Source organism: Myotis yumanensis, unplaced genomic scaffold (genome assembly GCF_028538775.1).
Source record: "Myotis yumanensis isolate MYYU_CA2020_CCGP unplaced genomic scaffold, mMyoYum1.0.hap1 SCAF_4, whole genome shotgun sequence".
Taxonomy (NCBI): domain Eukaryota; kingdom Metazoa; phylum Chordata; class Mammalia; order Chiroptera; family Vespertilionidae; genus Myotis; species Myotis yumanensis.
The window spans coordinates 64,414,693-64,536,588 of record NW_027223755.1 but is presented as its reverse complement, the minus strand read 5'-3'; the positions used below and the strand labels follow the sequence as shown (position 1 = coordinate 64,536,588).

The 121,896-nt window shown below is 39.2% G+C and overlaps 2 protein-coding genes and 2 pseudogenes across 2 annotated transcripts; all 4 read right to left on the bottom strand.

Moving 5' to 3' along the window:
- Positions 1–549: 549 nt before the first annotated feature.
- Positions 550–47,022, bottom strand: WDR36 (WD repeat domain 36). Its single transcript, XM_070412437.1, has 23 exons — positions 46,779–47,022; positions 43,944–43,971; positions 41,451–41,551; positions 39,629–39,746; positions 37,489–37,621; positions 35,422–35,476; positions 33,011–33,143; positions 32,576–32,751; positions 32,129–32,249; positions 31,692–31,757; positions 30,421–30,507; positions 28,930–29,075; positions 19,958–20,072; positions 19,305–19,470; positions 18,959–19,067; positions 16,656–16,735; positions 10,270–10,377; positions 8,797–8,894; positions 8,272–8,417; positions 5,800–5,919; positions 5,523–5,604; positions 4,291–4,478; positions 550–3,151 (listed from the first exon to the last, which is right to left on the bottom strand). The coding sequence occupies exons 1-23, from the start codon at positions 46,971–46,973 to the stop codon at positions 2,999–3,001; spliced, it is 2,724 nt and encodes a 907-aa protein (XP_070268538.1). The 5' UTR covers positions 46,974–47,022; the 3' UTR covers positions 550–2,998.
- Positions 47,023–52,692: 5,670 nt separating this feature from the next.
- LOC139008385 (nuclear distribution protein nudE-like 1) lies at positions 52,693–53,519 on the bottom strand (annotated as a pseudogene).
- Positions 53,520–72,940: 19,421 nt separating this feature from the next.
- Positions 72,941–77,705, bottom strand: TSLP (thymic stromal lymphopoietin). The gene is made up of 5 exons (XM_070411685.1): positions 77,658–77,705; positions 77,399–77,548; positions 76,450–76,488; positions 75,696–75,827; positions 72,941–73,711 (listed from the first exon to the last, which is right to left on the bottom strand). Exons 1-5 carry the CDS (start codon positions 77,703–77,705, stop codon positions 73,598–73,600), a joined length of 483 nt encoding a protein of 160 aa, XP_070267786.1. The 3' UTR covers positions 72,941–73,597.
- A 10,964-nt stretch (positions 77,706–88,669) lies between these two features.
- On the bottom strand, positions 88,670–89,415 carry LOC139008133 (small ribosomal subunit protein eS4-like; annotated as a pseudogene).
- Between the last annotated feature and the right edge of the window lie 32,481 nt (positions 89,416–121,896).

Below are 121,896 nucleotides of genomic sequence, written 5' to 3'. Positions count from 1 at the left end.
TGTTCTCTGTATGAGTCTGTTTCTATTTTAGTTTGTTCTGTAGATTCCACATATAAGTAAAATCATATGGTTTTTGTCTTCCTCTGACTTATTTCGCTTAGGATAATACTCTAGGTTAGGGGTGGGCAAACTTTTTGACTCGAGGGCCACAAGGGGTTCTTAAACTGGACCGGAGGGCCGGAACAAAAGCATGGATGGAGTGTTTGTGTGAACTAATATAAATTCAAAGTAAACAACATTACATAAAAGGGTACGGCTTCTCTAGGTTGATCCATGCTGTCATAAAAGGTAAGATTCCTTTTTTGTTATGGCCGAGTAGTATTTCATTGTGTATATGTACCCAGACAAATCTTATATGCAGAGAGAATAATACAGGATGACATTCTTTCAGCACTGTTAGTTATTAGAAAAAAAGGAAAAGAAATCTAACCTAAGTTTCCATTATAGGCTATATAGATTGTGGACTACTATACAAAAGAGGTATGATTGTAATGAAATAAAAGATACCAAGTAGAAAAGTTGCTGAATGATACACATATATTTATGTAAAAAACAAGAATTACACACATTTTGTTTCATGTGGCTACATATAACATCTATATACATTCATAGAAAAAGGTATAGATGGAAAGTCAACAAGTGTTACTTCTAGGAAGGGTATTGAGATTGGAAGGTCAATGTAAAATATAGAACTGTCTCTGATGTTTTTACAAGTAAAATGCCATATAATACAGTTGTAATTTAAATTTTGAAAAGCAGTATGCAAAGACATGCATTTTCAGAAAAAAATATACACACAAATTATACTTTGTATTTCCTTCTTTCTCCCTTCCCAGATGGCAAACACACAGGAAAGGTTCTAGAGTACCTAAAAATGAGGATGTAATGCTGTCTAAATAAAACAATATCTCAAATGAAAACACTCAACTTCTGTATTCTCATTTGAAGAGAAAAAAAAATTCAGTTCAAGATTTATAAGAGCAATACAACTTCAGTTTAGAGCTCTTGTTTCAGTCATTTATAATTTTCACATGGTACATGCTTATATTTTGGAATTTTGCCACAACTTTAGAATATAGTATTGGACCAGAGGGAAATACAGTTTCTAAAGTTAGGACTTAAGTCATTATTAATATTTTGATCAGTGGCTTTAAGTTTATACACACTTCTAAAAGAATAACAAGAACATAAAACTAGATTGGCTTATTTCTTTACCAGTTTAATAATTCTACCTTATACAATTAAACTACATGCTTGATGTAAGTTATCACTGACAACTCCTTGTGAGGACTGTTCCTTCTGGAGATTATTCTGTAAAACCTTCTTACCCTAATGAGAATGATGATAATTGGCATTCAAATACAACCAGGTGAATTTTGTGAATTACACTACTTTTAAGTATATAAACTAAAAATTGTTTTTACTTTATTTTTTAAAATATATTTTTATTTATTTTAGAGAGGAAGGGAGAGTGATAGAAACATCGATGAGAACCATTGATTGGCTGCTTCCTGCACGAACCCCACTAGGCATGTGCCCTTGCAGAATCAAACCCGGGACCCTTCAGTCCCCAGGCCAATACTCTATCCACTGAGCCAAACCAGCTAGGGCTAAAAATTGTTTTTAGAGCACTGTGCTTTTAAGAACTGCTTATTTTTAATTCACGTATTGCTAGAGTTTTGAACCATGAAAGGAAAATAATGGTGAGAAAGGAGGAATTGCCAGAGCTATCTGGTTTCACAATGGTGATGAGAGAAAAGCTGAGTCAGCAGTTTCTTGCTAAATAAAGAGGTCATCAGTAAGGAAGAAAAACCTTTGAAGGATATCTTCAATGGAATTTGGAATTTCCCTCATCTATCTTAGGTATCTGTTCAACTGTCTCCTACAGCAATTTGCCAAGTCAAAGTGCCTCTCACATTCCTAAAAGAACATTTAGAAAGGCTACAGTGGAGAGAGCACTAGGGCAGTGCGAGAAAACCTGGCTCTGACGCTGAGGTCCCACGCTGACATTAGCAGATTCCTCCTCTGATTACAAGAGGGCTGCACTAATGTCTGACAGCCTCCCAGCTCTAAGAATCAATGATCCCCATGTTCAGAAAGGCCACCAAGAAAGGAAACACACCTTTTTACTTCATATCATAAAGGTGCTTTCATAACTGTACCAGAGGCCCAGTGCATGAAATTTGTGACCTTGGGAGGGGTGGGGGAGGGGATCCCTCAGCCTGGTCTGCACCCTCTTGCAGGCAGTCCGGGAGCCCTCAGGGGATGTCCGACTGATGACTTAGGCCCGCTCCCCTGCTAAACCATCAGTCAGACATCCCTCTGGCAGTCCGGGGCCCCTCACTCCTTACAGCCCCCCCTTCCCCTCTCTCCCTGCTCCGCTCCTTACTGCTCAGCTTGCTGCTTCTTAGCACTATGGCGGAGGTGGGAGAAGCTCTTGCCACTACCGCTGTGCTCTCCGTGAGGCCGGCTTCTGGCCAACTGGCGCTCTCCCTGTGGGAGTGCACTGACCACCAGGGGGCATCTCCTGCATTGAGCGCCTGTCCCCTGGTGGTCAGTGTGCATCATAGCGACCGGTTGTTCTGCTGTTTGGGTCGATTTGCTTATTAGTCTTTTATTATATAGGATTATAGATCAGTTTTATCTTCAACATGATTAAGCAACATTTTACATGAAATATCCAGAATCTCTTACATACTACAAATATTCAAAAAAACAGGAGCTTGTGATGACAATTTTTAAAAAAGTCATACCTAAGTAACTAATGTGAAGAGGCTCAGAAAATAAATTATTTGAGTGGATTCTTTAAGTTTTTAAAAAGAAAGGCTGGTATAATTTTATTACAAGAAAGTATTTATCTTTTAAGTAGAAAATGACTGACTAGTCAGTAATGCTACTTTTATTTTCTCTTACAATGAAACTTGAAAAACAAAATATGAGTTAAACTGAACCCATTTAATATAAAAGTCTTTGGTTTATAAAAGTCACAAATTTATTTTTATTGTAACAAAGCACTTTTTATATAATTTAAAATGCACATGCTTTGATTGAAGAGTGATTGCAAATGAATCCAGTTTTCTTCCACCTGGGATGACAACTGTGTCATTTCTTCTAGAAGTTTTGGCTCTGAAGGAAGCATTTTAAGGTGTAACTGAAGGAAAAAAAATAGTTGAGCATTTAAGAAAATTAAATTTTGTTTATTCTGGACTCAACTTTTTTACTAAGGAATGTCAGAAGACACCATCCATTCTGAATATTTTTTTCTTAACTGCTGATTTGTTACCATCTCCCATTTCCCTGTCCTCTATCAAACTTTCCTTAGCTTGAGTTCCTTTAACTGTCTTACATGTCACACCCTTAGCAGAAGTGAAGTGGTCCTCATTCCCCTCCACTAAGAATAGTCCTCAAATAGGCCCGGAAACAGGACATAGTTCTTACACTCAATCCTTTTTCTGTGCTTCTTTAAGTTTCTCCTTCAATTGTAACCCACTGGTAATACATGCAGATGGGCTCTTTGTTTTCTAAAGATTTAAGTAACTTTTTATTTTTTTGGGAAAGGATATAGAAACTATTAGTGGAATTTCAATTTTTTTCATCCCACATGCTATCAACTAAGTATCTACTTTTTAAATAATTTTAAATAATCAGATCAAGTGAAAAGATTTTATATATTGATGAAGAATCATATCTGCTATCATTGAAAAATGAGCATTATCTACCTCCTTCAATCCATTATACCACTGAAATTAACATGAGTCCTCCATTATATTAGTCATAATAGCAACTCTGTTATTGCCAAATCACTTGAAACTCCTTCAACCAAGAGAAAAGTATTTTTACCTCAGCATAGAAAAAAAAAGCAAAAAATGAATATAAACCTGACTTTCTCTTCATGATCACAGAAAAACAGCCAAAATGTAACTACTTTAAAAAGTTAATAGATGTCATAGAAAATTCAGAGTTGAGTCAAAATTCTGAGTAAAAAATTTAAATAAATAAATAATTAAATTAAATTAAAAACTACAAAGCTGTGTAGTCCAGGTGCCCAGTATGGTAGTCACGAGGTACAGGTGACTGTTTACATTTAATTAAATTCCCATAAAATAAAAAGTTCTGTTTCTCAGTCACATCAGCCACATTTAAGTGCTCAGTAGCCACATGTGACAGACAAATGGCTGCCATGCTGGGCAGCACAGGCATAGAACATTTCCATCTTTGCAGAAAGTACAATGAGACAACATTGCTTCAGAGGAAGGCAAGCTGGGAAGTACTATCTTACATTAGACTTACCTTTAGAAACAATGCAAGGTATGCCTGGGCTAACTCAAAATCACGCTTTCGGTCCAACATCATTTCGATCATTTTTAAGAAACTCTGCATAACTTCTACAGACCCACCACATTCAGGAGACAAGCTCCGCAGCTCTGTTTCAATTGCCGATGGACCTAATTCCTTCAGAAGGTTAAGAGCAGCATCATCTGTATTAAGTTTTAGAAAGAATCCAGTTATTACCTATATCAGTTTACTTAGGAAACTAGTTTTTCCATTTAAAACCCCAAGCAACATATACATAAATTGCACAGGAAATTCTCTCTGTGGATTAATTTTTTCCTGTTAAGTAGTAGAATAAACCAAATTAAATAAAACCAGTACAAATAATGAGAGCAATACAATAAAAAGTACTAAAAACACTAAACTACACTAGTGCTTCCCTTCTTTGTCTCCCACCCCCAAAGTAAAACTCCTTTTATGAGCTTGCTGTTCTTCAGTCATCAGTACCATTCTTTGACTTTGCAAATGTGGACTCGAGTAATTTTGGTACAAAAACAAAAGCATTTGGAACAGACAACAGGAGGATAAATCAAATAAGAGAGTGATTGTGATTTTGTAACTGCTTACAGCTCTTATTGTTTATCATTACTAGCTACAGACTATAGCTTTCAAAAAGATAAATCTACTATTAACAAACTCAATAAATTTTAAAATTATCTTTTGATGAGATAATTTGGGAATATCTAAAATCATTGAAGACAAAAGTCTCTGTTATATTCCCAAACTGTATGGCAAACTTTTTGTAAATAAAAACAAAAGCATTAGAAAAAAATCTAATTTTCCATGTAAAAAGTGTGAATATTTTCAAGACTATTCTAATATCAATATCATCTTAGTTTAGTGTCACTCAACTATAATAATAAAAGGGTATTATGCTACCTTCCGGATGAAACCAGGACTGGAGGGAAGCTAGCCTGGGCCCCGGGTGTGAGGGAAACCAGTGCCGGCAGCTGGGGGAAGGAAGGCCTATTCTTGCATGAATTTCATGCATTGGGCCTCTAGTTTAATATAACAGTAGAAAAGCTAAAGTTACTTCAGAGTAAAACCCAAGTTTCAACCCTTTTATTTCTTACTATCTTCTTTTAGCTACTGAGAAACCTGCTAATAGTTCACTCAATTTCTTTTCATAGAAAGTAAAATAAGCTAAAAATACTTGGTAAATATTTTTTAATTTTTTATAATTAACTTACATTTATTATTCATGAGTCCTTCTTCAAGTTTCAAGAAGAAATCTGATTTTTGAGCCAAAATTCCAAGATTTACCACTTTAGACTTAAAAATAAATACACATTATTCAAAGAACACAATTGTAAGAAAAAAATATGTATAGTCTATAATTAAAAGCTACCATTAATTTACTCTATATGCATAAAACTGGGTGTTGGTAAAAAAAAAAAAAACACTCTACAACTGTATAATACAGAACACACCCCCCATATACTTAGAATGCTCCAATTTGATTTTTACCTGCTGTGGATCATTATTTTGTTCAGGCGCAGCATATCTGGGTACAAGGCCAGGAACTGTTGGTATAAAAAATGGTGCTGACTTGGGTACTTTGGGAGGTTCCTTTGGTTTATTCTTTTTCTGATTAAGAGGAAAAAATAAAAAGATGAGCAAGTAATCATCTGGCTAGCAGTTACTAATATTTAATTCTCAATAAATTTTTTTAAAAAGTCCAAAAAGTAACAAAAAGGAATGAAAATTTTTCAGATTAGAATGTTAAAATAAAATCCCATCAATCAATATCACAGATATCTTTAAAATGGGTTTCCCAATGCAAACCTCCAGAACCCCTGCGAATAAGGCCGAAGGGAAATGACGGGGTTCAGGAGAAGCCCCAGGACAAACAAACCTCATTTTCCTGAAACATGAATATTTAGGTGAGAAATAATAATCAAACACTTTTGAAATTCTTTAATATTAAAATACAAACTTTTTATCAAAATGGGCTAGAAAGCAAAATTTACAAATGCTCAATATTTTCCCCGAGCCCAGAGCCTTTAGAAGTAATTAGGTGTAATATTTTTTGTGAAACTTATCCCTAATTCTTCTACTTTGTTAAAATTTTTATTTTTCCTTAGTAGTCTGTGTTTTTAAGAAGCAAGAGAATACTATTGCCTGTTTATAAAATGTTTCAAGTGTTAGTAAAATTCAATCAGGAAAACCACTATCAGATTTCCCACCGACAGAATTTAGTTTTGATGACTACACGCTACACATCACTATCTCAAGAACATTTGATGAAGAGCCTTTGTATGGTAAACTGCCTGATAAAGGGGTCTCACAATTTTACCTCCCACTATTTCTCTTCCATTCCAGGAGCTCTGCAACCTTAGGGAGATTTGCTTTTTGAAAGAAAGCTAGGGGTATTGGTGGCTTTAAGGAGGAATGGAATAAAAAAAAGCTACTACTTGAAAACACGATAAAGTGCTGCTAAATTACAGGGTAAGCACAGCCCTTCTTTGAGATGGTAGAGGAGTAAGAGTCACAGTTTCACTTCTAACTCTCTGTTACAAAGTGACAAGGGAGACAGTCCCTGAAATGTAAATACAAATAAAAGGCTTTTGGGGGAGTTCCACAGCGCTCTGGAGATTATCTATCTCCTATGGAAAACCAAAAGTAGAAAAACTGCCACAAAACAAATATAAAATTCTAACTTTTTTCATTCAGTAGGATATAAAAATATTGGAAGTGAGCACTTCTCTCATAAAATCATTCACTCAGGTTTGTATTTAAGTTTTTACACAGAACAAACTACGTCTTAGCAAGGAACAGAGTAGTCCAAAAACTTAGCTCATTAATTGGGCATTACTCTGATTGCTCCCTTCACACTCATCTACTACTTATACTTTTTCATGCGTCGTTTTTAAAGCTAGTCCTTGGAGCACTACCTTTAGCTGACAGACTGGGCAAGAGCTTTGAGGAAATTAACATGTGAAAACTTTCCTTACCCAAGACACTCATATTCGTTTGGGTACTAAGTTATTGGTTACAAAAAAACTTACTACTTTGTCATAGTTATCGATGTCCTTACACTTTTTTTAAGGCCAGCCCACAATAAAACTTAGCATACATATGACCTCTAGTGAATGTATGTGTTTATCTAATCAAACCAAGCTTCAATAATCAATGCTTAGCATTATCACAGGATGGCCTCTAAAATTTTCTACTCTAGTCTATTCCTCTCAATTGTTTTCACTACTCACAAATGAGGATCATGAAACATGCTTTGAAAAACACTAATATATTATCTATTTTTCATGTAAAATTATAATTTCCTCAAAAACAAAGGGACCAGATTTTTTTCATTGGCACTGTCACGGGACATTACCTAGTACCTAGTTCTTTTTAACTTACATGCCTGGATCCAACACAGCAAGCTCTAAACATCTTCTTATAGTTGGCAGAGTAGCATATAGAATAATAAATGGTAGTTGAAGCTTAATTTTAAAAAGACTAGTGAAAGTCTTTTCGTTTCCAAATGACTAGAGATAGATATCACACGTGGTAGCAATATTTTTTTCTTGTTTTAGAAATTAGGGAGTGTTGGGGGGGGGGGCATAATGTGGGGATAAGGACACATATGTAATAACTTAATTAAGAAATTAAAAAAAAAATAAGTCAAAAAAGTAGTTTAGAGGCTGGATTAAAAACATCAAATTTATAATAGCTCTGCAGTTGTAGGCTGTACTTCCGCTGTATCCAAAGGTCTGCTGAATGCTCTCAAAATTAATACATATAAAGAGAATTCTGTCAGAATTTTCTAACACTGCTCAAATAATCACACCAGATTAAACAGGATTCAACTAAATGGCATGCTCTTAGGTATTAACTGTTCCTCCTAAAGCTCTCAAAGTAGGGGAAGCTATTTCTACTAAAGAAAATGCTTCTGGAATGTGTCTTTAGGGGTGAATATTCAGTGTACTATAGTAGTACCTTAATAACATCAAGATTAAGAAGGTTTTTCCACCGTGATTCAGGAAGGAGGGATAGAGTCACCAACTGCTCATTCAACTGTTCTGGGGAATCATACTCTATCATTTCATCACTTGGTTCTATGGTTTCTTCTGATAATTCTACATCTGAAAACAAAAATTTGGGGGTAAAAAAAAATTAACACACAATATTTTTATCATGTAAAAGAAATTTAATTCAGACCAAATCCATTAGTATTTCATAACACGTTTACTCAATGTAGATTTGTAAACTCTTAATTTCCTCATCTTCTCATATTAACTATAACTCCCATCACAAGACCTAAAACACTTCTCCCTAATACCAACAGATTACCAATTGATAGTCTTATCAATCACATTTTTGTAAAAAATGTATGAAGTCATTCAAAATATTTCATATCAGTTAAACACTTTGATTGAATCCATTAAACTCTGCCTTCAGTAGCAATACGCCCATCTTAGGTTTATGATATTACACTTCAAAAAATTACTATTTTGTGATTACCTTCGGTTTGACAAGTTCCAGGAAGCATCACTACTGAAGGAACATAATCTGTGGGAAGTGGCCGTAATGAAACAACTGAATACAGGGAAATATTGGACCTGAGAAATAAAAACATAAGCCATATTTTAAAACTTAAAAATACAGGTTTTTTGGGAAAAACTTCAATTACTGGTCTAAAAAAACCAACTGAAAAACTTCAATCACTCTACAATCTTGAATTTGGATACAGATTCCAATCACGTACAACTTAAAAACAACCTCAAAGATAAATAAAATAGTATTAATTTGAAAATGCCTTGATTCATGTCATAGATGTTACCACAAGAAAGCTGTGCATAAACATTACTAATGTAGTACACAAAAGTATTTGAGAGGTCAGTACTAGGGAGTACTTTTATAAAGTAACATAATCTCCTTGTCTTTATATTGTTTTGACAATTGTCAACCTTCAGTTAAGAACATAATACCTAACTGAAGGAAGGACAGACTCAGAGAGTTAAGTCAGACACAGAATAAGATAATCAGATCCTTGAGACTGTAAACAGTCATGGATTTCTCCTTCCCTAGAATGGCCCTCTAAGTGGCCATGTTTCTGCTACCTTGACCCTACACATGACCTTGGATGACTAATCAAGATGTAGCTTCCTATCCCAAAGTGAGTTAATCAGATTGTTTTCCACACATTATGAATTTAGAATGAAAAATAAAAGTTGGGGAAATCAGGTTCTGAGCTATATGAATAGTGGTACTACATAGCTGCTAAGGTCCCACAGCTACTATTCTTCTCTTATCTTGATTATTCAAGCCTCACAGATTCCAGGAGATACTCCATTTTGCTTATTAAGGTGGCCAGAGTGTATTTCAATTGCATACTGAATTTTTTTGTGTGTCATAAAAATTTAATTAGAAAATTTTATAATTAGAAAAAAAAGGTAAGTTTTTTTCTCTTCCTCAATAGGAAATACCCAGCACTTTTTCTCAGCCCAGATGATGGACCATCTACCTTGACCTCTTACATGTTCGTCACAATGGAGTTGGGTGTGAAGAGTTATATAACTAGAATGATCTTAGCAAGCATCTTTCCCAAACAATGCCTTATAGATAAAGTAGTCTGAAGTTGACAGGTGACTCACTAAGGTTATAAAGCAGTATTGGGGTAGTAGCAGGAGAGCCAGAACCTGGCTAGGGACTCCCATTTTTCTAACATTTTAAAATTCACATATCCTTTTTGCAAAATAAAAGCTAAATAAGAGAACATAAAAATCAATTGTGTGGTTGAACAAAGGTATCTAAATTATCAAGCAGATGTTGAATCAGCCATAAACTTATGGTAAATTAAACCCCTGTCAACAATGTGACATTTCCATTTTATAAATTAGAAAAAAAAAAGGTTATGTTAGCAACTATGATTGTCTGACAATATCATCTTCCTTCTCCTCCTTACCCCAAACAGAACTATATGAATGAACTCACCATAGATAAATTCCAAGGTGGTCCACGTGGGAAGTGGCCAGAAAGTCTCCGGTAGGGGACATAGTTACATTGAGAGGAGCTGAGTCCAACAAAAAGCTGTCTATAAGGCTATAAAAAGGATCAAGATGTTAAACTCTACCAAAACATTTAATGCACAAATATATTTGTTAAAAATAATACGAAATAATATAGAAAAGTTTCATTTTTATTTTTTAATAATCACCAATACCAGAAAGGCATCAATAACAAAGAGCTTTGTCAATTATGTTACTATTTGAAAATAACCTCTCTTAATGAGAATGACTCGGAACTTCAAATTACCAATTAGCCAGAGAAAGAGTTTCAACAGGGAGAACACAGGAGGAAATACTCTTTTTCTGGAATGCCATTTTGGTAAACTGACTTGGGAACATTTCTCTTGTATTTTTGTTATCCCAGTGAAAATAATAAAAGGCTTAGGCAACAGAAGAAATTAAAATAAAATGACTGTAAATAAGAATAAGAAAACAGTAATGGAAAAAACTCGAGCAAGTCTGTTTTTCAAATAGGTAACCACACTATACATGAAACATATGAAAGAATTCAGTCTACAGAGCATAACCATAAAGCAGTGTATAAAAACTAGTCTCACAGCTTGAAAAGTTGGAAGGGTTGAAAAGTTGGGTAAGAAGGGGGAGTGATCACCCCCAGGTAGGAGGCTTGGAGTAGGCTTCTCAGAAAACACAGTGTTGGAGATGAGCCTTCCAAATGGATGTTGATGGTAGAGAAAGCGTATCCTGGCTGAGAGAAGTGTGGAGGGCAAGGCAAAGGAAAACACAACTGGGTTTAGTGAGGAGTGCAGTTTGGTACATAAGCATAAGGCTACAAACAGGCTCCTGAATACAAAACACCTAAATTTGCTTTTACTTTAATCAATGAAAAGTCACTGAAGGCTTTGAGCAGATAGTAATGTAATCTTCACTTTCATAAAAAATCTGCCATCAGAATGTAGAGTATATTTGAACAGGAAGAAGAGTGAAACTGTGCTAGCAGTCATCTAACAGCATTAAAGATCTGATCTAGGATGGTGACAGCAGGAAGTGACCTGAGTGAATTTAATGAGCAAAGAGAAAGATCTGCAAAGGAAGCTTCTTAGGTTGGCTGAGGGTGTGAATACTTTGTGTACTTTAAGAGAAACATACTGTTTTAATCACAGCTATTTTAAAAACTATTTTATTCACTGAAGGCAGTACATTATCCATGGGAAGGCACAACAAAATGACTGAAGTTCAGAATCTACATTATATAAAACATCATTTTAAGAAAAACAATAACAATAGTTAACAGTTTTTAGTATTCCATGCTAGGAAGTATCCTGAGCCTCTGAGTCTACTAATTGAATCCTTACTACCCTATAAGGCAGATCTGTATTATATAAATCAGAAAATGAGGCCCAGTAAGATTTAAAAACTTGCTCAAGGTAGAAAATTGAGCCAAGAATGTCACACAAGCAGCCTGTACTCTTAATCACTATAAACTCAGTAAAACCACTGCTGAAACTAAAGTATAACAAGCCGCTCAACAGCACATTTACATGCTGGGAATGTCTACACTGGTGATTCACGAGCAGCGCAAATGTGAATGAAGTCTCTCCAGTGGAGACGTTAAGTGACTTGTCCAAAATAAAATCTCTCGCCCTCGCCGGTTTTGCTAAGTGGATAGAGCATCCGCCCATGAACTGAATGGTCCAGGTTCAATTCCAATCAAGGGCACATACCTAGGTTGCAGGCTTGATCCCCGGCCATGGTCAAAAATCAATGGGAAAATATCCTCAGGTGAGGATTAATTTTTTAAAAAATCTCTCAATTTGTTCAGAGTGTAATTAATACGGTAAAACTTAAATAATGAATGATAGGAAAATAAGCCTTAAAATTAGGAACACTGGAAACACACACCAAAGTGTGCTCAGGACAATGACTGTTATTTGATTCTTAGTTATGGGGAAAAAGGTGAAGAATAACCTGTCTGATTTCTGCTCAAACTTATTCTGGAAGCTCACAAGAATGCCTTCTCTTAAGAATCAAGAGAATTGGGGAAAATAAAACTTTGGTAAACACTTATTATATACCAGACTATTAAATTATTTATGTTATTTAACCCAAACAACCCAGAGCAGAAACATTACTCCAATGTATACAGACGAGAATTAAGCCTCAACACAGAAGTTTCAGCTCTTACCATTTCTTGTCTTGATCAATATTTGTGCATTAACTTAACTATGTGAGGGGTGAAACATCCTAACATGTCTGCTAAAAAGAGAATCTACAATCTACTGCTTAAGCAAATTTATTCTATATAATACTATAATTATTTTGTCAAATTCATTGTGCAACTTGATTCCACAGCTGTTGCGTGTGGGTAGAGAGACCTTCCGTTATGTAAAAGCATCAAATTGAGGAAGATGATTTCCATATACAAAGCATATTTTACATGGCCATATTAATTCATAAAGCATAATTGTGCAGGCTTAATCCCAGACTGCCGGAGCCTGCTGGCACTACAGTCGAACAGTACCTGAAAGGGGGGTGAGGATTAAGAAAAGAGACAGACGCAAAGATGGGATCGGGAGGACTGACAGCTCAAGACTGCAGCCCCGAGTTTCTTTCACACAGTCTTTTTATACATTCACTGGTTACATATGCTTTTAGCAGAACTTAAGCAACTTTCGATTTAATCAACGCAAGCATCTCCTCTAACAGTCTCGGCCAACTTCCTTTTTTCCAATCCTTCATCTTAGTCGGCAGCTGAGACCGACTTTCATGATCTAAGCTCAGCTAGACTACTTCCTTATTCTCACAAGCTATACTGCTGCAGCACAATTTTCCTGCTTATTTGGCATTTAGCAAGCTAAATCAGTAACTTGAACTTTAGTGGGATAGAGCGTGTGACAGCCCACCTTGTGAAAGACTGTCTCCTCGGGACCTTGTCAAACCGAGACCGCTCCCCACACCAGACTTAACTACCATATAGTCCCTGCCAAGGTCACAGAATGAAAAGTCCCAGATAAGGTACACAGTTTTTGAGAGAAGATCAATAAAATCCTCACTGTAAGAAATCAGATTTTCAAGCACAGAGCCTTGCATACCAAGTCCTTTCTGGTTATATCAGGGGTGGGGAACCTATTTTCTGCCAAGGGCCATTTGGATATTTATAACATCATTTGTGGGTCAAACAATATTGTCAACTTAAAAATTAGCCTGCTATATTTGGTCAAACATTTAATTAACTCACTCCTAATGCCTTGCCAGGGCCAGACCAAATGATTTCCAGGGCCTTATATAGGTGACGGGCCAGATGTTCCCCACTCCTGGGTTATATCCTGAACAAATGCAGACAGTAGATGATCAATCTCCAAAGTGAGGGAATCAACTTACACAAAAATCTTTAATGAGTAGAAGAAAGGGATGGTTTTGCCTCAGTGAGAAATGCAAAATAATATTCTATTCCAATTATTCTCATGTAATGCTCCTCAGAAAACAGCAATGAGACAGAACAAAATGTAAAATTCTATTAAAGCTGCACAGCTGGTGTGGTTCAGTGGTTGAGCACTGACCCATGAACCAGGAGGTCACAGTTCAATTCCTGGTCAAAGCACATGTCCGGGTTGCAGGCTTGATCCCCAGTAGGAGACATTGCTATTTTATACTTTTCTCATCCCCGAAAGAGTTCAACATGAACTTCCAGTAGATTGAAAACAAAGAAATAAAGATGGTAGTGGTAGGGAATGACAAAAAATTTCAACTGGCTCTAACCTGATTGGCTCAATGGATAGAGCGTTGGCCTGTGGACTGAAGGGTCCCAGGTTCGATTCTGATCAAGGACATGTATCTTGGTTGAGGGCACATCCCCAGTAGGGGGTGTGCAGGAGGCAGCTGATTGATGTTTCTCTCACATCGATGTTTCTAACTCTCTATCTCTCTCCCTTCCTGTCTGTAAAAAATCAATAAAATATATTAAAAAAAAACAAAAACCTTCAACTGTGCTTCTCTGAGAATCCTACAAAATAAGAAAACTTTCTCTATTTTAAAACAATTTTACAGGAAACAGTTCAGTGCCTATGCAACTGTTTTAGATAGGCACAACTCCAGGCAGATTACACCTGTATGTTACCACACCCAAAGGTTTACTCATAAATAGTTTCACTTTTCAGACTATGTAATGAGCATATTCATTCTTTAAATATTTAATATGTGATGTAAATGACGAAGCTGCATACTGAAGAAAGAACTAGGAATCTCCAAAGATTGTCATACAAATTATGATTTAAAAACAGGGGAATCAAAAAACCCAATAATTACATATGGGTGTACGATGAAACACTAATCCTCACTTCCTCATTATCTTCTACATCAAGAAAATCAGTTCATTCTTAATAACATATGACACAGCCCAAGCAAGGTGGAAAGCACAACTGTTGGGAAATGTTTTTTCCTCCAATGCTTATTGCAGCAAAATGTAATTCATGAAATATGCCACCATGGGCAAATCACGTCGCTTCTCTTTGAGCCTCCATTTCCTCATTTGTAAAATGGAACTAAAAATAGTAATAGTACCTACACCCATTCGAATATGAGGGAAGGTGAAAAATAAAAGTATATAAAGTGCTTAGTAGCTAATGGTAAATGCTAATTTAGTTGCAATTAGACAGCAGCAGTTGTGTGACATGGTTTTTCAAGCTTCCTCATTTACTCCACTTCCAATCTTAGCCAAAGTAGTCCTTATTTTTGTCTTTATTAAAATTAGACTTTGGTTCAATCAGTGTAGATGTAATTACATTTTCTTTTAATAATCCCTGTGTGACTCATTTCTTGTTTGTGTGTCTCTGCCATCTTCATGCCTTTGTATTCATTTAAAATCGCCGGTGTTCACCAAAAGATATCAGAATCAAAAACTTATCAAATTTAAATCTGCTCAACTTTTTACTGAAATAAAAGATTTAGCAAAAAGACTAATGCTGAGTCAAAGACTGATAGATTTAAATGCTTCTAGATCCTATTTTTTCCATTCCAAAGATAAATTTGCTGCTTTGTAAAAATATTGTGTTAATTTAGTACTACTGAACATTAACTTTTCTCTCCCATCTAATGTAAACTAAAACTACTAAAAAGGAAAATGACAAGGGCATATGTCAACTCTATTACTTGTACAACTTTCCTAATGTAATTAAAGCAATTCAAATTACAATGTTCAGTTTTAGAAAAACAGCAAAAGTCCTAGACTACCAATATTTCTAATGGTGCCTTTTTTTAAAAAAAAGTAAGGAAATACCAACTTTAGGTGAACTTTTTGAAGTCAGAGGATATAGCCCAGGAACATGTATGGACATGTTAGTTTTTAGAGCTGGACTAATTAGCAACACACTTTTGTTGCACATATTCCAAATCGGGTGCCTATGCTGGATAAATAGCTGTGTCTCATTCCTATATCACACTTGAAAGGAAATTATTACATCAGGGTTTTTCCTTTCTAAAGGTCAAACTGCTTTCAAGTATGAGCTTATCCAACTCCTCAGGAAAAAAAAAGTAGAATTGGACAGAGCTTAGTAATTTACAAATATTTCAAAGATTAAAAAGTACCATCTTCTTTCTCATCTTTCTTACCAATGTCTTTCCTTATGGTATATTCCTGTTAAATGAGATATTTTGCTATTCCCATCACTCCTTCCTAAGCAATTCTATGTTAATATGATTTTAAATTGCATCTATTCCTATATAATTTTTAAGAGTATTTTTTAATTGATTTTTTAGAGAGAGGAAGGAAGTGAGAAAGAGAAACATTGATCTGTTGCCTCCTGTATGTACCCCAACCAGGAACTGAACCCAAAACCTGGGTATGTGCCCTGACCTGGAATCAAACCTGCGACCCTTCGGTGCATGGGATAATGCTCAACCAACCGAGCCACAAAGGCCAGGGCTACTCCTATATAATTTTTAACAACAACAAAGCACACACACACATTCTCTCTCTCAGTCTCCAATGTTCAAATTAATGAACGGAATTGGATAATATTTTCTCTTTGAGAAATGTTTTAGTAGCAAGTTAAGTCTTTGAGATAGATTTCTGAACACTACTGAGTTTTACCCAAATCTTAAGATGCACATGTTTTATTCTTGAAGGTATCTAAAAGGTCTTCCTTCAAGAATTATGTTAGAGACAGAGAATATATAACATACATCAAGGAAAGTTAAGGTTTTTGACCTTTTAACTAAATTCAGTATGAACAAAAAAAACATACAAAATAAAAGTTTGAGTCATATTTTTAAAAGCACATAATCCATTAATTACAGGTAAAAGATAATGATTGAGAAATTTTCTGATAGAGGTTAAGGATTTAAAAATAAACTCACCACCCAGAAGGAAGGTCCCAAGTTCTAATAGAGCAATCCATTGAAGCACTTATTAACCAACGACCATCAGGACTGAAAGCCTTTAAGTTAAAAAAAATAAATAAGAGTACATACATAATCTGTGTGTGTGTGTGTGTGTGTGTGTATACATGTATATGTATGTTTGTAATGTTTGTGCCTGCATTTTTAACAGCTTAAAGAATGCAATAAATTAAAAGATACAGACTACATGAAAAACTAAGTTTGAGTAAAATTTAGACTACCTTATTTTATATAAAAGAAACCATTTCTTATATACCACTGATTTGGATATAGATAAGGATTAGGCTTTTATAGGAAATATAAAAAGTTTTGAAATTAACACTAAAAATTAAATCTTTATTCCAAAATCTCCTATATTTATAGACAATTAACAAACTGTGTTTAACTACAAATTATTTTTAATATAAAGCTGCTGTTCTGAGAGCAATCAATTACTAGTAGAAATATTTTGTTACCTAATTTGATTACAACATATCTGTGAAAGCAACAAAAACTACATTTTCTTAAACAGTCTATATATTAGACTAGCTTTCTAAGAATAAACCTAATTTTGAATGCATATTATCTTAAAATATTAAAGTTACTAAAAAAGTCATTATACTTTTACTTGTAGTTACAGTTAAAAATCTTCTTCACTAATCATGTTTGATTTCCAAAATATAATTTAAATCTGCAATAAGAGTTTCAAAATAAATTTAAACTATAAACTACTTATAAAGAAGGTATAGATTTTCTATCATTAAAAATGAATAATAATAGCTTTCTCCTTGCCTGTAGCAAGTGTTTTGAGGCTTAAATCACATAGAATGTGGAAGAAGGCCCAAAAGGAAAAACTTTAGGGTTCATAATGGCAGTAGATTGTATTTATCCAGAAGTCTAAGCACATCAAAGGGATCATGACTATCCATATTGGCACATGATATTTGGATAAGTGAACTCTATTTTGTTCACAGGGCTGCAGTAATATTGTGGAAACTCAAAACTTAAGGTACAGAGAGATCAATTTACAGAATAGAACAAGCTATTAAAGGACGGGAAAATGATCTGATAAATAAATCTCAGACATTTAAAGAGGAGTAATTTAATACTGAGTAGTAGAAACTCCAGACTCACAAGTTGAAAAATGTGAAAAGGAAAAAAACACACACAAAAAACAGGAAGATTGTTGGCATTGACAGATGTTTTAAAAAATGCTATTTCACCGAAACCAGTTTGGCTCAGTGGATAGAGCGTCGGCCTGCGGACTGAAAGGTCCCAGGTTCGGTTCCGGTCAAGGGCATGTACCTGGGTTGCGGGCACATCCCCGGTGGGGGATGTGCAAGAGACAGCTGATCGATGTTTCTCTCTCATCGATGTTTCTGACTCTCTCTCTCTCTCCTTTCCTCTCTGTAAAAAATCAATAAAATATATTTTAAAAAAAAAATGCTATTTCATCATAAATTACCCCACTCCCACCCTCATTTCTATAGATCCTGTGACAACAAATTCTGTTGATGGGTAGTTCTACCAATCTCCAATCTACAGATCAACACCATTTCTCCTTATTTTTAAGTAAATGGGTAAGCATTGCAAATTCTGATTTTTGGTATGAGAATGAATAAGTAAAAGTAGTTGTTGGAACTGGCATTCAGTAGCTAGGATTTTATTTTTTTCTCTTTTCAAATAAATCAAGGAATCTGCAATTGATGAAAAATGACAATATAAACTTAACATGGTCCTCTACAAACAACTTTTAAACCAGAGTGCTTATCATCGTATCATACATCCCACCGTAAGAATATAATAATAGTAAGCTAAATCACATTACCAGTTAAACTCTTTTGGAATTAAGCTATACAAACTCTAGAAATAAAACAAAACTAGCACACACCAGGTACGAGATATTCCAAGTCTCCTAATATTAATTTTTTTATGCATATAGAAAATGAGAAATAAGTTCCTTCAGCCTAGTTTAATATTAAGTCAGAAATGACATACTTATGTTTCCATAGATCATTCAACGTCCAAAGTATATTTTGGTCCTGTTTACAGTCTAAGAGAAAAAGATAAACTCTGCGATATATACATATTTTAATCTGATGGCATTAACTCCCTGAGAAATATTAAACTTTCTTTTAATTCTGCATTTTCCTTAAAAAATCTACTAGTATGATGAGTAGCTTAATGCTATTCAAGGAAAAGTTTCAATTATTTGAACATTTTTTAACCTAAATAAAAGCAGAAATGAGTCAACTTTTGTTTAAACATCTAGTTTGTTTTACCATGTCATTTATTTGGCCTTGGTGTCCAGAAAACTCTCTGACAGTCTTTCTAGTTTCTATGTCCAGAACACTAATGGAGAAGTCATCCAAGGCGAGTCCCAGAATGCCACTAGCAAGATAAATGCATCAGTTTTAATAAACAAACAAAAACTTGAACTAAAATCTCACAGGCATTTTAATTTTTTAAATCAAGTGTACCTTTGGAGTATAAGCAAAATGATGTTCTTTTAATATTAAAAATCGAATTTTTTCCCCACTTGGTAAATTATGTACTTTATTTAAATTAAGAACTTTTTACCAAAAACATCAAGAGGAAAATTCATTATCATTAAAAGAGAAATTTTACCTGTCTCTGTGTAGCAGCATCATATTTGGAGATGAATCAAGGCTCATAGAATGGATTAAAATTTTGTTTTTAAAGTTCCAAAACTTGAGTAATCCTTCACTACCAGTCGTAATTGTCAACTGGTTTAATCCATCCACTGCAACACCTCTAACAGACCCTTTATGAGCTTTAAAGCATATGTTAAAAGAAAAAAGAATAAGAATTGATATTGCCTCTCTGAATACTGCACAAAGAGTGATTCCTTTATTTAAATAACTAAGTTCCACTATTTACCTTCCCTAAAATTTTAATATTACTCTGAATTTTAGGGAGTAGGGAGATTATTATATTGCTTGAGTAAAAATAAAGTCAATCAGATTAATATACAAAGGTTTCAAAAAAAGTTAAGATTTTCTGCTCAAAGCAAGAAGAAAACAAAAATTTTAATTTGTATATTATCTACTTTCCTTTAACATCTGTGACTTAATTCTCTGAGTATTTCAACATGGTGGCTATAAGATGTAATGGCAGTATCTGTCATATAGAGTTGACAATAGCCCATCCATAACTGTAGCAAAATGGCTGGCAGTTAAGAATTTAATACATGCCAATGAGTTATTAGCTCATACCTATCTATTATTTTTTTTAATAAGAAAAAGAAAAACATGCAATACCTTGATCCTCACCAAACCTTCCTCGATGTATACCAGACTGCATGTTATATACATCTACAGTTCCTGATGAGAGACCAATTACAGCAAAGTTTCCACAAGAAGTTATATCCACTGCCTTAGGAAAAAAAAAATTAAACACAAGTGACACAGCAATTAACTAACATTTTTATTGTACTTTAGCTTCCATAGTGTTTCTTTTATCCACTAATTACCTTATTCTTTTTTAAAATAAAGCATAGCATGATAAATTAATTAGTTCATTAATTTTCTTAAACATTCCTATATTTGGATATCTAAGACATATCTGTTTGATTCTATCTTCTTTCTCTAAGAAGTATGAAGAAATTATTATCCAAGACCATAAGACATAACCGAGGAAACTTAGTTGAAATTTACAAAGTCAGAATAATTATGTTATCAGCTGGCCTTCAATTTTTAATTTTTTTACCACAGTGCTAAAGTCAAAGCATTCCATTCCTTAATTTGTCTTTATCTTACCTTACTTTTTAATTGCTTCTACAGCTATACGAAACTAAAGACCTACCATTAGAATGTCCAATAAAAAAGCTCAAAATATTTTAATTATGACATATTAGGAAGAGAATACAAGAGAATACACAAGGCATTACATAGAAAACATTAGTTGTTTTAGAGAAACCAAGATGGCGGCATAGGTTAAAGCCGGAGTTTGCTGCCTCGAACAACCACTTCAAAAATACAACTAAAAGACGGAATGGACATCACCCAGAACCACAGGAAGGCTGGCTGAGTGGAAGTTCTACAACTAGGAGGAAAGAGAATAGCACACCGAGACTCAGAGGAGGCACGGTGCTGAAGTCAAATACTAAGGTGCGGAGTGCATGCGGAGTGGGCTGGTGGCTGAGGGCGCGGTTGTCTGTTTCAATTCGGAGAGAGTCTCAGACTCTGAGCTCCATATCTGGGCAAGTCTCTAGGGACCCAGACTCAAACGGGAGAAGCGGGACTGTCTGGCTTCGGTCGGAACTTGAAGGCGGCTTTCTCTCCCAGGTTTGCAGCAGTCGCTGGGACTCTGAGAGGCAGAGCCCCTGGGGACGGGACTGAGAGCAGCCAAGACTGCTCGCTCCGCCCGCCTTGTTGATCCCGTGGGACCCGCCCCGCCCAAGCCCTGCACAGAGGCATTTGCGGGATAGCCTCAGGCAAAGGCTAGATTAGCACCGCCCTAGAGATCCAGCACAGAAGTTCTCCCACTGCATACACAACTGATTCTCATAGCCAGTTGGACTGGAGGTCAAATCACCCCCAGTATTACCAACAACAATCAAGGCTTAACTACAACAAGACTTCGCGCAAAGACCACAAGGGGGTGCACCAAGAAAGCATAAAAAATGCGGAGACAAAGAAACATGACAGAAATGGAGGATATAGAGCTCAAAACCGCACTTTTAAGGTCTTTCAATAATTTTCTAGAAACTGCTGATAAACTTAATGAGATCTACAAGAAATCCAATGACCCTCGATATTGTGATAAAGAACCAACTAGAAATTAAGCATACACTGACTGAAATAAAGAATATTATACAGACACCCAACAGCAGACCAGAGGAGCGCAAGAATCAAGTCAAAGATTTGAAATGCGAAGAAGCAAAAAACACCCAACCGGAAAAGCAAAATGAAAAAAGAATCCGAAAATACGAAGATAGTGTAAGGAGTCTCTGGGACAGTTTCAAATGCACCAACATCAATCAGAATTATAGGCTTACCAGAAGATGAGAGAGAGCAAGATATTGAAAACCTATTTGAAGAAATAATGACAGAAAACTTCCCCCACCTGGTGAAAGAAATAGACTTACAGGTCCAGGAAGCGCAGAGAACCCCAAACAAAAGGAATCCAAAGAGGACCACACCAAGACACATCATAATTAAGATGCCAAGAGCAAAAGACAAAGAGAGAATCTTAAAAGCAGCAAGAGAAAGAAACTCAGTTACCTACAAGGGAATACCCATACGACTGTCAGCTGATTTCTCAACAGAAACTTTGCAGGCCAGAAGGGAGTGTCAAGAAATATTCAAAGTGATGAATACCAAGAACCTACAACCAAGATTACTTTATCCAGCAAAGCTATCATTCAGAATTGAAGGTCAGATAAAGAGCTTCACAGATAAGGAAAAGCTAAAGGAGTTCATCACCACCAAAGCAGTATTATATGAAATGCTGAAAGGCATCCTTTAAGAAGAGGAAGAAGAAGAAAAAGGTAAAGATACAAATTATGAACAACAAACATGCATCTATCAACAAGTGAGTCTAAGAATCAAGTGAATAAATAATCTGATGTACAGAATGAACTGGTGATTATAATAGAATCAGGGACATAGAAAGGGAATGGACTGACTATTCTTGGGGGGGAAAGGGGTGTGGGAGATCCGGGAAGAGACTGGACAAAAATCGTGCACCTATGGATGAGGACAGTGGGTGGGGAGTGAGGGCGGAGGGTGGGGCGGGAACTGGGAGGAGGGGAGTTATGGGGGGAAAAAAGAGGAACAAATGTAATAATCTGAACAATAAAGATTTAATAAAAATAAAAAAAGATATTTTTAAACTAAATTAGGCCAATTTAATGTACTTGAAATTACATGAGAAGCTTTGTCAAATAAAAATTAATAACTATGTTCTAAAAAAAAAGAAAGAAAACATTAGTTTATAAGCAGTTTCTCTAAAATAAACTCATATCTTAATACTTTTTAAAAAGTGTCAGTCAATATTGTATTGATGAGGTGTCTTTTTTTCTATGTTAAAAACATGAGACTGGTTCTATATTGGGTTGTGACCAGAGAAATCCCTGATTGCCACTGTGTGTCAGTCAGGTATTGCCCACCCAAGGAAGAATTGAAAATACTGCTAAATTTATGCCTAAAGAAATAAACTTCTAAAACCTAAAATAAAAAATTTATTAGAGGCTATGACTCAGATACACTATGACCCAAGTCAAGACATACTTACATAGCATTTACATAGGTATGTCCCACTTACATTATTTTTCTAGATAATTAAGGCTTATTCCATAAAAATATATATTATGAACTAATCTTAAAAAAAAGCATTCTTTCTAAACAGAACACAAACATAATCTTACCGACTTTGAAAAACTCATAAATGTTTACACTATGTTGTAGTTATAATATCAGGAACTAACGGAGATACTAGACTATAATCTACAAGTAGCAAAGGACCCCAATGTGCTTGCTATACTTTTTATAATTTGTATTTATTTATTTTAATTACTTTTTAATTGATTCTGAGAGAGGAAAGGAGAGGGAGAAAAACAGAGAAACATCCATGGGAGGGCAAAATATAGATCAGCTGCCTCCTGCACATTCCCTACTGAGGAACTGAGCCCACAACATAGGCATGTGCCCTGACCAGGAATGGAACTGGCATCTTTTGGTGCATAGGATGATGTCCAACCAACTGAGCCACACCAGCCTGGGTGAACTTGTATTCATTTTAATAAAATTTACTGTTGTTAGTGGGCCTGCTTCTGTAATCTCCTTTTCTTATTTATTCACGCTAATCTCTTATCAAAGACAGCATAAACAAAGCACAATGAGTAAACTGAGAGGGTTACCTTTGAGTAACAAATTGTACTTTAGTGCATGAGCTGTCTAATAAATACTTCTGTTTATTACTTACTGGTTACTGATTTTGTTCCAGGTAGCTGAGTTTGCCAAACATATGATTAAGTATATACATACACTTAATATTCATATACTCAGTGATCTATGAGTCATCATTATAGGCTGTGAGTTAAGAACACAGGTTCTAAATTGAATAGTTCTAGGTTCAAATCCCAGCTCTTCCATTTACTAGCTTTACTGACCTTAGGCATGTTACTCATTATATTAAGCCTCGGTTTTATTGTCAATAAAAAGAGACTAACAATAGATCATATCATAGGATTGTTGTGAGAATAATATACAATAATATGTGCTAGGCAGAGACACTAGAACAAAGCAAGCACAGAAAAACTTATTAACTGTAATTATCATTATCACTACTATCACAACCATTACTCAAAACTGAGCAAGTAAACTTAAGACACTTAAGACAGAATCTCTATTGTTTAGAAAATAGTATAAAATCTGAAGATTGGATTTTTGTGCTATGGTTAATAGAGCATACATACTTACAAATAAACTTGCACAAAATAGGATCAAATGTGGAGTTAAATTTTTAATAAGTATTTTCAAAATCCTAGCTGCTTCCTTTGCAGATACTGACAAGCTCATCCTAAAACTCATATGGAAATGCAAGGGACCAGAATAGCCAAAACAATCTTGGGGGGTGGAGGAGAGCAGGAGAATAAACTTGGAAGATTCAATCTTCCTGGATTCAAAACTTACTACAAAGGTAAAAGGTACCATAATCAAGACAGTTTGGTACTTGCATAAAGATGGACATATCCTATATAATAAAAGGGTAATATGCAAATTGACCCTAACAGCAGAATGACTGGTCACTATGACACACACTGACCGCCAGGGGGCAGACGCTCAATGCAGGAGCTTCCCACAGGGGGAGCTCTGCTCAGCCACAAGCCAGGCTGACGGCTGCCAGTACAGCGGTGGTGGTGGGAGCCTCTCCCGCCTCCTCAGCAGTGCTAAGGATGCCCGACTGCATAGGCCTGCTCCCCACTGGCAAATGGACATCCCCCAAGGGGTCCCAGACTGCGAGAGGGCACAGGCCAGGCTGAGGGACCCCCAAGTGCACAAATTTTTGTGCACCGGGCCTCTAGTAGAACAATAAAAGAGAACTGAGAGTCCAGAAGTAAACCCTCACATAATGTCAAATGGTTTGGGGCAAGGGTGCCAAGATCATTCAATGGTAACAGAATAATCTCTGAACAAATGATGCTGAACAACTAGACATCAGTATTAACTCAGAAATGATTATAGATCAAAAGTAACAGCTAAAACTATGAAACTCTTAGAAGAAATCACAGGGGTAAATCTCCATGGCCTTGGGTTAAGCAATGATATTTCTAAAACCACAAGAAGTATATAAAAAAAAAATAGGTTAGACTTCACTAAAATTAAAAAATCTTAGGCAGAAAAATGATACCAGCAAGAAAACAAAATGATGGCCCATAGGATGGGAGAAAATATCTGCAAATCATGTATCTGATAAGGTACTTGTACCCAGATTATCTAAAGAGCTATTAAAACTCAATAATAAAAAGATAAATAATTCCATTAAACAATGGGCAAAGGATTTAATAAATATTTCTCCAAAGAAAATACACAAACAGCCAATAAGCACATGAAAGATGTTCACCATAATTAAGTCATTGGGGAAATGCAAATTAAAACCACAATGAGATACTTACTAGGATGGCAATAATCAAACGAACAGACAGTAATAAGCCAGGATGTATAGAAATTGGAACCTCTATACATTGCTGGTTAGAAATGCAGCTTTTTTGAAAAACCGGTTGACAGTTCCTCAAAAATGTTAAAGAGAGTTATCTTATGACTTAATCATTCTTTTCTTAGATATAAACGCAGAGAAATAAAATACATGTCCACATAAAAATCTGTACACCAATGTTCATAAGCAGTACTTATAGCCAAAAAGTAGGAACAACACAAATGTCCACCAATTAATTGACCAATGGCTAACCAAAATGAGGTTTATACACAAAATGGAGTATTATCCAGCAATAAAAGGTATACAGTTTTGATACAAGCTACAACATGGATGCACCTTGAAAACATTATGCTAAGTAAAAGAAGCCAATCACAAAGATCATATATTATATGATTACCTTTATATGAAACTAGAGGCCTGGTGCACAAAAATTTGTGCACTGGGCGGGGGTGGGGGGGTCCCTCAGCCCAGCCTATGCCCTCTTGCAGTCTGGGACCCCTCAGAGGATACCCACCTGCTGGCTTAGACCCGCTCCCTGGGGGATCAGGCCCAAGTTGGCAGTCAGACATCCCTCTGGCAGCCCGGCAGCCCTTGGGGGATGTCCACTTGCCAGCAGGGAGCAGACCTAAGCTGCAGTTGGACATCCTTAGTGCTGCTGAGGAGGTGGGAGAGGCTCCCACCACCACTGCTGTGCTGGCAGCCATCAGCCTGGCTTGTGGCTGAGCAGAGCTCCCCCTGTGGGAGCGCACTGACCATCAGGGGACAGCTCCTGCATTGAGCATCTGCCCCCTGGTGGTCAGTGTGTGTCATAGTAACCAGTGATTCCCAGTCATTCTGCTGTTAGGGTCAATTTGCATATTACCCTTTTATTATATAGGATAGAGGCTTGGTGCATGGGTGGGAGCTGGCTGGTTTGCTCTGAAGGGTATGCCAGATCAGGGTGGGGGTCCCGCTGGAGTGCCTGGCCAGCCTGGGTGAGGGGCTGATGGGTGTTTGCAGGATGGTCACACCCCCTTCAGGGTGGGGGTCCCGCTGGGGTGCTTGGCCAGCCTGGGTGAGGGGATGATGGCTGTTTGCAGGCTGGTCAAGCCCTCCCCATTAGGGACCCTCACCCCATGGAGGTTTGGCCAGCCTGGGTGAGGGACTGATGGCTGTTTTCAGGCTGGCCACACCCCCTTTAAGGTGAGGGGTCCCCACTGGGGTGCCTGGCCAGTCTGGGTGAGGGGCTGAGGGCTGTTTTCAGGCTGGCCAAACCAACCCCACCTCCCCCCGACGACGATGGAAGCTCCCAGTCTCTCCTTTTTTTCTTTCTTTTTTTATTCTGGGATTTATTACCTTCTATAATTGAAACTTTGTTGCCTTTAGCAGAGGCCACAGCTGGCTCAGGGCTGGCGGGAAGCTTGGCTTCCTCCATCGCCAGGGGAAACCAAAGCCTCCTGCACACTCCAGCTCCGTGGCCACGGCTGGCTGAAAGCAGGTATCTGGGGTTTATTTATCTTCTATAATTGAAACTTTGTTGCCTTGAGTGGACCTCAGAGCCGGTCGTGGCAGGTGGGAAGCTTGGCTTCCTCCATCACTGGGGCATTCAAGCCTCCTGCTTGCTCCAGCTCCATGGCTGCCTGCCACCACCTTGGTTGGGTTAATTTGCATATAGTCACTCTGATTGCCTGGTGGGCGTGGCTTAAGGTGTAGCGAAGGTACAATCAATTTGCATGTTTGTCTTTTATTAGTGTAAATGGCCAGAATACGCAAATCTATATATACTACCGACCGGGTGCATGAAAATTCATGCGTTGGTGGGGGGTTCCTCAGCCAGGCCATCTGAGGCTTGCCTGGGCCTCGGGCCGGCCCTGGGCAGCTGGGGAGCTGAGGGCGGGTCCAGCTGCACCATGTGCCTGCTGCCCCACCCCCCTGACGGGGCTGAAAGGACTGGGGGACTCCTGCAGGGCTAAGGGGACTGGGTGCCGCCATCTTTGTGATGTTGTGATGGTCAATTTGCATATTCCCTCTTTATCAGATAGGATGAAAACCTAAGCTATTTGTAGGCTGGTAGCTATGACGCGCACTGACCACCAGGGGGCAGATGCTCAATGTGGCAGCTGCGGTTCTTGGGTGACGCACCCAGAACCAGAGAGGAGGAAGCTTGATTCTGGGGTGTGTCACCCATGAACCGTCCTTTTGCAATCCTTGAGCCCTCAGGTGAGGCCGAGGGACCCTGTGCTCCGGGCTTCTAGTATATCTATAATAATAAAGGCATAATATGCTAATTAGACCAGATGACCTTCTGGATGAAGCTGGGGCTGCGAGGGAAGCCTGGGTCCTGGGTGCCAGAGGGAAGCCTGGGTCCTGGGTGCCAGAGGGAAGCCGCTGCCAGCAGCCTGGAGAAGGAAGGCCTACTCTTGCACGAATTTCGTGCATCAGGCCTCTAGTATAGGGATAAAAAGTAACTTGTGATTGTCTAGGTTAGGGAGATGGGAGAGGGAAAAAGTGAGAGAATACGGATGGTTGCTTATAAGTACAGGATTTCATTTTGAGGTGATGGGAATGTTCTAAAATTAGATTGATAAAATTTTTGTGATGACTGCTCCAATTCTATTAATATACTTAAAACCACTGAATTAATTATACACTTTAAATGAGTGAATTATATCTCAATAAAACTGTTTAAGAAAAAGCAGAGGCAATATTTCTGCAAACCAAATTTGACATCTTTCTCTATATCTTAAATCTCAACCTAACAGAAGATTCACATATTAACAAAAAACAAAAATAAAATTTCAAAGAGGAGTAAGAACTTATAAATAAACACTGGCATTTAAATTCAAAGCCTGTATTTAAATATGCTTAGACAGTACTCAATCAGAATTTCTCTAAAAGGCATTTATCACAATACACATACACGGAAAAACAAGCAATAAAGGATTTAAATAACTTCTACACCTATTACTCATTAAAGATTCTCCTAAATCCTACTCATATAGTGAAAGAAATCAAGGAAGTAAGAAAGGATGGATATAAAGAGGGGAAGAAACCTTCAGATTCATATTTATTAAATATAATACTGTACAGTCAACATAATTCAGGTGAAGAAATATATTAATAGCTCTGGCTGATGTGGCTCAGTTGGATGGAGCTTTATCCCGTGCACCAAAGGGTTACTAGTTCCATCCCTGATGGGGCAGATATGGGAGAAAACCAAACTATGTTTCTCTCACATTGATGTTTTTCTCTTTCTCTCTCCCCCTTCCTCTCTTTAAACCAATAAAACATATTAAAACGTATATTTGTGTGTTTATATATATTAATTAATGCTGAAATAATCTTCAAAGGGTATTCTGAGTAATCCTATATGAATAACAAAATGTAAGTAACCAACATACTACATCTGATTAAGCAAAGCCTAACTTAAACCTAAAGTAATTCTCTGTAAGCTGGAAAACTTAATACTATTAGGGGCTAATTTGAAAATGTTTATATCCTTTCAACCAATATTATCATCAATGAAGTTGAGTATAACAAGATTACAAGATGGTTTTATGGGGGGAAATGCTCTTAAAACAAGCTCACTTACTGTTGCAGTAATGTCATCTTTCTTCAGCTCTTTTGGCTTGAGAAAGTAAGAGCCTATTGTAGATCTTTGATAGTTCCAGGTTGAGCAAGATAGCTTACCCTGATGGCAAGCAATAATACCATCCCAGTCACTTTCACGAGCTTCCTCTAAAACATAATTAAAATCATAAACCAATTGCTTTCATTCCCCCACTCATTTCTTCACCTATCATTTATTAAGCATCTAATCTTTCATGTTATCATTAGACATTAGAGACACAATTATAAACATGTAATTCCTGATAGTTATGAGCTTGTAATCTAATAAGAGATTCTGATCAGCAGAAATTACAGTAAAGTATGATTGTGCCTTATAAGAGCACTCAGGAAGTTTGCTAAGAAATTTGGGAAGAACAATAAATGGCTCCATGAAAGAAGCAGTAAAACAAGGAAAAATTAACTGGGAGGATGAGGTAGAAGGGTACACACAGGTCCAAGAGTAACCTGAACAAAATTAAGTACAGCAAGTAAGTGAAGCATTTTCTTGAGGGGTGAGAGGAGGCAAGGCAACTGGGGCCACATGGCCAAGTGTCTTGAAAGCCATGTACAGAAAGGAGATTCACCCTAAAGGTAGTAAGGGGTCACTGAAAGATTTTTAAGATGAGTGACATGATTCAGATGTTTTAGAAACATCACTCGGTTCTAAGATAAAAACCAGAACGGAGGATGGTCAAAATTAAAGTTTAAAAAAAATGCCGAAACCGGTTTGGCTCAGTGGATAGAGCGTCAGCTTGTGGACTGAAAGGTCCCAGGTTCGATTCCGGTCAAGGGCATGTACCTGGGTTGCGGACACATCCCCAGTAGGAGATGTGCAGGAGGCAGCTGATCGATGTTTCTCTCTCATCGATGTTTCTAACTCTCTATCTCTCTCCCTTCCTCTCTGTAAAAAATCAATAAAATATATTTAAAAAAAAAAAAAAAAGTTTAAAAAAAATATCAGTCATCAGGTTGTTAAAATAACCTTGAAGTAAAAATGTGCTCATATAGTTTTTCTATGATAGTTTTCAATCAATTATCCCACTACCTATGCATTTTTCTTTAGGTTACTTCTTTGAATGAAGCACTGCTCAAATGAGATAGTTTATATTAAGATCTCAGTGTATTTAGATCTTTATTAAATTAGTCAGAGCGCTGTGTCCTCAGTTCTTGCCTTTTTATACTAGTGAATTTCATATTAGGCATATGACAGAATAAAAAGGGCTACAAACAATATCAAATATTGTTTATTAATAGCTCTTAGAAATGAGCAAAGCCTGAAATTAATAGATAACAAGTTCAAATTATAAATAACTTTTTCAGTCTTCACACAAGATTAGCACGCACTTGGGTTACCTTCCAGATGCTTATTAATATTTGCATAAACATCTATTAAAATAGAAAAAGATAAAGAAATGTACAGTAGGAAATAAATGACAAAGCAGAACTTCTCAAAACACAGTAAGAAGTTACTTACCAGCTGCAAACTTTGTGATGGGCGGAAGTCTCACTGACAGGGTATTTTGAAGTCCTTTACGTTTGACTCTTTTTTTATTTATTAATCCTAGGGTTGGGGGAGAGGGGAATATAGCTTTGAATCCTTCTTAATGAAATGTACATAAAAGTTATTCACTGTCACATAACTATAAAGTTCAAGATATTCTCATTTAAGTCAGAAGCAAAATAAAAATGTTATTACCACTATCATTGCTTGTCAAGTTTAGCTAAGTAATGCCATGAAAAATTAAACTATGATATATAATTTATAAAAGATGGTAAAAATATCTTTTTTTGCAGGTGAATGGTGGTGATACAGTCATGTCAATTAAGAGAAACAGCCAAATAATTATTAAAAGTACTAATAGTTTCAATGGATCAGATACTGAACCAATACAAAAAAAAAAGATCAGCAAGTTCCCTACAATGCAGCAATATTTAATATCATTATAATATGAATATTATATATTTTTGTATTACATTATATTTCTAACTGCAACAAAGATCCCATTCATGTTAGCAAAATAATAAATATTAGAAAATCATATTAAGATATATAAAATACCACTGAGTGATCTTAACTATGTAGGACAACAAGAGGAAAACTAAAAAAAAAATTCACTCAGGAAATGAAAAGATGGCTTGAATGAGGAGGTATCATATTGCTAGATGTGAAGATTCTTAAGGATATCAAATTTCTTCAATTTAAGAGAAATTATTTTGGATATTGATTTTTAAATGATCCTGAAATTCATCTGTAAGTATATACGTGCATGAAGAGCCAGGGCATTAGCTTACAAAGAAGAATAATTATGACTAAAACTGGGAAATATTTTTGTTTAGCAAAAAAAATCTTTCAAATGCTGGGGAACCCTTGTAAGGGACAGAGAACAAAATGTGCCCTATTTACAAAAAGATGGGATACTTGGATGCTTTCTCTAAGCTCCTTTCCATCTTTAAAATTCTACTCTTTACAGATGGCTCAAGTTAGACCATCAAGGTCTTTTGGGTAGCAGCCATATATGTTTTTACACCAAAGATGTTTAACTCTTCAATAATCTTACAGCAGCACCTCAACCACTTCTATAGCAACACTGATCTTAGGAATCTTACTACTGCCCTTTATACAAGGGTTTTTTTAATTTTATTAAAAGAAAATGTATCAATAAAACCTCTTCTTGTCATCTCACAGAATCTTGAAACGTTTCTTTTGTGACCAACAGTTTTTTTTCTACCTTGCAAGTGACCTACCATGTCCCAAACTCTTGTTAAATTTTTCATGTATTGTGGAAAATGACTGAAGAGTTCCATCTTGACCTGTTGACATATATAGAAAATGCCTAATCAGGCTTCATCAAAACCATGGACCATCTAACTCACAGATCTTACATCCTTCATTACAGTATTCAATTGTGCACTTATTAAGAACAAAGAATAGAGTGAAACATTACCATTCTCTCAGAATTAGTAAACAGAATGACATTCCAAATGAAGATAATTATCATCTACAATGTTTCCTGAATATTCAAAGTTAACTCATTCTTCTTCGCTTCCTTTTACCCTTTCCCCACATTTCCGAGTAAGTCAAAGAGACATTTTAATTTTAAAATGTGCAAATACCAAACTTAATAAAGATTAAGCACCCTGTTCTCAATACTTGCTGGAATCAAGTATGCACAGAAACTCACTTGCGCTAAGAATCTGTTGTCCATTTTGTCCATAATATCTAATTTTGGTAAGAGGAGCACTATGTCCCATTCTGAATTTCAAAAGCCGGCCTTCACCGGTGGGACCATCAAATATCCATACCTGCCAAGAAATAAAATGGTAAGGTTCTTCCACAATGTAAGTTATCTGCAAGCAGCCAAATCATCTTTGACATAAATCAACTGGCACTGGGTAGTGCTGGCCAGGCTGCTGACCCTGCAGTGGAGGGTTAGGGGAGCGATAAATTATAATGCTCTCACTTCATAGCAATCAATGTAACCTGCTGTGTTTTTGTTTCATCTCTACCAGTATCTTATTCCACATTCCTTCCACCTTCTAGGTTTCAGGCTAAAATATTAAAGCAGACTTATAATAACCTGAAGAGTAGGACAGATGAGCCAGGAAGATGACAACAATAATCATAATACCCTAAGAGCATTGTCAGCGCCATTTGTGACAAGAAGTGGCTCCCTGTGGAGAAATGTCAATCCGGCAATTGCTGTAGAATGTGCATTTCTCATCTGATTGATAAATTTCTTGTCTTCAAGATCCCAGAGTCCAATATGGCCACATGGGCTTCCAGCTGCCATTATTGGATGGCCATCTGTTATTAAAATAAAATACATTAACAAAAATATGCACCATAAAATATCAATCAACTCTTCTTTCTACCCTTTTAATCCATAAAGTGAGAAAAGACTACACACCAAGAATCTATCAATGTTCCTTTGACTCTTTATACTCTAGTATTTCATTCTTTTCTGTTAAATTATAAAAAAAATCTATTAAGAAAATTTCTGTGAGTTTCAGAGTAATGAATGCACTTTAAGTGTTCTTAAGTCATAGCAATAATTAAGAGTTACCTGTGCGAAATGAAATAGAAGTAATAGGTCCCCAGTCTTGACGAAACTTCATTAATGTTTCATCAAACTTAATGTTATGAATGATAACCTGACCCGACATAAGACCAACAGCAACAACATCCACAGCTGGTGCCTAAAAATTAAATTATTCAACTTTTAAAATATTTTCAAACAGCTGTAATAATCCTGATTATATGCTTCCTTATTTACATGTTATCAAAAGAAATCATGTTTTTTAGCACAAAAGTATTTAAGAATAATTTTCTCCCCAAGTAATTTCTCACCTTCAAATTTGGTAGTTACCATCACCTCCCCTTTCCCAAAACATGGCTGACTTGATAAGAAAACAGCCATAACAGAAACGGAAGTTCATGTCTGAAATCACTATAGATCATTGATTAGTTGTAAACAGAAAAATAAGATAATTCTTAGAAAACATAAAGGCTTGCTATATGCACAAGAACATAAAAGGCCAATGCATGACAACATAAAAGGCCGACTACAAAGGAAGTGAAGAGTTGTCTACTCAAGGAAAACAGGAAAAACCTATAAAACATGTTAAAAGGCAAAAAAGTTTTATACTTAGTCTGTTTCAGCTATAATAGCCTACGATTATAATCTTCATTTTATATAATGATCTTACATACAGGCTCTATAATAAGTTTCTCTATTTTAGCACAGAAGATCAATGCCCAATCCTATATAATAAAAGGCTAATATGTAAATCGACAAAACAGCAGAATGACCAGTCACTATGACGCACACTGACCACCAGAAGGCAGATGCTCAATGCAGAGGCTGCCTCCTGGTCATGAGTATGCTCCTATAGAGGGAGCGCCGCTCAACCAGAAGTCCTGAGTTGGGCTCATGGCTGGTGAGCACAGCGGCAGTGGCAGAAGCCTCTCCTGTCTCCAAGGCAGTGCTAAGGATGTCTGACTGATGACTTAGGCCCGCTCCCCAGGGGGATGAGGCCTAAGCCATCAGTCGGACATCCCCCAAGAGCTCTCGGACTGCAAGAGGGCACAGGCCGGGCTGAGGGACCGCCCCCCCCCACCCGAGTGCACAAATTTCGTGCACCGGGCCTCTAGTACCATTATAAAATGGAATCCAGCTCAACATTTTATTAATTTGCTATCATATGACCACTATGCATAAGACCCTGTGTAGATACTGTGGATACTAAAACAAGTATATCCCTTGCCTTCAAGGGACCCAATTATCTGATATCTTTGGGGTTTTCTGGGTAGGCAAAAACAGAGCAAGGTTGATAGTAAGAAAGAATTAAGAAATGCATATAGCCAAAACCGGTTTGGCTCAGTGGATAGAGCGTCAGCCTGTGGACTGAAGGGTCCCAGGTTCGATTCCGGTTAAGGGCATGTACCTTGGTTGCGGGCATATCCCCAGTAGGAGATGTGCAGGAGGCAGCTGATCGATGTTTCTCTCTCATCGATGTTTCTAACTCTCTATCTCTCTCCCTTCTTCTCTGTAGGAAATCAATAAAAATATTTGAAAAAAAAAATGCATATAAATTGGACAGGTATAAACAACAGATATTAAGAAAGACGAGGGTATATTGGCTGCATGTTGAGTCCAATCCTATATAATAAGAGAGGAATATGCTAATTACACATTACACCCTGAGGGGTAATGACCAAGCGCATCACAACCAAATCACGGATCAGCAAGAGGGTGGGCCAGCGAGGTACGAGTGGGCTGCAGAGAGCTACAGGAAGGGGGAGGGTAGCAAGCTATGAGGGGGGGAGGAGGGAGCGGGGTGAGGAGGGAGAGGGGCGGGAGGAGTTACAGGAGGGAGGCAGCAACCTACTGGCTATAAGCGGGTGGCAGAGAGAGACAGGACAGGGCAGGGCAGCAAGCAAGTGGGAGGCGGAGAACTACAGGAGGGCGGGGCAGCAGGTGGAGAGCTACAGGAGGGCGGGGCAGCGGGCGGAGAGCAGAAATACTTCCATTCATTCAGACATGTCTATACTCAAAACAAATAGTTATTTCTGGAAGAGCCCAGAAAAAAAGTATTAGTATTTGGGCCCCAATTATTTCAAGCTACAAATCTTAACAACCTGACAAATGTCTGTGTGACCCACAATGAACAACTCATCTCCATTACATACAAGGCACTAGACTACATGCTTGCAGAATGACTGGTAAACATAGTTCCACAGCAACCACTAGTTAAGAACCTAATTTCAGGCAAAAACAGTATCCACAAAGTTTATAGGCAAAGGTTTTATTATCTGTTTTCAATTACATTTCCAAAACAATATTTTGAGCATATTCATAAAGATAAACTAGTCTATATATTATGTGTTTAGGTCTAAAAATATAATCAACCCCTGAAACTGAAAGATACAGAATCAACTACTAAATTAGTTTCTTCTTTGAAAAAAAATACTAACCTGCTGAAGAGCCGTCACTCCAACTTTCCATCCCGGAAATGTATATAGAAGTTTACTACAAGAAGAAAAACAGTTGAAAGCTATTTTTCTGGGAGGAAGACAAAATCAACTACACATTAAAAATTAAAAGAGCAAGTGATAATTATTAGGTTCTTACTCTGCCCCACACTATTCTAAAAATACATATTAACTCATTTAATTCTCAAAACAATCCTATGAGATAAACTTATACCACTTTCCAGATAAAGAAACCAAGAAACTTAAGTATGTGAAATAATTAACATCCCGTAGCTAATAACTGACAGAACCCAAACAGATAAATTTCAAATCCCAAGCTGCTAATAACTACTATACTATTTCAACTCTTTTAAAAATTAAATAGAAAAAAAAATATATGAGTAAAAACTATATTAGAGGCTATAATAGAAAACAATCTTAGAATATAGGCAAATCTCATTTTTCACTGCAATCTTTCTAGAAACGTATCAACAGGGGTTATAACTACAATACTACTCATATGTTATGTAACTGTTATATGGCAATAGTGAAGCTGCTCTAAATTTCAGAGTCAAGCCATAAATAACTAAGCCCATGGAGCAAACAGAGTTATAATCAATGAAGTACTAAATCATGTATTAAATTCTGTAAGCGGGCAGTGTTTAGTACACTCAATGATTATCCCAGGGATATTTAACATACAATAAAAATGTAAACATCACATAAAGAGCCTAATAAGATACACAAGAGGCAGAGATAATATCTCAGTCATCCTTGAGCCTACTACAGTCAATGATATTTGTTAAATTGAATACAAACCTAATTTAAAACTAAAAACTAAGATAAATATTAAAACCTTGATAATCTTGCCTGGCTGGTGTTGCTCAGTGGTTGAGCAGCAACCCATGAACCAGGAGGTTGTGGTTCAATTCCTGGTCAGGGTAATGCCTGGGGTGTGGGCTAGATCCCCGTAAAGGGGTATGCAGGAGGTAGCCAATTTATGATTCTCTTTTATCAATGATGTTTCTATCTCCCTCTCCCTTCCTTTCACTGAAATCAATAAAAACATATTTTAAAAAAAACACTACAAAAAAAACTTTATCTTATTTTCTCTTTTGAATGGATAAGGGCTTTGGAAAGGATAATTTAGATGGTCATATACACACACACACACACATTATTGATTTTAGAAAGATAAAAGAAGGGAAAGAGGGAAGGGGAGGGGAGTGGAGGGGAGGGGGGAGAGAAGGAGAGAGGGGGAGAGGGGGGGAGGGAGAGGGAGAAAGGGAGAGAGGAAAGGAGGGAGAGAGGGAGGGAGGGAGGGAGGGATCGATTTGTTATTTCACTTATGCATTCATTGGCTGATTCTTATAGGTGCCCTGACAGGGATCGAACTCACAACCATGGCATATTGTGACAACACTCTAAACAACTAAGCTACCCATCCAGAGCTTGAGGTCATGTTTTTGTTTGCTTTTTAAATACTATGTAAAGAAGCCTGAGCTGCCACTTTTTTCTCTGGATAAATCTTCAAATAATAGGTAGAGGTACTCAAAATCATTTATCTAGCCCTCCAGCTATACCAATAATATTATAGTAGATGTCTATCATGTTTGTGATGGATGATAAGAGTACTTTTAGCCTGAAACCACTCTTAAATGCTTCCACTAAATTAATACTGATTTGCTTTGCCTTCTTTTACTTTCTTAGTTTATAAAAAACTAAAAGCTGCCCAGTGACAATTTTATAATTATTTTCTGGACTTATGTTACTTTACTAGAGCCTTCTCTATAGTTACATGGATTTTTTTTTTTTTTTTTTACAATGACTAGGGCCATTAGTATATACTTTTCAATGGGCATATATGAAGCTGCCTACCATGTGCCATGACCACATGCCAAACTTTCATGTATGTGAGCCATAAGTAACAATTCCAAAAATATGTACATTTATTGAAAGCCCTCCAAGTAAACATACAAAGGCAGAGAGAATTGAGAGACTTAAGTACCCACTAGATAGGAATAGATAAGGTAGGAGCCACCCATACTATATTCTAAATAAAGTGCTCACTTGGATTTCACATTCCACAACTGCAGGCTTCCTTGTTCACTGCCAAGAAGTATTTTATTCAAGTAGGTACTTGGATGCAAAATTGCAGAAATTTTAAATACCGATTTATCAAAAGTCAACTGCAGATATTCTTCTACAAAAGCAAAAGTTATGAATAACATGTAATTATTTTTTATAAATTAGTTCAAAATATTTTCATATACCCATATATTCAGCACTTAAAATAAGTCTACCACATCAAAGATTGATATACTAATATAAATCAAAGACTTATTTTTACAAACTTATAAACATTCTGTAAGAAATTAAATAAATGTTATGGGGGCAATCTGTAAATATAATTTAAAATGTCAAAAATTTTCTAAAAGTTCCAATATCAATATTACTAAAAATGTCTCTTACTGCTAAATTGGTTTACAGAAATGAAAAATAAGAACTTAAAGAAAATGACAATAGGAATAAATAAGCCTTAATATTTTTATAATCAATACTGAATGTTCCACGTGAAGTGCTCTGAGCTCTTCCAGGAAATGAAGGGCCAACTACCTCAAAGATGTAATAAGTAAGAGGCAAACCTCAGTGAAACTAAGAATATGTCCCTCACATATTTCCACAGAAGAACCTATAACATGTTTTGAAATGTTATACATGTTTAAAATTCCTATGTATGAATTTTGTTTTCTACTTCATACATGGATCATCCATAATTAAAACAATTTTTTACTAAATTTTCCAATAAGTTTGAGTATCCAAGAAGGTACTTTTCACTTAATCTTTAGTTCACATACTATCTGGCACACTGCTACACACTCCCATGGGTATGTGTATCCCAGTCTAAGAAGCATAGATACAGGTAAAAATTATACCAAGTTTACTTTAAATACTATTTTTAAAAGATTCTCACCGTTATCTGAATTAAGTTTTATTTAAAAGTCATTACAAACAACTCCCTGAAGAAATGTGCTGCTCTAACAGTAATAAAAACCTGGGCATCAGCATCTATGGAAAGCCAGTAGGACTCTAAGAATCAGATTCTCAAACTTTATAAAAGGCCTTTTAATATCCATCTGCACAGGGACTACTTTTGGAGGTAATATAAGATAAAAATGTAAGCAGATTTAAAAACAGCTTTATTTCATAAGAGACCCACAGTGTTTTACTGAGGAAAGCTGGGGATATTCTGGTGATGAATGCCTAATCTTTAAAGATAATATAGTTCAGTGATGGCGAACCTTTCGAGCTCGGCGTGTCAGCATTTTGAAAAACCCTAACTTAACTCTGGTGCCATGTCACATATAGAAATTTTTTGATATTTGCAACCATAGTAAAACAAAGATGTATATTTTTGATATTTATTTTATATATTTAAATGCCATTTAACGAAGAAAAATCAACCAAAAAAATGAGTTCGCGTGTCACCTCTGACACGCGTGTCATAGGTTCACCATCAATGATATAGTCCCATAAACATAGCTCAGTGCCACTGTATAAGAATATCACTGTTAAAGAACATTAACTTTTCCTTAGAAAAAGGATGTACATTTTCCTTCAGACTATAGCAGTGGTCGGCAAACTGCGGCTCACGAGCCACATGCGGCTCTTTGGCCCCTTGAGTGTGGCTCTTCCACAAAATACCACATGCGGGCGCGCACGTACAGTGTGACTGAAACTTCGTGGCCCATGCGCAGAAGTCGGTATTTTGTGAAGAGCCACACTCAAGGGGCCAAAGAGCCACATGTGGCTCGCGAGCCACAAGTTTGCCGACTACTGGACTATAGGATCTTCAAGTTTACTGTTACTAAAAGTTGAAAATATAAACCAAGAATTAACAGGTATAAACATATACCAAAATTCATTCCACAGAGAATATAACATGTCACTAAACTTGGAGAGCTGCAATGGAAAATGTATTAGTCTATACAATATATACTAGTAAACACATTAAACAGGTTATAAAGAGCTCAACTAGCTGACTAAAATTGCTTATCTAGTTTTTACTTAGAACCTTTTCCCTATACATGTTACAGATTCTTTGTTAAAATTTTTTTACTGCTTATATATGAAATCTGGTATAGATTTTTTCAATTCTATCTCTAAACATGCCATCCTAAGATAGAGCAATAAATAGGTTAATTCTTACCTTCTGAGTATATGTGCCAAATAATAAGAATGCTGTCAGTATCAACAGAGATAACATGATCCCCAAAGGGTTGCAAAAGATGGATTTCTGCCTTATGACCCTTAAAGGTATGTACTACCTACAATGTCAAAGTTCAAAAGAATTTCATATTATTCATTCATCATGCAATATTATTCATATTAACAAGAAAACACAACAACATGTTAATCATGTTAAGAAACATGATCTAACTTCGGACTATCCATGCTAGATTAACAAATAGCAAGGAATCAGGTATTTTCAACTGCTCTCCAGCCAGTTCAATAAGGAAACATGGATTGGAAACAGAAATGAGATCTGAGAGGCTGAGCCTCTCAAGTGAGCTCAGGAAGGAGGCACACACACAGCTGGGGTCCCTCACTTAATCCAACCAGCACAACTCCATGCATCCTAGAAAAGTGAAATATTCTAGAAGGCTGACCTCCACAGACTCCATCAAAAGCTTGCTTCCAGATGAGATGAGAAAAGGAGAGAGATATAGGGTACTTCTTTCCCATAGCTTTGTTTTAGGGAAGTACTGTGTTCCTCAATAACTATGGTTTCAGTTCTCACCAGGCTCCAGTAACACTATTTCTTCTTACCTCAATGGACCTAGTGGTGGTGACAGTTTTCTAGGTAATAGTCTTTGATGCCTTCGTACACCTAATCTATAATAATAAAAGCTTAATATGCTAATTAGACAGGATGACCTTCCGGATGAAGAGAGGCTGTGAGGAAGCCCAGGTCCCGGGTGCCTGCCAGCAGCCAGAGGGAAGCCCGGGTCCTTGGTGCCTGCCCAGTGGCTGGAGGGAAGCCCGGGTCCCGGGTGTCAGCCAGCAGCTGGAGGGAAGCCCGGGTCCCGGGTGCCAGAGGGAAGCCAGTGCCAGGAGCCAGGGGAAGGAAGGCCTACTCTTTTTTTAATTTTTTATTTTATTTTATTGCTTAAAGTATTACAAAGAGTATTACATATGTCTCCTTTTTTGTCTTTTCCCCCAGCCTCCCCTACCCGCCAGTATCTTGTGTCCATTGGTTATGCTTACATGCATGCATACAAGTCCTTCAGTTGATCTCTTACCGCCGCCCCGCGCCCCCCCCCCCCCCACCCCCGCCCCAACAGGAAGGCCTGCTCTTGCACGAATTCCGTGCATCAGGCCTCTAGTGTGTGTGTATATATATATATATACACATATATATATATATATATATATATATATGTATACATATATATATATATATATATATATATATATATAATCTCTCAGAGAAAACTACAAACGCAATACTTTGCAAAAACCAGACATTTTCCCTAACTCTCTAAAAACCCAAACATCTCCCATTAAAGAACTCCATAGGTAAGTTGCCATCCTACCACAAGTAGTGATGATGGAGGACTTTGGGAACAAATGTCAGTCCAGTCAACTCTTAACAAGTACAATGATTCTATCACAGGCCAGGCATCCCTACTCCCACTTTCCCTGTCATTCTGGACCACTAAAGCCAGATCATCTCTCTAGTCTTCCCAGGACAAACTTAGATTAAGACAAAAAAGATTGGTAGATTAAGAAAAAAAAGATTCTTCATTATTAGTGGGGGAAACAAGATAATCTAGCTTTCTTTATATAGGAACAAGTACTTAGTTCTTAGAAAAGGAGTTAGAAGCTGAGCTGTCCACAATAAAAAGCCAATTCTCATAAAGCTGTGGTGCCAATGTGAATAAAGTCCCAGAAGAAGGATGCCAACTAACATGACAAATGACTACTAACTGCAAAAGACAATCACATTAAAATAGTCCAGTGATACAAACCTCTTTATTACGGGCAAATGCAGAGAAAACATTCCCATAAGCAGCAAAGACCAGCTTCCCATCAGCTGCCAAACAGCAGATATCCTGTGGAAGAGAGTTACCTAGGAAAAAAGAAATATGAAGTGATAAAAAATTAAGATCGTGAAACAGATGGAAACCTCAAGTATACACATAACATTTTTCCTGGTTATAATTTAAAAATATGTGTGTGTGCAAATATGAAAGCTAACCATCAGAGTATAAAATTTTGACATTAATGTTATTTTAGACATCTAATAATAACTATGAGGCTGAAACTATGAAATCATCTTAACCCTCACTAAGAGAACTAATGTTTTGTATTTGCAGACATAAAAACATAATTCTAAGGAAGTGAAAAGAAGCTTTTTGAGGTTATTTGGGAAAAATCCTTAATACACAAAACTTTAGCAGACATTCAGTCCATATGTGAATGTTTTCAGGAACATCAAGTTCACTAATAACTCCAGGAAAAATTTTAAAGTAAATAAAAACTTAGAACCCCATCTAACTCTACACTTTGGAGTACCCTCAAAAATACTCCATATGGCCCTAGCCGGTTTGGCTCAGTGGATAGACTGTTGGCTTGCAGACTGAAGGGTCCCAGGTTCCAGTCAAGGGCATATGCATGGGTTGCAGGCTCGATCCCCAAAAGGAAGCGTGCAGGAGACAGCCAATCAGTGATTCCCTCTCATCATTGATGTTTCTATCTCTCTCTCTCTCACCCTCTCTGAAATCAATAAAATTATGTATTTTTAAAAAAATACTCCATCTGATATTCTACATGCTGACCCTTAAAATGAACAATCTGACTCCCACTCCATCTTCTCCGAGGTAAATATGCCTATCAACTGCTGTCTTTCTCATATATGATACGATTTCTTGAATCCTCTCTCACTGTCATGGTCACCCTGGCCTTTTTAAAATTTTCTGCTTAGCCCTAACTGGTTTGGCTCAGTGGATGAAGCGTCATCCTGAGGACTGAAAGGTCCCAGGTTCGATTCCGGTCAAGGGCATGTACCTTGGTTGTGGGCACATCCCCAGTAGGAGGTGTGCAGGAGGCAGCTGATCGATGTTTCTCTCTCCTCGATGTTTCTAACTCTCTATCCCTCTCCCTTCCTCTCTGTAAAAAATCAATAAAATATATTTTTAAAAAAATTTTCTGCTTAGGGGGTTAGAAGATTAGAAGATAAAGAATTAAGCATTTTTTTATGTTGCATATTACACTTTGGGATTTCATTTACAAAATACGATTTTTATAGGTTTATTATTCACTTCTGTATTCAACTGAGGTTACATTGTCCTTCTTTTGCCTCCTATAATCTTTTAAAAATTTTAAGTTTATCAGATATATCCAATAGATTCCTTACAGTTCTCCTCTGTCTCTCTTACAAAGATGATAATTGATAGTAAACCAGAATCTCTGCACCTTGGCAAGCCCTTTATTTTATTAAACAATTTCAAAAAAAATAAATATTCCTTCCATTAGAAAAATATCTAAATGTGTGAAAAGGGAAAATGTCTTTCTTATAATCAAAGTGGTGATGAAATATGAAAAGCACTATTTGGTAATCATAATACTGGTTACTGATTCAGGTAAGAAGTATCACTGAATGATAATAGCAGCAGATGACACTTTGAAGAGTAACAGGATATTTATAATGTCTCAATGTATCTTACCACAAGATACATATTAATTACAGAAGGCAAAACTTTAAAATGGAGCCTCCTGACAAATGTCACCTTAACAAAACGATCAGTTATCACTGCTAGGAAAAGGGCTAACCAACAGCATGTGTGTTCTGATATGATTCACTGAGAATTCAGCATCATTTCTTTGTTATTCTCGACATAGTACATAACCTCTACTTAATCACAACAGAAAAATTTTTTAAATAAATTTAACGGATAGTCTAAAAAAGAACTAGCATATATAGAATTCAAAAATGTCAATGATAAAAAAAATGTCAATGATGTAAAACAAAACAAAACAAAAAAGACAAAAGTGTCAATGATGTGAAGCATAGCAAAAGTCTAACAAACTATTCCACATTAAAGAAGATTTAAGCCGAAACCGGTTTGGCTCAGTGGATACAGCGTCGGCCTGCGGACTGAGGGGTCCGGGGGTTCGATTCCGGTCAAGGGCATGTACCTGGGTTGCGGGCACATCCCCAGTGGGAGATGTGCAGGAGGCAGCTGATCGATGTTTCTCTCTCATCGATGTTTCTAACTCTCTATCTCTCTCCCTTCCTCTCTGTAAAAAATCAATAAAATATATTTAAAAAAAAAAAAATTTAAAGAAGATTTAAGAGACATGACAACTAGATGTAGCATATGATCCTGAATTTTTTTTTTGCTATGTAAGTTTATCAGAAATACACACTGGACTCCTTATATGTTCTGTAAGTCTTAAATTTGTTGAAATTTTAAAAAGATACGAAATATACATAGATTCAGAATAAAGTTTACACTTACTTACTGCGACCAAACTAAGTTTCTGAACCTGTTTTAAAAGAGAAAAAAAAAAGATTAAATTCTCACTAACAAAAATCTATAATAATAAAAGCATAATATGCTAATTAGACTGGACAACCGAATGACCTTCTGGATGTCATTCCGGACATCCTTCCGGATGAAGCTGCGGCAGCCGGGGCTGAGGCAGAGTGGTTAGGGGCGATCAGGCAGGCAGGCAGAGGCGATTAGGGCGATCAGGCAGGCAGGTGAGCAGTTAGGGGCAATCAGGCAGGAAGGTGAGTGGTTAGGGGCAATCAGGCAGGCAGGCAGGTGAGTGGTTAGGAACGAGTAGTCCCAGATTGTGAGAGGGATGTCCGACTGCCAGGATAGGGTCTAAACTGGCAGTTGGACATCCCCTGAGGGGTCTCGGATTGCGAGAGGATGCAGGCCTGGCTGAGGGACCCATGCGCTAATTTCGTGCACCAGGCCTCTAGTAATTATAATAATCTAACACTTGAAGATCAAAATATAATCTCATACAAAATTTGATATGCTGTCCTTCCTAAGACAATTACTGATCCTAATTTTCATTATTAGGAAAACTTATCATTTCAACTATTTCATTAGGAATGGTGAAGGAAAGGGTAGGTGAATGTTTTTTATAATGGGCCACACAGAAAATATTTTAGGGCTTTGCAGGCTATGTGGTCTTTGTTGTGTCTACTCAGCTGCAAATGTACCAAGAGAGCAGTCATATATAATGCATGTGTGTGGCTGTATTCCAATAAACTTAATCTTATTTTTCATATGCCATGAAATACTATTCTTTTGATTTTCCCCCTAAACATTTGAAAATGTCTAAACTGCCCATCTCAGAAGCACAGAGCTCCAGAGAGGTATAAATGTGAAATCAAACCCCACAGATGCAAGAGTGCTAAGATGGAAAGGGCCCTTAGTGATGAGTTAAATATCCTATGTTTCTTAAAAGAGTAGATGTCTCCATCCCATGCCAAATTTGATTATACTGCATCCTACTACTGTGCAAATTTTACTTGGAGCTTGTCATGTTATGTTAGAATAAACACAAAACTACATGTGGAAAAAATAAAATGTCATATGAAAACAAATGGTGAGCAAGACTGCCTTGCAGACTATAGTTTGTTGACCCTAATCTGTGGTTACTGATCCAGCTGTGTAACCTTGAGAAAGTTACTCAAGCTCCCTGTGCCTCAAAGTCTTCATAAAACCAGGATGAATACAGATACCTACTTTATGAAATTATCATGATACTCAATGAGTAAAATTTGTGTAAAACAGTTAGAATGGAGCCAGTCATATAATAACTGCTCAATAAATGTTAGCTACTATGACCATCACCTCCACCTTGGGTTTGGCCTTCACTTTCCTATTCCACTAATTCAACAGGCTACCAACAACCAGTTCTTCTTGCTAATAACCCACTTGATTTTCACAATCCATCAAGGAATAGAACTTTATAGCATGGTTTCCAGAAAAAAGTGCTTAACTAACACTTGCCATTATCATCTCCCTCATAAAAGAGAAGCTTAAGAACCATGCGATTGCATTTGTATGTGGGACAGAAAACTGAAACTCAGAGACACAGAGAGACAACAGCATGGTGGTTACCAGAGGGAAGGGGGACAGGAGAGGTAGAGGATAACGGGGAACAAGTATATGATGACGGAAGATGATCTGACGATGGGGGTGGACACACAATGCGATATACAGATCATGTGTCACAGTAACGGACACTCGAAACCTATGACACAATTGACCAATGTCACCCCAATAAATTTAATTGTTTAAAAAAGAAAAGGCTCCTGCTTTCACAGAGAATAGATTCATTTGGAGAAGACAAAAGAAGTAGGTAAACAGCAACAAAGACTACTTCAATCATTGGTGAGATATGAGTTATTAAAGGAGAAAAACCTCCTGTCACTAACAAGCTGGAAGACCTTGGGCAAATAACTTTTCTGAGATCTCGTTTCCTAGTTTACATAAGGGTGCTATGAAATAGTCCTACAGACGTTGCGAAGAAATTGCTGCAAGGCTAAGTGTGTGCCATGCCGGACCCTCAACATCGGTGGAAAACAGATGCTCGGAGGAAGTTTGGGGAAATTATTTTGCTATCAAACGTGGGCAGTTCCCAAACTCATAATTAATCCCACCCTCTCCATCTCTCTCAATAGATGTCAGTGAATCTCTAACCCAGCTGTGTCATCAACTGCACGATCAATGCCTTGCAGTTCTTCCTCACTAAGAGTGTGGGGCCTAAGCACTTGTCTCAGTCACAGTTACAGCTTCAAGAGAACTAACATGACGACTCACTGTACAAAGATATTGCCCTAGGACTGAAATGTTCTCTGGTGCTTCCCCCTAACCCAGTGGTTCTCAACCTTCTGGCCCTTCAAATACAGCTCCTCATGTTGTGACCCAACCATAAAATTATTTTCGTTTGCATGACTGTAATGTTGCTGCTGTTATGAACCGTCATGTAAATATCTGATATGCAGGATGGTCTTAGGCGACCCCTGTGAAAGGGTCGTTCGACCGCCCAAGGGGTCGCGACCCACAGGTTGAGAACCGCTGTCCTAACCGGACTGCCTCGGAAACCCGCCCCCAGCGGACGGCGAGGTCTAACCCAGCATCGGGGGCGAAGCCACGGTGAAAAGCAGCAGGAAGGGGATAAGGAAGAGACGGGCAGAAAGACAGTCCTAGGTGGGCGGGGGGCGGGACGGGGATGGTGGGGGGACGAGGACGGGGCTGCAGAGCCGGATGACCCCGGGTCCCGGGAGGGTGGTTCCCGGAGAGCGGGGGATGGAAGGGGTCACTCACGTCGTAGGTGTGGAAGCTCTTGCCCACGCAGGTCGTCACGTAGAAGCGGCGCTTCAGCGCGTTGAACCGCACCACGTGTGGAATGTCGTTGCTGAAAAGCCCTAAGGCCCGGAATCCTGCGAACAGTGCGCTGGCCGAGCGGCCTCCTGCGTCCCGCTCCATCGCTGCGGAGGTCCGGTCGACTCTGGGCTCCATCCAGTCCCGATAGAAACCACGCAGCCGGTCTTCCGAGCAGCTCGTGGCGCCAGCCTGGGCCCGGGCTACAGACTCACAAGCGCTTCCGGTGCCTCCTGCCAATCGCGTCAGCGAAGACTGTTCTCAGTGCAATTGAAAAAGAGTTCCCTCTGGGGCTCACAGTGGAGGCGCGACTTCGGTTCCGGTTCGACGGGCCACAGTCCCCAGCAGTTAGCGGTGCTCCCAGTTTTGGTACGGCTGATCAGTCACTTCTCAGCAGGACCTTGGGGAGGAGAGCGCTCAAGTCCAGGACCTTGAATGGGAGACCAAAGTCTTAAAACCAAAATGAATCAGGTTAAACATGTGGATATGAAAACGTATAAAACGTGAGGCTATTGAGAAAATTTGAACGCTAACTGGATATTTGATGCTTATTTTATTTATGTGATAGTAGTATTGTTACTATGTTTTTAAAGCCCCTTGTCATTTGGATATACATATCGATATATTTACGGATAAAATGATATACCCGTATTTGCTTTCCAATAGTTAGGGATATAATGTCCGGTTTGGATGAAACAGATTGATAATTGTTGAACCTAGGGAATAGATATATGAGAGTTCGTAATACTATCCTGATACTTCCAATAAAATGGAAAATTTTCATAATAAAAATTTATTTATTTATTTATTTGCTTTTCACCGAGTTTGTTTACAGTGGAAAAGACTGGGATATTAACTGATTATTAATTGTTTATGTCTTTGTTACAGAACATGCACACAATTTTAATTACTAGATTAACATTTTTAAAGAATTTTTTAAAAATGTATATAACGTATACGTTGTTTTAATAATCAGAAGCGAAGACTTCTGCAGCTATTGGCAGTTTAGGGAGAAAATTGAAAAGTTTCACAAACAGGCTTTACAGTTCATGGAGCCTTTGACACTCATCTTAATATAACCTTCAAATTAAGACTCAGAGGTGTTTATGGCAAAAATTGTAGTGCTGTTTAATACACGGAAATTGATTAATTCGGGTTAAGTGATTTGTCCAAAGTTCCAAGATTACTTAATGCCCCAAATTAGAGTAACACAGTGTTTAGAAAAGGAGAAGGGGTGATCACTGAAGGGCAGGGCAGCTGTAGGATGGGAGAAATATGCATTCAGCAATCATATTTTCAAGATGAAATGGGCCTCATGATGGGTGTAGATTCACATTAGATGAGGGACGTGAGGTTCCTGGAGATTACCTAACTTGTCAATGAATTAAAGGTAGTGTAGTATTTTGAATGTAGGCCTGTCTGACAATCAGATTTATGTTTTTTGACCTACATCTGGACACAAATTTAAAAATTAGAACTGTTATGAAAAATCTAGTAGCAATAGGTATATATGTTAGTTGTTGTGCTGTGATCCTTTAAAGAGAAGATGTTATGAACTGATTGTGAGTATTCTAGTTTTAACAGCTAGTGAGAGTTCATTTCTTCTTACCAGTTACCTCCCTGAGTTACTTTCTATTCAGCTTCCAGCAAATTGTGTGAATGTGTGTTGGGAGAAAAGGAATAGCTATTATTATTTTTATTTAGAGACTAGAGGCCCAGTGCATGAAATTTGTGCACGGGGGGAGGGGGGTGCTGTCCCTCAGCCCAACCTGCACCCTCTCCAATCTGGGACGCCTTGAGGGATGTTGGACTGCCCGTTTAGGCCCGATCCCACCGTCCCTCTCACAATCCAGGAATGCTGGCTCCCAACCATGCACCTGCCTGCCTGCCTGATTGCCCCTAATCACTCCCCTACCAGCCTGATCAACACCTAACTGCTCTCCTGCCAGCCTGATTGCCCCCAACTGCCCTCCCCTGCAGGCCCGGTTGCCCCTAACTGCCCGCCCCTACTGGCCTGTTCGTCCCTAACTGCCCTCCCCTGCCAGCCATCTTGTGGTGGCCCTCTTTGACCACATAGGGGCCGCCATCTTGTGTGTTGGAGTGATGGTCAATTTGCATATTACGCTTTTATTAGATAGGATGTCCCCAAGGATGCTAATACCAAGTTAGATTTAAAGAAAAAGTTGATGTAGTATATTATTGACAAACTAGAGGCCCAGTGCACAGATTCGTGCACTGATGGGGTCCCTCAGCTTGGCCAGTGCCCTCTCACAATCCGGGACCCCTCAGGGGATGTTGGACTGCTGGTTTCGGCCCGATCCCCACAGGCCAGGCTGAGGACCCATTCCTGCACTGGGCCTCTAGTATGCATATAAGATCTTTGGTTAATCTCTTCCTGCCCTCCCCCCTTCCCGCTGAGATTCATCAGTCTTTTTCATGTTTCCATGCCTGTGTGTTAAGCATCTGCACCCTGGTGGTCAATGCATGTCATAGCTACCATTTGAATGGTTGAAGGGTCGCATGATCACTTAGGCTTTTGTATATATACTAGAAGCCTGGTGCACAAAAATTTGTGCACTCGGGGGCGGGGGGGGGGGGCGTCCCTCAGCCCGGCCTGTGCCCTCTTGCAGTCTGGGAACCCTCAGGGGATGACCACTTGCTGGCTTAGGCCTGCTTCCCGGGGGATTGGGCCTAAGATGGCAATCAGACATCCCTCTGGCAGCCCGGCAGCCCTCGGGGGATGTCCACTTGCCAGCAGGGAGCAGACCTAAGCTGCAGTCAGATATCCTTAGCACTGCTGAGGAGGCAGGAGAGACTCCCACCACCACCGCTGTACTGGCAGCCATCAGCCTGGCTTGTGGCTGAGCAGAGCTCCCCCATGTGGGAGTGCACAGACCACCAGAGGGCAGCTCCTGCATTGAGCGTCAGCCCCCTGGTGGTCAGTGTGTGTCATAGTGACCAGTCATTCCCAGTCTTTCTGCTGTTAGGGTCAGTTTGCATATTACCCTTTTACTATATAGGACAGAGGCCTGGTGCACGGGTGGGGGCCAGCTGGTTTGCCTTGAAGGGTGTCCTGGATCAGGGTAGGGGTCCCGCTTGGGTGCCTGGCCAGCCTGGGTGAGGGGCTGATGGCTGTTTGCAGCTGGTCACACCCCCTTCAGGGTGGGGGTCCCCACTGGGGTGCCTGGCCAGCCTGGATGAGGGGCTGATGGCTGTTTTCAGGCTGGCCACACCCCCTTTAGGGTGGGGGTCCTCACTGGGGTGCCTGGCCAGTCTGGGTGAGGGGCTGAGAGCCGTTTTCAGGCTGGCAGGCGACTGAAGCTCCCACCCTCTCCTTTTTTTTATTTTTTATTTTATTCTTTGATTTATTTACCTTCTATAATTGAAACATTGTTGCCATCACTGGCGCTCCCAGAGCTGAGGCCGCAGCTGGCTGAAAGCGGGTATCTGGGGTTTGTTTAGCTTCTATAATTGAAACATTGTTGCTTCGGAGCTCAGAGCCGGGCCGCGGCAGGCGGGGAACGTTGGCTTCCTCCATCACTGGAGCAAGCAAACCTCCTGCTCGCTTCAGCTGTGTGGCTGCCGGCCGCCATCTTTGTTGGCAGTTAATTTGCATATCACCCTGATTAGCCAATGGGAAGCATAGCGGAGGTACGGTTAATTACCCTTTTTGTCTTTTATTAGATAGGATCATACATATGATCATTTTCAATTTTATTCAATGCATTGGGGCATCACAATATTCAGGTAAATTAAATATATAGCTATGTCATGTTGTCATTTCTAACTTTTAAAAAAAGGTTAAATAGGATGGTTTTTGAATAGTTTATATAATAATGACCACTTCCTTTTGTTACTAACTTCATTTATTGTGATCACCAGCCTTCAAGATGTATTGTCATCACCAGCCTTCAAGATGGCCCTCAATAATTCTTACCTCCTCATATTCATGTCCTTGTATAGTCCCATCTCATACTAAATAGGGTTGGCATGTATAAGTAGGCTATGTCATAAAAGACACTGAACATTTTGATTTGTTCCTTCTTGGGTCATTTGCTCCTCAGGAAGTCAACTGCCCTGCTGGGAAGATACTCAAGCAGTCCTGTGGAGTGTTTCACATGCCAAGGAATTGAGCGCCTTCTTCCAACCACCAGCACCACCTTGCTAGATGTGCCAGTAAAGCACCTTGAAAGCAGATCTTCCAGCCCTGGCCAAGCTTTCACATGATTGCAACTGTGCTGACATATTGGCTGCAACCTCATGAAAGGTTCTGAGCCAGAGCCACCCTATTAAGCCACACCTGTATTTCTGTCTCAACTGTATAACATGATAAATGTTTATTGCTGTTTTAGGCCACTAATTTTGAGGACACTTTGTTACACATTAATACATAACTAATGTATTTATGGTTAGCTTGCTAATCAAATTTAGAAATTCTTACACTTCATTTCATTGTGCTAACAAAAGCATGTTGGAAACACAAGGAAGCTTCAAGATCTTTCTTGTCCATCCCCTAAATTCATAGTTGTGTGAACTAATGTGCAATGTGGTGGTAGAAGAGGAGGTACCACATGTCAGTTCTCCTTATTCTCAATCCAAGACTCTTTCCACTTTGGGGAGTTGTTCATTTTTTCCCTGGTGGTGGAAGATGTATGAGAGCATGTCTGTTCCTGGCTCAGTAGTACCACTAGAAAACACATTGCACCAACATATTGTTTACCAGGTAGAAAGAAGAGGTTGGCTGAATAAATCAGATCTGACTTTTCCACAGATAAGCAAGTACATATCACTAAAATGTTGTCATGTGAATTCTGATCTGGAGTTTGGAGACTATAGAAAATGCTTGTTTTAGCCACCCTCCTTGATAAATGTCACCAAACTATTGCATAGAAAAACCTTTTTACTAGCACACCATTTATTTCACCTCTTTTCATGTAAATCCTTTTTCACATATCAAACACTGTGCTTCCAAAGTAATAAGGAATTTAAATTAATTTGCTTCACAGCTTTGCCTATGACCCAGATCTGGATTGACTGTTTCTCTAATCACTTACTTTGATAACATTGCACTACCCACGTAGTCGGTCCTGAGAATTATCAACATTGCTTCCTTTATTAAAGTTTAACATGGAAATGGACGGTGGTTGCTTTTCCCAAAATTCAAAACAAACTTTGTTTGGTAAAATAACAGCAAATGAAACCGTTCTTCAATAGTTCCTATGCTAGCACTTAGCCTGAAAGAAGAGTCAGCTCCCTGGAGGGAGTGTGCTTAGGTTTGCTATCACTATCAGCGTCCGTTTAACAGTATCCTGTCCAATAGTCTGGCTGGATAAATTCTGTTGGTTTTAAAGATCCTTTTACTTCCTTTTCAATTATGCTGGGAGCTCAAAGCTGAAGTACTCCATTGTAATGAGCTTGGATAATAGGACATGTGGGCTAAGAACATCAGAGGATGATATTGCAGCAATGCCATTCAATGTTCTGCTGTTCTCTTAAGGACTTTTGTGACTTGAGTGCCAAAAATCTAGCTCCGCTCCAAATGATCTATAAAATGCAACTCCCAAAGCACATTGCCTTTCATGTAACAGCTTTTCCTAAGTATGTTATGTAGTCTTTTCCCTGAATAGAATATTTGGTATTATATTAGACCCATGTAGACTCACTGACAGTGAGACTGGTACCTTTCTTTCATCCTGATTTGAAAGAATATCCCCTGCTACATTGATGGAAATACAGCCTTGATTCTCCATTCATTACCACACCTTTCTGACACTAAGGGACTAAGAGTAGCAAAAATAAAAAAGGTACATAAAATGAAAACATTATGATAATAGGTGTCCACCAATCTGGAGAACTGTTAGAATAACAAGACCGATAAAGATTCCTTTTCATCAAGTTCACTTTCTAAAAATGCATTCCGTTCAATGGCCTGATTTAGCCTTTGTTCAAAGTCTTCCAGTGAAACTACGGATGCTCACTCTAGGTCAGTGGTTCTCAACCTTCCTAATGCCGCGACCCTTTAATACAGTTCCTCATGTTGTGGTGACCCCCAACCATAAAATTATTTTCGTTGCTACCTCATCACTGTAATTTTGCTACTGTTATGAATCGTCATGTAAATATCTGATATGCAGGATGTATTTTCACTGTTACAAATTGAACATAATTAAAGCATAGTGATTAATCACAAAAACAATATGTAATTATATAGGTGTTTTCCGATGGTCTTAGGCGACTCCTGTGAAAGGGTTGTTCAACCCCCAAAGGGGTTGAGACCCACAGGTTGGCGACCCACAGATTGAGAACCGCTGCTCTAGGTGGTCATGCTCCAGGTCTCTGACATACTTAGGCAGCTGCTCCTTAATGGCTGGAGTCTGACTTAAATCATCTTCTGATACTGAGTCCTGTTGTAGCTCAATGCATATTGATGTTCTAGCTTCTCCTGTAATGCTTCCACTTCATATTTCAGCCTTTGGTTATCAGCTTGCAAGTCTCTATTTCTTTGTTCAGCCTGTACTAATTGTGCCTGCAACTCTGCTTCTAATTCTCTGCTTCCTTCCTGAAATTCAGCTAGCTCATCCCGAGCTTCCTGGAAGCTTTGTTTATACTTTAAGGACAGTTCCTTACAATAAGCAATTTCCACCTTTAAACTTGAAAAATCTGGCATATCTTCACCATCCATGAACAAGAAAGCCTCCAACGTATCAAAAGCGCATATTCGCCGCCACCTAATGTCTCTGCTCCGCTTGCCTCCCCAGACCCATCCAGCCGCTCAGCTCCGCTCCCCTCCGCAGCCTGAGCTCCACCTTTTCTTTTTTTTTTAACGTTTTTTTGTGTGAAATTTATTGTTTTCACATTAAAATATTTTTTTGGAGGGAAAGTATTTTTTCTTCTCTCTCTTTTTTTAACCAAAGGAGGTGAGAAGGCATAATTTCGCATGCTTATCTCTTTGGTGCAGAATCAGTACTCATGGTTGCAAAAATGGCCTCCCCAGAAGCAATACCCTGACCATCAAAGACCCCTCTAAAAGTAGAAATTTTTAAGGAATGATGGGTTCTTATAGTTCTTTTCCTTGTCTGTCATATACCCCAAAAGACCATATGTTTAAACTATGTTTAAGGGTCAGTTTGAAATTCTAAATACTTGAATACATGGTTGGCTGTCTGACTAAATTGTCACTGGTGGTGGTCAATATGCAAAAGAATTACTGAGACCTTACAAAACAATATTCTGATTCCAAAAGAAAGGGGGGAACAGGAATCTGCATTTAAATAGACTTCCCAGGTGATTCTGAGGCCAGTTCACAAGCCACATTGAGACCTATTGACCTTTAAGGAAATGGCTGGCACAGAGATGCTGTTTGTTTGATACTGGAAATGGATGAGATAATGGAATGTGTGCTGCCAGTACATGTTATCAGGGCCTCAAATTCTCTGGCACCAGTTGAAAAAGGCATCACTGAAATAACACAGTCTTGTATGATGGAAAACCTCAGTCACATGTGGTCCTGAATTCATTACACTCTGTCTGAAGTCTTCAGGTAAATTCCAGAGAAAGGAATAACTGAATCGCATTTAAGAATTATTTACAGCTTTTAGAAATAAGAACAACGAGGCTATTATTTTACTCTTATGGAGACGAGGGTTTACTTTCTAGAGAAATGAACCCTCAGTAATCCAGATTTGGACAGCATGTTCAAAGAGGTGTTGCAACTGAGACTGAAAGATGAAGTGAATATCACACACTGACCAGTGAGCCTCCTAGTTCTTTCCACACTATGTTCTCGGAAAACCAACCTTCTGGCCTATATTTAACCTCTAAGTAGGAGGTTGAGGTAAACTCAACAGTCCCAGAGAAAACACAGACAGAAGCTGCCACTTGGTGATCTTGCACTGACATGACTTTTGTCACCTGAGTGATCTACATTTCATTCAAAAAGTATTTAACATCTAACAAAGATGCTTCCAGATGCTTCTGATATTGCTAAAATCAAAACAGATTTACAAGGTATTTCAGACATACAAAAACTTGAGCTAAAGGAGTTTGTCTTCTATGAAAGAGAGACAGACAATAAAAAAGAAGTAAACGATAATTTTGAAGGATGTTGATAAGTGTTCTGGGGGGCAGGGGGGGAAACATGTTGAGGAATAGAAAGTGTCAGAGTTGCAACATTAAATAGTTACCAGGGAAATTCTCACTGAGAAGGTGACCTTTGAACAACAGTTTGGGATCACAGAATATATTTTTTGTATCCTACATATATTGTATCATGATATGTTTTCATATAACTAAATATTGACAATATTACTTAATTCTTATATTGCATGCACAATTTAAATAATGTTAATGAAACAAATGTTAATGTAACCACCATTCAGATGAAGAAATTAAACATTGACAATCAATGATTCTCTCTCAGCATTGATGTTTCTACCTCTCTCTCCCTCTCCCTTCCTCTCTGAAATTAATAAAGATATATTTTAAAAAATTGATAGTAACTTAGAAGTTTCCCAAGTGAATGTCCAGCATTACATAATCATTGCTAACTTTTGTGATAATTATTCTTTTGCTTTTTAATTTATCCATGTATCATAATTTAATCAGATCTTATCATATGACATTTAGCTTGATTCTAATTTTTGCTATTAGAAAATTGGGTCCCTGGATTGCAATTCTAGTTAAGCTACTGTTCCTTTGCATAACTATTATTACACAATAAACTAAAATGTAACTAAAACTCTTCAGTTTTCCTATGAATCAGATGCTTGCTCACTACACACCAAGAAATTAACAAGAGAGCGATAAATGAATGAGTGTATGAGTGTGTGAATGAGTAAAGGTTTAAAAGGTTATATTCTCAAACAAGTCATCTTTTTATCTAAAGAAAATATTGGTGAATTTGCATGATGTCTGGTCCTTAAGAAATAAGAGAAAACAAAAGTACCCTGTGTCAAATGCTCAAACTACCTGAAAAGTCTGATTTGGATTAAAGGACACGTGCTAACCATTCATTTCCCCTTTGTCACATGAACTATAAATCAGAGATTGTGATTTTCAAAGGGAAATTTGCTATAGCGATAATGTTAAGGAGGTTAGTTCTATTCCAAAAAAGGAGCTTGTGTGAAGAGGTTAATCTAAAAATGTGGAGTTCTACAGAAGTTATTTTTCAACAAAAAGCTTGTATCAGAATATTTAAAAAAAAAATAAGAAACTGGCTTTCCTAAGAAAACTCTTTTATTTTTGCCCCTACCCATTCTCCCATACTACCCCAGTACCTTTTATTTCTGAATTGGTTAAAAGCGTTTGGGTTGAAAGCACAAAACAAGTCTTATTGATCAAAACAAGTCTTATTGGTCAAAACTGTGTTGTATATTCACGTGTCAGTGGCAAGGGAGACTAGAAAAACAACTATTTGGCATTTTCAGCATCTCTAGAGGAAGATATTCTCTGTCACTAATCAAAGCAGCATCCTTGAAGCATAAATAGGATTTTCCCCATATTCCAATCCAAAGAGCCAAAAAATTATCCAACTTAGCGATGCCATTCATAATAGGTAAACATGAGAGTTAAGCTCTAAAAAAACAAACAAAAAATGAACAAACAAACAAACAAACAAACAAAACACAGGGCAGGATCTTAGAAAAAGAGTCTTGGTTCTATCTTTTTATACTATGTCCTTGTAGGAAATTAAAACTCTCATGGTTCTAAACTAAAATGACAAACCACAATACTTTAACAATAATATTAATTAATAATCCCACTAAACTTTGTGTCTTGTTCTATTAAAAATTGTAATTTGTATTTACTGATTTTTCTTCCTAGTATATTACTCCTTTTTTGAAAATGGCACAAATCAGAAGTAAAGATTATTTTTAGAAATTATTGTAAGAGAATGGACAATTTCTAAAATCTTCAGTCTTAATAAGAGCCCTCAAACAAAAAACTACTTCTAAAAACAATTTATAGTAACAGACAAAAAAGAAATTGATAAAAATTTGTGATTATTTACTTAAGTCCATATATTTCATAGGAAAACCAAGATTATTCTTGTAAAAATTTACCATATCTTGTTTTATCAAGTCAAGATTCTTTGGAATGGTTTATGACGAAAAATGATCCCTCCTCCTCTGTGGGTGTAGGAATGAAAGAGCTCCATTTTTTTTCTAAACCCCCTTTGATAATAATTTTCTAAATCCCCTTAAAAATTGCATTCTAAGGCCAGACTCTGAGATTTCATTTGGTTAGCATTTGGTTAGCATCAAAGATTATCTATAGAACATAATTTTACTTGTAGATTTAATTGGAGAAATAATTTAATATGATTTATTTTTTTCTCTTTCTAGCAAAAAGATATATTAATACTACTTACAGAAAACAAGAATGCTTTTGCAGTTGGCATTATTTTTCACACCAAAACTTAAGAACAGGATATTGTTTTATTTTGAAGATGAGGTGTTGAATCCTGACTCATAGTTCCAGCAAGTGTTCTCACCTACTAAAGCAAAAATATTCATAATCCGAAATTTCACTTGCAATGTTAGTCTTCATTTACTGGCACCAATAATTATTTAAACTGTGGGTTTGGAATAACTACAGGGGAAATGTTAAGCATTGTCAGCTCTATATCTTAATTTCAATAAAATGTATTTATTGATACAAGAACACTGCAGTTTTGAAACTCTTCATACAATGGCCACCTAAACAATTTGATGGCTTTGTTCTGCCAGTTTTGAAAGAAAGAAATATTGAGTAAACAGCATAATTCCTAAAATTGGGGATAGGCTATAGTTTTAAAACTTACAATAATCACTTAAATTAATTACATTTGAATTAGTAGTTCTTTAATTTCTCAATTCTAAGTTGCTCATTTTGCTGAATTTTAATTTTTTTGGAGATCGCAATGTGTGTACAATTGTGCTTAATGTAGATTTACACTGTGTTTAAATTAATGATATTGTCTTTTCTCTTAAAAAATTACTTGAAAGCTGTAAATGGATGTTACAATTTGTAAGGAATTGAGGAAAGGCAGGTGTTAAATGATAATTACTTAATCAACATTGACACTGGATATTTAGAATATTCATAATGACACATATGTTACAGAATTTATCAGGCGACGGGAAAATACACAGGAGTACCCAGAGATACAGGAAAAACCCATTTATTTTCAGACTAGTGGACTGATGCATGAAATTCATGCATGGGGGGAGGGTTCCCTCAGCCCAGCCTGCACCCTCACCAATCAGAGACCCCCTTGGGGAATGTCCAACTGCCACAGGGATTGGGCCTAAACCGGCAGTTGGACATCCCTTTCTCAATCTTGAACAGCTGGCTCCTAACCGCTCATCAGCCTGCCTGCCTGATTGCCCCTAACCCCTCTGCCTGCCTGCCTGATCATCTCTAATTGCTCTCACCTGCCGGCCTGATCACCCCTAACTGCCTCTGCCTGCCTGATCGCCTTTAACTGCCCTCCCCTGCTGGATTGATCTCGCCCTCAATTGCCCTCTCCTGCCGGCCTGATTGCCCCTAACTGTCTCTGCCTCGGCCCCCACCACCATGGCTTTGTCTGGAAGGAAGTTGGATGTCCGGAAGATGGCCAGTCAACCCAGTTTAATTAGCATATTACTCTTTTAGTAGTATAGATAGATTATATAGGACAGGATTGCTTAAATGGGGGTGGGGGAAAAGCCTTTTTCAGCAGGAGGAGATGCTCTTGGCAGACAAAAATACATAACCCCTATATCTGGACTGATAGCCAGCCATATGCACTATACTGCCAAACCGGTCATTAAAAAATTGAACCGCTTTCTTACACCTTACACCAAACAGCTGTTGCCCTTAAAACCCCTCCTCAGCCCCCCACCTTAGGTTCTGCCTTCACAGTTCACCTAGATTAGGTTCTGATTGGTCAGTTTCTATGCAGTCAGTGTCAAAAGCTCCGCCTCCTAGGCAGCCATTGACTCCTTGCAGTTCACCCAGATTTGGTTCTGATTAGTTGGTTTCTATGCCAGTCAGTGTGTCTGGGCCTATCTCCGGGCCTGATCAGAGAGGCAGGGCTAATCAGTAGCCCCTACAACTGCTGGCAAGGCCCAGAGAGAAAGAGAGGCAAAAGCTGATCAACAGCTGCCACGGAGGCTGCGGATCAGACCCTGCTTCTCTTTCTGGGTCTCTCTCTGGGCCTGATCTGCAGCCCCCTCAGCAGTCAGTTGGGTTGCTGCGCTCGCAGTGGTGGCAGTCAGTACTGGGTCACAAAACTGACTGCAGGACCGACTTCCAGTGTTTGGTCATCCATTCAGTTGTTTTGGACATTATGGACCCTGGCTCTTTCTATATATATATAGACTAGTGGTCAGGTGCATGAAATTTGTGCATGGGGGAGGGGGTGTTCCTCAGCCCGGCCTGCACCCTCTCCAATCTGGGACCCTTCAAAGGATGTCCTACTGCTAGTTTACAGGAATCGGGCCTAAACCAGCAGTCAGACATCCCTCTCGCAATCCAGGACTGCTGTCTCTTAACCGCTCACCTGCCTACCTTCCTGCCTGATTGCCCCTAACCACTCTGCCTGCCAGCCTGCTCGCCCTCAACTGCCCCCCGTTGGCGGCCTGCTTGCCCCCTAATGCCCCCTCTTCTAGCCTGATCACCCCCAACTGCACCCCCTGCTAACCTGCTCATCCCGACCTTCCCTCCCCACTGGCCTGCTCACCCCCAACTTGCCCCCCTTCTGGCCTACTCACTCCAAACTGCGCCCCCCTGCTGTCCTGATAATCTCCAACTGACCCCCACTGATGGCCTGCTTGCCCCCAACTGGCCCCCCTGTTGGTCTGCTTACCCCCAATGGCCCCGCCCCCACCAGCCTAATCACCCACAACTGCCCTCCCCTCTTGGTCTCTAACTGCCTCTACCTCGGCCCCGCCACCATGATTTTGTCCAGAAGAAAGTCTGGAAGGTCTCCTGGAAGGTCTCCCAGTCTAATTAGCATATTACCCTTTTATTAGTATAGAGAGAGGCCTGGTGCATGGGTGGGGGCTAGCTGGTTTGCCCTGAAGGGTGTCCTGGATCAGGGCGGTGGTTCCCTTGAGGTGTGGGGCGGCCTGGGCGAGGGGCCTGTGGTGGTTTGCAGGCTTGCCACGCCCTCATGGGGTGAGGGTCCCTGCTGGGGGAGCGGAGAGTGGCCAGCCTGGGTGAGGGGCTGAGGTCCGTATTCAGTCTGACCACACCCCCTTCAGGATGGGGGGTCCCGCTGGGATGCCTGGCCAGCCTTGGTGAGGGGCTGATGGCTGTTTGCAGGCTGACCAAGCCCCCCAGTGGGGACCCTCACCCCATGAGGGTGTGGTCAGCGTGGGTGAGGGGCTGAGGGCTGTTTTCAGGCTGGCCACACCCCCTTCAGGGAGGGTCCCCACTGGGGTGCCTGGCTAGCCTGGGTGAGGAGCTGATGGCTGCTTGCAGGATGGCCAAGCCACACAGTGAGGATCCTCAGCCCATCGGGGTGTGGCCAGCCTGGATGAGTGGCTGATGGCTGTTTGCCGGCTGGCTATGGCCCTGGGCAACCCAGGCTCCCAGACTCTCCTTGAGTGGAGGCCACAGCAGCTAGAAGCAGGTATCTGGGATTTATTTATCTTCTATAATTAAAACTTTGTAACCTTGAGCGGAGCCCACAGCCAGCCAGGGCAGGAGGGAAGCTTGGCTTCATCCATTGCCAGGGGAAACCCAAGTCTCCTGTTCCCTCCAGCTCCGTGGTTGCTGCCATCTTGGCTGGGTTTATTCGCATACTCGCTCCTGATTGGCTGGTGAAAATGGCTTGTGGGTGTAGCGGAGGTATGGTCAATTTGCATGTTTCTCTTTTATTAGATAAGATGTTTCACATGTACTTGTACAGTGACTCAGGGGATCAGTTCTCCAAATCCTGAGCAAACCAATATGGAGGAAGCTTTCTCTTTATACTCTTTGGTTTCTTTGTCCCAGTATATGGATCAGACTTCCAGACCTTTGGTGGGCTTTGCAAAAAGCCCCAAGTGTTGGGATGGGGGACATGAGACCACACCTGAAAGGCCTGGCCTGGTGCCAGCACTGAAAACCCCCTCCAGGAGTTGTACATTGTTTATGGTTTATGGCCTCTGTAAAATGTGAGTATTTAGGTAAATAGGTCTTGCAAGACCAGATAATTAAGGAAGGGGCAGTGATTTGATTATAGTCTAACAAGAATGTGTATTAGGGATACTAACTAGGTACAGAGTCAGGCTGCTGGTCTCCCCTCCAAAAATGTCTTATTTTCCTCATCACATCCATTCTACCTTTGACTTAACAAGTAGTTTCAATAAATGCCTTAGTTATCAGTCCAAAGGTATTTTAGGAGACTTTATCAGCAAAAGATAAAGAAATGAGATATGTTATTCTTCTAGTTTTCCACTTCTTTGGAAGATAAGAGTAGGAAAAAAATGAGTAAGATCTTCTGGAGGAGGGATTTAAAAAGTTAATATTTATCCTATCTTCTCCTAAGATAAACATTGATGCCCATACTTGTTGCTATTCTTTTTCCTCTTTCCACATCTAATTAAGTATTTGGCTGGATCTCTTGAACATTGAAAATAACTTAATTGTTCCACCATCTGTGTTGTTAATTTTCCAAATAGGTCACCTACCTGCATTGTCAGGGAACATAGATGGCTTCATGGAGCACTCTATAATAGTGATGGAGAGCAAAAAGGTTGGTAAGAAAATTCTGTTGGCATTTTGCCCAGAACTATTCTTAATTATAAAAGGAAAGGAATAAACATGCTACTATCTTATTTATTATGTAGTGTACTTACATTGATACTCTACCTTATTGCACATCTTAAAGGATGTTTAAAAAGATACATACAATATAACCTGATAAAATTAAAAGTAAAAATTAAAAGTAGAGTTAGGGCAGAGAAAGACAAAACAAGTTGTGAGGGGGAGTAAAATGGATTCAGGATTGAGATTCAACAAGTGTACAGGCTCCTTTTTTAAAAAATCAAAAACAAAGATAGGAAACACCAATTAAAACTGAATTTTGAGAGACAGTTTTGGTTCTTATGACTGTTTTTATCTAAATTGGCTATCTTTACAAGAACTAAACTTGAATATGCAGTTAAGTTTACATGTTTGATCCTGTCTGGAAATCAATTTCTTGGTCCAAAACAGAGTGTCAGGAAAAACAAGATAAATCACCCCAAACAATGTCCTAACAATATAGCTGTGCATTTTGGAATGCTTAGCTGCTTCAAAACACTCATCTAGAAGAAAGATTAATACATTTCTCAGACACATCTTAAGAATATATTAAATATATTTAAACATTCAATGTCAACTTCATGCTATCAATTTCTGTTTCTTTTCTTCCATTTTTCAGAAATGTGCTGCTATATAAAATCTAATTAGTTTTGCTCAATAAAATGTATACATTAAAAGTACAAAATTACCATAGTTTTTCTGTTCTACTTTACTACATAGACATCCTTGTTTTTGGTTAAAATTTGTTTTTTAATTATGAATATGAGTGATGTAGTACTATGATAATTTAAATATCTTTCTGCCCAGCTGGCATAGTTCAGTGGCTGAGCATTGACCTGTGATCCAGGAGGTCATGGTTCGATTCCCAGTCAGGTCATACCCAGGTTGCAGGCTTGATTCCTGGTGTGGGGCATGCAGGAGGCAGCCAATCAATTATTCTCTCTCATCACTGATGTTTCTATCTCTCTCTCCCTCTACCTTCCTCTCTGAAATCAATAAAAATATATTTAAGAAATAAATAAATATCTTTCCGATTTGGCCTAGAACATATAACTCATGGTTGCAGTTCTCTGAGGTGAGTTAATATGTAGACATAGAAAATAATTAGAAGCAAACTAAAAAAATTCCCCGATGATTTAGTCCCACTTAGTAGTAAAGAGAGTATGTTGTTATGGAATTGGCAAGGAAGAAGACAGTTGAACACTCAGGAGGTTCAGGAAAGCCTTTATTCAAAGCAGCGCTGCTGGTTGAGGGGACTCAAAGATCCAGATCCTGAACAACTTAGACAATGAGATTTTCTTCTTATATATTTCTGAGTTTCTTTGTTTCCTAACTACCAAGATTCTGTGGTGGACTCTCACAGCACCTGCCTCGAGTCAGTTAGTTGGTTAATTTAGATTGTTTCTAATGTCCATCCTGGATGGCACCAGTGACCTCCCTTTAGCTAAGCTGTTACATCCTTGGTTTATGGTCCCTTGTAAATTGGAAGTATTTAGGTAAATAGGTCTTGCAAGACCAGATAATTAAGAAAGGGGAGTGACTTCATTATAGGCTATCAGGAATGTGCATTAGGGATACTGATTAGCTAGGTACAGAGTCCGGCTGCTGATCTCCTACATTCTTTCACAAATGGTGTTAATTATTGGCTAGCAAGAGTGTGCAGTAGAAGGCAGGTTACTGGAGCAAATTCAGATTGCTAACCCCGAAAAATGTCTTATGCTCCCCATCAATGTGAGAGTACAAATAATCTGCTTGCATTTGCAGACACTGCTATTAATAGAAAAGCAGAAAAATAGGTCATGCCATGATTCTTACAAACCATCTTATGGATGTAGGGCATATGCAGGGAATATCCTATATTGAGTAAAGATCCTCACATTAGAACTGAGACTTCCCAGAAGGCAGAGAATTAGGTAGAGGAATGATTTTCCCAGCACACTGGAAGAACTCCATGGACTGACTTTGCCTGGTCCCAAACTATGTGGGAGAGCCTCAGAAATACAGACATAGTTTTAAGAAGATGGACAGTTTAGTCAAATAAGAAAGACAGTGCAGTGTAATAGAAAGAACACTGAATTCGGTGTTGCCTTTTATCCATTATTTTGATATCATTGTAAGGAGCTAGTTATTAATAATAGAAAAGGAGCAAAGGGAAGGCTAGACATTACAGGCATGTCATTTGGGCAGTTTCACACTCCACAGGGAACTATTGGCCCATTCCCTGCAAATTAATGGGGGAAGGGATCCAACAAAGGGGAGATAGATGCATGTGCAGTGAAGTTGGGGTGACTAGGGAAGGTCAGACCTGGGAACAGGATCACTGGCCAGAGTAGGCAGGGCTACTGCAAGCCCATGAAAATTTGGGGATTCATAATTCCCCAAACAAAGGAGCTCTTCCTCTTGGTTCTCTACTTTTTTTTGTTTGTTTTACACCTGCTTCCTTGCATTCACCCATGTTCCCTCCATAGCCATGTAACCATGCAGACCACACATGCAGTGAACTGTTGAACTGCAACCGGGAGCACAAATTAAGCTAGCCTGATGTTAGACTTGACACTACTCCAACACTGAGCAAAAACTCTGGATACTGGCTTTGATTCTAGCTCTGCTGAAGCCAAAGCTACACTTCTCCTTGGGGGTATGAAGGGAAAGGGCACTTTGGAAACTCAGGGGTATAATTCCACAGAAAGAAAGCTTTCTACAATACCTCATCCTCTCATAAGGGCCTTGGGGAATTTTTATTCCAGCAGTACCCCAAGAGCCCCACTTCCACTGGTAACAACTTGATCCACATCACCTAACTTCTCTAGGCCTGGGTTTCCTCTTTAGTTGGCGCTAAGGAATTGGCTCTCTATAGAAGGCAAGTATCCTTGGAGCAGCTTTTTGTCATTATGGTAAAAATCAGCTGAACGGATTCAGTAAGGTAGAGGGAAGGCCAGTATGTTGGCTTATCCTGGGTGAAAGCTACATGGGACATTTCAAATTCAACAAAGAGGAGCCCTTATAGACTGCCTGCTGAATAGAACTGATGACTTGGGGGATGGGACTGGTTCCTTGGGCAACTTGGATGAGTTCAAATGCCTCCTGGAAAAAATACAGGATCAACGTTAAATGTTATCAGGATCTGTGGATTAAAGTAATACTCTGAGTTCTGTCAAGAGCAGACAGTAGAGCTCGAAGAGGGCTTTAAACCCATTCTAACGGGAAGGGGAGTCTGGGCAGACGATTAGAGCGGAGAAGTGCCTTAGTATCCTGGAGATGGCTGATTCTGCTATAATGGGTAGCAGAGGCTCCACCTCTAGGAGCCAGCTGTCCTAACAGGATGTAGATTGAGCAACAATGTCCAAGCCTGTGAAAGTGAACTGAAACAGCGGTGGCCTTAGAACCAAAAATACAGGACCAAAGTTGAACATACCCATTAACCTCTTATTTTTTTTTTATTTTTTCCATATGCTTTTCATTTATGAAATTAAATTTAGCACCCTAATAAGATTTGGGACCAGTGACTAATATAATAAGTAAAAATGTGCATGTCTATATTTGTACTTGACAGTAATGAGAAGTCTTAACAATTATATCTAATGAACAGAGGTCTGAGTAAATAATCTCTTAGGTTTCCTCCAGTTCTAAAATGTCATTATTTTATTATGAAGATGAGAATAACTTGTTAGCTAACTTGAACATCTAACCCATGCATTCTTAAACAAGAATGATTTATAATACTTGGCACACAAGAATCTTAAACATTTGGATATTTAGGTAATTAAGGAGCAGATGCTAACAAAAATGATAGCTTGTTATTTGTTTCTTGACATGTTGTACTTATTTGAACTTTCATTTTCACCCCGAATTTCTCAATAGCAGTGCATATTTCTACCCATGTTTGGGGCATGCCATGACAATGACCAATATGCTAATTATCTGTAAATATTTATTCAAATTCAAAAAGAGAATAACAGCTTCTTATTACATGATTGGCTTATTATTTTATTCTAAGTCTATACCTGATGCTGGAGATTTTTTTTTTCTTGTTGATACATAACACACATTCAGAACAGTGCCTAGAAAAAAAGAGGTGCTCAATAAATATTTATCAGGAAGAAAAAACCCTACACTTAAATATATAAAATGCTAAAAATGTTTAATGTTTCCTTCTAATAAATTGTGTATATTACTTTAGCATTCCCAATATGCATTTATGTTTCCAACTTGCAAAAATGTTTGTATCCCTGCCCTTTGCCTGCGCCTTGTAGCAAATCTTTTGTGGGTGGGGAAGGGAACATTTGGTTTGCTTTGGTCATCGCACATGAGCTAACATGTGATGTGCACCGTGTCCTTGCAGAAGCTTGAAAAGTCACTGCATGTTTCTGCCAACTCACTTGCTCTTTTCCTCTGCTACCAGAGAAAAGCATTTCCCAGACAGGGTCTGCTTTTTCAGTCTGGAAGACAAGGTATATGGAGAAGACCTGGAGCTGACTTGCAATTGCCAATTGTAGCGTGAGTGAGAATTAACTTTTGCTGCAAGCCTTCACTTTGGTGGTTGTTTATCTTCTTGTCATAACCTGGTGAAAGCCTATATGATTTCTGGAGAAATGTGTGAAAGTTATCACATAAAAATTAATTTAAAAAAAGATAGTTTGTTTTTCTTTATAGAAGTAGTAAATCTGCATTATAGAAGGTTGGGGGGGGGGTGTACAAGATTCACAAATGATAAATATCCTTGATATGATTTTAGAATTTTCAAATTATCTGTGTGTGCCTGGGGGTGATCCAAATAAAGGCTCTGTGGATGTTTGATGCTTGAATAAATGCAAGTTAATTTTTATAATGCATTTTTTTTTTTTTTTGTGGGGAGGTGTGTGGCGGAGGCTTGTTGGAAAAGAAGCCTGTGGGGAATGGTGGCAGACTACAATAATATTGGTAATTCGGGGGTATGATAATTTGCTTTTATTTTATATACCTGCAGAAATAATGGGGGAAGGAAGCAAGTGGCCGACATCAGATAGCTCATCTGATAGATGCTGCTGCCAATTCCTGACTCACAATGGCCTGGACAGTTTATTCTTGGGAAATAAGCATTTAACTTTTAATTTCATTTTAATTTATTTATTCATTTGCTCAGCATATTTACTGAGAATCCATTATACATTAGATATTATACCAGCATAAAGTATGAGCACTACACATAAGATTTCACCAGGTCTTCTTCAAACTCCACATCCATGTGGTCTATTTGCCCCAAATTATTCTGCAATTTTTCATGTCTAAGATATATAAGAAACACAATCTATGTCATTCTCAATATAATTTGAAATCCCTGTCATCCCTCTCCCCATAAGAATTATAGGTAGTGGAAGAGAGAGTAGAAGGGGAGGGAGAAGTGTCCTCGATAAGCACATTGAAGAAAAGTAGCATCTTAACTAGAATCTCCAAGGCTTTAATACTTTGATGTGAGAGTTTACTGATCTTCTGCAATGTCTAATCTGCCATTAATGCTATCCTCTGTATTATTCATCTCACGCATTGTAGTTGGATTTGAGTCTTCTTTATATTTTCCATGTCTCTAACATTTTGGACATATTGAAACATCTGTAAACATTTATTTAATGCCCTTCTCTGCCCTTTTTAACCTCTGTGTTATTTGTGGATAAGCTTCATTTTTTTTTTCTCCTCAGCATGGGTTGTATTTCCCTATTTCCTCAGTTCTAGTAATTTTAAATCACATGCCAAACAGTGTGAATTTTGCCATGTTGCATATTTTAAAAAAAATATATTTTATTGATTCTTTACAGAGAGGAAGGGAGAGGGATAGAAAGTTAGAAACATCGATGAGAGAGAAACATTAATCAGCTGCCTCCCGCATACCCCTCACTGGGGATGTGCCCACAACCAAGGTACATGCCCTTTACCGGAATCGAACCTGGGACCCTTCAGTCTGCAGGCCGACGCTCTATCCACTGAGCAAAACTGGTTAGGGTTGGATCTATTCTTGTTCATCAAATTATGTTGATCATTATATCCCACATATGAGTGAGATCATGTGATATTTATCTCACTCTGACTGGCTTATTTAGCTTAGTATAATGTTCTCCAGTTCCATCCATGCTGTTGCAAATGGTAAAAGTTCCTTCTTTTTTATAGCAGTGTAATATTCCATTGTGTAGATGTACCACAGTTTTTTAATCCACCCATCTGCTGATGGGCACTTAGGTTGTTTTCAAAATCTTAGCTATTGTAAATTGTGCTGCTATGAATATAAAGGTACATATATCCTTTCTGATTGGTGTTTCTGGTTTCTTGGGATATATTCCTAGAAATGGGATCACTGGGTCAAGTGGAAGTTCCTTTTTAACTTTTTGAGGAAACTCCATACTGTCTTCCACAGTGGCTGCACCAGTCTGCATTCCCACCAGCAGTGCACAAGGGTTCCTTTTTCTCCGCATCCTCACTAGCACTTGTTGATTTGTTGATGATAGCCATTCTGACAGGTGTGAGATGGTATCTCATTGTTGTTTTGATTTGCATCTCTCGGATGATTAGTGACTTTGAGCATGTTTTCATATGTCTCTCGGCTTTCTGTATGTCCTCTTTTGAAAAGTATCTATTTAGGTCCTTTGCCCATTTTTTGATTGGATTGTTTATCTTCCTTTTGTTAAGTTGTATGAGTTCTCTGTAAATTTTGGAAATTAAACCCTTATCTGAAATAGCATTGGCAAATATGTTCTCCCATGCAGTAGGCTTTCTTGTTGTTTTGTTGATGGTTCCTTTTGCTGTGCAGAAACTTTTTATTTTGATGTAGTCCCATTGGTTTATTTTCTCCTTAATCTCCATTGCCCTAGGAGCTGTGTCTGTAAAGATATTGCTAAAACATATGTCTGCAATTTTGCCTCCTATGGAATCTTGTAGGATTTTTATGGTTTCCCTTCATACATTTAAGTCCTTTAGCCATTTTGAGTTTGTTTTTGTGTATGGTGTAAGTTGATGATCTAGTTTCATTTTTTGCATGTATCTGACCAAATTTCCTAGCACCATTTATTGAAGAGACTGTCTTAACTCCATTGTATGCTCTTGCCTCCTTTGACAAATATTAATTGAGCATAATGTCTTGGGTTGATTTATGGGTTCTCTGTTCTGTTCCATTGGTCTTTATGTCTGTTCTTGTGCCAGTACCAGGCAGTTTTCAGAACCGTGGCTTGGTAATGTAGCTTGATATCTGGTATTGTGATCCCTCCAATTTTGTTCTTCTTTCTCACGATTGCTGTGGCTATTCCGGGTCTTTTTTTATTCCAGGTGAATTTTTGGAGAGTTTGTTCTAGATCTTTTAAATATGCCATTGGTATTTTAATGGGGATTGCATTGAATCTGTAGATTGCTTTAAGTAGTATGAACATTTTAATGATGTTGATTTTACCAATCCATGAACATGGTATGTTCTTCCATTTGTTTATGTCTTCCTCTATCTCTTTTTTCAATGATCTGTAGTTTTCTGAGTACAGGTCTTTTACCTCCTTAGTTAAGTTTATTCCTAGGTATCTTAATTTTTTGGTGCAATGGTAAATGGTATTGTTTTCTTTATTTCTCTTTCTGTGAGTTCACTATTGGTGTATAAAAAGGCCATAGATTTCTGGGTGTTAATTTTGTATCCTGCTACATTGCCGAATTCATTTACTAGGTCTAGTAGTTTTTTGATGGAGTCTTTGGGGTTTTGTATGTATAGTATCATGTCATCTGTGAATAAGGACAGTTTTACTTATTCTTTTCCAATTTGGAAGCCTTTTATTTCTTCTTCTTGTCTGATCGCTATGGCTAGCACTTCCAGTACTATATAGAACAGGAGTGGTGAAGGTGGGTCTTGTTCCCATTCTCAGGGGAAATGAGTTTAGTTTTTGCCCATTGAGTATGATGTTGGCTGTAGGTTTGTCATATAAGACTTTTATAATATTGAGGTATGATCCCTCTATTCCCACTTTGCTGAGAGTTTTTATCAAGAAAGGATGCTGGATTTTGTCAAATGTTTTTTCTGCATCGATTGATATGATTATTCGATATTTGTCTCTCAACTTGTTTACGTGATGTATCACATTTATTGATTTGCAGATATTGTACCAAACTTGCATCCCTGGAATAAATCCCATGTGGTCATGGTGTATGATCTTTCTAATGTAATGCTGAATTTGATTTGCTAGGATTTTGTTGAGGATTTTAGCATCTATGTTCATCAAGGATATTGGCCTGTAGTTCTCATTTTTTGTGGTGTCTTTATCTGGTTTTGGAATTAGGGTCATTCTGGCTTCATTGAAAGAGCTTGGAAATGTTGCTTCTTCTCGAATTTTTTGGAATAGTCTGAGGAGGATAGGTTTTAGTTCTTCTTTGAATGCTTGGTAGAACTCCCCTGTAAAGTCATTCAGAGCAGGGCTTTTGTTTGCTGGAAGATTTTTGATCACTGCTTCAATTTCTTCGGTAGTTATAGGCCTATTCAGGTTTTTTTTATTCTTACTGATTGAGTTTTGGGAGCTTGTATTTTTCTAAGAATATGTCCATTTCATCTAGGTTGTCCATTTTGTTGGAATAGAGTTGTTCATAGTATTTTTTCATAATCCTTTGTATTTCTGTGGGATCACTTGTTACTTCACCTCTTTCATTTCTGAATGAAATTCAGAAATTTTTGGAGAAAATTATTTAATTTGTAATTTGAGTGGTGATATAGGCTTGGTAGGTTTTGACTTTAGTAAAGCACTTGACAAATTTCCCCTGACTTTATTGTATTTTCATAAGGCTATTATGAGTAAATGGAGATTCAGTTCTACATAGTTGAAGGAAAACTTTTTCTTTTTTTTATTAAGTTTTTGAGGGTGACTTTGGTTAATAAGATCATATAGGTTTCAAGTGTACATTTCTGTACAACATATGATACATGATCTATATATTACATTGTGTGTCCATTATCTGAAGTCAAATCATCTTCTGTCACCATATGTTTGACCCCCTTTACCTTTTACTATTCCCTGAGCCTCCTTTCCTCTAGTAACCATCATAATCTTGTCTATATCTATGAGTTTCAGTTTTATATCCTACATATGAGTGAAATCATATGGTTCCTAGCTTTTACTGACTCATTTATTTCATTTAGCATAATATTCTCAAGGTCCATCCATATTGTCTCAAATGGTTAGGCATTAAATACTAGTAAAAATAGTATCAACAATCAGAAAGCAAAAACTTTAAGGATGCAGGAAAATAAAATACTATATTAGCAGTAGACTTTAACTCAGCTCTCTCAACCTCTGACTGAAGGAGACAAATGTAAGAATATATATTATGTAAAAAGCATAATTAACAAGATGGCCCCAGTAGGTATATATCTAACTTAAACCTGAGTTTGCAACTTACTTTCCACTGACCATGAAGCATTTATAAAACTGATCATATATTAGTCCACCAAGAAAACCTCAATACATCTCAAGGAGTAGAAATGTATAATTCATTTTTAACAATATCAGGAAAAGTTGTTACTAGGTTAATATGATGCAGCTTCTTGCACATTACTTTTACTTGTAAGTAATGTAAATAAATGATTGTTTATATATTAAAACATTTATGGGGTACATAGAAAAATAAACTATGTCAATTACATAAATTTTTAAAGATAAATCTGAAAACTCAAAGAAACTGTATTCAACTGGATGACTTTGAGTTGTCTTCAGTCTCCTCAATTCTTCATTCCTCTCTGCTCATAGGAAAATTAGACCACAAACCTTGAGAAAAATTGTGAGGGTATATCTTTTTAGAGTTTAGTGAAATGTAGTTAATGAATCCTTGCTAAGATGAAGTTAATAGGCTTAAAATGTATCCCCCTCCCCCACTTTTTGTACAGAAAACTTATGAATACTGGCCAAAGGAGTTTCTCTTATGATGTCATTTAAAGCCCTAGTCCTAGTCATTAAAGGAAGCTTTTTGAAAACAGGTATGTCCTGCTTTTGAAACTTGAAAATTGAACTGGAACACGTGGTGTTCCCCTAGGCAGGATGCAAAGGTGGCTTCCCGGTTCTTGTCCAGCTGGATTGGAAGAATAAAACCATGGACAAAAAGTGGTATAGGAAAAGGTAGAAATTTATTGAGAAACAAGCACAGACTCCCACGTGGGGAAGGAAAGAGAGTCCCACTAAGTCCCTTTTTTCTAAAGTTTATAAAGGCTACAGTTCTTTGTGTCTTGATATCCCCTCTTATTGGTCACTATAGCAGCTTCAGAGTTTAAACCTCATGTGAGGTTCCCCTCTTCTTCTCCCTTTTGTTTTTCTATTCCCTTTGGCCTTCCTCTTCCCTCACTGAATGAGTGGATTCCTTTCCTTTATTCTTTAAATATATGGCAGCTCCCTTATTCTATGGATGTGTGCCCTCTGGCAGCTCCCTGATTCTGTGAATATATACCTTTGGGCAGCTCCCAGCTTTGCAGCCCTGTGGTTCTCCCCAAAGACCCCGTAATTCCTAAAACTTTCTAAACCTGCCTATTTTACCCCTAAAAAACTCCTTGTACTTTCAGCTACAGTTTGAGGTTCTATGGTTAAAAGCTTTGTCTTATTTCCTCTTGCATCCCCAGTACTTGGCTGAAGGCTTGACACACAATAGGTGCTCTGTAAATGCTTATTGGATTCATAATGTAAGCTTCTTCTTACCTGATAGCAGTAAAATGGATTTAGGGATATTGAACTTCCCCTTTTCTATCCTTGCTCAGCACAATCCCTCAGGGTGATGGTGGGAAGGAAAGTTTACACTTAAAGGACAAATCAGTGTATTCCTATCTGCTCCCTATTGGCCTGAGTGTTATAGCTAGGTTGGTCCCTCCCACCGTTGAGCATTGAGTCAAGGGTGAGTGAGAGGGTACCTGTGACTCTAGCTTGCATCAGTGTTCAAGAATAGTAGGATGAGTTTAAATCTCGTTTACCTTTGCCTCCTTTGTCTCTTCCAGGTGTGGTAAAGTCCACCCGGGAAACAAGGAAAGACTAGAGATTTGATTTAAGAAAAGAATTGTTGGAAAGTATCCTGATGCCACTTATCTATTGACAAATATTCTCTCTATAGCAGCACAGGGCAGGAGGAAAGTGGTCAATGGGCTCGAAGGATCAGGGGAGGGAAAGAGTTGCAGAAAAGAGAAGCCCCTCAGAAAAATGTGTAGGTGAAAATCATCTAGCTACATAAAATAACACATTCATAAGAAATGAATTTGAGAATTATTTTATTAAGAAATGTATCATGTCAATAACAAAACAATATATACATTTAGAAAAGTGCTTACTGTTCATTTTGACCAATGTCACCCCAATAAATTTAATAAAAAAATAAAAAGTGCTTATACAATAAATTAAAAATGTATTCCATAAGTTTAAAAATATATATTATTTTAGCTTTAATAAATGTACTTCTTCAAGATCTGCTTGCATATACCACTCTTATCTATTACGTAATTTTTAAAACTTAACTTAAACTATTTTCACAATATTAATATGAAATTCTTTCAAATTGCTCCACTATATGTACAGCTTTTTGTGTGTACCGTTTTGCTTCTACAAAAAAACAAACATATTTCCTTCTTTTGTAAATTTTTAGTATGAAAGAAATGCCTGCCTTTTCAACGGAGGTTCATTTGCTCTTGAGTTCAACTTTTTTTCTTTTTGAAGGGAAAAAGTTCTCCTTCTACTATACCTTTAGATTCTTCTCTTGAGTAAGGCCTATGTAGTTCCAGCTGAGAATTACTATCACAAAGCCAGTGGCTCAGACATCAACGCTACTGAAGTCTCCCTGACATTTGAGGGGAAGTATCTCCCCCACATTATAAACCAATATTAAACAATAAAAGCTTACAAAAATAAGTTAAGAAACCCTTCTGTAATCAAAAAAATAATTAGTAGTGATCTTTTAAATGTCACAGAATTAACATTCCATCTACCTAATAAGGATGATTTTTTTGTTGCTGTGAAATATGACTTCAATGAAGGTTCACTTTGTTTCTATTAAAGACGCAGGAAACGCCGCCACAATCCTATTAAGTTCGAGACTATTTTCTGGCATTCATTTATTGTGTCTTCTCTTTTCTTTCTTTTCTTCATTGCCTGGGCATTATTTTTCTGTGGAATAAGAGAATCAGTAATTAAAATTAATTGTCACTATCTTTAATGGCAGGTTACATTGTCTTCTCTATGCAAACCTATTTCTCAATGTATTCCCCTAACACCTGCTTACTGTCTGGGCCTGTGTGCTTTCTACAGAGGAATGCCCTCCCATTTTTCCACCCACTTACTCATGCGTCAAAGCCAAGCACCACCTCCTTTACAAGGCTTCTGCTAATTGCTCAGACCTCTCTGTTAGGAACTATTCTAGTGTTTCACAGTGTGTTTAATTTAACTTGGCTCTCACTTAAGTGTTTTTTTTTTTTAAATTTATTATTGCATCATGGGTATTCCCCACAGTGCTGAGCAGAATGTTTTATACAGAGGACACATTGAATGAGTAAATAAGTGAGTAAGTCGATGACTTCATGATCTCCTTGACAAGATCGTAAGTTCCTCTAAAATAGGACATATCTACATCTTCTTTACAGATATAATTCAAAATCCTCCTGCCTTCAGTCCCTTCTACCACTGAGTTGCACCACAGACACCTGAAGGTTTTTCTGAAGAGAGCCTAAACTTAAAAAAGATTGCAATGATATTTTAGTGTTTTCCTCTATCTAAATTACTCTTGAGTAGTGACCTTGATTGGACCTCCTAGATACACAACATTTGGGTCAAGAAAGTTTACCAGGTTATAAGCAAAAATCTTACAATCTAAAATTTGCTAAATCATAAATTTTTAAAAAGTACTCCAGACTCTCCCTTTCTTACTATCCAGAACTTGACCTAGCCTGTTCTCTATGCTCTCCTTATATGGATAAACTTCACTGTGGCCATCGGTAGGTTTACTAGAGTCTCCTTGATAGAAGGCATAGAACCAAACCAGTTTTTCACATGTGGCCAGACTCACCTTATGGCTTCAATCTCCAATCCCTAAAAAAGTGACAGCCTTGGCCACACAGACTACTCAGTGTGCAGACTGATAAAGTCCCTTGGTTAATAGACGGCGATCATACATCTCTGCACTTGTTTCTCTTTGTCTTTTTAAAATTTGTCATCCAGAAGATAAACCCTCTGCTTCACTTCCATGCTGAAATAAATACTTACTGAGTACTAGTTGCATGCCAGGCACCATTCCAAGTGCTTTTACTAATATTGACTCATTTAATCCTTATAAACACTCTATGTGGGTCTGTTAGTATGATCCTCATTCTGCAGAAGAAATTGGGCACACAGAGGCTACGTAATTTATCCAAGTTTTCACTGTTAAAAGTTATGGGGCTAGATTCAAAGTTAGGCAAGACTGTCTCCAGACTTCCCGCTCCTAATTCTGTACTACTGTTTCCATATTTAAAGTTACACATTCATTCAAATGCATGTAACTGCACATGCAAAAGCCACTATGTAAAGAGGCAGCAATACCACCCATACAAGCAATTAAGCAAACATAGGGTAAATATTTGATGTATGATTTATCATTTTAAGAAAGAACGCCCAATTATTAAGTGATAAGCCGAAGTAATGCTGCTCAAATTGTAGAACGGGCAAAAATCTCATGAGAAGCCCTTCCATTCACAGGGACTGTGATTTTGAAGGTCTAGGTTGGGTCCCTGGGAATTGGCATTTTGGCCAATAACCTCCCATGCTCAGGCAGCCGGGTGACATTCTGATGTAGGAGGCTCAACACTCCCCTAAGGTTTAGAACCATAATTCTGTAAGAAGAATCAGAACCCTAGAAATAAGTGGGTTTCGTTCGAGGTATCAACCCAGGACTAATTGACAATCTACAGCTCTGGCTCATTTGCTCTCCAAAAGATAGAACCTGAATGAAAATCACAGACTTCTGCACTGCACGAAGAGTCCCTCTTTAATTCAAGGTTAGCGCCAAGATTTTTTTTTTTTTTTTTTTTTTTTTAAGAAAAGCGAGAGTGCTTGGAGCTCCAGTGGCGCAATCGGTTAGCGCGCGGTACTTATAAGAGAGTGCTTGACGTTGGCTTACCTGCTTTCGGTAGTAGCCCGGGCAAGAGCGTTCGAGCGCAGCTTCCGTTCTGCTGGCTAATTCTTTGGGGAGTGACTTGCAGCGGGGGGTAGGATGCAAGGTAAGGCGCTCGATTTTAGTGAGGCAATCCGGCTGCTCGTAAGCGGCGACATTCACGAGAAAAGGAGAACACGCCACGGGGTGGGGGGTAGGGGTATAAAAAAACAAAGAAATAGAGTTGGTAAGAAATGAGTGAAAGGGGGAGCGGGGGACGCAGCCAATGGAACCCGGGTGAGGCGAGGGCTAAAGACCCCACGGAAGGGGAGGAAGATGGGGGCTCGTGAGAGTAGAAGGCGCGGCAGGAGAGAGAGGACCTGCGCCGCCGCTCGGCCCGGGGGACTGCCAGGAGGCGGCGCCGCGGGCGGAGGCACCCCATCCCCCCCCCCCCGGGGGGTGGTGGTGAGGGGTGTGCCCCTGACGTCGTGCCCTGATCCCAGTTTCCTATTTGCCTTCCCTTTCGTGGGGGTGGGGGACCGGAGCCTCTTCCGGAATCCCGCTGGGTTTCGAGAGAGACTTCCTCGCCCTAAACTGGAGCAGAAGTGGTGTCCCCCGCTGGGCACCAGCCCAGAAGTTCCCGCAGCCCAGTTCTCCTTGCGGGGTCGGCGTCGCCCGGGAACCCAACTACCGCCCGGGGTTCTACCTCCGGCTGGACGGCCCTCCCCGGGATGCCTGGCGCCCCTCTGGGGAGAGCTAGGAGCACAGTTCAGCTACTCACCTGATCTTCACAGCTGAGGGTGGCGTCGCAGTCGGTACACTGGAAAAAAGGAAAAAAGCATCCGACGAGAGGGTAAAGACGTGTTCACAGGAGGAACCCCCCACACCCACCCCCACTGTTGCTCCCAGGGTTTAAAGATGCCCTGCAAGCAGTTTCCACTTCCGCACTTCTTTTCTATGCATCGGTTCTTGTCATTGACAAAGTAGTGACACAGTGGGAACCTGCAGATCTGAAGATTCTGCTATCGGAAACAGTATCAATGGGTCTTGGTCCTGGAGGGAGATTCCTCCTCCCCATCAGCGTAGGCACACCTGTAACCCTGTGTACAGGGCTGCACATGAGAGCAATATGCCACTTTCGAATGCTCACATCTGTCCTAGAGCGAGCCATTCATGCATTTCACACATGTGTGATCTATCCAGAAATTAGAAAAATTAAGAAAATGACTGCTACTGTGTTCTAAACAATCTGAAGCACACCTCATCCCATAATGGCATCCCAAGGCATCTAGAACGCTAGACAGACCTGAGGGGCAACCTCACTGGTTAGGTCTCAGCTCACAAGAATTCCCTCTTTTATTCCTCTCTTTTTCTCAAGCCTTCTCTTTCTCAAGCCTATTTTTTTTTTACTTTTTTTTCCTGCACCGGCGGAGCAGCACTTTAGCCCAGTATAGACACCCCTGATGGATCACGTGTTACCTATCAATATCTGCTCCGCATCAGCATCTGCACACTTAATGTGTGCCACTTTCAGGTTGTCATTTTAGAGGCAGATATATTTCAATATCACTTGCAAAAATTTCTGACATAATGCTGGATCACGATCTTTTCCCAAAATTATTTTTCTTTTCTTGAAAGTAAAACTGTGGGGTGTGTGTGTGTGTGTGTGTGTCTATGTGTGTACTCTTCTGATGAAAACACATTGTTTTTAAAAAGGTTTCTTCACTTACCGTCAGATCCTTAGAAATGATGTTCAGGTAATCCATTCTAATCTTCTCAAAGTCACAATCAGTGAAATTGCTGGTTAGCACCAACCCTACCAGTTGCAAAATGAAGATCTTCCTGAAGAGAACTGACAGAACAAATAATAAGGCATCAGTCTTTGAAAACCCAGTTCCACCCCAGTTTCACATTAAACTCTTTACACCCACACTGAATTGCCTCTAGGTCTGCAAGGCCAGCCTTAGGGGCAAGGGCCCAGGCACTAACTACTCTTTGCCTCTTATTCCCAGTGTACAGAAGCCCATATTCACCCATGCTGTTGCCTTAGGTTGGAGTCTCCCTGATGCTCCAGAGCTTTTTGGCTCCACATATATAATACCTAAACGCCTACGGGCCCTTTTCTCCTAGGCCAATGACTTTCCTTGATGTCATTTGCTTCCTTCAGAGAATTCTGAATTGATGACATGAAAGAAAAAAATAGGACTAGCCAAATCTATGGAATTTTACCCTTAGTAAAATCAGCAGGAATTTCCCTCTCCTCCTTTGATCTTTGTCCTAAATCCTTGATATATGCCTGCATGTGCTTTAAGAAGGAGATACCCACACCTTTCTCCTACAGGGCCATTTCCAACAAGCCCCTTTCTTGATGGAAAAAATACCCCCAAACAGCACCCACTCTGAGGACTGGGTTCATGCCATACACACTGAGCATTTCCTTTGGCCAATTTCAACTACTGCTTTCCCTCCTCTGTGGCCACTGAGAAAACTCATGTGCTTACTTCATGGGATGCTTTAGAGTGTGGGTGCAACCTGAGGCTGGGACCGAGTTCCCATGTGAATGTATTAAATGTGCAGTAGTGACCAGAATTTTAGAGGCAGGAACGAGAAAATGCTGAAACGAGTGGGGAAAAGTCTGATGGTCAAAGCATTCTTTCGGGGTCGAGTTGGGGATGGCCGGGGAAGCGCCTCAGGGGCTATGCTCTCTTCTAGTACGTCTACAGGAGTCAAGAACTTTTAAAACCACTAACCCCAGCGTCCAGTCACCTTCACAGTCTCACCTCTCGGGCCAAACGTCAGAGCCAGGACGCTAGACTCAAGCAGTGGGACCAGATGGCGCGGAGCGGAGCGCAGCAGCGGCGGCGCGCGCCCCGGGAAGGTGCTGTCCAGCGCGCCGCGATCCCAGAGGCTGCACCGTTCAAGCGCCCTGCGCCCCACGCCGCAAGCCTAGACAACTTTGCTTGCCTCCGGTCCACGTTGGGACCTGAGCACCCGCACCTGTTTTAGGAAGGGGGGAAGGCACGAGATGGAGGTCACGTATTAATTTGAACTGGCAAACCCTTGTTAAGGCAGCCAAGCAGAGTTTAAATTCAGGGAAGTGAGTCAGGGAGAGTGCCAGAGAGGATGCCGAGCCGCCTGTGGCTCTGGCAACGCCAGCAGAGTGTTAAAAGGACGAAAGCCCGCCTCCTAGCAGGCTGCTACAGGACTAATCATGCTCTCCTGAGCTTGACCCCCTGACGCCCGGGCTTTCCTGACTCCCAGTTCTCCTCCCTCCCCCCCGCCCTTCCCCTCTTTCCGGAGGCTAAAGAGCCCCGGTCCTTGGGAAGTTCTTAGTAGGCATCGCCGGAGCCCCCACGGCAGGGTGATCCGCGTGAGTTCCTAGTAAATGTCACAGGTCACATGGCACCTGGGAACAAAAGGAGGGGTGGCAAGAGAAGAGAAAAAAAGTACAGTCTCCGTGTTGGGGGTTAGGACTCGAGCCAGAAGTGAACTTTTTTTTTCCATAGAAGGCGCTCAGCAGCTGTACCAATACAGCTGGACCCAGTTCTCGGGTTAAGGACTGAGGATAAAGATTGTGGCGCTAGCAGCAGTAAGGGAAAGCCTCTGATTCACCGCATGACTTCAAAGGTGGGCTTTTCTGGAATCCTCCAAGTCTAGGGTTTAATGTCATGCAGCATCCTTTGGTAAAGAAGCGCCCCCGCCCCTATCACCAATTTTTTAAAAAATATATTTTATTGATTTTTTACAGAGAGGAAAGGAGAGAGAGAGTTAGAAACATCAATGAAAGAGAAACATCCATCAGCTGCCTCCTGCACACCTCCCACTGGGGATGTGCCCGCAACCAAGGTACATGCCCCTGACTGGAATGGAACCTGGGACCTTTCAGTCCGCAGGCTGACGCTCTATCCACTGAGCCAAACCAATTAGGGCCCATCACCAATTTTTCAGGGTGTCTTGGGATGATGCCCCAACCGGATTCATCCGTTGTGACGTTAGAGGTGTTCCTGGTGGACACCTGGACATTGGACAGGCAGACAGGAGATGAAGACACAGATCTCTTCCCTGGGTGAAGATATGCTCGTGGGGCAGTAACAGAAGAAAGGCCTCCCTGGCTGAGGTTCTATTTCCATTTTTCTAGGGTGTAACCAAGCTGCCTCCTTTTCTTTATTTCTTCCTTTAAAACATTACATCTATGGCAAGTTTGAGATGAGGCAGACAGGGTGCCTCCTCCTCAGGCATTCTAGAGGATGGCTCTTAGACTGTTAAACACACTGCTAAACATTTGTCCCTGGGACCCCCTATTTCTTTATCTGTAATTGTGTGACCTCTTAAATCACTTCAATTACATCACTCTTCTGCTTAAAAACTCTTGGTAGACTCCCAGTTGCCTTGCCATTTACAATCATCTCTCCCCTCTTGGCTCCATGCCAAGCATGTCAAACTCACAGGCTGCATGGGGCCCACAACGAATATTTTTGTGGTCCAGCCAATATAACAGTATGTAAGAAACATTTTAATAAAAACTTCATAGCTTAATTTTTACAATATCCTTTTATACAGAAATATTAATAACGAACTACAATGTTCGCTGACTGATTACTATAATCGTGCTGCATTCATTTCCCTTACCCACCTTACATGTAGGAGCACCCTTTCTCTCCACTAATACTAGCAGCAAATATTTTAGCAGCCAATGGCCATGTCATTTGGTGTGCACAGCAGGAAATATTTCCCTTTTGGAGAAGAGAAAAATAGGTTTATTTCCGTTACGCTTATTAATTTGTGTAGTTATTCAGTGTCTGGTAAGTTAATGTTCAAGAAAAAATATTAATTTTTATTAAAATGTCCTATTATTTTATGTTAATGATTATTTATTTATTTCAGCCCTTCTTATTCAGCATGTCGCTATCAATGTTTCTATGAAAATTGAGGCTTTTGTTTTTTTGTGCCCCACATAAACTTAAACCTTGTTTATTTGGCCCATGTTAGCCTTTGAGTTTGACATGCTTGTTCTATGCTGTTTCTAGCCTTATCTCCGATCTTTTAGGCTTCTGCCAAATTGTATTTAAAGTAATCATGCTCTAAATGTGCCCTAATCTTTGTTCTTTCAGCCCGCCCACCCTCAGATTTTAACTTTCTCCTGTTAGCCCATGCTTGTTTCACTAGCCATCTACTCAAAAGTGGTCTCCTACCTGGCTGTGACCACATTTTCCTTTTAGACATATTTACCTTGGACTTCCCTCTTATAACCTCAATTCATTACATAATATTTCAAAGATATTTTCTACTTTATTTATTTATTAGACTGTGAGTTTCCTTAGAAGCAAGCAATGTTTTATATTTAGGAATTTGTTCAATATCCATTTACTTTTTCCAAAGACATTTGAATTGACTTGCAATAATTTCATTGGTGCAAGAAGGTAAAAAATAGTCAAGATGAGGCAACATAAAGGACAAAGAATAAAGAAGGTGAGGCTCAGTTACAAGGAATGCCATAGGAGAACATTAGTAAGAACTAGAGAATTAAGGCAAGCTCAAAAGTGAATTCTGATCTTCCAGTCATTGCAAAGAAGAACATAAGATGGGCTCTACAAGTTTATTAGGGAAACCATTATTTTCTTAGGACTGTGGTCATCATCATAGCCACCATAGGTCCTAGTCTTATATGCTATATGTATAATAGATACGTAAAGATACTCAAAAAACTGAAGTATATTAACTTTCTTTTAAGACCATTGCCAGGTAGCAAATCATTTCCTATTAAAAGAATCTCTCTAAAAAGACTTCTTTTTCTGGCTTTTTGCTGCCACCATCCTGTAATCTACTTATGCCCTGCTTGTGGCAACCATTCAGCTAAGGGCAGCTCTGAAAATTTGTGATGGGCTAAAGAGCTTCCCATTTTCTCTCTCTTCATTTGTTCAAATGCTGAAGGTGTGAACAGTATCTACATGTGTAGTTTGGGAAATCCTAGATTAGGCCAAGAATTGAAGTGAGATCATTTGTATCACTGTGATTACTCAGAGCTTATGCAATTCTCTCACTCACGAATGGACCAGAAAATGACCTACGTCACAACTCTCTTTTCTCCTACCCTAACTAGAAAGATCTGTCATTCATTTATTTCCTTAATATTTTTATCTTTTTAAAATAATGGCTCCCTTTGTTTTTCATTTCCTTGTTTTCTCCCTCCCTCTTTTTAAATTCACTTCCTTCCTCTTCTTCTTTTAACTGTCATGAATATTTAAGTAGATTGAAGTTGACTGGGAGGGGGAAAAAGATTCTATATTTTAAAAATGTATTAAATCATAGAGTCTTTGGACTTAAAATGGAATGGATACTAGGTAGGTTGAGAAAGAAAATGGGAAACCTTTTGATGAAATGGAAGAGATTTCCTTCTACGGAGTAAGAAACATGGATAATGCCAACCTTATCTTCATAATATTTTAGAAAGTGTAACAATGGACTTTCCCTAGCAGATGGGTGGTTTTGGGGGGAGGATTGGAAATAAAGAGATTGCTGATTATATAATCACTCTACCTCTTGGCTTTTGTATACTTATCCAAAAACGAAGGGCTACACTTTGCAAGGGTGAACAGTTTTTCTTTCTTGAAATTTTACCTACACTTTTTTTCATTGAGGTACAGTATTTATATAATGTGAAGTGCGTCAATGTGAGGTCAATGAGGCACATATCTATTTGACCCATTAATTTTGCATTGTACGTTTGTACTCGGCAGCCTTTCTGTTGTTCTGAACCATTGATTCATCAAACTCCATACACCCTCTAAGATTCTTTGGGGAGGTTTGTAGACCAGAAAGTGAAGTGAGTTAACTATGACACATGTGAAAAACATACCTTTTATTTTGTTTCATTTTCAGGCCAGTGATACTTGCATGATCAGCCTGTTGATCAGGAAGTGAAGGAGACTAAATATATGCATAAAAGCCTAGTGCTTGCAGTCATTCCTCTGTAAAAAAACAGTTTTAGCCTCAGCCATTTGTAGGTAAAAGATCTTGCTTGCTTTACTGTTTTTCTGCAATCTACTAGGAAACAAAAAGGGAGAAGATTATGCAAGAAAAAGTAAGTATTGAGTTTTCTTAGAATGTTTCAAAAGAGTTGTAGAAGAGGTCAGAGTTCAAAAGTAGTTCCAATTTTAGATACTTTTGCAAGGATAGTTACCATAGTTGTAAATAAAGTATCTCCTATTTTCCTCTCCAGATATACTCTCCACCCTTCCTTATCTTGCTTTGTACCCCAGGGAAGCTGATCTATAAGGACTGCATCAAAGTCTCCATAAACCTCCAGTTTCTGGTTGGGTTCAGCCAATGGGAAATATTGGCAAAAGTTCAGAAGGTAGGAGGACAGTAAATTGGGATTTTAATTCACCCACTCCTTTTGTGTTAGCTCTCCATAGCTTGCATGTTTTCTTTCTTGAAGTCCCCAACCCCTGTTAGCTGACCTCTAGAACCTGCTACATTGGTTCTGGCAACCCTTTCCTTTCTTTGTCTCTTAATCATCTAAGGGTGATAATAGCTTCTTCTTCTTGCTAGCCTGGGGGCACTGTTCTAGTCTAAACATTACAACTTGGCTGGGCCAGATCCAGTTTATACCCATTGTTCTGACAACATTTATTAATAAAGCTTCATTTTACCCTCAAAAGTGGCACCATTTAAATAATAAGTTATATTAATATTGCTGATTTCCCTACTTATATCCTTTATAAATAATTCCTTTGTTACCCAATTTGAGTGTGCCATTTGTTTCCTGTGGGCCTCCTAATTTATAAAGTTACCTACAATTGTCACCAGTATGTGATCACTTATAGCCATCAGCTAACATTCCTGTCCTTTACCTTGTGGGATCAAACTAGTTCTATAACTTTTATAGAGGAAACAGTGACTCTTAATATATAATTAAATTATATATTTTTAAAAAAAGTTCTTGCTCTTTTCTTAACAGTGAAAGATATAAGAAATTTTTCAGTTTTCCTTTTATTGTCAAATGACATCCTTTCCTAGTAATATTGCTAGACTGGATTTGCAAGAAAACTACACACCTACTTAACTCTATTGCATAACTTGCTTAGTAGCTGAACCCTCATTGTTTATATATAAAAGCGTCATAAGAAAAGTGACCATTATGTGAGTCAAGTAGTAGCCATTAGCTTATTTCTCATCTGGTATGTTTGAGGTCCTCCAAGTAGCTCCTCTATGGTGAGTCCACTATTATCAATAATAATATCTGTGTTAGGCAATCACTCCAAGTATTTCCTCTGCCCAATGTAACAACCCCCTCACAGCCATTTTATAATCATGCCTCATTATGGTCTACTTTCTGAGAATGGGCTGCCTGAGAATTCCAGACTCATGGTGAGGGTGAAGGGAGGAAAAAAACAAGAAAAGGAGGAGACTGTGGAAGGTTGAGGAAGATAAATGGACAGCAAAGATATATAGTATCCATTAACACAGAGAATAGCATGGTGAAGGCCTGGGGTAAGGGGCAGGTGTGGGCTAGAAGGGGTCAATGGGGAAAAAGAGGGGACATCTGTAATATTTCAATAATGAAGTTTTTTTTTAAAAGACATATAGTGTCAGAGTTTGACTTGGAGCATGTCCTCAGGTGGGACTGTCATTTAGAAAAGATGTTGGGAATTTAGAGCAGGTGGTCAGCAAACTATAACTTGTAGACCAAATCCTGTCCACTGTGTTTAAAAACAAAGCTTATTGGAACACATTCATAACCTTTTGTTTTCAGCATTGTCTCTGATTCTTTTTGCACTATAAAGACAGAATTGAATAGTGGAAATGGAAATCATGTGGCCTGAAAAGCTTAAAATATTTGGTATCTGGCCTTTTATAGAAAAAAGTTATAGACCTTTGGTGTAGAGGCTCATCCCACTTAACCTTATAATGGATTTGGTAGTTGACTCTCTATACCCGTACAATTCATGTTTCAAAAAGATTGTCACCAGCGCCTAAGGTCTTGTGTCTCCAAAACAGTAATCTCTCCTGAATACAGTCTTTAAATCAAGGGAATTTTCCCTTCTCTTCTTACACCCACCTTTGTTCAACAAAATTTGTAGTGTAAACTCCTAACTCACACTAAGTACCTAGGAATATTGATTAATTACACTCCCAAATTCCCAAGATCTTTCTCATCTATGCCTAATAGTTTTAAAGGTTCAAATCTCTTTTAGAGAATAGTTGTTGCAAAATGCATTTGAAGAGATGAAATCTAAAAACAAAGATATGCAATAAGTATTTCATACTTTGTTATTCGACAAAACCAGGAAATTGCCTCAATAATTTCATATCTCAGAGAATATAGTCTACTTTCATCTTTTTGAAAGAAGAGATTCATAAAATTGTAGTGTGGGTGTTATTCTTTTAGATGAATGTGCCCATTGATAACTTCACTAGAGGCCCAGTGCACAAAATTCTGGCATGGGGGGTTCCTCAGCCCGGCCTGCACCCTCTTGCAATCTGGGACCCCTTGGGGGATGTCTGACTGCTGGTTTTCCTCTGACAACTATTAAGATGTTCTCTGCCTTTGTTTTTTTTTTTTTTTTTTTTTGTAGTTTCCTTCTAATGCACCCAGGTATTAATTTTCTTTCTCCTCACAGTCTGGGATCCCTCAGGGATGTAGCAGTGTGCCAAGCAGCAGGTAGCCAGGGAGGAGCCTGAACTGGGGCCAGGTGCTGTGCCACTTATGCTCATCCAGGCCCGCTGCTCCTGCTACTGCGGCTTGGTAGTGCTGCAGCAGAGTCAGGAAAGGCTCCCACCGCCGCAGCTGCACTCGCCAGCCGTGAGCCTGCCTTCTGGCTGAGCAGCGCTCCCCCTGTGGGAGTGCACTGACCATCAGGGGGCAGCTCCTGTGTTAAGCGTCTGCCCCCTGGTGGTCAGTGCACATCATAGCGACCGGTCGTTCCGCCGTAATAGTCACTTAGGCTCTTATATATATATAGATTGTAACTTCATTTAGTGAAAAATACTTACTTTACCCCTAAATCCACACTTCTCTGATACAATGAGTTGAATTACCTTTCTCATTCATATTTTTGTAAAGTCAGAGTTTTTTTTTTCTTTTTATTGGGAACAGTTCTTTAAGGGATTTCTTCTACAGGACAATATTTTGTATATAATCTTGATAATTCAAACTTATGCATTTTATTTTAGAGAATGAGAGAAAGAGAGAGAAAGGAAAAGAGAGAGAAACACTGATTTGCTGTCCCACTTTTTTATGCATTGGTTGATTCTTTTCTTAAAAAATATAATATGTATATTTATATACTTTTAAATGTTTTTATTGATTTTAGAGAGGAAGGGAGAGGGAGAGAGAGAGATAGAAACATCAACAATGAGAGAGAATCATTGATTGGTTGCCTCCTCTGAGCCCGCAACAGGGGCATGTGCCCTGACCAGAAATCAAACCATGACCTACTGGTTCATAGGTTGACGCTGAACAACTGAGCCACTCTGGCAGGGTTGATTCTTTTATGTGCCCTGATGGGGGATCGAACTCAAAACCTTGGCATATTGGGACAATGCTTAACCAACTAACCTGCTCAGCCAGGGCTGAAAACCTATGTATTTAAATTTATCTTATGATGCTTATATCTGCATTATGTTTAGGACCTGTCATATTGTCTCATAATATCTTAATGTAACTCAATTATATTTAATATTTATTAAAAAAAACAAGTATTAGTTGCACAGAAGTAAATCCAAAGATTCAGATAATGTTCTATGGTGTGTTTTTATTGCTTTATAAATAAATGATTTTTAAAAAGGAACATGAGTTAATAATTGAAATTATTATTTCATTACTAATAAATAAAATTATTAATTTAAAAATAATTAAAATTTAGTGGGTCAATTAGTCGTCAGTACAAGAATCTAGAGATGAAGGCATGTGGTCCAACTATGATCCAGAGCAATTTGTTTATATATTTTGTTTTCTTTTCATGTCTCACTGGGATGATTTAAAGAGATGTTAATATATACAAAAGCCCTTCTTGAGTATATGGAGAGAGGCCCAGTTACTCATTTTATGAGTTAAAATGCAAAACACTGGGCATACAGACCTCCTTTCATCTTCAGATAAACTGCCCACCGCTAGGTGTCCCAGTGGGAATGTACAGCATCACAGGCACCTGAGAAAGTGTTCCTGAGCAATTGTGTAATGAGCAGCCTCAGGCATTGGTATCTCCTTTTGCAAAGAGCTTGGAGTGAAAATCTTCATGAGTCATTGTTTTCAGTTGCAGAGTGAGGCTAAGTTTCCTCTGTTCCAACTGCTATAACGTAACACCACAAAACTAGGAAGCTTACAAATAAACATGTATTTGTCATAGTTTTGAAGGCTGGAAAATCCATGGTCAGGCTGCTGGCTGATTTTTTTCTGGTGAGAGCTCTCTTCCTGGCTTGCTAGTGACTGTTTCTTCACATAGTGGAGAGAAAGGTCATCTGTTTGGTGTCTTTTCTTAGAACATTGATTAGGGCTGGGACACAAAACCCACCATGCAGGCAACACAAACTCATCACCTTATTCCCACCCAAAAGCTCCATCTCCATACCATCGCATTGTTAAGGCTTCAACACTTGAATTTTAGGAGGACGCAAACATTCAGTCCATAGCATGCATATCTATCTGATAAGTTGCAGAAAAGCATTTCTTTAAGTGAAAACTATTTTGCCATCTTTTCTTTGTTTTTGTTTCATTTTGTTGCTGCCTTCTTTTGAATTAATTCAGTATTTTGTAAATATTTCTTTTTATTGCTTTATTTGTATAGGTGTGTGTGTGTGTGTGTGTGTGTGTGTGTGGTTGCTTTCAAGTTACAGTATATATCTTTAGATTACCACAATCTACTTTCAGGTAATATACCATTTCATGTCTAGTGTGTCTGTTATAAAAGTGTATTTCTATTTCCCCCTCTTAGCTTCTCTCCAGTTGCTGCTATGTACTTTATTTAAAGAGTCAATTATATATATATATATATACATATATATATATATATCCTATCTAATAATAGACAAACGTGGTAATTGACCATACCTTCGCTACTCCTCCCATTGGCTAATCAGCTAGATATGCAAATTAAGATGGTGGTTAATTTGCATAAATAGGCGCAGAAGTGGCGGAGCGAAGACTGAAGGCGGCTCCGGTTGGAGCAGCGAAGGCTTGAAAGTGGCTCAGGCCAGAGCAGTGAAGGCTTGAAGGTGGCCCCAGCTGGAGCGAAGGCCTGGGTCCCGGGTGCCGGAGGAAAACTGGTGCCAGCAGCCAGGGGAAGGGAAGGCCTATTGCATGAATCTTTTCGTGCAACAGGCCTCTAGTATTTGCATTATAATATGTATTTTTATTGATTTCAGAGAGGGAGATGGAGAGATAGAAACATCAATGAGAGAATCATTGAGTGGCTGCTTCCTGCATGCCCCCTACTGGGGATCAAGCCCGGATCCCAGGCATGTGTCCTTGACTGGAATTGAACCTGGGACCCTTCAGTCCACAGGCTGATGCTCTGACCACTGAACCAAACCAGCTAGGGCAAGAGTCAATTATATTTTAAAGAGATCTTTAAAATAAGAAAAATTTACCATGCATATTTACTCATGTAGTTATTTCCTCTGCCCTTCTTTACATGCTGTGTAGATCCAAATTTCCCTCCAATAAGGGAGGTTTTAAGGGCATTTTTTTGTAGTTCAGATTTGCTGTAATGAATTCTTTCAAACTTTGTATGTCTGAAGCACCCCTTCACCTATTTTTGGTCTTCAATTTTCAAATATATTTTTTTGGATATAGAAACCTTCCCTCCGCCCCCTCATTATTTTAAAGATTTTCTGTAAAGTCAAGTGGCTTGAATTATTTTAAAAAAGAAATCTGCTATCCTTATGACAAAATGATGAACGTAAAATGTCTTTTTCCTCTAGCTGCTTTTCTTTTTTCATGCTGTATTATCTTTAATTGAGTACAAAGACTTTTCCAATCATGTCATCTGGAGCTCACTTCACCCACTGCTCTATTTGGCGGCCAGTCTCTTGTCTCTCTCTTCAGCGATGGTAAGGCAGATGCCCTTTCCACGGGGAAGGGAAATCCATGGTTTGTTGCCTTTGCCAATTACAAAACTGCTGGAGAGCTGGGTGGCAAAGCTGTTGCCATTGGCATTTTTCACATGAACTCTGTCAAAAGAACCAGGGTGCCTCTCTCTGTTGGTGATCAAGCCAATTCTTCCCAAGTTAGCACCTCTGGTCTCCGTACACAAGTTACCAGTGTCAAACTTGATGCAATCAGTAATTCTGTCAGTCTCCAAACCAATCTGAATGGTGTCGTTCACCTTGATGAGGGGATTAGGGTAGCAATGGTGTGAGCATCATGGGTTACCAGATGAGGGATTCCTTTTGTGCCCACAAAGATCTTCCTCACTTTGCACAACTTGTACTTGGCCTCCTCAGCAAAGCGGCCCTTATAGATCAGGCAGAAATTCTCTCCAGTCTTGTCAATGCTGATGACATCCAAAAAACCAGCAGGGTAGGTTATATTGGTTCAGACCTTGCCATTGATCACAATAAACTGCTGCATGCAGATCTTCTTTACTTCATCTCCTGTTAGAGCATACTTAAGTCTGAGGGGGAGACATTTCAGCTTGTAGGGACTGGTAGATGGCTGAGTAGCAAACACACTGGTCAGTTTACCCAGCATCCAATGCTTTGGAGCTGCTACATGCTTCAGATGCTTCTTGGGACCATGAGCCATGGCTGCGTTAGGCAAAAAAAGAGGCCTCTAGCTGCTTTTAAGGTATTCTCTTCATCACTGTTCTCTGCCCTTCAGCTTTATTGAGATATAGTTGACATAAAACATTATGTAAGTTTAAGGTGCAGAAAGTGTTGATTTGATACACATTATGTATATTGCAAATAATTACCACCATAGTGTTACCTAACACCTACATCACTTCAAATAATTACCATTGCTTTTTTTATGGTGAGAAATTTAAGATCTACTCTCTTAGTAACTTTTAGGTATATAATACAGTATTATCTACACTAATAAAAGAGAAACATGGTAATTAGCGTAAGACCGCTACCCTTTTCATTGGCTAATCAGTGAGTATATGCAAATTAACTGACAACCAAGATGGCAGCTAATTTGCATATGTTGACTCCAAGCCACAGACTAAGGCTTTAGGCCTGGGTAAGGGAGGAGCCAGCCAGCGGTCATTGAGCCAGCGATGGTTGATGGCGGTGATGGCAGGGGCAACCAGGGTGGAGCCAGCCAGTGATCAGCTGAGGCAGGAGCTGGGGGTGCCCCGGCCCAGGCCTAAAACCTCGGCCTGAGGCTTTAGGCTTGGGCCGGGGAGGAGCCAGCCAATGATTGTTGATGGCGGCGGAGGCGGGGAACCAGGGCGGAGCCAGCCAGCAATCATTGATGGCAGCGGCGGGGAGCTGGGGGTGCCCCGGCCCAGGCCTAAAGCCTTGAGCAGAGGCTTTAGGCTTGGGCCGGGGAGGAGCCAGCCAGCAATCAGCTGCGGCGGGAGCTGGGGGTGCCCCGGCCCAGGCCTAAAACCTCGGCCTGAGGCTTTAGGCCTGGGTCAGGGAGGAGTCAGCCAGGGATCGTTGATGGCTGCGGTGGCGTAGACCTGGGGGTGCCCCGGCCCAGGCCTAATGCCTCGGCCAGAGGCTTTAGGCTTTGGCTGGGGCGCAGCCAGCCAGCGATCCTTGATGGCCACGGTGGTTTGGAGCTGAGGGTGCCCTGGCCCAGGGCTAATGACTCGCCAGAGGCGTTAGGCCTGGGCAGGGGCCAAACCAGCAATTGTTGTGAACTACAGAGGAAACACCTTTTCTGACTGCTGATTGGTTAAGCTCCCTGTATGCCACTGGTAATATTCTTAGTAACTTGGGTAATAAGAGTCCAAAAAGTGATCTAGGGTTTTTTTTACCACACTCCTGGAGAAAAAAAGGAAGGTCTGCTGCTGGAGGGTTAAGAAATGTCATATCCTGTCCTAGCCGGTTTGGCTCAGTGGATAATGGCTTGGCCTGCCCAACGCAGATTCTGGGTTCAGTTCTGACCAAGGGCATGTACCTAGGTTGCAGGTTCCTCCCTGGCTCCGGCCCAGGTCAGGGCTCATGCAGGAGGCAACCAATCAAAATGTTCCTCTCACTTTGATGTTTCTCTCTGTCTTTCCCTTTCTCTTCCACATTCTCTAAAAATCAATGGAAACATATCCCCAGGTGAGGATAAAGAAAGAAAGAAATGTCATATCCTATGAAAGACACTTCTTGAAAATACCTAAAGAAAGCTGTCATTTTTTCATGGTAAAGGGACTGGAGTCCGTGTTGATGAAAACACCTTGGTGGCTGCGGTAACTGGCAGTGGCTGCAACAGTGCGGTGATGGGGCTGTTGCCTTCCCCTGATCAGCCCGGTCGACTCCCACAAAGGGAGGCCAGACTGTGGCTTAGGCCCACTCCCCAAGGGGAGCAGGGAGCAGGTAGTAGGACATCCCCTAGGGCTCCCAGTATGTTATAGGGGGCAAGCTGGGCTGAGGGAATCCCCTCCCCAGTGCACAAATTTTTGTGCACCGGGCCCCTAGTTAATTATAATGTTATAGTGCAGTTCACTGATTCCTTATGCAATTTTCCCCAATATTTTCTGTTTCATTTTTATTGATTCTGTTGTTATATCCCCAAGGTAACCATTTTTCTCTTGCTGAGTCTAATACAGTATGCTGTTAATGCCATCCAGTGTATTTTTAATTGAAGATGTTGCATTTTTAATTTCTAGAAAGTTGATTTTTGGATTAAAAAAATTTCTGTTTCTATTTAACAAACTCAATCTTGTCTCTATTTAATTATAATATGAAGTACAGTTTTATTACCTATTTGATGTTCTTTCTACCAATTCTTTTTTTCACTGTCATACCTGAATTTGTTTCTATTGGTATGGGTAGCATTTTTCTTCCTTGTATTCCTAGTAATTTTGGATTGGATGAACAGTATTGTGGGTTTTACCTTGTTAGAATATTTCTGCAATAATATTTTTGTGCTTTGTTCTGGGACATAGTTAATAGGAAAGTTTCATTCTTTTGACCTATATTTACTAGTAAGCTTCGTTAGGCAGAATCAGATAGTGGGGCTATTTTTTTTTCTCTCAGCATAATGGCTACAACTTTCTGAGTACTCTTCCTACAAATGATGAGCTTTTCCACTTTGGTTACATGTTTTTCCTGACCCTGTGTGAGCACAGGGGATTATTTCTACAGTTTCTTTTGGGTGACTGTTTTCCTGACCCTTAAATGCATGTGCCAATGAGTACTCAGCTGAAGGCTCCAGGGGGAGTGTCATATAAAGAGAACATGTACCCAGCTGGTGTGGCTCAGTGGTTGAGCATCGACCTATAGACCAGGACATGATGGTCAGGGCACGTGCCTGAGTTGTTGGCATGATCCCCAGTGGGGGCATGCAGGAGGCAGCTGAACAATGATTTCCTTTCATCATTGCTGTTTCTACCTCTCTCTCTCCCCTTCCTCTCTGAAAAAAAATTACACACACACACACACACACATACACACACACATATATATTTTAAGAGAAAATATGCTGTGGAGTTATATAATACTGTAGTCTAATTTCAGCTCTGCCAGTTACTAGCTGTGTAATTTTGGTCAACTCACTTAAATTTTCTTAGCCTCAAGTTTTTACTTGTAAAATGGGAATAATAATAACTTATGTGAAAATAGAAATAATCACAGTAGTAATGACTGTACAGGATGCCTGAGAGGATAAGTATTGCTTGGGCTTAGTACAGTGCCTGGCACAGGGCAAGTTTTAAATGCCACTGTAAAAGTAAATTGAAGTATTGAATAACGTTAGTAGGATGCAAATCAATAACATGAAGCACACTGTTCAAAATTTGTCAGAGATGGATAATCTGTAGTTGATTATATAAAGAAGATTATAACCTTCCAATTCAGCCACCTGCTAAAGATGTGCCAACGAGATAAAAGGAAAAAGAAAATCACTCTTTCACTTTGAAGATTCATTGAATTTTAGTACAAATTTTCATTTTACCTTCAGCAAATGTAGTTTTTAAGTGTTTTATATTTCTTCAAATATTTGATTATATATAAATATATGTAAATATATATAAGTAAATTTAAATTACTTACTATTGGCCACAAATTGACAATGGCAGAACTAAAACCACAATTCAGGTATCTTTCTGCATCTTGAATCAGCTTGACTGGAGGAAGTGGAATTCTTGTTTGTTTGTTTAAAGATGTTCAATTACTTTAAAAAATAATTCATTTTAATATTAATTTTCCAAGAACATTAGATTGTTTTTATGCTGTCTCAGTCATTGCATCTTTGCTTGGTTATCTTGTCATATTTAGAATTGGTAATTTTATCTTATTGCTGCTTTATTTGGTTATAAAAGTGTCCTTTCTTAGTTTGTTTTCATCCCAACATTGACTATTAAGCCATTATCGTTGGTTTTGTTCCTATGTTTCAGTTCTTCTCTTGCTTTGATTTATTTTACTTCAGTTCAAATGTTGGTTGATGTTTATTTTCACTGTAGGCAAGCACTGTTTCGGGGTGTGTAGACAATGACAGGGATGGTTGTCACTCTGGCTTTCAACTGTTCTAATGTAGATTGTTTTATCTCTTACCCCACCCTTTGCCTCTCCCTTCATCTGTTGTCACTGCATTACAACTATTCTTTTCCCCCATCTCCACCTCCTCCCATAGGATTCAAAGGGTTATCTGCTGCCAAAAAGACAGTGGTGGATAGAAAGGAAGCAATTATGGTAAAACTGTTAAAATCTATTCAACATCAGTTACTCCTTTTTTGAAATATGTTTTGTCTTCTTGGAATTTTGTTTCAGATTGATTCGACCAAGATTAATTTTGTATTATATAAAGTTCATATTGTGTTTGTTAGGGTCGCCAAAGGAGGTATGCACGAGGCTGAAACGGGTAAAGAATTATGAATTTATTAAGTCATCTGGAAACCAGATGGGCTGAGCCACCAAGTGGCGTCAGCACCCAGGGACCTGGGAGTCAGAGGTTTTAAAGGACTTGCGGAGGGCTTTTCCAGAGAGGAATTCTCTGGGCGGGTCCAGATCCTGGGCAAGTCTGGAGGAGAATGACATTGGTCTTAGCAAATGGAATGTGGTCTAAGTGAAAGGGTTAAATGCACGTGCTGGGGGGGGGTGTGGGGGGGTGGGAACAGCCAGAGAGAGGTCAATGCCGGGGAGGGGGGAGACATATGTAATACTTTAAACAATAAATAATTAAAAGAAAAAAAAGTAAAGCAGGAAAAAAAAGAGAAATGATCTAAAGGTCAGTTTTCCAGGGGAGGGGATATCGATGTGATTATTTGATCAGACCTAACAGTGTGGACCATTTTGCTTTGCCAGTTGCTTTTTACTGTTTCAATTCCACATCTGCCTTCTTCTGTTCTTTACTTTTGCTATCATTTCTTTTTTGGCTTTTGCTTTTTACTTTCCTAGGCAAGCTTTTGCTCTGTGGTCAAGCTTGGTTTTGATCTTCATTTTATTTCCACTCCTATTTAGTAGCATGGAATTATTTACCATACTTATTGGAATGTTGGCAGCTATTCCATTTTGTTTATAGTGGAAAGATTCTGGCTCAGATTAATTTGCTTCAAATCAATAAATATTTATTAAGTGCACTCTAAATTTTTCATCTTACTGAGTCCTACAGGCATTCAGGTATCTTTAAGAAGTTTCCAGCTTTTTAGAGGTGTGTGCAGGACATCAACATCTAATGAAGCACTGGAGGGACTAGTATGAATAAATATTATAGGATAAGAAAAAATGAAGAATAATGTGAATTAGAATTATTTATTAACAAGCCATTTTTAATACTGGTGAAGAGTAGCATTGGAGGAATTATTTTTATTGGATGCAAGGTCATTATCCTGGATTCTGATATAAACTAGTTTACAAAAACACTTAGAAGATGTGGATCTTTTTTTTAGAATATATTTTATTGATTCTTTACAGAGAGGAAGGGAGAGGGATAGAGAGTTAGAAACATCGGTGAAAGAGAAACATCCATCAGCTGCCTCCTGCACACCCCCTACTGGGGATGTGCCCGCAACCAAGGTACATGCCTTTGACTGGAATCGAACCTGGGACCTTTCAGTCCGCAGGCCGACATTCTATCCACTGAGCCAAACCAGTCAGGGCGAAGATGTGGATCTTAAAGAATATCTATCTCTCAGATGATTTTAAAATTCTGACTATGCTTCACTGAGGTACCATTTCATTAAATCCTATTTGTGAATGTAGTGGAGACTTCCAGTTTTCCTCCAAAATTTGTTCTTTTCTTTTTGAAATTAATAAAAGCGTGACTGGAAAGTGACTGTCCAGCTAGAAGCTGTATTTCTGTGCTCTCCTTGCAGCTAGGCATGCTATGCGCTGTTATATGGAAAAGAAATAAATTATTTACTTCTTATGTGAATGATATGTGTTCCAGCTGCTGGCCTGCTAAAACAGTACAAGTATAGAACAAATCATCTGGCTCGAAGATAAGTAAGACTGCTAAATGTTTTGATATAATTTTGTGGGATGTGTTCTATTTGGAGAATTGATAATACTAATTTTACCTGTTTCTTTCAAATCTCATGGATTTGAGTCATGGATGTCACAATCTGTAACTCATTCAACTCAAGGTAGTCAAAGGAGCCGAGTGTACCTTTCCTTCTCAGCTCTAAATTGTGCTTCCTGTTGATTTTCATTTCTATTACTTTCCTCTGAGCCACATTGTCTATTATAAATGATTTAAGAAGAGGTAATGATTTTGACCAATACCTTAAACTGTACTTGTACTGAATGACTAAGACTCTCTCTTGTAATTTTAATGTTGACTCCACTCCAGACTGTTTCTTTGCAGCAGTTTCAGACAACAAATAAGTACATTTTTTTAAACCAGAACTATCAGTCCTGGGCAGTCCCCCAGGACCTCAGGACTGCTTTTGAGTACATGCATATAAATTGTATGGCTTATTGACATCCTAGAGGCCTGGTGCACAAAATTTGTGCATGGGTGGGGTCCCTAGGCCTGGCCGGCGATCAGGGCTGATCAGATTCCCCATCTCCCCACCTCCCTGCCTCCCTGCCTCCCTGCTTCCCCGCCTCCTCCTTCCTTCACCACCCTCGCGCTGCCACTGTGTGGTTCTCTGCCTCCCCACCTCCTCCTTCCCTTACCGCCTGCATCTACCACCACCCACCCCCGGTTCCCCATCCTAGCCTGGGGCCCAGCCTGGATCGGGCAATAGGGACCTGTTGGCCCGGGGGAGGAATAAGGGAGGGACCCAGGAGGTTGGCTGCTGGCCCCAAGGAGGGAGCCGGCCCTTGGTCCCCCTGGGAAAGGGGCCATGTCTGCCGCCATCCACCCCTGCTTTTCTGTCCCAACCCGGGAGGCCTGGCCCCAATTGAGCACTCTGAGCCTGCCTGCTGGGGGGAAGGACCAGGAAGTTGGTCGGTAGCCCCCACTGGTGATTGGGACCTGCGGGCTGGGGGAAGCTCCTGCCTTGAGCGCCTACCCCCTGGAGGTCAGTGTGTGTCATAGCAACCAGTTATTCCAGTTGTTCTGGTTGTCCCATTGTAATGTTGCTTAGGTTTTTTTGTATATAGATGATTGCAGGAGATTAATTTCAAAGGCTATATAATTGGTTTTTTCTGCTGTTTCCACAGAGGGTTATTAGTAAAAGTAGAGAAAGAAGTAAAATTGAGATCAATGAATTCTGTTCCTGGTCAGAGATTTGCTGGGAATGGAAGTTGACAGTGATAAGTAAAAAAAGATGAAAGCTTTGGATGACTTCATGGACATCTCCCATCCCCAAGTCACTTAGGTGGAGATTTGAAGAGATCTCATTTTCTTATGTATTAGATTTCTTAACTATAAAATGAAGAAATTTAACAGATTGCCTTTAGATATCTTCTAAATTTCAGATCTATGTTTTTATAGTTTTTTTTCCTATATTTGTGTTCAAATGGATTAGAAAATAGGGGAAAACATTAAACTTTTACTATCTTGATTGTATTGATTATTAGCCAGTTGTTTTATTGATCGGTAATTGTTTTATTGAAATTAACCAATAGGCAAATTTAGGCAGAATAGTCAGAGGTGGAGCATGCATGCATGTATCTATTTATCTACCTATCTGTCTGTCTATCTGTCCACTTATTTAACATTTATTTTGTGCCAGACACTGCTGTAATCACTTTATACATATTAGTTCTTTTAGTATCACAAAAATCTTATGAAGTAGATAGCATTATTTCCCATTTTATAGATGAGAATACTGAGGCATAGAGACATAGAGTAACTTTCCAGAAGGCATACAGTTAGTATCTATTGGATAAGCAGTCTGGCTCCAGAGTTAGAGGTTTTGTTGATTAAAAAAAAAAAAAAAAGGAAAAAAAAAGTACCCAAGAAGCTTTCAGGCAATAAAGGACAAAGCCTAAAAACATACACTTGCTTTCCATCTTCATTCTTTAAAATGGCACATGTTTACATAAATGCAATTCAGAATAAAGTAATATGGTAAGTCCTCACTTAACATGGTTGATAGGTCTTAGATGGTGAAAACACATAACAAAACCAATTTAACCATAGGCTAATTGATGTAAACAAGAGTTAAGTTTCACCATCATTATAACAAAAGAATGTTGAACATCATGACATTGAATAAAACAATGTTATTCAAAGTCCTGCTGCACTTACTAGAATTTATTGTGTTCTTATTTTGTGCCTGGAACTGTGTTATGATAATCACATACACTATCTATGTTAATATTCATAACTGCTCTAGGAAGTGGTGCCATTAGATTGAACCATACAAACTTGCCCACATTTGACTATATCTGACTTATAATGATGATAATATCATAAGGTTACACCTATATACATATTGTTACCTTTAACTACAGTAAGAACAGAAGTTGAACATGGTTAAGTAACTTTTCCAAGGTTATGAGGTTTGCCAATAATGGCACTGCTGGCCTGAAATAAAGTTTCTCAGTTTCAAGACCAAGATGATGGCATAGGTAAATGTCAGTACTCACTGCCTCCCACAACCACATCAGAATTACAATTAAAATACAGAACAACCATCATTTGAACCACTTGAAAGCTGATTGAACGGAAGTCCTACAACTAGAGAAGTAAAGAAGAAAGCAGGAGAGGCAGAGGTGCAGAACAGGCTGGTCCAACATCCACATGTGACATTTTTTAATCAGATGGGATATCTAGGCTGCAGAGGCCCCTGTAAAAAGCAAGGGATCCCAGCTCCACACCAGACCCCAGCCCAGGATTCCAGAGATGGGAGGAGAAGGCCCCATAACTTCAGGCATAAAAACCAGTGGGAAATGTGGCTGAGAGACACAGAGGCTGCTGGAGACCCAGAAGTTCCTCTTAAAGTGCCGGTGCATGGACTTACGCAGATTCGACCCATTTTGGTCTCCAGCACTGGGATGGTGGCTTTGGGGGACCCAGGAACATATGGTGAGGAATTGGATTATTTGGCATTGAGGCAGGAACTCAGGGGCACTTTCCCCCAGATGGGGTTGCTCGCAGGAGTCATTGTTCTTGTACTGGGACCTCGACCTCCCCCATCCCAAGGCTGATTGGCACCCATATCTGAGTTTCCATCAGCCTGCCCCACACTGTTTGCTCCGCCTTGGTGATTTCAATTTGCAGCCACATCCAAAACTGTTTGCATTAGCTTTTGCATTTAAATGGCCTATCCTGGCTCAGACTTCAGACTTTTCTAAAATATTTCAAACAAGCAGCAGCTGGTGTCAGCATGCCCCAAACTTATCAATAAGAGGCCCACTAGCACCAGCCTGCCTTGCTTCATAGCTGGGCCTTGCCTGGGCATTTCCAAGCCCAATACAAATAGCAGCCATCTGCTGATCTTTCTGTAGCTCCTACTGGGTGGTCCTAGGCAGTGACTGACTTTGCACCTCCTGGGAGGCCTCAGAGCCAGTGCATGCAGTGGACAGCTTCAGACCAAACCAGATTACAACTCAACACATCCACAAGTGATGTGGAAAACCCAGTGAGCACCAACGCTCCACTGAAACAAGTCCTGCTCCTTAGGTGTATATCCTGCACAGTAGCTCTTCCACTGTAGTCACAGCTGGTCCTCACAGCCAATTGGCCTGGAAGTCAATTCCTCCCAGTAACACCAATAGCAATCAAGGCTTGACTACAACAAGACTGTGCACACAGCCTGCACAGGGGTGCACCCAGAGGACCCAGTTTAGGTGACTGGGGAGACTGAGCCACTGGGCACTACAGGACAACCTACTACATAAAGCCACTCTACCAATTCCAGGAGACATAACAGCTCTACCTAATACATAGAAATAAATACAGGGAAGCAGCCAAAATGAAGAGACAAAGAAACATGTCAAAAATGAAAGAAAAGGAGAAACATGCCATAAGTAAAAGAAATGGAAGCAAGCAAACTATTAGATACAGATTTCAAAACAATGGTTATACTAGTATGGTTGCTCAAAGATATTAATGAGAGCTTCAAGGGACTTAGAGAGACATATAAGAATCTTAGTGAGAATGTCAAATACATGAAAAAAGACCAGGCAGAAATTAAGCATACACTAACTGAAATAAAGAATAATTTACAGGGATTCAACAGCAGGGTAGAGGATTCTGAGAATAAAATCAACAATTGGAAATATGAGGGAGCAAAAAACACCCGATCAGAAGAGAAAAAAAGAATCCAAAAATATAAAGCTAGTGTAAGGAGCCTCTGGGACAACTTCAAGCATACCAACATTTGCATTCTGGGGGTGCCAGAAGGTGAAGAAAGAGAGCAAGATATTGAAAATCTATTTGAAGAGATAATGACAGAAAAATTCCCCCACCTGGTGAAAGAAATAGACTTACAAGTCCAGAAATTGCAGAGAGTCCCAAACAAGAGGAACCCAAAGAGGCCTGCACCAAGTGCTGGTAAGTGTTTCTTGGCATCTAGAAGGGTTCAGGAATCTGGAGAAGGGCTGCCATCAATTATTAAAGAGTCCAGAGATGAAACATAAATTTGGAAGGCATTTTGGGGAGCCAGAGTAGACTTAGCTAGAGAAACCAAGTCCTCCTTTCTCTCTGGACCCCTTGCTTTTTGTTAACACAAATTGTCCTAAAGCAAGGTAGATATACATCAAAGGCAAGGTTTAGAATACAGAATACATTGTCAGATTGGGGGAACTGCCTACAGCTGTTCAGGTGTTTGGCCAGTAGGAGGCAATAACATGTAAACTGAAATGCCTTCACCTCTCTGGCAGCAAGCAATCATCTATGCAAATCTTTGAGTGTGGGGAAATGCCCTTAGCCATTTCCAGCAGGCAATCCTCAAGGTTCCATCATCCTTTTGATAAAACTTCTTGCATTTATGACATTCTGGAATTAGCTTCCGGCAGCCAAGACGCATCATAATTAAAATGCCAAGGGTTAAAGACAAAGAGAAAATCTTAAAAGCCGTAAGAGAAAAGTAGTTAGTTACTTACAAAGGAGCTCCCAAATGACTGCTAGTAGATTTCTCAACAGAAACTTTGCAGGCCAGAAGAGAAGGCAAGAAATATTCAAAGTGATGAATAGCAAGGACCTACAACCAAGATTTCTCTACCCAGCAAAACTATCATTTACAATTGAAGTTTAGATAAAGAGCTTCACAGAGAAGAAAAAGCTAAGTGAGTTCATCACCACCAAACCAGTATTACATGAAACGTTGAAGGATATTATTTAAGAGGAAGAAGGAGAAGAAGAAAAAGATAAAAAATATAAACAATAAAAAATATAAACAATAAAATAGCAATAAATATATCTATCAACAATTGAATCTAAAAATCAAAATAAACGAACAAGGAATCTGATGAACAAAATAAACTGATGAATAAAATAGAACAAGAGGCATGGAAATATGGAATAGACTGACGAATCTCAGAGGGAAGTGGGTAGGTGGAGGCAGGAAAGAGGTTACCCACAGATTTTGTATGCATATATGCATCATCTATGGACACAGATAATAGGGTGCTAAAGGCCTGGGGCAGGATGGGAACTAGGCGGAGGGGTGTAATGTGGGGGAGAGGGTAAGGAAGGGAAACATCCATAATACTCTCAACAATAAAGATAAAAAGAAAACAGGTGTTGGGTAATGGATTGAGGAAAGAGGATGGGGGAAGGGGATGGAGAAAGGCCTGGGTATGTTCCATAGAGAGAGCTGCCTATAGTATATAATCTTTATAGGGTAATTTGGTAATATGTATTAAAATTTTAAGTGTGTATCCTGTCTGATTCAGCAATTTTAAGGAATTTAGCCAAAGGAAATAGTAAAAGGTGACAAGGACAAAAAAAAAGTTTGTCAGTCTCAAGACCTCATGCTTTTAACCAAAATGCTATTCTCCTTCTGCATATGCTGTTCCATAGAACTTTTCCTTATACATGACTATGTACTACTCTTCTATTATCTATGTCCTCCCTGCACATACTCAGAACGGCACTGCTTGCTGTGACTTCTTAACATTAAGGTCACGCTAGGGTCTTCCTATTCAAAGTGTGGTCTGTGGATGAGCAGCATTGGCACTACTTCATAGAAATTCAGACTCTCAGGTCCCACGCAGAACTACTAAATCAGGAACTCAGAAAACCATTTTTTAAATATACCTTTTATTGTTGATGGTATTACAGATATGCCCCCTTTTACCCCCCTTCTCCCAGCCCCTACTCCTCCCCATGTCTTTTCTACCCTATTGCTCATGTCCATGGGCTACGCCTTATAAGTATATAAGTTCTTTGGTTTATCTCTTCTTGTCCCCAACCCCACACTGAGGTATGTCAGCAAAAAATGCATTTTAAGAAAATCTCCATAAATACACATATTTTTGAAAGGCATATTATATTACTTTTAATAGTGTTACTTTTTTAAATTAAATCTTTATTGTTCAGATTATTACATTGGTTCCTCTTTTTTCCCACCATAACTCCCCTCCACCCAGTTCCCACCCCACCCTCCACCCTCACTCCCCACCCACTAACCTCATCCATAGGTGCATGATTATTGTCCAATCTCTTCCCGCACCCCCCACACCCCTTTCCCCCCTGCAAGCATAGTCAGTCCATTCCCTTTGTATGTCCCTGATTCTATTATAATCACCGTTCATACTGTTCATCAGATTACTTATTCTCTTGATTTTTAGATTCACTTGTTGATAGATGTGTATTTGTTGTTCATAATTTGTATCTTTACCTTTTTCTTCTTCTTCCTCTTCTTAAAGGATACCTTTCAGCATTTCATATAATACTGGTTTGGTGGTGATGAACTCCTTTAGCTTTTTCTTATCTGTGAAGCTCTTTATCTGACCTTCAATTCTGAATGAAAGCTTTGCTAGATAAAGTAATCTTGGTTGTAGGTTCTTGGTATTCATCACTTTGAATATTTCTTGCCATTCCCTTCTGGCCTCTGTACCTCAGTACTTTACTTCCATACTGCGCCTCCTCTGAGTCTTGGTATGCTTTTCTCTTTTCTTCTAGTTGTAGAATTTCCACTCAGCCAGCTTTCCTGTGGTTCTGGATGCTGTCCGTTCCGTCTTTTAGTTGTATTTTTGAAGTGGTTGTTCGAGACAGCAAACACCGGTGTTTACCTATGCCGCCATCTTGGTTTCCTAATGGTGTTATTTTTGAAGACATTTCAAACTTCCATGAAGGGTAGTGAAGTGTTCAATGTAGAAGGCAGCACAAATTTTGTTCCTTGTTAAGAAACAAAATAGCCGAAGCCGGTTTGGCTCAGTGGATGGAGCGTCGGCCTGCGGACTGAAAGGTTCCGGGTTCGATTCCGGTCAGGGGCATGTGCAGGAGGCAGCTGGTCGATGTTTCTCTCTCATCGGTGTTTCTGACTCTCTGTCTCTCTTCTTTCCTCTCTGTAAAAAAATTAATAAAATATATTTTAAAAAAAAAGAAACAAAATAAATGCTCCAAGGAATGTTCTGAACATTATTTTCATTAGGAAAGTGAGATAATTTTCATAGTTATTTGAGGTGCTGTAATATGTTTACTGATACTTCCCAGCTGCTTTACTAAACTGGCTGTGTCCTAAAACCCAAGTGAGGCTTGGGTTTTCAGAAAGTGAGTGCTCCTGTGTTTGATAAGAACTGCCAGGGCACTCCAAAGGCTATTAAAACACATAAAACACTAGCAGCTTTCCTCACCTGTTGAGGAAAGGCAGTACAACATTTCTTAAATAAAAAAAATGAGGAAGATTTGTTAGAGCAAATATAGATGCTTCTTATGCCTTCAGCTACCTGGGTCTAACAACAGGAATTTTGCAACACGTTCAGAATGTTCAGATGTTGGGATCTTATTGAAAGAGAAAAGTGAGGTCATAGGTTTTATCCAATTGGCCAAACCTATAAGATATTTACTTCTTCTGTCCCTCATGTTGACCTTCTGTTTGATCTGTCCCCACCTTATGAAAACTGTGCTCCATTCCCGAAAACACTGTCAAACATTTTGTTTTTCAATTTTTGTGGGGTTTAAAAAATAACATACTAAAAAGTGTATAAATAAAAAGCTCACCCTAAACCAAGGGGATTTACCCAGTGCTGATTCACATCCTATAAACTCTAAGGAAAGCCTTTACCCGTGTGAAAAGACTCACAGGAAGAAGTTTTTTTGGAATTATGTAGAATATGAATCAGGCCTTGGGAAACCCCAGGAGTTAGAATGGAGAGTTTTGAGAGGACCCAGCTAGGATTTTGGTCTGAGCTAGCAGGTACCACAGATAAAAAAAAAAAAAAAAAAAATGACTGAGGTAATGAGAAATATGCTGAGGCAATAAGTCAGAGCTGTGTAATGGGCAGATGCAATCCAATGCCCCATGCACTTCCCAGTGTAATGGAACTGTGAATTACTACTTTAAAGGTAATGGGATGAAAGAGAAAGTAATGAATAGCAGTTGGGTGACTTGGTTTCTAGCTGGATTGGGCAAAGAAACTACACAGGTTGGGAAAGATTAAACCAATGCTTATATGTATAATTGTTGTCCTTTTAATGACCTTTGAATATTACACATAAATAAAAAGGTTATTTTTATTTCAAATGGAAATTACTAGCACTTATTGCAAAATTCCAATAGTACAAAATGATATTCAGAGAAAGTTTCCCACCAAACTCTCAGTCCCTTTCTGAAGGCTCTATCAATATCACCCTTTTCTTGTGATTTTTTCCCCCCAAGGAGATTCATTTCTAAATTTTTTACACAACGATTGCCTACTATATGCATTGTTTTGCACTCTAATCTTTTTGCTAAATTAATATCCTGGAGATTGTTTCACATCAATACATACAAAACTGCCTCAATATTTTTAATAGCTTTGTAGTGGTCTGTTGGATGTTTGGATATTATAATTTACTTATTAATGGATATTTAGGCTTCTTTCTATTCTTTGCAGAGATGACTGCAAATTCCCAGCTCTGCCAATTATTAGTTAGCGAGTAAGTGACTACCCACTCTGTGCCTTTTGACAAACGGTAAACAATATGCATGAGTGAGCTGCTTTTACTTCAGGTAATATTCTCTAGAATACATTTCTAAAAGAGGAATTGATATATCAGTGGGCATGTGCATTCAGAATTGCTTTAGACATTGCCAAGATGCCCTTCACAGCTGTTTTCAACTTATACTATAGTAGAAATTATACCTCTTCCTCCACATTCTCTGAAGCCATTGTTCCTTTTCATTTCCCAAACCACTGCTCCATTAGACTAGAGAAGGGGTCATCTATACCTGAATCCTCTGCTAATTCATGGGCTAGAGTTGTTAAACCTTAGAGCAGTGATTTGGAAAATGTTGTGACCCTACCCCATAACAAAGAAACAGAATTTCGGGAGGATGAGGCCCAGAAATCAGGATTTAAAAAAGATTCCCAGGTGATTCTAATGTGCAGCCAAGGTTGAGAACCACTGCCTTAGAGGTTTATGGTGCCATCAGGTGCATATTATTAGGGATGAAAATACAGCATTGACCTCCTGTCATTACACATATTTTGCCCTTTCCTGCTAAAATCATATCTAGGGCTAGTAGGTTTTCCTGAGTCATTCTGCTGGTTGCCTCTAAATCAGTGGTTCTCAACATTGGCTGCACATTAGAATCTCAATGAGGCCCAGAAATCAGGATTGTAAAAAGATTCCCAAGTGATTCTAATGTGCAGCCAAGGTTGAGAGCCATTGCTAAAAGCTTAGCTATTCCCTTGATAGCATCTCAAGTGTAATTGACAAACCTCTGCTGATTATAATAAACTAGAGGCCCAGTGCATGAAATTTGTGCGTGTGTGTGTGTGTGTGTGTGTCCTTCAGTCCAGCCTGCACCCTCTCCAATCTGGGATCCCTCTCACAATCTGGGACCACTGGCTCCTAACCGCGTGCCTGCCTGCCTGCCTGATTGCCCCTAACTGCTTCTGCCTGACAGCCTGATCACCCCCTAACCACTCCCCTGCCAGCCTGATAGACGCCTAACTGCTCCCCTGCCAGCCCGATTGCCTCTAACTGCCCTCCCCTGCAGGCCTGGTCACCCCTAACTGTCCTTCCCTGCCAGCCTGGTCACCCCTAACTGCCCTCCCCTGCAGGCCTGATCCCCCCAACTGCCCTCTCCTGCAGGCCTGGGTCCCCCCCAACTGTCCTCCCCTACAGGCCTGGTCGCCCCTAACTGCCCTCCCTTGCTGGCCTGATCACCCACAACTGCCCTCCCCTGCAGTCCATCTTGTGTCCACATGGGGGTGGCCATCTTGCATTTTGGAGTGATGGTCAATTTGCATATCACCTATTTTTTCTATAGGATACTAGAGGCCTGGTGAATTCGTGCACCAGTGGGGTCCCTCGGCCTGGCCTGTTGGGACCTTAATAGGACAGCCCTCCTCCTGAGGGCGAGTCTGGGATTGCAGATTGGCCATCTTGGATGTTCCCTAAGATTGTCGCATAGGGAGTGGGAAGGCAAGACAAGGGATCCCATTTCTCTGTTCACCCTTGTTCTCTTTTAGGCTTCTCTGCCTTTACAGAGAGAAGGACAACTGGCCCCTTCTTCCAATAGAGAGCATAGTCAATCTCCTCTTGAGTGACTGGACTTGTATCATTAACATATTTATGATTATTACTGAAAAGCTTATTATACACCCTTTATTTTAGTTACATCTATTTATTATATCTTAACAACTTTGAGATTTTAAAGCCAATTATTATTACCCAAAGCATTTTCTTGACAATTTTATTTTATTAAATCTTTATTGTTCAGATTACATTTGTTCCTCTTTCTCCCCCCCCCCCCCCCATAACTCCCCTCCTCCCAGTTCCCGCCCCACCCTCCACCCTCACTCCCCACCCACTGTCCTCATCCATAGGTGCACGATTTTTGTCCAGTCTCTTCCCGAATCTCCCACTCCCCTTCCCCCCCAAGAATAGTCAGTCCATTCCCTTTCTATGTCCCTGATTCATTATAATCACCAGTTCATTCTGTACATCAGATTATTTATTCACTTGATTCTTAGATTCCCTTGTTGATAGATGCATGTTTGTTGTTCATAATTTGTATCTTTACCTTTTTCTTCTTCTTCCTCTTCTTAAAGGATACCTTTCAGCATTTCGTATAATACTGGTTTGGTGGTGATGAACTCCTTTAGCTTTTCCTTATCTGTGAAGCTCTTTATCTGACCTTCAATTCTGAATGATAGCTTTGCTGGATAAAGTAATCTTGGTTGTAGGTTCTTGGCCTTCATCACGTTGAATATTTCTTGCCACTCCCTTCAGGCTTGCAAAGTTTCTGTTGAGAAATCAGCTGACAGTCGTATGGGTATTCCCTTGTAGGTAACTGAGTTTCTTTCTCTTGCTGCTTTTAGGATACTCTCTTTGTCTTTTGCTCTTGGCATTTTAATGATGATGTGTCTTGGTGTGGTCCTCTTTGGATTCCTTTTGTTTGGGGTTCTCTGCACTTCTTGGACCTGTAAGTCCATGTCTTTCACCAGGTGGGGGAAGTTTTCTGCCATTATTTCTTTAAATAGGTTTTCAATATCTTGCTCTCTCTCATCTTCTGGTAAGCCTATAATTCTGATGTTGGTGCGTTTGAAACTGTCCCAGAGGCTCCTTACACTATCTTTGTATTTTCAGATTCTTTTTTCATTTTGCTTTTCCGGTTGGGTGTTTTTTGCTTCTTCGCATTTCAAATCTTTGACTTGATTCTTGCGTTCCTCTGTTCTGCTATTGGGTGTCTGTATAATATTCTTTATTTCAGTCAGTGTATGCTTAATTTCTAGTTGGTTCTTTATCACAACATCGAGGATTTCATTAGATTTCATGAGGCTCTCATCAAGTTTATCGGCAGCTTCTAGCACATTATTGCAAGCCCTCAAAATTGCATCTTTTAGCTCTATATTCTCCATTTCTGTCATGTTTTTTTTGTCTCCGCATTTTTTATGCTTTCTTGGTGCACCCCCTTGTGGTCTTTGTGCGCAGTCCTCTTCTAGTTAAGCCTTGATTGTTGTAGTTAATACTAGAGGGATTTGACCACCAGGCCAACTGGCTGTGAGAATCAGCTGTTTCTGCTGCAGTGGGAAAACTTCTGTCCTCTGGAGAGGTGCTAATCTAGCCTTTGCCTGAGGCTATCTGGCAAATGGCTCTGCGCAGGGCTTGGGCAGGGCGGGATCAACAGGACGGGCAGCGGGAGCGGTTATGGCTGCTCTCAGTCCCGTTCCCAGAGGCTCTGCTTCTCAGAACCCCAGCAACCGCTGCAAACCTCGGAGAGAAAGCTGCCCTCACATTCCGACTGATGCCAGACAATCCTGCTTCTCCTGTTTGAGTCTGAGTCCCTAGAGACTCGCCCAGATCTGGAGCTCAGAGTCTGAGACTCCCTCCTGATTGAAAATGACAACCGTGCCCTCAGCCACCAGCTGGCTCCAGGTGCCCCTTTGTACCTTTGTATTTTCCACACTGCACCTCCTCTGAGCCTCGGTATGCTGTTCTCTTTCCTTCTAGTTGAAGAATCTCTCTTCAGCCAGCTTTCCTGTGGTTCTGGGTGATGTCCATTCCGTCTTTTAGTTGTATTTTTGAAGTGGTTGTTTGCGGCAGCAATCTCCGGTGTTTATCTATGCCGCCATCTTGGTTTCTCCCGACAATTTTTTTTTTTAAACAGGGATCTTGCAGGCTTATTTTTCTTTATAAAATAGGAGTGCTCCCCTCCCCTTACTATTTCTGAAGCCTGAAGAGCTGGTCTTCCTAGGAAAAAGACTTGGGTGGGGATTAGAAGGTTTTATTTCCCATATTTTTCTTTCTGAGTAGACTGTAACAACATAAGATCTTAAAAACAGAAACGAACAAACAAACAAAAAAACCCCTAAAGTAAATAAATGAGTATTTTCAAGAGGATGGATTGGGACATAGCCTTAGAATCTAGAATCTTAACCCAGCACAGCAAAATGACCTTTGGTTCTGAGAGGAAAATAGGTGCCTATATCAGAGATTGCCACTGACGATGCCTCTATTGTCACTCAGTGGCCTCAAGGTTAAGGGTCATCTGTCCTGAGAATCTAAGGCTTTAATGTTCTCAATTACCAGGCCTCCACTTTTGGATCTAGGTAGAGGTAGTATGTTTTCTTTGATCTCAAGGAGACTTTTTGAGTCAGCTCTGACATTAAGAGTTGGTAAGAATGTTCACAGTGCTTGTCTTGTGTCAATATAAAGGAATGCACTAAGTAAGATATGGCTCTCAACTCAGGCAATATATTGGAATCACTCAGGAAACTTTAAAAACATTCAAATGTCCAGGTCCTATTAGAGGCCAATTAAATTGGAATCTCTAACAATTAGGCTCTAGATGTGGGTATTTTTTTCAATTAATTTATTTTTTAATTCTCACCTGAGGATATTTTTTTCCCATTCATGCCAAAGAAAGGAAGGGAGGAGAGAGTAACATTGATCAGTTACCTCATGCATGCGCCCTGACCAGGGATCAAACCTGCAACCTGAGTATGTGCCCTGACTGGAAATCTAGCCTGTGACCCTTCAGTGCACCCTTCAGTGCACAGGACATTCTAACCACTGAGAACACCAGCCAGGGTGATGTGGGTGTTTTTTAAAAATATATATTTATTGATTTTTTACAGAGAGGAAGGGAGAGGGATAGAGAGTTAGAAACATTGATCAGCTGCCTCCTGCACACTCCTCTCTGGGGATGTGCCCACAACCAAGGTACATGCCCTTGACCGGAATCAAACTTGGGACCCTTGAGTCCACAGGCTGATGCTCTATCCACTGAGCCAAACCAGTTAGGGCAATGTGGGTATTTTTTAAAAGCAGCTCATTACTGCTATAATGATCCAGGAGGTGCCTATTGAGAATCCACCAGCCACTAACAAAAGCACAAAGGACAATAAACAAATTTGGTACATTTTAGGTCAGTGACATTGAGAATGCTCCTGGTTATTGGTGATGAAATCTGTAGTTTTGTAAGCTCTCTAATTTCTGGATCAGAGAATTTTAATATAAAATTATTTGTTGGATGGTCAGTAGTGATTCCAAATTTGGCTCTAGAGTTGGGCTGGCTCTGATAGAGTAATTTAGAAATCAGAGGAGGTAACATCATGCACTATGAAATATCGAGATCTCTTGCATTCCAGTTATGTTCTTTGCCGTAATTGTGGAGTAGTAACTCAAATTCTTTTTGGTGGTCAGGATCAATTACCCCAGACAGCGTAGTATCTCACTTCTTGCTTATTCATTTGGAGGTGTAAGAGAGCATAGTCAATCTCCTCTGGAATGCTTCTTTTGGAAGACTATCAAAGTGGCCACATGATAGTCTTAACTTCCAGTTACATGGAATCATTATTATGTCTCCTGGGGGAATTCTTCCTCCTTCTGGAATTAAGACCTCTAGGCAAGCAAAGCATAGGATTGCAGAATAGGAAGAAAAAGTTTTCTTGTGGTCTCTAGGAGTAATAGTGAATGGTGCCACTCCCATTTCTACCTCTTAATTCTTAGATCCATGAATTCTGACTATGGGAGGAATAGCACCATGTATTGGACTCTAATTAAGAGCGTATAGGCCTTCTGAAGAACCTTGCCCCTGCTCTGCAAGGTATTATAACCTAACTGGTGTGTAACTGAGTCTTCAAAGAACCATTATACTCTTCTATGAAGCCAGCCATTTCAGAATGGTGGAGAACTTGGTTAGACCAGTGAATTTTATGAGCATGGGTCCATTGCCACTCTTTTTACTTTTTAAACAGAGAAATGAGTTCCTTGATCAGAAGCATTGTTGTGTAGAATATGATGACAGTAGAAAAGGCAAAGGAATTCTGTAAGTCCACAGATGATAGTTTTGGCAGAAGTACTATATGTTTAATTTATACATTAGGAAATACAGTTGTGCAAAAATATATATCAAATGAAAGTACTATCATTAGAAATGACCACTGTTAACATTTTAGGTTCAAATAGGATAGCTCTTAATTGAATTCCTCTTAACTAAAGATCCATTGAATGAGATTATTGGTGCTGCCTATCTCTTCTACACAGCATAATATTGGTTATCATGGTGCTCTGGAGAAGGGCGGCTAGCAGACTCTGAACACACCCTCTCCCTCTGGCTAAGAATCATCAGTTTTGTTAGGACATAGTTCTTAATTATGAAAATATATAATTAACTTTTATGTGAAACATGAGCAAGAAAGGATGTCATCAGTTTCATGATAACTGAGAAAATTTGAGTAATAGTGATACACATAAGTTGAATCATTTGTATGAGTAAGATAGCTATCAAAGATAGAATAAAATAAAATCTAAAAAGATTTTGCATTCAGATTTCTTTGCAATTGTATGTTTGTTTGCCTTTGACTTTTGTAATAATTATATCACATCCTATATAATCTTTGAAGACTCTTTCTTTACTTGGCAGTTTGTGAGAATATGTAGTTATAGTTGATTTTTTAGTTATAGCTCATTCATTTTCACTGGTAGCATTGGATACCATGTTTCCAAGTGCAACAAAATTTATTAACATATTTTTCTGTTGAAAGGCATCTTAGTTTGCTTTAATATTTATTTCTATAAATAATCCTATAATACACGTTCTTGTGATGGATTCCCATTAAGAGTTCTTTCAGCAAATTCTGTGGACAATAAACCCTCTTAGATGAGATGCCTACAAGTGTGTTTATTTTTCATTGACTTAATATAATAATTTAGTTAGATAAAGAACTTTAGGTTGGCAGGTTTTATAAACTCATCATTTTGAATAAAAATGACTAATTTTCTCCTATGTTCTTTTGTTGCTGGTGACATGTCTGCTCTGTGTAAAAGTTATTTCTTTGTAAGCTCTCTTTATGCTCTTATAGTTTTTATAGTTTTCTAGCATGTATTTTTAATAAGAATGCTCACATCCATCTAGAACAGTGGTTCTCAACCTTCCTAATGCTGCGACCCTTTAATACAGTTCCTCATGTTGTGGTGATCCCCAATTTCATTGTTACAATTGAACATAATTAAAGCATAGTGATTAATTACAAAAACAATATGTAATTATATATGTGTTTTCCGATGGTCTTAGGTGACCCATGTGAAAGGGTTGTTCGACCCCCAAAGGGGTCGCGACCCACAGGTTGAGAACCTCTGTTCTAGAACATTCTCAGTACTATATTTTTGAATATTGTTACTTAGTCATTCCCTCTATTCTCTTCTTTTGGAATGCTTGTTAAAAATATATTCAACATGTTTTTTATTCAAATATTTTAAGTGCTTATTCATAACTTTTAATCTTTTTATCTCTCTGTGATATTTTCTTAGTTAATTCATTATTACTTGATTCTATTTTGATGATTCTGTCTTTGAACTTTATTCAATATTTGTCCATACATTATACTTTCAATTGATAACTATATCTAAAATCAATTTGCAGATTTCATATTAGTTCATTTTTTTTTTATTTTTTAAATAAATCTTTATTGTTCAGATTATTACAGTTGTTCCTCTTCCCCCCACCCCCCCCGCCCCCATAGCTCCCCTCCACCTGGTTCCCACCCCACCCTCTGCCCTTACCCCGCCCCCCCCACTGTCCTCATCCATAGGTGTATGATTTTTGTCCAGTCTCTTCCCACACCCTCCACACCCCTGTCCCCCCAAGAATTGTCAGTCCACTCCTTTTCTATGCCCCTGATTCTATTATATTCACCAGTTTACTCTGTTCATCAGATTTATTATTCACTTTATTTTTAGACTTACTTGTTGATAGTTATGTATTTGCTGTTCATAATTTTTATCTTTACCTTTCTCTTCTTCTTCCCCTTCTTAAAGAATACTTTTCAACATTTCATATAATACTGGTTTGGTGGTGATGAACTCCTTTAGCTTTTTCTTATCTGTGATGTTCTTTATCTGACCTTCAATTCTGAATGATAGCTTTGCTGGATAAAGTAATCTTGGTTGCAGGTTCTTGCTATTCATCACTTTGAATATTTCTTGCCACTCCCTTCTGGCCTGCATAGTTTCTGTTGGGAAATCAGCTGACAATCATATGGGTACTCCCTTGTAGGTAACTAACTATTTTTCTCTTGCTGCTTTTAAGATTCTCTCTTTGTCTATTGCTCTTGGCATTTTAATTATGATGTGTCTTGGTGTGGTCCTCTTTGGATTCCTCTTGTTTGGGGTTCTTTGCACTTCCTGGACTTGTAAGTCTATTTCTTTCACCAGGTAGGGGAAGTTTTCTGTCATTATTTCTCTAAATAGGTTTTCAATATCTTGCTCTCTCTCTCTTCTTCTGGCACCCCCATAATTCGGATGTTGGTACGCTTGAAGTTGTCCCAGAGGTTCCTTACACTATCTTCATATTTTTGAATTCTTTTTTCTTTTTGCTTTTCTGGATGGGTGTTTTTTGTTCCTTCATATTTAAAATCTTTGACTTGATTCTTGTGATCCTCTAGTCTGCTGTTGGATCTCTGTATATTATTCTTTATTTCAGTCAATGTATGCTTAATTTCTAGTTGGTCCTTTTTCATATCCTCAAGGGTCTCACTAGATTTCTTGAGAATCTCACTAAATTTATCTGCGGTTTCTAGAAAATTCTTGAAAAAACCTTATAACTGTGGTTTTGAACTCTATATCCAGCAGTTTGCTTTCCTCCATTTCTGTCATTTGTGACCTGTTTCTTTGTCTCTGCATTTTGGCTGCTTTCCTGTGTTGATAGAGTGGCTTTCTGTGCTAGGTGTCCTATAAGGCCCAGTGTCTCAGCCTCCCAAATTACCTGAGGTAGACACTCTTGGTGCACCCCTTTGTGGGCTGTGTGCACAGTCTTGTTGTAGTTAAGCCTTTATTGTTGTAGGTATCACTGGGAGGAATTGACCTCCAGGCCAATTGGCTGTGAGAATCAGCTGTGTCTATGGTGGGAGAACTTCTGTGCTGGAGACACCCTTATGGGGCAAGACTTGCTTCAGTGGGGCTTTGGTGTTCACTGAGTCTGACCCCTGAGTGTGTCCCTTATAGATCTGAGGAGTTGTAATCTGGATTGTCCCACTCTGACCACTGGGTACACTGGCTCTTGGATCTCTAAGGAGGTGCTAATTTAGCCTCTGCATGAGGCTACCCAGCAGGAGCTATGGAGATATCTGCAGATTCCTCTTTCTTGTTTGGGGTTTGGAAGTGACCAGATGAGGCCCAGCTGTGAAGCAATGCAAGCTGCTGTGGGGCTTTGGGCCTTCTTTTGGATGTTCTGGGTCACTCTGACCCAGCTGCAGTTTGTTAGGTAATTTTAGTTCATTTCTTATGTTCTTCCTCCTTTTCCTTTATTTTTTTTCTCCCCAAGGACCAAAAATACTTGTTTTAAAATTATGTTCAGATTGCTCTATTTTTAATTGGAATATATTAATATACTAACTTATTTTCTTATCTGCCTTTATGATTTCTACTTCATGTGCAATAGAAGACTCATCTTGAGTAGGAAATTTCCCTTCATATTTGAATATGTCTATGGTGTGTTCAAACCAGATCATATTCAAGGCTTGAGACTCCTGTCCCCTTTTAGAGTAAAACTCATTTAATTAGTTCATGGCTGGAAGGGAGTCTCTGCTTTTTTTCTATTCCCTGTATTAAAAAGCTTTATAAAAGCATTTGTCTACATAATGGTAATAACTTTTTTAATGTTTTATTTGTTATCTTAGTCTCTTTTTTTGCACACAGAAGAACCCTAACCTGTTCCCAGTTACCAAGTATTGAGCTGAATGCTGACCTCATCCTGTTTCTGAATGATAGTGGCATTTTACCTTTAATAAAAATTGTTAAGGCTATGACATTGCTACTATATTTAAAAATATTTTATCAATTATTGCTTTGTGTTTGGCTCAGGAAGATTGTGTGTGTGTGTGTGTGTGTGTGTGTGTGTGTGTGTGTGTGTGAAATGCCTCACAGCTTCACCTTATCTGGGAGTTGTTTCTTCTTTTTTTTTTTCTGCTGTGACTAGCACTTCAGTTGTTGAATACGAGTGGTGAAAGCAGACAACCTGTCTTTTTACTGATGTTAAGAGAAATGCTTTTAGTTTTTGCCCATGGAGTATAATGATTTCTGTAGGTTTTTCCTCTATTCCCACTTTGCTGAGAGTTTTTATCATAAATGGGTGCTGGATTTTATTGAATGCTTTTTCTTGTCTATTGATATGATCTTGTAATTTTATCCTTCATTTTCTGTAAGTGGTGTATCACATTTACTGCTTTGCGAATACCGTACCAGCCTTGCATCCTCAGAATAAATCCCACTTGGCAAAGGTATATGATCTTCTTAATATATTGCTGCATCTGTTTTGCTAATATTTTGTTAAGGATTTCAGCTTCTATGTTTGTCAGGGATATTGGCCTATAGTTTTCTTTCTTTGTAATATCTTGATATGGTTTTGGAATTAGGATAATGTTGGCCTTGTAAAATGAGCTTGGGAGTCTTCCCTCTTGAATTTTTTGGAATAGTTTGAGAAGGATAGGTGTTAGTTATTCTTTAAATGTTTAGTAAAATTCACCTGCAAAGCCATCTAATCCAGGATTTTTGTTTGCTGTGAGTTGTTGTTTGTTATTACTTCTTCAACTTCATTACTTGTTATCAGTTTATTCAGGTTTTATGATTCTTCCTGATTCAGTTTAGGAAGATTGTATGTTTCTAGGAACTTGTCCATTAGACTGGGCTGTCCTTTAGACTGGGCTGTCCAGTTTGTTCACATATAGTTGTTTATATGGGAGTTGCTTCTTAATAGTTTTGTGGATCTTCTCATACATAAGCATAGCAACCTTTTTGCTACTAATTTGCTACAAAAATTTTACTCAGTTTATCTCTTTATTATGTATAATAGTGACTGGGTGCACGGATTCATGCACATTGAAAGGAAATTAATTAGAAAGGTGGCCAGCGGGGTGGGACTGTGTGAGAGGGGCCAGACACTCCTTAGAGCCAACATCCTGTGGTCCCTCTCTGGCTGGCAGCACCTGGGGAGGTGCTGCAGCGGTGTGAGCGGGGTCCCTCCAGCAGGTGGGGTCCCTCAGCCTGGCCTGCACGGATGGGGCCGAAACCAGCTCTCTGAAGTGTGAAAGGTCACTCTGAAAAGTTTCTGTTATACAGTGTGTGGAATGCAAACACAAATGTGCAGTAAACCAGATTCAGGGCCAACAGTGCCCCAACAACAACATAACCCATGGCTGAAGGTGGAATCATGCGGCCCCGCAAGGAATCAGGCTCCCTCCTCTCGAGAACCGCAGCTGCCAAGTCACTGCAGCTCAGCAGCTCCTTCATTGAGCATCTGCCCCCTGGTGGTCAGTGTGCATCATAGCGACTGGTCGAACAGTTGGACACTTAGCATATTAGCCTTTTATATATATACTAGAGGCCCAGTGTATGAAGATTTGTGCACTGGGGGTGGGTCCTTCAGCCCGACTGCACCCTCTCCAATCTGGGAGCCCTCAGGGGAGCCCTCTCCAATCTGGGAGTTTCTGTCAGTCTTTGCAATCATATGAGCGAATTGTCTGAGACCCCCAACCCAGTTTGGTTTGTTGCTCACAGAATAATAGAGGCATTTTTTTCCTTTGCTTCATTGGTGGCAATTTCCTGGAAGTTTTAGGATCTCTTCCCTTTAAATTTCCCTAGACACTCTGATTTTACTTATGTCTCTCACCTTTGCTTTCCCTCCATCCCCAACCACAACAGTAACTTGCTCCAGGCTCACTTTGCTCTAGTGTCAGTGGTTCTCAACCTTCCTAATGCTGCGACCCTTTAATACAGTTCTTCATGTTGTTGTGACACCCAATTTCATTGTTACAAATTGAACATAATTAAAGCATAGTGATTAATCACAAAAACAATATGTAACTATATATGTGTTTTCGACGGTCTTAGGCGACCCCTGTGAAAGGGTCGTGACCCACAGGTTGAGAACTGCTGGTCTAGGAGATTTATCTGCCACAAGAACTACTATTCCCAGCATTCCTGGTGCTCCCTGTGCTCTGGGCTTCCACTTCAGGTCCTGGGGCTGCCACCAGAACAACTATTCCCAGAATTTCTGGTGCTCCCCACGCTCTTGGTTTTCTCTTCCTGCTCTGTCTCCACCCCACAGCCTCCCACTCTGCCAAATCCTCCAAGCCACCAGCTCTCCCTCTCTGCTCTCTGTCTGGTGGCTTGGGGGGCCAAGTTCCCTGTGTATGCAAATTAATCCACCATCTTTGTTGGATTATTTTGCATACTCACTCCTGATTGGTTGGTGAGCGTAGCAGAGGGATGGACAATTTACATGTTTCTCTTTTATTATATAGGATATATATATTGTATTTTTTTATTACAAATGTTTTAAAGTTTACAGTTTCTCTCTTTGATATCACACTCAGGAAATATCTATCTATATTTTGTTCTAGTGCTCTTATAGTTCCTAGTATTCTGAAGTATTTATATGCTCAATTTTCCTAAAATACATTTTGATTTTCGATAGTAATAGTACTATTTTTCCTTAATAATCAGCATATTGTTTGTTACATGTTACATGTGTTAAATAATTCATATCAACTAACTTGAAATGTCTGATAATATTATACATTCTAGTTTATACTAGATGATTCATTATATTAGGTTCTGTTTAACTCTGCTGATTCCAGCAGCACTCACCACCTTGTAGTTAATTTTAAGATGAGGAGTTGCCTTACTAATTTGCAGACACAAAGATAGAAGAGACTGAATTATGGACTCTGGTGGAGCTTCCCACGGTGTCACTTTCAGAGACCCAACTTGGAGAGCCAATTGTACCTACCTTTTACTACATACACTTTTTAAAAAATTTTCCTTCACGCTGCTGAAATGAATTATAACACCTAGTTTATGTGAAAACAGTAAAGTACAGCAGAAAGACTGATAGGCAGACCTCACTCACCATGTTACCAGTCAGGTGACCGCTATCATCCTGTCTTTCTTCCTCTGTAAAATGAGGCTTACAACAGTTTTGTTAATCCTAGAGAAAGAGTTGTTTGTAAAATTAATTTAGGTCATATCTTCTTTGGCAGCCTCCTTTTCTTAGCCAATCTTGGAGAGTCTTATTATGTCATTTCAGTAGGTCAGATTAAACTGATATAATGAAAATCTAGTGACATGCAAGCCTTGCTGTGAGATTTAAAAAAGCTCTCTCTCCTCCTGGGAATGGTGACTCCTTTTCCTGTAATTCATGCATCATACAGAAGCCCCTGACTCCCAGGAGTTTTATTAGGTACTAGTAGCCCAGTGCACAAAATTCGTGCACATTAAAAGGGAATTAATTAGCGGAGATATTTTAATATTGCTATTTGCCCTTTCTCTATAATAGAAGTGTGAGAGATGAAAGGAAATTAGTAAAATTTTATGAAAATAATATATAAATATATTAATAAATAAACAGTAACAAAAGGATATAACAACAGAGGCATGATATAAAAATGACAAAAACATGATATGAAAACAACAAAAACATGATACAAAAACAGCAAAAACATGATATAAAAACAACTGTGATGCAAACAATGACTGTTAATGTGATTAAACTTATTCTAATATCTCCCTGTATACCATATTAAGAGTGAAAACACTTTCAAAGTGCTTGACTAATTTCCCTTGTGATGAAGTATTTAGAATTTAATTGCAACATCACATGCTCTTCAAACTTGAGAGAAAGCAACATATAACTGACCATGTGTAAAAACGGGTTCAGGTAGGAACATGCCTACTCTGTCTAGAGTTTGCCCTTGTGATTTATTAATAATTGCAAATGCTGGCATCACAGGAAACTGTCATCGAATTAATTTAAATGGGAGGATAGTGTCAGACAGGGACAAATCAATTCTTGAAATCAGAACAACCTCTCCCTCTGCAGATCCTGTTAATACTTCAGCTTCGATAATGTTAGGTCATAATCTTTTGATAATAAATCTGGTACCACTATAAAGACCCCATTTACTATTACCATTTCTCAATAGCATGATGATTGCACCACTTTCCATTTTAATTTATGACACAGCATTCCCGAAGGAGTAATAGTATTAAGAAATTCAATGGCAAAATTTTCCTTTTCAGCATCATCTGTTGAATCAATGGAATCATCACTCAAATATGTGTGAAAATCTCCATCGAGTATATCCAAAATTTCTTCATTTAATTTTTGAATGTGCTCATTTTTTTGGACAAAGAATTTCATGTTTAGATATATTTTTAATATTATCTATAGATATACCACCACAACCTCTAATATAATGTACTAAAACTTTATTGTGGGGAGCCACTACAGAGTTTTGGACAGGTTTAAGCCTTGGACTGATGAGAGGGCAGAGTCCTCTCATTTCCATGTGCAAGTTCCAGCTTGGAGGTCAGGGCCCTCCAAGCACAATTATAGCCAACAGCTGTAGTTGTAAGCTTGAACCTATGGTCCAAACACATGGCCCCACATGCCTGAGTGATGTAGGCTTGATAGAGTTCAGGTGCATGTAGTTGAGTAGGATTGAAACCCAGGAAAATGTTTGTAAACATCTTGGTCACGCCCTTACATTGCCTCTTGGCATCTGCTATAAAATAAAGGCATGGCTGTGGGCATGGTCACTGTCTCCAGAGAAGCAGCGTCCCACCGAGACCCAGATTTCATTCTTTTGTCTGTCTTTTCTCAGCCTTTCAGCTGCCCCGACTCAGGTTCACCCTTGGCCGTGCTGGTGCAGCACACTTTATAAAGATATTCCTCCACGCTCTGAGACGGGTTCCTGCTTCAAACCTCGCCCTCGCTGGAAACAGCTCCAGGAAACAGCTCAGGGGAGGGCTCAGCTGTTGCCAAGACAACCCCTGCAGGACTGACTTCCTTCTGCCTGGTCGCAGTTCTGGCCATGATGTTACACCCAGGGTTTTTATATAAGTAGATTCCTCATATAAATTCCTATTTGCTATTCTTGATATAAATTCATAGTACCAAATAAATATCTGGGGCATTGGAAGTTTTCTTTTCCTTTCCTTCTATTCTGTGCAGAAATCTACTCCACAATATCTTTTATCCAATCTGAGCCCTTCCAATGACCGTTTGTTTCTCTCTTCACCAATTAGTTTAATTTTGAACACTGAACTTAATAGGCTGTTTAAAATAATTTTTAATTTACTCTTTCAATTTTTAGGGATAGTTTCTCTATAGTTTTCCTATTGGAATTTCTTGAGATGATAGAGTCTCAATAAGGAACACAAAGATTTGTCATTTTTTAGCATTTTTCCCGCTTTTCATAACTTCATCATCTTCACTTCTTTTGGTCTCTCCTACTTTCCTGATAAGGTTATGTTCACTGACCCTGAATTTCATTATGGTTTTTATTCTCCACTTCAACGTATCATTTTCTCTTATGACTATACATTAATTTTTTCCTCCAGATTCAAAGGAAGACTTCACTTCCCTAAGATAAACTACTCTATGTCCTGAATCTTTTTATTGACTCTCATGAAAATCTTTGGCTCAGACTCATTTTGTTCTTGTCCTTACCTCTTCCCCCTTCCTGAGCCTTCTGCTATGCCTTCCAAATGTTGTGGTATCTGCCTACTGTTTATAAAACATTTGCTCTCACTTTCATTTCAAGGACAAACTTTTGAATCAAAAGTCTACATCTTCCATATTTTCACCACTCATTCTCTTTTTAACCTGTTGTAATCTCACTTCTATCTCAAAACTGTTTTGTGTTTTTTTAAATAACGTTTTCATGATCATCTGTGATAACACAGACTCTTTTTAAAAATATGTATATTTTTATTGATTTTAGAGAGGACGAGAGAGGGATAGAAACATCAATGATGAGAGAGAATCATTGATAGGCTGCCTCATGCAGGACCCCTTCTGGGGCTTAAGGCGTGTGCCTTTGATCGGAATTGAATCCAGGATCCTCATTTCACAAGCTGACACCCTAAACTGATTAGGGCTGTTTTGTGTTTTTTTGACAGTTGACAACTAATAACTAAATTCATGGAATGTTCTTGGCTTAAACTTCTTGGAGACTTGAGCTGGAAATGATGCTTTCTTGAAACGGCAGATCTGTATCATTTGCTAATCTGGTCCAAATATTTTTAAGTGTTTTACGTATATGAACTCATCTTTTCATCACCACACTCTGTGAAATGGCATCATCATAACCCCCATTCCATAGAGGAAGAAACTGAGGACCGGAGAAGTTAAGGATTTGTCTTAAAGTCCACTTCAAAAGTCTTTGTTTTTTTGCTATCTTATTTCTACTTATTTTTCTGGCTTCTTTACTGGTTTCCTCTTCTACCACCTTCCTATGAGCATTCCATTCTCCACAACAGCTGTTTGTCTTCATTTTCTCTCTATTAAATAGCCTTCAATAAAATGGTGGTGTCTTCCATTTGGTAATAAATAACCTACATATTTTTCTTCTGATATGCATATTTTGCTTTTTCAAGTGTACAGGATGTTTTTGGAAGAATGGGGCTCTGCCTTTTAATTATTTTATATTCTTTTTCCAGCATCAAACATAGTGGTGAATACATGAGTTAGTTTATCTGCTGAGTTCTTTGATTCCAAACAAGATAAAACAACCATGGCTAATATAAGCCAAAGCAAAAATTGCGTTAAGGATTTGGGGAGCTCTTGGAGCTGATGATGGCTAGAGAAGCAGAGGTCCCACAGTTCCTCCAGCCAGTGATCAGAAAGCTGCCTCTGGTCAGGATGGGATTTCAACCACTTTCAGCATCTTTGTCTCTTAATATGCAAATGAGAGGAAAGGTTACTAAGTAAAGTCCAACCAGATTGTATTAGATAAGAAAGAGGCAATTCCTCCGCCCCCTTTACCCCCCCCCCCCCAAAAAAAATTACATTTCTGTTAGAAAAGGAAAAAGGATATTGGGAAAAAAAACCAAAAAGCATTTATAATAGTTGCTAAACATTTGTTGAATGAATGAGTTAATAACCTTGTGACTTTAACCTCCACATTTAGGTTTACAAGAATAACCTGGCATAGTTGCATTTATTCTTTCTGATTAGAGCTGAGTCAACGTGCTTATGATAATTGGTATCTGAAGAAACTCAGAGGCAGAGAGCCAGGCAGGTCAAGCATGTTGTAAGGATCAATTTAGAAACTCCAAGGAAAGCAGGCTCACACTTGGATGTTTGAATTCTAGACTGTTTACTAAGAGATAAGTCAGAGCATTTGGTTATATGTTGTCTGAACTATTCTTCAGCCTGTACTCAATTTTAGGAAGAAGAGGCTGAATGACTTTTAGGGAAAGTCATGAACAACGTATGACTGCTGGTTTGACCTGAGACCCAGGCAACTGGAGGCTCATGCTCTCTCCCCTGCACTTGGAATGTGGGCTCAGTTTGCCTTCCTGGAGTTACAAGCTGCTCATGGTTACAGCCTTGAGCTAGTAATGTTGTGATGAGACTGTCTGAACAGGGTACATGACTGAACCCTGTTAAGGCGCCTTATGTGCTGTAACCAAACTAAACTTTTAAGATTTGGTGGGCAGGTGTGAAAAACTGCACAGCTTGTGACTGCCCAGGACAACCCTCTTATATAAGTTTCCTTGCTCATTAAACCTCCACCTAACAACCTGGAGTGGCCTGCTTTTATTCTTCTCTTCTCTTCTCTTCTCTTCTCTTCTCTTCTCTTCTCTTCTCTTCTCTTCTCTTCTCTTCCTTAGCACATT

What these genes read in the sequence shown, in the direction of transcription:
- WDR36 (XM_070412437.1), bottom strand. Translation starts at nt 46,973, where the DNA reads ATGGAGCCCAGAGTCGACCGGACCTCCGCAGCGATGGAGCGGGACGCA. An exon ending in CATTTGCCCGTAATAAAGAG is followed by an intron (nt 39,747 to 41,450) that starts GTTTGTATCACT and finishes TTGACATTGTAG; the next exon opens with GTAGTACATACCTTTAAGGG. An exon ending in ATGCTGCTACACAGAGACAG is followed by an intron (nt 19,068 to 19,304) that starts GTAAAATTTCTC and finishes TTATCTTGCTAG; the next exon opens with TGGCATTCTGGGACTCGCCT.
- TSLP (XM_070411685.1), bottom strand. Translation starts at nt 77,705, where the DNA reads ATGGGTGAATATGGGCTTCTGTACACTGGGAATAAGAGGCAAAGAGTA. An exon ending in CCCTCAGCTGTGAAGATCAG is followed by an intron (nt 75,828 to 76,449) that starts GTGAGTAGCTGA and finishes GCTTACGAGCAG; the next exon opens with CCGGATTGCCTCACTAAAAT. An exon ending in CGGGCTACTACCGAAAGCAG is followed by an intron (nt 73,712 to 75,695) that starts GTAAGCCAACGT and finishes CTTATTCCACAG; the next exon opens with AAAAATAATGCCCAGGCAAT.